The sequence below is a fragment of the Podarcis liolepis genome (assembly GCF_965112155.1).
Source record: "Podarcis liolepis genome assembly, chromosome: 4".
In the NCBI taxonomy this organism is placed as follows: domain Eukaryota; kingdom Metazoa; phylum Chordata; class Lepidosauria; order Squamata; family Lacertidae; genus Podarcis; species Podarcis liolepis.
The window spans coordinates 82,141,376-82,285,554 of record NC_139558.1 but is presented as its reverse complement, the minus strand read 5'-3'; the positions used below and the strand labels follow the sequence as shown (position 1 = coordinate 82,285,554).

At 42.3% G+C, this 144,179-nt stretch overlaps 2 protein-coding genes across 8 annotated transcripts; one reads left to right on the top strand and one right to left on the bottom strand.

Moving 5' to 3' along the window:
• The first annotated feature begins 39,148 nt into the window (after positions 1-39,148).
• Positions 39,149-66,002, top strand: SGCG (sarcoglycan gamma). Of its 3 annotated transcripts, XM_083499006.1 has the most exons (9): positions 39,149-39,446; positions 41,257-41,374; positions 54,740-54,934; positions 55,453-55,554; positions 56,503-56,590; positions 58,499-58,624; positions 60,158-60,242; positions 64,599-64,722; positions 65,563-66,002. In XM_083499006.1, exons 3-9 carry the CDS (start codon positions 54,740-54,742, stop codon positions 65,740-65,742), a joined length of 900 nt encoding a protein of 299 aa, XP_083355132.1. In that variant the 5' UTR covers positions 39,149-39,446; positions 41,257-41,374; the 3' UTR covers positions 65,743-66,002. The 3 variants fall into 3 exon arrangements, with proteins under 3 accessions (XP_083355132.1, XP_083355131.1, XP_083355130.1); XM_083499005.1 differs by lacking the exons at positions 39,149-39,446; positions 41,257-41,374 and adding an exon at positions 46,701-46,857; XM_083499004.1 differs by lacking the exons at positions 39,149-39,446; positions 41,257-41,374 and adding an exon at positions 46,710-46,857 and having other exon boundaries at positions 54,737-54,934.
• Positions 66,003-67,399: 1,397 nt separating this feature from the next.
• On the bottom strand, positions 67,400-106,513 carry SACS (sacsin molecular chaperone). 5 transcript variants are annotated; one of them, XM_083498821.1, is made up of 10 exons: positions 106,399-106,513; positions 93,312-93,462; positions 91,941-92,028; positions 91,462-91,547; positions 90,269-90,380; positions 89,671-89,817; positions 87,792-89,274; positions 87,036-87,127; positions 85,909-85,935; positions 67,400-80,985 (listed from the first exon to the last, which is right to left on the bottom strand). In XM_083498821.1, exons 1-10 carry the CDS (start codon positions 106,434-106,436, stop codon positions 69,407-69,409), a joined length of 13,803 nt encoding a protein of 4,600 aa, XP_083354947.1. In that variant the 5' UTR covers positions 106,437-106,513; the 3' UTR covers positions 67,400-69,406. The 5 variants fall into 5 exon arrangements, with proteins under 5 accessions (XP_083354947.1, XP_083354949.1, XP_083354948.1 ...); XM_083498823.1 differs by lacking the exon at positions 106,399-106,513 and adding an exon at positions 95,034-95,528; XM_083498822.1 differs by lacking the exon at positions 85,909-85,935.
• Positions 106,514-144,179: the final 37,666 nt, after the last annotated feature.

Genomic DNA, 144,179 nt, shown 5'->3' with positions numbered 1-144,179 from the left:
AACAACAACAATGAACTGGGGGTGATCTGATAGATATCACACAAAGTTGTCCAAGGTGGTTAAAACAAAGATGGATTGCAAGGAGCTCCCTAAGGATCTGTGCGAAAGGGCAGTAAAACGGCAAATGGAATTGAGTGGGACAAAAATTCCTAGTTTTACATAAACGTTCCTGAACTGGCAGTGACCTTGGGGTTGTAGTGGACAGTGGGATGGAGATGCTGGCCCACTGTGCAGCAGTTCTGAAAAAGGCAAATTCGATAGATAGATAGATAGATAGATAGATAGATAGATAGATAGATAGATAGATACTGCTGGAAGAGACCATGAGGGTCATCTCGTCCAGCCCCCTGCAATGCAGGAATCTTTCACCCTGTTGGGGGTTCGAATCACAACCCTTAGATTAAAAGTCTCATGCTCTAGTAGCTAAGCTATCCCTCCGGATGCTAGAGATTGTTAGGAAAGAGGCTGAAAAACTCCCAATATTGTACTGCCTTTATTCAAATCTGTACAGTTCTGGTAAAGGGTAAAGGGACCCCTGACCATTAGGTCCAGTCCTGGCCAACTCTAGGGTTGCAGCACTCATCTCGCTTTATTGGCTGAGGGAGCCGGCGTACAGCTTCCAGGTCATGTGGCCAGCAGGACTAAGCCGCTTCTGGCGAACCAGAGCAGCGCACGGAAACGCCGTTTACCTTCCTGCCAGAGCGGTACCTATTTATCTACTTGCACTTTGACGTGCTTTCGAACTGCTAGGTTGGCAGGAGCAGGGACTGAGCAACGGGAGCTCACCCTGTTGCAGGGATTCAAACCGCTGACCTTCTGATCAGCAAGTCCTAGGCTCTGTGCTATTGGCTTGATGCAATTTTGGGTCCCGTTCAGGAACATTTGGAAGCAAATTTCTGCTTTTGCAGAAACTATATGCAGTTGCCCGGCTCCCAGCTGGCCGTCTCTGTGTCGTCTGTCTTATACTATAGGAAACGACAGAAGAAGAGTCCAGGTGGATCAGGTCAAAGGCCCATCAAGTCTATCATCCTCTTTTCCCAGTGGCCAACTAGATCCCCAGGTCCCTCAAGCAAGAGCAAAGCACTATTTCACTCTCTCCCCTTGTGATTCCCCAAAACGTTGGAGGTGGAAATGCTGCCCTACTGTGCTTGCTGCTGTCCCTCTCCCCACCAGGTCACCTGCCACTACCAACACTGCCACTGCCCGGTCCCACCTCCACCGCTGGCAGAGAAGCGGCTCTGTCATTCGCACCAATTTCCAGCAAGAAGTCTCACCAAAAATCAGCACCAATGCTAGAGACACTTATTGCCAGTGGCAGAGGAAGCAGGGCAGGTGAGGTTCCTGCAGGGACACCACCTGAGGCAGCTGCTTCATCCCGCCTCATGGTTGAGCCGGCCTTCACTGCCCTGTGCTGGAGTGAATTCCATAGATTAACTGGATGTAATAAATAATATAGGGCAGATTAAGGGCAAGTTCATTTTAAATCACCTCTCATGATCCCAGGGGGGACGGGGGACTTATTATTGAATTCTGAGACCAGCCTTTAAAAAGAAAGAAACACAAGTGGAGAAAATATTCAGAACTGTTAACAAGTCCAAATATAGCAGCTCTTTGTGGGGGTTTTGCATCGAAAGCTTTGGGACTCTGTCTCATCTTGCTGTCACCATTCATAGATATCCAACTATTATTTTTCCCAGGGAATTGTAACTGCTGGCTTTTATTCTGACACATTGCAAATCATCCTTGTAAAAAGACATTTCAGATCAAGCGAGAAACTTGTCCTAGTCAAAGATATGTTGCAAAGTAAATACAAAGAAAAACAAAAAAATATGACACCCTCATACCTTTCTGGGTCATTTTGGATGCAAGCCTTTGAGGCGAGTGAGAGAAATCAGCCACTTGTGACTATTTTTCTGTGGCAGGAATTTGCCTTGTGGTTTCCTACCATGCAATGGAAATTCCCAGATTGAACCTGAGGCCTCAATTATTTTTTTCGGGACTTTGTGTTACAGTCAAAACCACCTTAAGGTATATATTTAAAGCCAAAAACTCTACAGCGTTCAAGGAACTCTAACATCTGTTTTTGCCCGGGTTGATTCCCTTTACCAGCATTGCTTCTCCATTATTACTGTGCTTGTGGTGTTTATTCTACAACACGTGGTGGTGATTTCAAAATCCAAGTACAGTGGTACCTCGGGTTACAGACGCTTCAGGTTACAGACACTTCAGGCTATAGACTATGCTAACCCAGAAATAGTACCTCGGGTTAAGAACTTTGCTTCAGGATGAGAACAGAAATTGCACGGCAGTGGCACAGCAGCAGCGGGAGGCCCCATTAGCTAAAGTAGTACCTCAGGTTAAGAACAGTTTCAGGTTAAGAACAGACCTCCAGAATGAATTACCGGTAAGTTCTTAACCTGAGGTACCACAGTATAGAACCATCCCAGGAGCAGGTGCTGCCTTCAGATCACTGGTTCATCTCATTCCCTTATGGGCTGGTAGATGCTCTCCAAGATTTCAGGCAGGCAGGCCTGGCCCAACCATGAGGTGAGGTAAAGCAGCCATCTCAGGAGGCAGAAGCCCCTGAGGCAGTGTCCCATGGGTGCCCCTCCACTGGCATAGCAGCCATGTTAGCATCTGCACCGATTTCCAGTGAGATCTCATGATATCTCATTGAAAACCTGTTGAGATATCATGGGGCAAGAGAGATCTTGTGATCGTTCGGTGAGATCTCATGAGATTTCATGGGAAATCGGCACTGATGCCTGTGCTGCTTCTCCACTGGTTGCGGAGGCAGTGGGGCAGCACAGCAGCAGGACAGGGCGAGCTTTCCTGTTTCACCTCAAGCCGGGAAACGGGACACATTGACCCTGCAGACAGAGGTCTCTCTCAGCACTTCCTGGTGATGCTGAAGACTTAACCTGAGGGCTTTTCATGCAAAGCAAACACTCTACCCTTCACCAGGCAGCATCTGTGGAAAAGCCAGTGGATGGAACAACTGCGATGGATTCCTTAACTTGAACGGGATGGGGGAAACAGCTTGCGTACATTATTTCAGGACTGAGAGACTTCTACAGCTTGAGGGCTGTAGCAACCCCCTTCCTGGTAACCCAAAAGGATTGACTCCAGAGATCGTATGAGAAGAAGTTCACTCATTAAATCTCCTGCTCACTGAAGGAGAGGAGGCAGTTTTCAGTTATTTTAACCTCCCCATTGTAAAGCGCCCCCCCCCTCAATGATCCATTGGGTTGAAGAACTCTAGAATAGCATGGGAGGTTGTGCGGAAAGCTAGAGACTAGATCAGGCATCCCCAAACCTGGCCCTCCAGACATTTTGGGACTACAACTCCCATCATCCCTGACCACTGGTCCTGTTAGCTAGGGATCATGGGAGTTGTAGTCCCAAAACACCTGGAGGGGCGAGTTTGGAGATACCTGGACTAGATCATCAACATCATCATCATTACAAAATCAATATACAAACTGAATAAAATAAAATAACAAACTAGCAAACAAGCAAGCAAACAAAATTCACTGATGCAGTTGTTTCTTATAGATTGGTCAGTTTTTTATTATCTCCCATACAGAAAGGACTGCTTACTGCCCAGCAGCAGTCCTTGAAATCTTTTCACAAAGGAAGTTGCATTGCTGCTAGTGATCTGCATATAGATTAGGGGGTCAACTGTGGCAACTTAAACACTCCAAAGAGTGCTTGGCAAGATCCCTAAAAATACGGAAGAAAGTGTTGTACTCCAGCTCCACCACACGGCACTGCTAAAATCTACAGTTCACTTGCTCATTGCTGAAAATGTAGTAATAATCCTAAACTTTCTGCATTCTTGAATTAAGGAAAACTCTTACAAATTTGCCCCCACCCCAAAAAAAAAAAATCCCTTGCAAAAGGATAAAATGAGAATAAGGAACATTTTCAGCACTAAGACCAGATATGGAAGCTTTTAGTAAGGGAACTGATTTATCCCATATAAGTGGTGGCATTAGAAATGGAAGAAATCAAACTGGCTAGGAGTGTAAGCAGGGATGAGATTGAATTCAGTTTGTATTTAAAGCTGAACCTAGTTTTATTTTTATTTTTATTTTTTGAAATAAGTTTTATTTGATTTTACAAGCATAGTATTATAACAATACAAAATACATATCCCTATTTAGAGATTTCTCTGAATCTCTGGACTTCCCACCTTCGCCTCCATGGGTCCTACTGTCAACCTTTTCAACTGCATATTATTTAGTAATCCATATTTTGTCCATAGTATTTGCTACATTATAAGTGTTATTGCAATCCTGCTAATGTTTTCATCTGCTCACAGTGGTCTCCCAGGTAAATTATAAATTTTCCTCATTCTTTATTAAAGTTTTGGCCTTCTTGGTTCCTGAGCTTTCCGGTCAGTTTTGCCATTTCAGTATACTCCAACAGCTTAGTTTGCCATTCTTTTCTGGTAGGGACTTTGTCTTCTTCCCATCTCTGGGCTAGTAGCATCCGTGTGGCTGTTGTCACATACATAAAAAGTCTTTTCTGCTCCTTTGAAATATTGGTACCTACAATTCCTAATAAAAAGGCTTCTGGGTTGTTGTTTTTATAAAAGTTATTTTAAACATTTTTTTTTTCAATTCATTATATATCATTTCCCAGAATGCTTTTATTAGAACCTAGTTTTATTTTTATTGCTGTTCACTGTACTGCCATTATACACATGCTGTCGGGAAATAAATAAATTGATTTACATTACAAAAGGGCAAACAGGGCCCCAAAACAGTGGGGAAACTGCAGGTGTGTTGCAAAATCACAGCCAGGCCCTGTTCCACCCCTCCTGTCGTCATTTCCACATTGCCCTCCAGTGATGAAGAAGACCCAGAGCCACCACTGCCACCATTCATGCCAGTCTGGTAAGTGCTGCTGGGTTTTTAAGGGTTTTTTGAGGGTTTCCAGAGGTTTCAGCAGGCTTCCTCAGCCTCGGCCCTCCAGATGTTTTGAGACTACAACTCCCATCATCCCTGGCCACTGGTCCTGCTAGCTAGGGATCATGGGAGTTGTAGGCCAAAAACATCTGGAGGGGTGAGATTGAGGACGCCTGGTTTAGAGGCTGGTTTGCAGGCTTTTAAGATGCTGTGTTCCTTTATATGCAATTTCACTAGAGGCACAGTACCCAAGAGCATAAACCCTGCATAAGTGGGGAGGTGTATGATTAAATTTTAAGAAATTCAAGGTGGAATTCAACCGCAGGCTATGCCATTTTAGCTTGCCACACGGAATCATCCCACTTCTCCTTCCCAGTCCGCCATTCTGGGGGTTCTCTCAATGCCTGCCACCCGCCAACAATTTCAGGGGGCGGGGGCACACAGGGGACGAGAGAGGGGAAAGCTCTGTTGCCACAAGTGGAAGCCCTTACACAGGGCTTCGTGGGGTTTATTAGGTGCATCCTGACCTCAATGATTATATAAGACTGATGAATGCATTTGATGGGGTTTGACTGTGTTTAAAATATTTAGGTCTCTCTGATAGTCCCCTTTGCGATGTTTGTGGGCAGCATGTCAGGCTTAGCACGATAACCTGGACCCTTTCATTTTCCTACTGTTTCAAAATCTGAGATCAAACCTGTGAGCTATTTTCCAAATATAATAAACATAACCAATATGTGCTTTGCAGCTGTGAACAGGGAGGGAGGCTTTCTCTTTCTAACTTGAAAAGAGAAGAGGAAGGAAAAGTAATGCTAGTATGCCTGAAAAGTTGTGGATCATGTTCTACATTTGTAGATTTTTATTTTTACAGTGGTACCTCGGGTTACATACGCTTCAGGTTACATACGCTTCAGGTTACAGACTCCGCTAACCTATAAATAGTGCTTCAGGTTAAGAACTTTGCTTCAGGATAAGAACAGAAATCATGCTCCAGAGGTGCGGCGGCGGTAGCAGGAGGCCCCATTAGCTAAAGTGGTGCTTCAGGTTAAGAACAGTTTCAGGTTAAGAACGGACCTCCGGAACTAATTAAGTACTTAACCCGAGGTACCACTGTATTTTCTGATTTCACTGCTTCAGGACAGAGCTTTATGACTTCAGCTAGAATTGCTTTTTTTCTTGTGCTGGTGCTTCACCACTGCAGGCAAAATGGGATTTACAGTATACACAAATTCTCAGACAGTTCCTTTAAACATACGGAAACTCCAATAATGAGAGTTTTACTGACGTCCTGGCCAAAGTTTTCCTGCTGAATTGGCTGGATCCTAAAGCAAGTCTGGGACTCAGTGTGATTTTCCTACTGTCTCTTGCATGAAAATCTGTCTTATTTCACCCAAGAGCATTGCCTATAAAGCAATCGTAATGAGATGTAGAGAAATCCATCTCTCTCTCTCTCTCCTTAATGGATTTAATCAAGATCTGCAGTTGAGTGAGATCAGCTTTGGCAGAAACCTACTCAGGTGCAGACGTCTATTGTTCCCTCAAACTATGTAACAGGAGTTCTCCTGTAGGCTAAGCTCAAATAACTTCGGCCTTTCTTTTCCAGCTCTTTAAAGAGCCAGCCATATACCTTCCTAGTCACAATATTGCACCAAGTGTATACAAAGAGAAGCAAAATGAGAATCGGCCTGGCGTTTTCTTTGAGAGAAGTAAGTCTGTAGCCCCAGCCCTATCAGCGTGATCTTTGCACAAAAGATCCTGCAAAGACAAGCAGCTGCTACCCTGTGAAGCGCAGAGTCACACATTCATTGATGAAAGTAACATGCCCAGAAGCACCTGCTTCACTTCAGTCCAACGCTCATGGTCATGTGCCAGAGAGGTATAGTGCAAAAACACTGTGCTAGAGTGCTGTAACACTATATTACAACAATGCTATTTAAAAAAGAAAGAAAAACCAGTCAGTGCCCTGTTTCATAGTGTGGGATCTCCCAAGCAGAGTGAAAGGTACATTATAGTATTATAATGATTGTGTTTCAATCCCGGTGTGTCATCTTGGAATCCCTGAAATACAATTCTGCTGTGTATGTTTTTTGTGTGGTTTTTTTTAAATGCATATGAGTTTCACATTGAATTGTGACCCACTCCAGAATTGCTTTTTTGCAATGAAGAATTAAATAGGTAAAGGTAAAGGGTTAAAGGGACCCCTGACCATTAGGTCCAGTCATGACCGACTCTGGGGTTGCGGCACTCATCTCGCTTTATTGGCCAGGGGAACCGAGTCATGTGGCCAGCATGACTAAGCCGCTTCTGGCAAACCAGAGAAGCGCACGGAAACGCCGTTTACCTTCCTGCCGGAGTGGTACCTATTTATCTACTTGCACTTTGACGTGCTTTCGAACTGCTAGGTTGACAGGAGCAGGGACTTAGCAACGGGAGCTCACCCCATCGTGGGGATTCAAACCGCCGACCTTCTGATCGGCAAGCCCTAGGCTCTGTGGTTTAACCCACAGCGCCACCTGCGTCCCTGAAGAATTGCATAGAAGTGTTTAAAATAAATGAATAAGTTTTGAGTTAAGGATTCCCACTTTAATATTTACAATAACGGTATTGTACATTTCACATACTGTGGTCACTTACAACTTAAGTTCCACATAAGCACACCTTTCCCTTGTATTTAAGTCCCAGTCCTCTTCCTTTTTCAAACTGGGGGCAGCTTCCCCTCCCCACCCTGATTCTGCCTCCACTAATGCCTTGCAATGAGTAAGTAGCTTAACCACAATTCAGACATACATAATGGCCTTATCATCTAGGCTGAGCCTCCTAGTCCTCTGGGTTGGGATGAAATGTCCTCATTCCTTCCCTTGCCCCATGTTTGGGCCCTGATTTTCTGTTCATTGTGAGGCCGCTGCCCTGGAAGGCCCCATCAGGTCTAGGTGAGGGTGCAAACCAATTACGGACCAGGAAACACACATGTATCAAAAACCAGCCACAACTTTACTGGCTAGCAGAACCAGGTGGGGCTGGCAAGACATTGGGTGAGGATCTGTTGACCAAAGGGCTTCCGATATAAAATGTGCCCTCAGCCTCCCACACCTGCTGGGACTTATCCAGAATCAAGGACGCAGCATGGAGCAAAACCTTGCAAGTGGGACCACTGGTAACTTGAGGTGGCTATTGACTTATCCAGCCCACCCAAGCTAGTCATTTCCAGCAAGTTGTAACAATGAAGATAAGATACCTAACAGTTGCTTGCTACCCACCAACCAAGGGCCAGTTGCAGTTGGGAGTAAAATTCCTTTTCAGCCCTGTAAGCCAGCCACTAATAACCTCAGTAGGAGCCTCTAACCAGCCTTTCCCAAACTTGGGTCCCCATATGTTCTTGAACTACAACTCTGATCATCCTTCACCACCAGCCCTGCTGCCTAGGAATGATGGGAGTTGTAGTCCAACAACATCTGGGGACCCAAGGCTGAGAAAACCAAGGGAGGGAAGGCTGGAAAAAATTGCCTAGGGAAGAGGGAGGAAGGAGGCTGGGCAGGATGGTGGCCACACACCTGTTGCATCACACCACAAGTTGGCTGATGGCTTCAACCGGCTGTAAATGTGTGTTTATAAAATTATTTCTATGCCACCTTCTACACTACATCTCAAGGCAGTATACATAAAAAACAATAAAAATCATAATACGAGAACTAAAATGCAGCTGGTGGCACAAATAGAGCCCAGTTAACAAACCCACCAGACCAAACACTGGCAAAAACCTGAGTACAAAAATTCATTTTTATTGAATCACCAAAATGTCAGTGCTGGCACATATCAGAGCTCAGACAGGAAGTAGTTCTACAAATTTCATATATGTCATTTCATAATCATGTTTCATATAATCTGCTAATATTTCATTTAAAGCATTTGGAATTGGGATTTTGATTTGCTGCAACTGGTTATACACACTACAGTGTTTACTGATGCACAAACAGCAGGAAAAAATCTACTTTAAAAAAACAAACACAATACCTTTGTTTCTCTGAGCATCTTATGATTTTCAGAAACTGCCTGTGCCCATTTCACTGTTTTTGGTTTTAAGTTCACGGCATGTTGAAAAGGCTTCTTCTTGCCTTTTGAACGTTTACATCCAAAGTGAAATCAAATTGCACATTGACTTACAAGAGCCACTGACAATTTGAACTTCCTTGTGATCGCTTCTATATAAAAATATGTATCTGCTGCACTTTCACTGCCCCAGACAGACATCTGGTTAGTAACCCTCTCCTGACAATGACCTGCAGCAGCTAACATTTTTTTGGCTCAACATCATCACTCTGTACTTTTGCTGAGGTTCAGGAGCTCACGCATGTCAATTTATTGCTTGTTTTTCTTGGGAATGAAAACCCATAATTACATGAATGACAGCATCTTCTAATTTAAGCTGTCTGTACCCACATCCTGTTGTGCATTGGTTATTTACCAATGTGGACATTTGAAACAGAGGCTTATTTCACCAGTCAATGAATGACCCGAATGGGCCATGTTATCACTCCAGCCTTGCAACACGCTACACTGGGTGGTGCAAGCAGATGAGCTGGAATGAAAACTGAAATACATGGTGCCTGGCTGGGATCCACCACTAATGATATGAGTAGATACTATTGTGCTGATGATCCTTAGACTGACCCTCTGTTGCTTCTGCTGCTGCAGTTTCATGAAGACAAACAGGCACTCATGCTGCCCACTGACGATTTCTCAAAGTCCAAACAACCAGATACTATCCCCTTGGCAAGTTGACTCACCATCTGAAGGTCTGTTGGATCAATCCTGCTTTGTGGCACGAGACTGACCTCCAGTAGGGAGAACCTGTTTATGAAGAAGACGAAGAAGAGTTTGGATTTGATAGCCCGCTTTATCACTACCCGAAGGAGTCTCCAAGCGGCTAACAATCTCCTTTCCCTTCCTCCCCCACAACAAACACTCTGTGAGGTGAGTGAGGCTGAGAGGCTTCAGAGAAGTGTGACTAGCCCAAGGTCACCCAGCATGCAGAGGAGCGGGGACGCGAACCCGGTTCCCCAGATTACGAGTCTACCGCTCTTAACCACTACACCACACTGGCTCTCTCAGCATTCATCCTGATTTCCTTGTGCAAAGCTTATGCAGTGGTTAGACCATGTCCAGTCTTTTTCAAGCATTTGTTTTGATTGATTTACGGAGCAGTTATAAGACAATGGGCATTCAACCTGCCTTCATTCTGATAGGTTTGTGGGGTTATTTACATGTTTTCCTGCTGGTCTTTCACCTTTCCTAAACTCCCCCCCCCATCTCTTTCCAAACTGCAAAAAGTCATAGAATCACAGAACTGCTTATAATTATTTTATTTGTACCCTGGCCGATCTGACTGGGTTGCCTCAGTTACTCTGGACAGCTTCCAGCATAAAATAATAATAATAATAATAAAACATTAAACATTAAAAACTTCCCTATACAGGGCTGCCTTCAGATGTCTTCTAAAGGTTGTATGGCATTGCTTTGTAAGCGAAGCTTGCAAAATATTTGTGTGTGGGTTTCCTCTGCCCTTTATGCTCACAAAGTCAGTCCAATTCTCCTATGGGTAACCTTGTGGGAATTAGAATTCTTTGCTTTTTAATTCTTTTTGGTCTGCTTCAAAGTAAGGTCGACATTTGCAGATAAAAAGCAAAGAGATTCCATGTAAGAGCCAGGCTAGGAACTCGCCCCCTCCCCCAGCACTCCCACCACCAAGTAAATGATAAATATCCTGGCATGCAAAAACACACATCCATGGGAAGAAACTCAGTCATAATTGAAACCTTTGTTTACACATATATGAACTAAAAGATCTGTCCTCGCATTGAAAATTATTCTGGGTCAACTGACTGGCTACCACCACTTGCTAACATCCTGTGACTGAACAAAGACTTGCTCCGAGTTTTGATCCTACTACAGCTACGTAGCTCAGTGGCAACCAAGTTCAGCCAAGCCATCTATCAGAAAGAGCTGGAATGTTCCCTGAGTGAATGCCCCCACATTCTGCCCGCGAAGAAGAAAAGCTGGGTCATTGACTCTTCACAGAAAGACAAGCATTCTCCCACATCAAAAAGGCACCAGCAGGCATCATCATACAGGTCTGCTCTGCGTAATGAGGCAAATTTTCAGCAAGTGTTCCAAAAGACAAATGGTGCTTTTTATCTTCCTCCAAGTTTCTTGCAAGAGGAGTTTACGTTAAAGCCACTTAAACTGTCCGAAGAATAGCCCTCTGGATTACCTGTTTGGCAAATCAAGTGCATTACCCACTCACATGATCTCTGATGGGATCTCAGTTGATTTCCATACATTTGGTCAAGTGAGGCAGCTAATAATAATAATAATAATAATAAATCTTTTAGGTTGGAAACAAGTTGGTTTCTGTTTCAGAAAGGCTGCTTCATTTAGCCATGTTTACTTGATTTAGTTCCATATTTGCATGCAGAACAAAATTTTAATGGGACTTAAGGCTGTTCACCTCCTTCCTAACCTTTGGGGCAGAGGATGGTATCAAAAATATCTAAAGTAAATCAGACTAAGGGATCTTCTAAAAGCTGAAATTCAGTGACAAAAGGCTATTTTATATAGTATCACCTTGTAGTTTGCAAAATACCAAAAACACATAATTTCGATAAAGCAGTCCCCTTTAATGAAACATTAGAAATAACTTCTACAAAACTATGGGGTTTTTGTGGTTTTTTTAAGAAAACGCCTTTTTAAATCACACTTTTTGGACTAAGAGCGCTTCTTAAGTTATGTATTTTAACCATAGCCTGTGCTTTCTTCCTCCCTAATTATATTATATTAGAATTATATTCATTATATTGGGTAATGTTTCTTATAGAGCACTGCTTCACCTCTATCCTATTCTCAGAGATGCGCAGCTTTGCATCAATTTCATTGGCCTGGCAGCCACACAGGGCCAACCCTCTCATTAGGCAAAGGGATGTAGCCGCCTCATGCAACTGATGTTGGATGTCACGAAAGGGCAGCAAATGGTTAGCTATTTTTGTATATGGGTCTACTCTGGTTAAAGCTTAGTCGACTACCCTCCATAGTCATTAGATTTGCTGTGCGTATGTGAGAATTGCAACTCTCAGTTCCGTCTTCCTTCTGGGGCCTTGCTTTACGAAGCTCCTTGACTCTCAGTGTCAACTAAAAGCTAAAAAGAATGTGTGCAGACAAAACATAGATTAGATCTGTAGATATTTCCCCTCCTTGCTACAAAGAAAGCCCTGTAGACCCTCGCAGTAAATTTTGTAGCGTTACAATGCTTTCGGCCTCCCACAGTATGTCTGAAAGCTGCCTTCTCTCAGACCACACAAACACATATGTGGCCTCTAGTTGTCATGGGAGAAGTATCCCCTTTAGTCTGGGTGACAGCGTGTCAACATCCTCTTTGAAGGCTTGAATAATGTACAATGGGGTTGAGCAGCAGTGTTCCCTCCCCACCCCCTTAAATGCTGCTTTTGCTCATAAAAAGAAGTGTGTTCCTAATGCAGAACTGGCGTACGCAAACACTTGTCCACTCCTATACGCAGGGTAATCGCAGAGCAAGTCAAGCTCAGAGTAGCCACTTTGAAATCATTGGGCATAATCCAATGTTGCTTGAGCAGACGTCCACACACAGTGGGACTTCACCTCTACATCCCTGAAATCTACTCCAGGGGGTCCCCAAAACCTCTGGGTCAGGTCTGATAGTGTATTGAGGGCCCAGGGGAGGTGGGGAGAGGAAGGTAAAGCCCTGAATTGTTCCTGTGGGTCTTAGGGCAGTTCATAGGAATAGATGACACATGTACACCACATTCCCCCTGTACTCAGAAGGAACTGGCATTATTTTATAGCTGAATGTGAACCTAAATGTGTTTAACATGTCCCTTGAGAATTTCTTACGTCACCCTTGATTATACGCGTTTCTTCATTTCGATTCGCATTTTTGAAAATGCAAAGGGATTTGAAAATCCCCAACTGGTGTAAATCCATTTTATGCATTGGACCTAGAGGATTTACACCACTCAGGTTTGGATGCAACCTGACAAGCGTTGGATACAACCCAGTGGATTTAAGTTATTTGTTATTAACTTCAGTAACGCAACTTACTTAAGTCCATTGCTTTCAATGGGTTGACTCTGAGTACAGTATGCCTTTGCTGGGTACAATCCATGCAATTTACCAATGTGTCACCTTGTGTGTCCTTTGAAAAGGCGATCCATGCATTAGATCAAAGTTTCCCACTCAGGCACCCTTCAGCTACTATAATCCCTGACTATTGACCATGTTGCCTGGGGCTGATATGAGTTGTTGTAGTTCAGAACATCTGAAGGGCACCAGGTTGGGGGAGGCTGGATTGGGAAGTCAGGTATAAATCAATTTTAATGCTTCCAAATTCTCTCCCCCCCCCCCCCAGTCTTTGTTGCCTTGCAATCCTAGAACTGTAGAGTTGGAAGGGACCATGAAGGTCATTTAGGCCAACCCCCTGCAAGGTAGGATTTTTTTGCCCAACTTAGGGCTCAAACTCATAATAAAAACTTGAGCAAATGGGATGTGTGCAAGGCATCTACAACGCTACAAGGCTTCAGCTCCCATCCCACATTCCCCACCCCCCTCACAACAATATTAGAAAAGAGATTTATTTCATTTTCACAAATCTTTCAGGAGAGCTATTGACATTTGGGATATATCCTTTCACACAAACCCAGTGTAAGTGGGGAAAAATAAGTTACTGGAGATCCAGAACAAGAAATATGATTTCTGTTAATGTTTACTGTTGAAAAGTGAGTCGGGTGTGTTCCGTTTTGATCTTGTGAGCTAGAGACTATGCTATTTTGAACTCTGTTTAAAGCATCTTTATTTTAAGATGGAGTGGAACACAGTTTAATATTGTTTGCTTCTCAAATGTCCATATTTATCTAGAAGCAATTGTAGCTTTTAAAAAATAATAACAATTGTACATTTGTGTATGGCTTTCACTATTGAGATGATGACTTTTGGATGCAAAGGAATAATAGACGCACGAGTGGATGGATGAGATTACGGAATGAGGCTCAAATACAAATTAGTGTGGTTATGCAGCCCCCCTGTGGTTTCTTCTGTATTGAAGAAACAAAATTTGACTTCATCACCACCAGAGAGCACCAGTGTTCTATTTCAACATCCAAATATTTTCAGCATATTTAAAACATCTAAACTATTCCTCCTATACTGTATCTTTCCTGAGTGGAAGATACTTCAAAAGACTGGTGATAATGACATTCAGCCCAACAGCTGTGTGTGCTCTTTTTTTCAAGAGAAATGAATACAGAATGGGGGGGGGGGGGAAGGACTTATTAAAAGCAAACTTCATCCGCCACTGAATGCTTTCAACAGAGAATGATTTTATCAGCGCCTTCGTCATACTCTTCTAGGCCCCTGCTTAAAAGATTTTGGTTTAGGCAAATCTATCTAGACAGGTGGATGTTGACATATCTTAATCTCTTTTTAGTCTATACTATTAATGTTAATTACCTTTTAAGTTTTAATGACTGTTTGCAGCTTCCAAAGCCTTTCTGACGAATGAGTATAGCTGTGAGGCAGTGGTGGTTTAGGGTCAGAGTTTTCCTTCTTCTAGATGGGCTAAATTCCCAGGTGGACAAGCCCCATCCACCCCTCATCTCCCTCTACAGCAACTGTGCAGTAACCACCTTCTTGACCAGGCATAGGCAAACTCTGCCCTCCAGATGTTTTGGGACTACAACTCCCATCATCCCTAACTAACAGGACCAGTGGTCAGGGATGATGGGAGTTGTAGTCCCAAAAACATCTGGAGGGCAGAGTTTGCCTATGCCTATTCTTGACCATGTGAGCCACTCACCGAGGGTTTAAGACCAGACCCATTGGCTACCTTCACCTGGTTCAACCAGCCTGTTGAAGCCAGTCAGAAGTAAACCTCACTGATCTGGTGAGGGAATGGCAGAAGGAGTTGAGGGTGGGGAGGGTTTGCGCATGGCAGAGTTCAAAAGCTCACAGTACAAACCTAACTTTGAAGCAAATCTCACTGGGTTCAGTGACATTTACTGCCAGGTAAGCACTTTTAGGATTCCGTGGAAACAGAGGAAACAGCTCTTACTTTGAAGTAAATCCCACTGAGTTTAATGGAGCTTGCTCCTGAGTAAGGATGGAATAGTATACCTAAAATACATAAATTGATTCCCTCCCATTAATGATTAGAAATTTTATCAATAAATACTATGATAACTATAATAAACTTCTTAAGTGTTTGATGTGTCGTGGGGTGTGTTTTTTCATTGTTGTTTTCTGCTACAGCGTAACAGCACTACCCTCGGGAATAATAAAACGATAGCAGTAATAAGGCTTAAATCCAAGGATGGGTGCTCTGGCTTTTAGCCGTAAATTGCACACTGCAGTAAATCTACAAATCATGGCTGTGATTCTTGCATTGCAGCTTAACAATTCTGTGAGGAGGCAAAACTTAGTTCTTATATCACTTCTTGTAGGATATTCCTTTCAGTTGTTTTTGTTATTTCAGTTGTTGTTGTTCTACAAGAGACTACCAGTCTATCTAACTAATGGAGAATTGGCATGTTTAATATAAGGAAGGTTTTCTGGGGGGGCGTTGTGCACATACCAGACTATTCTCCAGATCTGAATGCAACTGCTAAATTACTTCTGACAGCAATCATAATAAAAGCTAGTGGGAATGGGTTGATATAGGTAATGGTGGACTGCTGAATTAACTAAAGGCCAGAAAATGTTCAAAATGGAAGGGATAGTGATCACTGCATATTTCTGTAAATGTCAGGGTAAGCCATGGCTGTGAAGCAACTAATAGGTTACAACAGAGTTGAGCAGAAATTGGTATTCTCGTCCTTTCTTTCCATTTTAGATATTAAAAAGAGAGGCACATTTTCTTTCCTTCCCTTTTCATTTGTAAGAATACCACATTATGTTAACCTTAAACAGTGTGCCATTAAACTCAAAAGGGCAGCATTAGGCCTCATCTTCACTATACGTTAAAAGCAATAACATACCGCTTTTAACAGCTATGCAAACTGTCATTTGTTAAGGGGTCTGAGAGTTATTAGGAAACCCATTCCCAGAGTTCCCTGAGAAGAGGATTTGACGGTTACACCACACAGGGGACTGTAGCTCTGTGAGGGAAACAGGAGTCTCGTAGCAATAACCCACTTGCTTTTTCTGTTCCCATAGTCTTTTTAGCACCATCCATGGCTGGTTTGCTGAACATCAGAAGACTGGTTAAAGATGCTTGATACCGCCTCTTTAACTTGCTTGTGAAAGACCTTGTCGCAAGGGACTGAAAAGAAAGATGCTTGCCTATTTACATCTGCTGTTGTGTCATTTGCCAAGGCATTATCGGCTCCAGAAATCACGGCTGTGAACAAAACCGCTGAAGCTGAAAGGCATTGTTGTTTTTAATTAGTAGCAGCCAATTACATCCAACACCTCTGTCGAAAATAAACATCCATTTGATCCTTCCTTTGCCAGCTACCTTTTTAAAACTGCATGGTGGCCTTTGTTCAGAAAACGGACTATATTTTTTGATATCAAGTAATAGAGAAACAACCCGGGCTCCCTCATTCGTAGTGATTATTTCAGAGTCCAACCAGGTTTGGATATTGCTCTAGTCAGTGTTCACAGCAGGCTTTGAACTGCTGAGGTAAATATTACTCCATGCTTCTGGCAAGGAAATGGCCCCCTGCCTACAAGATTTTAGAATGTACATGGTCAACAGTGTCCTAGCAATATCCAACTGGGGTGTGTGTGTGTGTGTGTGTGTGTGTGTGTGTTTAAAGCTTTCCCACTTAACTAAGTTTCAAAACTTTTAATCTTTAAAACTTAGACTTGCCACGAAAATTCAGCCAAGGACAGAGGTGCCAAAATTTAGGGGGCCTGGCCCCCTTCCAACAAATCTTGAGGGGGCCAAAGACACCTCAGCCTAATAGAGTTGGCGCACCGGGCCAAGGAGCATTCTAGTAAATCCAAAGGCTGAGATGGAAATTCTAGAGACCATCCGCCATGTTTTTAGCAAATTATCCATGGATTTAAACTAGACCAGGAAGCTTCATTGCTGTTCACCATTTACACTGATGACAATTATGCATTCTTGTGACACGTGCATTCTCACAATAGCTTATCCTTTTCACATCAAGGCATGCCCGCCACTGCAAGATGTTAACCATTTCACACCAAGTCCTGTATGTCATCCCGCCCAGAGTGGCTGGGGATGGGCGGCAGAGCAATCCTATAGTGGTGGTGGGAGATTCTATGGCAGAGCTTACTGCAGCTTCTTAAGCCCTGACATCCCCCAAAATATACTCCAGAGGGTTTGGGGAACCACCAGAGGAGATTGGAGGCATGGAGAATACAAGGGGGAGGTGAGGATGGGAAGTAGCATTGCATCTGATGATGTGATGTTGGATCTCACCCTAAATAAATATTATAGAGACAAAAATTGCATGGATATTGTGGATAAAAGCATTAAGACATGGTGGAAAGTCCTTAGGTGCAATAATGATTTCTAGTACTGGAGCAACCAGACAATTCTACCATGACTTTTGATATAATCAGCGAAGGAGGACACTTATAACACAACATTTCCCTGTACTGAGATCCACCGTGTTTCACTGATAGAATATTTTCTCTTCTAATGAGTGAAAATGAACAGATGTGTTTATCTTTCATGGTTAATTATGGCTTTGTTTGCTGTTTTAACCCCCGACTATTAGACTAATCGATTCAAATTACCACAGTGTTCAGGAACCCATTAGGATACTTTATTGGGGAACAGGATACTAATGGAATGTCATTTCAATATATTGGATCCTTTACTGAAATATTTTTCAGCACGAAACACTGGAAGAACTCATATTTCAAAACACAAACATGACAATCTAATCGCCATCCCTGCATCCCAATTATCTATTTCATTAATTCACAGAAATATTATGATTTATGCAAACGTATAATCTCTGTACACTGTCTGCCACAGCAGGCTAACATTCAAACAGAAATTGAGCTAAGACTGGGACCACTGCCCAGTCAATTTCCTAAGATAAAGTGGAGCAAAAACACTGCCTTCATCATAACATATGTTTATTGCCCAAAACTGAGCAGCTTGAAAAACTGGGAGATGACAACCCAACGCTTTGAAGGCAATTACAGCTGTGCAAACCCAGAATAAATCAATTAAGGGCCACTGCACATGGAATTAAATAATTAAAGCATTAAACCCTCAGATTCCCAGCCTGAACTCCAGAGTGGGACCAGCAAGTTCATTCTTCTTCCTCCTCCATGAATTTTGTGTAGAAGCAAATGTTATTTGGAAAAAAGAAAAGAAAAACCTACTTTTGGCTTGGGTAGTTCAGATGCTAGGCAGCCAATAAGGCAACTGCTTCTGTATTGCATAGGTGGGGGAAAACACATGCACACATAAAGACACCTATAATAATTTAATAATTTATTATTTGTACCCCGCCCATCTGGCTGGGTTTCCCCAGCCACTCCTTTGAAATTAAATTAAAAAAATGTTCTGACATATACAGCAACAGGGGGAGGATTAACTTCCAGACTTTTATTTGGAATTGCTGTCTGTTTTTAACTCTTTTCTTTCAATGAAGCATCCAGACAACAGCATTGTCAACCCACTGCATTGTAATGTTTTATGTATTATCTATGGGTGAGGCCAATGGGGATGGAACATGCTTGGTGGGTATGGGATTCTGACAGAGTCCAAGCTGGTAGATAAATTCAGCTCCGGTCCTCCGAGCTGATACGGCTCATCTTGGCTTGAGCCCAGCAGAGTAACACCCAGAGTCCGCAACGAAAGGATGAGGCAGGTATGGCTACATTGCTAAGCTTTATTACTAAGCTATGCAGAGAGCATACAAATATACATCTTGTCTCTGTGAGAAGCAGAGAGCAACTCCAACAAAGAAACGACAGTACAAAGGAAACAGGAAACCAGTAACGTCACATCCCGTCTCCCTTTCCCGTGGGAATCCAACAGTATCTGGACTGTGGAATGAAAACATAGTCCTGTGACTTGCAGCAGCTGCTCAGTGAGGGAAACAGAAACCAACACAAGCCTCTCCCCACCCCCACCCCGCAGAAGGGTGCCTCGCTTTTCTCATTGTCTTTGTGGGTGCTCGTCCCCCACTATTATATTATCGGGGGTGCCCAAGCACCCACATCCCCCTGGAGTTTGCTCATATGCAACCATATGACAAAGAAGAAGGCATTGCCAAAATGGAAATAACCAATGCTGAACTATTCCATTTCACTACAAATATATTTATACCGAAAAGAATCTGGATATAACATTGTATTCCCACTCCTTTTTATTTGAACATCCGTAACTGAAAACATTTGCAATGCTATGGCTCCTCTTTCTTATCTCGTCCCAACAGCGAAAGCAGAATGAATCATTTGTTTATAATATTTGAGAATCATTGCACTGATTTGCTTTCCTGTCCTTTGCCTGATGCATTCTTAAATGGCAATGTCGCTCAAAAGAACCAATTAGAAGGCAACAATCCCACAAATTGCACTCCGTCACTGTAGCTTAGTTTGTGCAGCCGTAGATTGCTAGTGCTGTCAATCAGCATTCCTAAAGGGTTGTTTGGTTCCATATTGCCCATCGTAGCATGTCTTGAGGTGAATTGCTATTTTCAGAATAAGCCCAAGTGGCTAAGTTTAGTCCTTACGTTTTAAGGTGGGCTGGATGGTGCAAATCCTGAAATGAAAAGGACATTTTCAGAATTTTGAACCAGTACAATGGAGTATCCTGACAGAGGGCGTGTTGGCTGGCAGGGCTGGTGAACATGGGCACATTGCAACTTTAAACAAACAAACAAACAAACAAACAAACAAACAAACAGGTCTTACTTCTGTGTACTTACAGCAAACAATTCAACATGTCCAAAATGGAATGAACTTCAGTTCACGCCCATCCATTTCCAAAATAAATGAGTTCATTTCATGTTCAACTCAAGTTCACCCAAATGATCTTTGGTAACTGAACATGCGAAAGAGTGGGTGGTTTATGAGGAAGGGGACTGCTGGATTGAGTGGTCTGGGGCTGAGTGCTGAATTCTAAGTTAAAGAATGGCTGAGTCGGCAGGTATCCCCCATGTGACTGTAAATGTGTGAAGTGCACAGGTGAGTTCCCAGAGATGTGTGCAACAAGCTGGTAGTCAAAGTCCATTTTAAAGATAAAGACCCATAAGAAGGGAGAGTCGGAAGGGGTCTTGAAGTTGCCCGTCAACAGTTAGCACCTAGACATCAGACTAAGCAGGCACACAGGTTGCTTGGTTACTGCCTGTCCCACTGTGGTATCGTATTTCCATTAAAATTACGATTATTATGGGATTAAGGATTATGGGAGTTGTAGTCCAGCAGCATCTGCACAGCCACAGCTTCCCCATCCCTGCCATAAATAAATAAATAAATAAATAAATAAATAAATAAATATTAAGTTGCAGCTGTCTCTTATTATTACTACAGCAAAACCCATCCTCCCAGCTTTCTGAAGAGGTAAGGTCAGTTTTCGTCAGAGTTCACATCCCTTAAATTATCATGTTACAGTTGTGTGGCAGTTCCTGTTAACCACGTGCAATCATAGCAACCAATGATGATGATGATGATGATGATGATGATGATGATGATAATAAACCTCCTTCTTTGCACTATGCTAATCCACAGAAAATGTGTCTTTTTTGTTTCACCTCCCTTGCTATTTTTAATTTTTAGTAGTTAAGTTTTCTATCAATGCTAATTGCCACACTTGTCACTGTCACATGCTCTAAGAATTTCCAATATTTAGTTATTACTAGCCTGGCTGCTAATAAGATCTGGGCGATAAAATGCTTAAAACACATGTTCATATATGATTAGGTAAAATTTAGTTATAATTGTTGTCATTTCAAAATTTCATCTTGGGCTTTCTATCCAAAACCATTTTATTTCTCACATTTATCCATCCCACCATTTATCCTCAAAGCAACTTGATGTTTGCAACATGATGTTTAGACAGAGACATGGAGACTGGTCCAAGGTCACCCAGTGAGTTGTTGTGGCTGGCTAGGCACAAACTGGAACCCAGATATTTTCCAGTGATGGATCCAATTTCTGTAGACAGAAAGTGCCTTTTAATAAAGTTCCATTCTCCTCACTCAAATCCCAGGGGGCGTGGAGGGTTTCCTTGCTTTATTTTAACACACAAAAATAATCACAGAGTTCCATTGTTTTCCTTCCCCCTAATATTTTCCCATTCTAGTACATTGAAATCTCTATGCTGTCATTTCGAACAATGCTTTTAAGAGGGACTTATGTGCCTCTCTGTGTATTTAATATAATTTATCCCCCTAATTCTGTATCCTAACAATCTGTGGTTATTCTCTTGTTTTCCACTTTGCTATGTGAAACAGTTTATTTTACTCACTCACTCTCTGCTTGTTTTATATGGTTATAAACCATATAAGCACACAATGTTCTATCCAAACCAGGCTTCCATTATTTTACTTTATGCGCATGTAAGGATACAGATCCCCCCCTACTTAATGTTCCACAGCAGTTACTATACTACTATCAGTTACTATACTATATATGTGTCAGTTAATTTTCAAAAGAGGTCTGAAAGCTACAAAGGTAGTTAAAGAACAAATCCATTAACAGATGCAGGATTATTGCATTAACCATGAAAAAGGGGTAATATAAAATTGTTAATGTGAACAGGGTAGGGATATATATATATATATATATATATATATATATGTTTTCGTAGATTTTCACGGGTACAGGAATGCAGGTTTTGGTGTCCTCGGGTGTCTTCCCGTGTAAAAGTTGGGGTGTCTAGGCGACGTTTCGACGAGGTCTCACTCGTCATCTTCAGGCTGGTGCTTTCGGCTTCTTGTTACTGGAACAGAGCGGGATCTCAGTGTTTGAGTTCCTATAAATACTGTAGAGGGGTGTGGTGTATTGCCTCAAAAGTTCTGGGCAGAGGGGAAGTTCCCAGGCTAGTGTTCTTTTCTTCTTTTGTTCCTTAATTACTTGAGGGATATCTTGAGTGATTTCTTGAGTGATATTCTGAGTACCACTTAGGTGGGTCATTAGGTGTGGATTAGTTGCTAAAGCCTTCGTGTCTTGACCTCTTGAATTTGTGAAGAGTTTTTCTGGGAAGATGGCTGTACTGCACTTAGTTGTGCTTTGGCTTGGCTTCGTGTATAGGGGCGAGCTGTGGTTTTGTGCCCTGTGCCAGCCAGATCTGTGTAGGGATTGCAGGGGGGTGCAGCATCCGGAGTTGCCACTATGGTTTGGTTACTGGATGGTGTCTGTAATTTATCTGTGGAGAGGGTCTGGGTTTGGGTCTGGTGTGGTTGATTGGTGGTGGCGTTCTGTGTGCCTCTGGATCTGGTGTCGGTTTTTGTGGGGAGGGCTAATTTCCAGATGTCTGGCAGGCGGGACGTGTCGTCACGCTTGTTCATGTTGTGAGGGTGTTTCTCTATCTCGATGGCTTCCATGATTATTCTCTTGTGGTGATGTTCCATGTTAAAGAGCAATTTGGAATCTGCAAAATTAATTTCGTGTCCTGTTTCTTTCATGTGTTGGAAAAGAGAGGAAGATTTTTCTTCTTTTTTGACGGCATTCTTGTGTTCTGCGATACGTGCATTTATTCGTCTGTTTGTTTGTCCAATGTACGTGGCTGGGCAGACTTTGCAGGGTATTTCATAGACCCCTTGGTTTTCCAACTGGATTTTATCTTTGGGGTTTCTGAGGATATTGGCTATTTTTTGGTTGGTGCAAAAGGCTGTTTTGATATTGTGTTTATGGAGGATTTTGCTAATTTTATCTGTAGTGCCCTTGATATAAGGAAGGAGGGCCATGCCATTGTTTTCTTCCGTGTCTTGGTTTTTGGGGGGTGTTTCTTTTTGGATTAGCTTCTTAACCCTGTTTTGCTGGTATCCATTGGCGATTAACACATTTGAGAGATTCTGTAACTCAGTTGTCAAGTGGTCTTTGTCAGCCAGGCGTTTGGTTCTGGAGATGAGGGTCTTGGCTACGGAGTTTATTTGTGCAGGGTGGTGGTGTGATTGAGCATGTAAGTAGCGGTTGGTGTGTGTTTTTTTCCGGTAGATAGTGTGTCCTAGGGAGCCATCAGGTTTTTTGTAGATTAGGACGTCAAGGAAGGGAAGCTGGTTGTTGGCTTCTATTTCCATAGTGAATTGTATTTTGGGGTGTAGGCTGTTGAGATGTGTGAGGAAGCTATCTAGTTTTTCTTTCCCGTGTGGCCAAATTACAAAGGTGTCGTCAACATATCTGAGCCAAAGTTTGGGTTTGTGTTCTGACTTGTCTAAAGCATTGGTTTCAAAGTGTTCCATGTACAGATTTGCGATGACCGGTGAGAGGGGTGATCCCATAGGTGCTCCTTCTATCTGTTTGTATCTTTGTCCATTGTGGATGAAGTACGTGTTGGTTAGGCAGTGGTTGGTCAGGTCCAGGATGTATTCGGGGGGATTGTATTTGTTTTGAATGGCTGTCAAGGCTTCATTAATGGGCACTTGTGTGAAGAGAGATACAACATCGAAGCTCACAAGTAGGTCATCGGGATGTAGGTTTTGCTTCTTTATTGTTTCTATGAACTGGAAGGAGTTTGTAACGTGTGAAGAGATGGATTCTGCATAGGGCTGAAGTTGCTTAGCGAGAAATTTAGCGAGATTTTGTAGAGGTGAGCCTATGGAGCTGACTATTGGTCTGAGTGGTGTTCCTTCTTTGTGTATCTTGGGGAGGCCGTAGAGTTTGGGGCATCTGGATGATTTTTCTCTGGGGATGATTCTTAGCTGGATTTCTTCACTAATAGGAGAGGCTTTTATTTTGGATTTGGTGGTTTTTTCCAGATAGGTGGTGGGATCTGTTTTTATAGGTTGGTAGGTAGGGTCTTGGAGTAGATTTGATAGTTTTGCTTGGTAGTCCGATGTGTTCATCACAACAGTGGCATTACCTTTGTCTGCTGGGAGAATGATTATGTTGTTGTCTTTCCTCAGGTTGGTGAGTGCTTTCTGTTCTTCTTTGTGTAAATTGCTTCTGGGTGGTTTGCTGGAGCAGAGGATGTTGGTGACTTCAAGTCTGATTTTATTGGCTTCATCTGGGTTGATTTTGGAAAGAAGAAAAATCTTCCTCTCTTTTCCAACACATGAAAGAAACAGGACACGAAATTAATTTTGCAGATTCCAAATTGCTCTTTAACATGGAACATCACCACAAGAGAATAATCATGGAAGCCATCGAGATAGAGAAACACCCTCACAACATGAACAAGCGTGACGACACGTCCCGCCTGCCAGACATCTGGAAATTAGCCCTCCCCACAAAAACCGACACCAGATCCAGAGGCACACAGAACGCCACCACCAATCAACCACACCAGACCCAAACCCAGACCCTCTCCACAGATAAATTACAGACACCATCCAGTAACCAAACCATAGTGGCAACTCCGGATGCTGCACCCCCCTGCAATCCCTACACAGATCTGGCTGGCACAGGGCACAAAACCACAGCTCGCCCCTATACACGAAGCCAAGCCAAAGCACAACTAAGTGCAGTACAGCCATCTTCCCAGAAAAACTCTTCACAAATTCAAGAGGTCAAGACACGAAGGCTTTAGCAACTAATCCACACCTAATGACCCACCTAAGTGGTACTCAGAATATCACTCAAGAAATCACTCAAGATATCCCTCAAGTAATTAAGGAACAAAAGAAGAAAAGAACACTAGCCTGGGAACTTCCCCTCTGCCCAGAACTTTTGAGGCAATACACCACACCCCTCTACAGTATTTATAGGAACTCAAACACTGAGATCCCGCTCTGTTCCAGTAACAAGAAGCCGAAAGCACCAGCCTGAAGATGACGAGTGAGACCTCGTCGAAACGTCGCCTAGACACCCCAACTTTTACACGGGAAGACACCCGAGGACACCAAAACCTGCATTCCTGTACCCGTGAAAATCTACGAAAACAAATATCTCACCTCTACGGGGAGGAAACCTTCCAGCTGACAAGAACCTACGAGAAACTAGAAATCCGAAGAGCCACCATCTTATGTGATCTCTTGTTCCTACGCAACTGCCGAGACAACAACTTAATTCCCACATGCTTCCAACTTAAATTCCACTCTAAAACCCCAGCTACCGAAAGGATCCTGAAACGAACTGAACTATCCCTAATCAGAAACGAACTACATAAGAAAAGATACCTACTAAACCAAACCAACAAAGATCTGCTCACTCTTCACCTCAAACTCTGTAACAAAATCCACCCTGCACTCTGGGACAAATGCAAACAACTAGCCGTCTGGAGAGCTGAAACTGAGACCTCACATAAGACAGACACACACACCAACAAACTCCACAAACTAGAGAGACGCCAGAAGCCCAGCCACCCTCCACAACAACCCATGAAACAAACAGTACATAACATATCAGACAGGATCCTCACCTCAACTGAAACCAAAGTACTCTCCAAAGGTTTCAACTTTGCAGTTACCCCGAGACGCATCCCCACGGAAAACATCATATGCGGAGTCGAAGCTAGCCTAACCAAAATCAACCCAGATGAAGCCAATAAAATCAGACTTGAAGTCACCAACATCCTCTGCTCCAGCAAACCACCCAGAAGCAATTTACACAAAGAAGAACAGAAAGCACTCACCAACCTGAGGAAAGACAACAACATAATCATTCTCCCAGCAGACAAAGGTAATGCCACTGTTGTGATGAACACATCGGACTACCAAGCAAAACTATCAAATCTACTCCAAGACCCTACCTACCAACCTATAAAAACAGATCCCACCACCTATCTGGAAAAAACCACCAAATCCAAAATAAAAGCCTCTCCTATTAGTGAAGAAATCCAGCTAAGAATCATCCCCAGAGAAAAATCATCCAGATGCCCCAAACTCTACGGCCTCCCCAAGATACACAAAGAAGGAACACCACTCAGACCAATAGTCAGCTCCATAGGCTCACCTCTACAAAATCTCGCTAAATTTCTCGCTAAGCAACTTCAGCCCTATGCAGAATCCATCTCTTCACACGTTACAAACTCCTTCCAGTTCATAGAAACAATAAAGAAGCAAAACCTACATCCCGATGACCTACTTGTGAGCTTCGATGTTGTATCTCTCTTCACACAAGTGCCCATTAATGAAGCCTTGACAGCCATTCAAAACAAATACAATCCCCCCGAATACATCCTGGACCTGACCAACCACTGCCTAACCAACACGTACTTCATCCACAATGGACAAAGATACAAACAGATAGAAGGAGCACCTATGGGATCACCCCTCTCACCGGTCATCGCAAATCTGTACATGGAACACTTTGAAACCAATGCTTTAGACAAGTCAGAACACAAACCCAAACTTTGGCTCAGATATGTTGACGACACCTTTGTAATTTGGCCACACGGGAAAGAAAAACTAGATAGCTTCCTCACACATCTCAACAGCCTACACCCCAAAATACAATTCACTATGGAAATAGAAGCCAACAACCAGCTTCCCTTCCTTGACGTCCTAATCTACAAAAAACCTGATGGCTCCCTAGGACACACTATCTACCGGAAAAAAACACACACCAACCGCTACTTACATGCTCAATCACACCACCACCCTGCACAAATAAACTCCGTAGCCAAGACCCTCATCTCCAGAACCAAACGCCTGGCTGACAAAGACCACTTGACAACTGAGTTACAGAATCTCTCAAATGTGTTAATCGCCAATGGATACCAGCAAAACAGGGTTAAGAAGCTAATCCAAAAAGAAACACCCCCCAAAAACCAAGACACGGAAGAAAACAATGGCATGGCCCTCCTTCCTTATATCAAGGGCACTACAGATAAAATTAGCAAAATCCTCCATAAACACAATATCAAAACAGCCTTTTGCACCAACCAAAAAATAGCCAATATCCTCAGAAACCCCAAAGATAAAATCCAGTTGGAAAACCAAGGGGTCTATGAAATACCCTGCAAAGTCTGCCCAGCCACGTACATTGGACAAACAAACAGACGAATAAATGCACGTATCGCAGAACACAAGAATGCCGTCAAAAAAGAAGAAAAATCTTCCTCTCTTTTCCAACACATGAAAGAAACAGGACACGAAATTAATTTTGCAGATTCCAAATTGCTCTTTAACATGGAACATCACCACAAGAGAATAATCATGGAAGCCATCGAGATAGAGAAACACCCTCACAACATGAACAAGCGTGACGACACGTCCCGCCTGCCAGACATCTGGAAATTAGCCCTCCCCACAAAAACCGACACCAGATCCAGAGGCACACAGAACGCCACCACCAATCAACCACACCAGACCCAAACCCAGACCCTCTCCACAGATAAATTACAGACACCATCCAGTAACCAAACCATAGTGGCAACTCCGGATGCTGCACCCCCCTGCAATCCCTACACAGATCTGGCTGGCACAGGGCACAAAACCACAGCTCGCCCCTATACACGAAGCCAAGCCAAAGCACAACTAAGTGCAGTACAGCCATCTTCCCAGAAAAACTCTTCACAAATTCAAGAGGTCAAGACACGAAGGCTTTAGCAACTAATCCACACCTAATGACCCACCTAAGTGGTACTCAGAATATCACTCAAGAAATCACTCAAGATATCCCTCAAGTAATTAAGGAACAAAAGAAGAAAAGAACACTAGCCTGGGAACTTCCCCTCTGCCCAGAACTTTTGAGGCAATACACCACACCCCTCTACAGTATTTATAGGAACTCAAACACTGAGATCCCGCTCTGTTCCAGTAACAAGAAGCCGAAAGCACCAGCCTGAAGATGACGAGTGAGACCTCGTCGAAACGTCGCCTAGACACCCCAACTTTTACACGGGAAGACACCCGAGGACACCAAAACCTGCATATATATATATATATATATATATATATATATATCTATATTTGCTTTCGTAGATTTTCACGGGTACAGGAATGCAGGTTTTGGTGTCTTCGGGTGTCTTCCCGTGTAAGAGTTGGGGTGTCTAGGCGACGTTTCGACGAGGTCTCACTCGTCATCTTCAGGCTGGTGCTTTCGGCTTCTTGTTACTGGAACAGAGCAGGATCTCAGTGTTTGAGTTCCTATAAATACTGTTGAGGGGGTGGGAACTTCCTCTCTGCCCAGAACGTTTGAGGCTATACACCACACCCCCTCAACAGTATTTATAGGAACTCAAACACTGAGATCCTGCTCTGTTCCAGTAACAAGAAGCCGAAAGCACCAGCCTGAAGATGACGAGTGAGACCTCGTCGAAACGTCGCCTAGACACCCCAACTCTTACACGGGAAGACACCCGAAGACACCAAAACCTGCATATATATATATATATATATATATATATATATATCCTGAAATGGAAATGTTACAGGTGCCACAAAATGCCATAATGCAGACACCTTCACCGTCATCTTTTGAGCACCTGCTAATAACTTATTTGTTTGGTCAAGCTGAACCAGAACACTGGCATGTGTTTTGAACAGGTTTTTAGCTTATTGGTGATTTTAATTGTTTGTGAATGTTCTCAGTCAATGGTTCCCAATTAGCTAAGTACCACAGAACCCCTGTTTTTCAAAAGCCATGCTGCCCCCAACTTTTGAAAATGTGGATATCTCTAGAGTAGTTTTTGTGATGTGTATGGTGCTGCAGACCCCCTGTGGTCAGTAGCGAAGCTGCATGCTCTGGCATCGGGGGTGGGGTGGGGTGGAGAGCAGGTGGGGGCATGGCTGGTGTGCGTCCCGGAGGTGTGGCGCGCCACCTGTGGAGGCGTGGCGCCCAGCATGGTGGGGGATACGCGGCGCGTGGCCAGGCAGCAGCATTGATGGTACCCTCCCCGATGGTGCCAGGGGCGGTGCGCTCCTCCCCCCCCCCCCCCGTTCCTCCGCCAGTGTCTGTGGTTGTTGTTTTTACTGATAATTTCATTATTTTATTCTTTTCGTAAACCACTTTGTGGTTTGTTTATAACCAAGCAGTACATAAATGCTGTAAATAAATCATTGACTCCAGTAGTGGATGAATGGAGGAAATGTATGGACACAATTTAGCTGTTAATATTAGCCATGCGATAATGGTAGTCAATACAAGGGTTTTTACTCTGCCCAAGCCACACATGTCTCTGCCACTGAACTCACACCCTCCTGGATCACTTTTGCCTGGTTGTGATGTGTCCACGCACTTAAGGGGCCATAGGATGATTGTGATCAACCTGGGACTGTCTTCCTCAAACCAGTCACACCCACGCCCAAAAGACCTGTCTCAATAGGGTCCTAGCACAAAGAAGGTAGCTTAATGGTTTCAGTATTTTTTTTGCAGCTCCTATGGAAGGACAGGAAAAGATCTCCTTGGGAGTAAGGTGGACTGGCTGGAAAGTAAGCCATCTCCTTCCTCCAGTTTCTGCTTCACCAACTTTCTCATGCAGCTGCTGAAGTTATGGGCAACCCAGAGGAAGCAAGGTGGTGGAAAAGTCAGAGAACTTGGCTGCCCAGAGAATACTGAGATGGGAGATGTGGTAGAATATCTGTAGAAACAGGGACGCGGGTGGCGCTGTGGGTTAAACCACAGAGCCTAGGACTTATCAATCAGAAGGTCAGTGGTTCGAATCCCCGCAACGGGGTGAGCTCCCATTGCTCGGTCCCTGCTCCTGCCAACCTAGCAGTTCAAAAGCACCTCAAAGTGCAAGTAGATAAATAGGTACCGCTCTGGCGTTTCTGTGTGCTGCTCTGGTTTGTCAGAAGCGGCTTAATCATGCTGGCCACATGACCCGGAAGCTGTACTTGGCTCCCTCGGCCAATAAAGCGAGATGAGCGCCGCAACCCCAGAGTCGGCCACGACTGGACCTAATGGTCAGGGGTCCCTTTACTTTTACCTTTATCTGTAGAAACGGTCATTTAAGTGGCCCAGGAAAGGTGGAAGAGCTTGTTCATTATGTATTCAGAAGTTGTTGGCTGGGCAGGGCAATGGCACTTCCCTGACCTCCTGTCACTGTCACCACTGCAGTTTGCCAGGAAGAGGAAAGCAGAGTTAATAAACAGGGCTGGTCGGTGAGGAAACAGAGCACACAGATCAAGGATTCTCACACTTGTCTCCAACCTTCACAGGTGCCCTGTGCAAGAGAGAATATTGGTGATGAGCCTGTGGAACTCCTGCCAATGTTCATCCTAGCCCCCCTCTGGAGCCAGCCATGATTCCAAATATATCACACCCAATTCTCAGATCAGTATGCTGCATTTGATGCCTGGCTGCCTCTGAAAGCAGCAGCCCAGGTCTCCTCCTCCCATGGGTCGGTTTCTCTGCCCGCTGCTCAAGTGCGGCTAATGAAATGGGGCAGGAGCAGGGAATGCGATGACACACTGAGTGCTCTTAAAGGAAGCAGAAGAGACACGCAGCTGCTGTTTTCAATAGCAGACCTGTGTCCAACGTAACATCTAATCCTGGCTCAGAATGATTGCATTGCTCGCTGTGACATTCCTGTTAACCAGTTCTGTTTCCTTTTCTTTTTCTCCCTATTGACAAATCTTTGTTCACTTTCAAAAGAACCAGCATTTCAGGTCAAGGAAGAAATGTCATTTATCTCACGACCTTGTTCTGCTCTTGCTCCCTCTCCTACAATCATAAGGAAACTGATGTCAAACTGTGAAAGAGCCTTTTCCTTAAATTGTGTTTAGTTCTGCAGAATCCTGCTTCTACTACTGGGGTCACCTACATTTTTGTCACTTAAAAACTGGGTTTTATTTTACTTTTGTCTCCTTGGACATCAGCATGCATAAGATTGCGTGGGTGCGTTTAGCTTTGCAAAGGGCTGTTCATTCTTTTTGTAAATTCTGGGCTGGCTGTTTTATATTATAATGGATTGTTTCCCAATGCAGTGCAAATTTGAGTCATAAATCTGTAAGATGATGTGTATCAGCTTCCTTGTTCTTCTGGTGGGGGGGGGAGGAAATGGAGTGCATCTATGAGAGATATCTACTAGCAACTGTGCTACACAGTCAACCAACTAATGAAGTATTTTCCTGAGAAAGCTATTAAGCGAATGACTGCATGACTGGACACAATACTGTGTCAATCCTAGCATCAAAGACAGATGAGAGTTGAAGCTAAGAGGGAAAGTGTAGGTAATCTTCTGCACTGTATTTTGGGTTTTATAGTGAATGTGTTTAAAGAAATCAGTTGCCGTATTTCACTGCATAATCGTCGCCACCACATTTTTCCAGCCCTAAAATTGGTTCCATAGCTTTCATGGCATAATAGTTGCAGAGTATAATTCAATAGCAGGAGGATCCGCGGAGCCGGGCTAGCAGTAGCCTTGATTCAAACCTATTACACTTCTTAGGTGTGTATATATCTTTGGACGTGGGTCTCTTGGACTTGCCAATCAGAAGGTTGGCGGTAGGTAGGTAGGTAGGTAGGTAGGTAGGTAGGTAGGTAGATTATAGATAGTTAGTTATTGGTGTGTGTTTTCCTTTTTGTAAATCTACCAAATAATAAAATAAAATTGGGATTAATGGGTTTTCTCAGGACGGTGGAGGGTGTGTGTTCTTTGGACCCTCGGTTAAGTGATGGTGACACTCACCTTTCTTCTGATAGGAAATGTTTTGCGGGGGAGATGGCCAAAATGGAGGGTTAGTTGGGGAGGGGAGTGAGATCCATCTGAGGAATGTTGGGGGGGAAGTATGGGCTGTATGCCTATGAGTGGCTGAACACAACCACTGCTGGTATGTGGCTCCCAGAGGGTTGGCTAACAGGGAATGCGACCCTTGAACCTAGAGATTAGTCACCCTTGCGCTACACCATGGTTGAAGCAAACAAATGGAGATACCAAACGTCCTGGGCGAGGGAGGATGGAGGGACAGGGATGTGTACTAGAACACTGGGGGGAAATCTCTGTTTCCTAACCATGTTCTGTCTGCACTGACTCTGTGGCTATGATGAGCTTGTTGGCATGTGTCTGCCTTGAGAGACAATGAAGTGCACCGCGGGGGTCAAACTCTGTTGTTTTTGCTGCATTAGCAGCACCAAAGTGACCTCTCCGGGGACAAAACCTGGGCAGTGTGTGTGGAGGTCCTGGGCTGCCCAGATGACAAGATGCCCCTCCTGGCCTCACTGATGGTGGTCCAAAGGAAAGAAGAGCAATATGTTTGGCACCAGCCTGGCTTCAGGAGTTGCTGAAAGAAGGCAGACAAGGTGCCATAATTGTCTTAAGGAAGCCACTCTGGATTTGTATAGGGTTTCTTTTTTACTCCTTAGCCGTTTCTTCTCCCGAAGATGTCCCACAAGACAGCAGAGGTTTGGGATCAGATATTTCCTTCTCCTGGGTGGGCTGCCTTCCCATCTGCACCCCACTTTCCTCTACAGCACGTGCAGAAACTGCCATTGAACTCACTGTTGGTCTCACCAGAGCCTCACTGAGGGTTTGTGACCCATTGGCTACCCTCAGCTGGTTTATCCAGCCAGCAAAAGCCACTTCCCAGCAGTGGCGTCGCAAGGGAGGGTGGGGGGCAGTGCCCCCCGGGTGCCATGTCTGGGGGGGGTGACAAGAAGGCACCCCGCAGGGACTCGCAGTGGCATGAGCAGCCATCGCGTTGCCACAGCTGCATGTGGGGAATCCTCCGCAGCTGCAGCCACGAGCAGAGGATCCCAGAGTTGGCAGTGAACCGCTATGTACAGCGCATGTGTGGCATCACACGCATGCGCTGTACGTAACGCTGCTGCACGTGCGTTGTACATAGCGGTTTGCCGCCAGTGCTGTATGGACGGCATTGTGATCCCTCTGTTGCTGCTACAGCTGCACGTAGAGGATCCTCTGTTCACAGCTGTAGTGGCAACGGAGGGATCCTGGAACCATCCATACGGCGCTGGAGTGGTGGCGGCGGCAAACCAGTATGTATAGTGCATGTGCGGCATTGCTATGTACGGTGCATACGTCATACATAGCGACGCCACACATGTACCCTATGTAGCGACTCCCCACCCCTGTGTCAGGAGTTCAGCCTACACTCAAGTAGGACCCTGGCAGAGACACATGCCCGAGTGACATGTTCCCTCCCTCCTGGTCGATCGTTCGGGAGCTTCATAAGCTTTCTTCAGCCCGAACATCACAGCGACTGATGCCAACCAACACTGGCACACTTAGGGATCTGCAGAGTTTGCTCACCATGCACGTGACAGAACCCCAGCAACTCAGCATTTTGACTAATCTACTTTATTTACATATTAACACAGAGAGAGCACTGCAACATGGCTCCCTCTCTCTCTAGCATCAGACAGCAAAGAGAGAAAGAACAAAGGACAATAGTCCCACTTCACGGAACACAGTAACATAAACATCCTGTCTCCGTCCCTTCCCACTCCGTAGAGTCAAAACATATACCGTCATATGATAGACAAAAATCCCATGACTGCAATCATGGATCAGGAATTCTAACACCCTGGTGTCACAAAGCCTTTGTTTTCCCCTGCTTCCCAGTGTGTGGCTGCTGTTGCATACAGACAGCTTCTAGAAGCCACAGATGAGAGCTGAGTGCAAGTGGGGACAAAGGTGGACAAACTACCCCAGAAGAAGCCCGACATGTCCGCCACCAGAGGTACTATCTCTACCCTAACACTCAAACCATAGCTTCTTTTTTTCAGGGGCTTTTTGGCTTAGCATTGAAAGAGAGCAGCAGAGTTATGACCTAGGTAATTCCCCCTTAGAAGTGCTGGCTGCCTTCTGGGCTCTATCTAATTGCTAACGAGCCACCACAGGGAAACTAAGGTAATAAGACTCCGTTGCCAGTCACCTTGGCCAGTGGAGCAATTTGAAGTTATAGCTGTGCGAAGATATAAGGGGTTTTTTTTCAGTGTGTGCTATGAAGCGATTGGATATTGCAAGGAATGCCCTACAGAGAAGACGTGCTTATTCCACAGTGCCTCCCAAACTTTCGAAAAACATGCCCTCCTTGATTCCTTTGAAGACAATAGTAATGACATGGCAAGTCAGAATATTGCTATGATTTTGTTAGATTTGCCAGTTTGGGGCTAATAGCTTAGCAGGTTGCTGTCTGACAGGTGCTAACAAGAGTATGCAAATCCTTCCATTCCTCACTCGCTTAGCTATTATCAGAGTAAGAGGAAATCGAGCTTCTGAAATACCTATAAACTTTGATTGAACTAAATTATTTAAATACTAGAATTTTATAGGCTATTTTTAGCCTAGGACTTGTTGAATTTTCTGAGCGACCTCCTCATGTCTGTAGCAGCAGCGATCAAGGCACCAGTTTAGCCAAATCCATATGTAACGCAAGTATCTAATGCAGATATGGTTCAAAGAAGCACTTTGCAGAGGGCAAACCCATCTGCGCATCAAGCTGATCTTAACACAGCCACCCAGGTGCTCTGGTGTGGAATGCAAGACTTGCATTTTGAGTACAGTAGAGCTACTCTAGTACTTCCTGGTTTATACAGAGCAACCCAAAGCAGCAGAGGAGCCAGCTCCTAGGGGCCAAGGAATCTTCAAGAGCCAGTGTGGTGTAGTGGTTAAGAGTGGTAGTCTCGTAATCTGGGGAACCGGGTTCGTGTCTCTGCTCCTCCACATGCAGCTGCTGGGTGACCTTGGGCTAGTCACACTTCTCTGAAGTCTCTCAGCCTCACTCACCTCACAGTGTTTGTTGTGGGGGAGGAAGGGAAAGGAGATTGTTAGCCGCTTTGAGACTCCTTCGGGTAATGATAAAGTGGGATAACAAATCCAAACTACTACTACTACTACTACTACTACTCCTCCTCTTCTTCTTCTTCTTCTTCTTCTTCTTCTTCTTCTTCTTCAACACATATACCCTAAAGTTGATGGGCTTTGCCATTCAAATGGTGAGCATGACCATGTCATGTGATCAATTATGCAGAGCAGGGCTTATCTGGGCCCCATGGTATTTTATTCAAGTTGGCACCCCTGCAAAGCAGGATGGGTAGGGAAGCGATGGGTGAGTGACTACTTCCAAAGCCCTGATGTCTTGCGCCAGCCATGATAGGGGAGGAGCGTTTATTTTTGTAACCAGTGCTCCAGAATTCCATGGGTAAAATGTCTCTAAGGGAAATGGAGTGGTTTTTAATCTGGTGGATCCAAGGCTGCGTATGCCTTGTCCCCAAAATGCCCCATTTGGACAAAATGAACTGGACTTCTTGGCAGGTTTTGAATAAACATTCACAAACTTTGTATTGATAACAGCTAGTTAGATAAATTAAGGATCCGTACAATTTTGTAACATGCAGAGAATAACATTTGTTGATAAACTAGAGAGAGGAGCTGAGGGAAGTCTGGGGGGGAGGGGGTTACATTTTGGGGAGGGGGAGGGGGAATGAAGGATGATATGTATTTTGATAAAATGTTTTGTTGAAATTCCTAATAAAAAAAAATATTTAAAAAAAACACATTTGGGGCCTCACACTGGCTACCAATTGCCTAACCCCCACCAGAAGTAGAACTGCACCCACAGCCCCATCCACAGGCACGGTCAGGGCTTCTACAATGGACATGGCTCCTCTGCCCCAACCTAAATCCCACCACATGCTACAAAGGATGGACGAAGCTGCATCTAGCTCGTGGGTAGGATAAGGCCCAGGGGCCAGATCTGGCCCAATTGCCTTCTAAATCCGGCCCACGGACGGTCCGGGAATCAGCGTGTTTTTACATGAGTAGAATGTGTGCTTTTATTTAAAATGCATCTCTGGGTTATTTATGGGGCAGAGGAATTCATTCATTTCCCCACCCCCAAAAAATCTGTCTGAGGGACAGTGGACCGGCCCCCTGCTGAAAAAGTTTGCTGACCCCTGGCTAGCTACAGCTATACATTATTGTCAAGACCTAGTAGAATGCACAGTAATGGTGGATTAGTAGTGGATTTATTCTGCTTTATTCTCCAGTGCTTCCCCAAGTTATTGCCGTCTGGAGGGGTATAGCACAAGAAAAGCGAGACAAAGAAAAAAGAAAAAAAGACCAGAATATTTGTGGTGTAGAAAGTCGTGGGATTTCATCAGGAAGTTATAGGATGTGCACTGATTGGAAATGAAGCAGTAGGACTGCCCCAAAACCTTTGCTGGTGCAAACAGTATTAAAAGTGGGGTTTGCTTATGACCACCCCAATAGCATCACGAGCACAAATTATCATGCATGCACAATAAAAAAGGATGTATGAAGGATCTCTATACTGAGAAACGCAGTCTGCAAAACAGAGGAGTGCAACTATTTGGCTAATACTGAATTCTGTGTTCATATTGGCTAGATATTTGAGGAGAGATGATAGGCAAATCCATTAGCGTCCATGAATCATAATCGAGTGAAGCAGAAGCCCTGCAAGGGAGCACTCAAGAGAAACTTTAATATTGCCTGAAATCAAAATTGAAGCTATTGTGCCCAATCATGGATCATTTATATCAAGGCAAAAAAAAAAATCTGCATTTTTTTGTATTCCTGTTCCTTTCTGCTGGTTTCCCCCGTGAAATACTAATTTATTTTGCAGATAACAGAATTTAGCTCACAGTTCTTCAGCTGAATAGCATATACAGTGATCTGAGATTCAGGCACTAGAGAAAGGACTTGCATCTAAGCTTCATGAAAATACTAGTTAGGACAACTGGAGAGAAGGAGTCAGGTTTTGACAGAAAAAAAGCAGAGTGAAACTATTTGACCAACTGTAATGATTTTTAGACAGCAAAAGTTGCTGACTTACACCTCAGGGTGCTGAAGGCACCAGCAGTGAAAATATCCATTAGCATTTGGAAATCTGTGCAAAACAGTACTGTAGAAAAATCTCCAGCGAAGGTGAAATAATGAACTTTTTATTTTTTCAAGAAAAAAGATGTGAGGATTTACAAATCAATGCCCACAACTCATTTAGAAAGTAATTTGATTTTTTAAAAGACAAAATCTAATAGCATCTAGAAGAAAAACAGGCAATCACTAGAAACTCAGGGAGGTTTGAAATACAGTTAGGAGATCAGGGCAGAAAGCATTGACTACTCATTTACACATTGATCTTTCCCCAGGACTTATATCTTAAAAGTGTATTGATGACTAGCCCCTGGGCATGGTCTGAAAGTACATGCAAGAAGCTGAACTGAAGCTTAAGTCTGGGACAATATTGTTGCATGCCACCCCAATCTCTGAGCAGTGCAAGATTCCAGGGGGCTAACCAGGTTCGGTTTCCTGGGAATGAGGGACAGCAGTGACTGCGGTGTCTTTAGGATATATGGTTTATTTACATACATGTATACAACCTGAGCCTAAGATGGAGGGGCTCGCAGCATTAACACCCCAGAAGGTATTGCTTCTCCCATAGACCCAGCCTTGGATTCAAGCAGAAATCAAGCATGCCACTCGCGCTCAGGTTGCTGCCTGCTTCTAGCCCAGCCCAAACACACACTCTGTGGCTATTGTCCTCACTACCAGCCAGGTGAGAGAGGGAGCACAGAGCCACTTCATTTCTTACACTAAGGACCCATAATCAGGGGCCATTAAAAGTGGAACGATCCATTAGGTTTTAACTCTTGCTGGATCCAAGAATTAGAAAGGACTCAGGCACATGGACATAGCCAGGATTTTTTGTTGGGGGGTGGGGAAGAACCTCAGTTTGCTATGTATTTTTATCGAATTTTATTTAGGGGAAAGCAGCTGCCCCCCCCCCCTTGGCTACACCCTTGGCTCAGGCATCATTCAGCCTAACTCCCACCCAAACTTACAACACTATGATGTATATAATCAGCAGTGCAGATTCATGCATCCTATTGATTTCAATTACATACATAATAGGGATAAGGGGAGAGCGCTGATTGAAACATTTCTAATACTTACTTTTGTCCATATCTAAATCATGCAAAGCTGCATATCAGGTCAGAGACTCTGTTTAAAAACAGTGGGCTCAAACTCCCAATACAGTGGCACCTTGGTTCTCAAATGCCTTGGTACTCAGACAACTTGGAACCCAAATCTTGTTGGTTTCAGGGGTTATACAGTTTATATCAACAGTAGACAATAAACAAAGAGCGAGTTATCCAAATATTTTGTTAACTCGTTACCTTGGATAGTGGCCTCCCACAAAGGTCTATTGGAGCTTTATAAAATATCATGAACACTTTGAGTGCAATTTTCAGTTGCGTTCTTCTGGAAATCCTGGTATGGCGACAACAGAGTGAATCAGTCTTGTAGCCCTGCAGGTTTTGTATGTATTTCACATATGCAAAGTGTTTCTTATCATATATTTGTTATAATATATGTCATGGGTGTATGCATTTTACAAACGTGAAGCATTGCTTATTACATATATGTATATATTAAACTTTCCTCTTCTTCTTTGGCGATCACTCGTAGCCGAGTAAGATTGTCTTCCATAAACAATGTTTTAACAGTGAGTCCATAAGTGACTGTGGAGGCCAATTCTGGATCCACACGTCCTTCCACAGTGGGGACATTGGTTCCCTGGTGGGAGTTGATCACAGTGTGGATTTGCCAAGCTTGCCTTCCTCTTAGCACGTTAATATACCTATTGTGTGTCCATTGTTAATCATCCTCAGGTGGACCAACTGAAATCAATGGATGAAGTTTCAAGTTTTAAAACACCTGCTGAAAAGGTTTCTGTTTCGTCAGGCTGATGCAGTCCATCTTTCCATAACAGTTAGCTGGTTTTAGTTGTTTATTTCGTTCCCTAATAGTTAGTTGATTAGTTCTGATTTAAACGCTTTCATGTGTGTGTGTGTTTTAACTGTACAATTGCTGTGAACCACTCTGATCGTGCTGCAGTATATAAATCTCTTTTTTAATAATAAAACAAACTTGCATCGGTTAATTTTAATGTGTCTGTGCCCATTAGGACTTAGTTGACTTATCACCGTGTAATGTAATATCCATTGAACACACCCACAAACACACGCCTCCTGGTTAAAAATCCCACCCTCGTTATCAACACAGGTTAAGTTTATTGAAACTTGGGTTTTACAGCTCTGCGGCCAAAGAATAGGACCCTTCGTCTCCCCCCCCCCCCCAACTCCCCTTCGGCTTATGGAACTGGCGGCGAGGGAGCGAGCAAATGCGCGCGCTCCTCCTCGGCGCCCCCACAGGCCGGCGGAGGCTGCGCGGGGTTCGCTCTCCTGAAAAGCAGAGGCGCGCGCGCCGGGGCGCAGCCGGGAGGCGAGCAGCCGCCAGCTCGGTCTCTCAGCCGCCGCGCCTGATCCTGCTCCGAAGTGGCGGGAAGGCGCCGCGGCGGGCGGAAGAGACGCTGCCTGTGGGGTTGCTGCGTTGTTGTTTGGCGCGCGTTTTGGGAAGGCGCCGCTTCCGACGGGGAGACGGGATAAAAGAAGGAGGCTAGTGTCCCCGGGTCGCCCTTGTGCCAGCCTCCCAGAGAAGGAAGGAAGGGACTCCTCGCAGGAAGGCTTCAGGAGGAGCGGCAGGTAACGACACTCTCCTCTTCTTGCGTCCCCGAGGCACATTTCGCTCTCCTTATAACAGGGCAGTCCCAAGCACGGAATACAAGAGAGAAAGCCCCGCTGGGTTAAGAGGACGCCTACTTCTGAGTAAACGTGTTTCTAGGGTTGCACCGCACGCGTGTTGCATGCATCCTGACGATGTCTTGTCTTCTCTGCACCCTCCCTCTCGTTCAACCCTTCACACACAGACAAGCATCTCAGCTGCATACACAGCTGTCCCTCGTTATTCAGCAGTCCCACAGATGGCTTGTTTTATATTACAGAGCCGTAGCCTCGGGGGTGGGGGGCTAGCTGTGTTTTATGCCCCATGTGACGCTTCCAGAGAGGGCGCCATTGAGGCTCCCAGCCTCTGTTTGTGTGTGTGCACAAATGTCAAACTGGCTCTTGGACCTGGGTGAAATAAAGCCTAGTTTCACCCCTGTTGATTTTTATATATATATATATATATATATATATATATATATATATATATAAAAATTTATATATATATATATATATATATTATCCCACCTTTCTTCTGGGGAGCTTATTATATTTTACTTTCCCCACCTTCCTATTTTATCCTTCCTGTTGAGGTATATGGACTATTTCTAAACATTCAGATGATGCTCCTTGGGCATACTATACAGTGGTACCTCGGGTTAAGTACTTAATTCGTTCTGGAGGTCCGTTCTTAACCTGAAACTGTTCTTAACCTGAAGACCACTTTAGCTAATGGGGCCTCCTGCTGCAGCCGCACCGCCGAAGCACAATTTCTGTTCTTATCCTGAAGCAAAGTTCTTAACCTGAAGCACTATTTCTGGGTTAGCGGAGTGTGAAGCATATGTAACCCGAAGCGTAAGTAACCTGAGGTACCACTGTAAGTCGAGTTCTCCCCACTCCACTTCCCAGTATCCCTTGACCATTCACACTAATCACCGCAGAAGTATTAGTATCGTTTTCCCCATAGCTTAGAATCTAAACATTCATCTTTCCTTTGGAAGCATCATGCCTTAAGTGTGCAGTGTTTCTACACCATGTCCGGAATATGAGGAGACACAGAATTTGAATGCCTGATTCCGTTGATTGAAATAATTTGACAGAAGAGCATCTTGAGCTTAGCAGATCGCTTGGCACAATATTGTGTGGCCCCCATTCTTGTATTTGTTGCACCCAGCAACAAAAACTCAAGCCTATTCCCACAACACGCATTCTGCCATTTGTTACATGCATGCAGCTTGTTTCCCTTGACTCATCAACTGAATATGATTTGGGTGTTTTATAACATGCATTTTAGTGAATTTAGTAATTTTCTTTGCTGCTGGTTTTTTTTTTAAGTGTCCTCCATTTTGCCCAACAGAGTTAGGTAAAGTGAAATTTGTGCCCATGGTGTTTGAATCATGAATGTAATGGTTAGAAGTAATCACTGGACGTTGCAGCCTTTGAGTAATGACATGTGGGAACTCACCCATACTGCCAGAACAAGACAAAATCAAATGTCATTGGGGCAATAGCTGAAATCAGCACTGGTATGTCTGTTCTGAGGCAGTGGCAAAGAGCTCTTGCAGAATTTTTGAATTTAGGGAATGCTGTTTTTAAGCACTACTTTTATAAGCATCTGAACATTCCATTTTCATATTCTCACAGCTCTCATATATTAGAATGGTAAGATTTATTGCTATGCAAGCATGTCATAAAGATTTGATCCTATCAGGTGATCTGGATATATTTCAAAGATGTTGCTTTGAGTGAACTACTTTACATATCCTAATAAGCATCTCTTTCATCTTTTTAGGGCTGAGTCTTCAATCAAATATTTGTTTGCCTGGTTCAAGATGTGAACTGTTCACCCACCCACAATGCTCACAGATTACGATTTAATTCCAGCTCTAGCATTTTCTCGGACAGACTAGGTATATTGAGCTGCAAATATCTTGCATTCAAAAATGCTTTTCCAGCTTTGTCTCATATCCATCACTTCTTTCTAAATCATGTTTTCAAACTCACGTTGCCCATGTCTTATGCGTAGGGCTGAATATCGGGTCGCATACCATGAGCAAAGAGATCATGGTGGGGTGATAGACTTGCCTTGGTAAAACTAGCCTAAAATATTCAAGCCATGCCAGAAAATAATGTGGGGTCCTATTGAACTCACATCTGCATTCAAACAGTCATGGAGTTAGCATGTGTCCTAACCTTAATTTATTTTTGCCACAAAGTCTTCTACTGAACATGCTTCAAATAGTAATTTAAAGATTATCTACCATAGGTAGGTGGCACAAACTGGCATGGTTTCTCTTCGTAGGTGATATTTAGCCAGAATATAACCTCAAGCCATTCAAAACAAAAACAGGAATTGCCCAGAAATTCCTTTTTTCCTAAACTTACTGTTGCATTTTTCAATGCTTTGTAACAATGTATAATCACCCCATTGTTACCTGAATTGCAGGGGAGCAATTATCCTCATATTTTTAGCAATCTATAATGAAACATTTAATTGTATCAGAAAAAGCTGGCTATTCTACAGCACGTAGATGCATTGTCATATTAAAGGCCTGAAACACTCACTGAAAGGCAGTTTTAATCAGCGACAGCAAACTAGTGCATTCTTATTAATTTATCTTTCATATCCATTTTTTGTGAGCACTTCATGAAATCATCAAACTAAGGAAATATGGGTGTAAAATTAACTCTTCTGTTCAAAACAATGGGATTTACAGTGTGCCTATTCAGAAGTTGAGTTCAGTGGTGCTTACTCCCAGGTAAGTAGGTATAGGACTGCAGCTTCCAATGCTCTTAATGGTGGTTTCATTGAACATTATCATAGAACAGTTGGATTTAGAACTATGCCCAGTGACAATAAAATTATTCCATGTGATTCAAACTTTTAATCCAGTAGAGGTCACTGTAGCTCAAGAGGCAAAAATTCAGCTTATTAAAAAAACAAACCAACCTCAGACTTTATATCTGTTGTACTTATATCAATCTAATATTTCACTTCTGTCACCGTTTATTTTAATCAGGTTATTTAAACTGGGGGGGGGGGGTGTCTGCTTCAGAGCCACACCTCCCTGTCATTTCACTCTCTCTAGGTTAGGCTGCCAGTGCTGCTTCTGCTAAGGAAATCTGGATGCTAAGGGGCCAATTGCAGGTGGGCACAGCTTTCTATAATGTGCCAGAGGACTTCACCCCAGCTGGTGTGTAGCGGAGACTATTTGTGAATCCCCAACATACATTCTGTAAAATGTAATAATATTTTGTTGTTGTTTAGTTGTGTCCGACTCTTCGTGACCCCATGGACCAGAGCACGCTAGGCACTCCTGTCTTCCACTGCCTCCCGCAGTTTGGTCAGACTCATGTTTGTAGCTTCGAGAACACTGTCCAACTATCTCGTCCCCTGTCGTCCCCTTCTCCTTGTGCCCTCCATCTTTCCCATCATCAGGGTCTTTTCCAGGGAGCCTTCTCTTCTCATGAGGTGGCCAAAGTATTGGAGCCTCAGCTTCACGATCTGTCCTTCCAGTGAGCACTCAGGGCTGATTTCCTTAAGAATGGAGTGGTTTGATCTTCTTGCAGTCCATGGGACTCTCAAGAGTCTCCTCCAACACCATAATTCAAAAGCATCAATTCTTCGACGATCAGCCTTCTTTATGGTCCAGCTCTCACTTCCAATAATATTTTAAGTACTGTATATATGTTAAGTTTAACCACTTAATCCTGTCTCCCTGATTATTTACTGGGTTGCAAAAAAATATTAATTTAACATATATGTTAAAGTGGATAAAGGATCAGTGGCAGTGAAAGCAAAGAAGTACCTCAGATTTTCATATTTAATTGGGAATGTGCCAGTCCTCAATTTATGATCTAAAACTGTAAGCAAGAAGCCTCATCTCATCCTACTAATCTTGTAATTCCAGGCTTCAGCAAAAGAAGCACAGAATTGTTGTTGGGTTTTTTTGGGGGGGGGTTATTAGGGAGAAGTGAGCAATGCTTGGTAGTGTTCGCACGCCAAGTTTATGTTGTCGTTCCCCACTTACACACGCACATTTAAACATAAGCAGTTTTCATCATCAAATGTGTAACATTAATGAAAAACAAAATTTAGGGCTACTGTGGAGTAAGATAATGTGCTCCCGAGCTGTTCAGTGTATGGATGAGTGTACGGTGTGCAGGATGGGGAGCGCATGGCTAGTGTCCACTGTATGTAGAGCATTAACCGTTCCAGCCTCTAGGCATGTTACTTCATGCACAGAGAGCCAGCCTGGTTGGAAGCAGCACTCAGATCTCTATTGTGCTGCGTGTGTTCTGGGCAATGCTATACTCTGAGCAAATTATACTCAGAGTGATGCTGGCGAACCCCATACCAGACAATTGATACTGCTGATCTCCAAGAGAGGCAGTCCATTTTAGCGCTGTGGATATAAAGCCACTGGAAGCTGTCACCAGGAATAATGGAGTGAAGTGTCACCAATATGCGGAAGACACACAGCTCATGTATGTGTTCTATCTGAATCGGGAGAGGCAGCCCAGATTCTATACAGGTGTTTGTAGACAGTGAAGGACTGGATGTGCCCCAGCAAACAAATCCTGAATCTTGAAAACAATTGTGAAAAGACAGTGGTGTCATGTGTTCAAAGTTCTGGCATTCAGGAGGTGAGATCCTAAAATCTTCTTTTATTTATCAACAAATAAATATTTGTATAGTTCAGAATGTAGCATAGAATCTGAAGCTCCAGCCCTAATACACAATGTGCAAGATATTTAACAACACACCCACCTTCAAATTTGCCTCTTTCTCTGCACCAAATCTTAATTTCTGCAAGTAGCTTATTATGGCTGTCACACAGCGTCCCTCCTACTTCCAAGTCTGCATAATGAAACCATGTGCACAGACATTCTCAAAGAGGAATGTTATGCTTGACATAAGGCTCATGCTAAAAATAATGGCATATCTGTACTGAGTTGTCCTTTTCTTCTATATTTATTTGAGAGATTTTCTGTAACACTCCAGCACTACCAATCCTGCGTGGGCATTTCCATATGGATTACATCATATAAAAGCTTGGAAATCTAGATAAATTTCAATATGTTAGCTCACTTGCCACATTTTTTGATATAATCCCATAGGCTCCTCAAACAGCAGCCAGTGACGTGGTGCAAGGGAATTCCTGGTATTATGATGTCATCACACGGGATTACTCATCCTGTATATTACCAGGGGAGAGGCAAGAAATGAACATGGGGGGGTCCCATTTTAGGTTGCAGCCATATGTTGTATATAAGGCAGTTCTTTCTGCCTTTGCGGATTCCCAGACTTTGAAACTCTCTCCTCCCAAGGATAGGGAAAAAAGCATGCATATTTTTATCGAAGCAAGCAAGAGATAGACAGGGGGTTCTTAGAGGTTCCTGTACAGTCAGACCTCAGGTTGCGAATGTGATCCGTGCGGGAGGCACGTTTGCAACCCGCAGCATTTGCAGCCTGAAGCGTCGCATCTGCGCATGCATGTGACGCAATTCGGCACCTCTGCGCATGCGTGTGACATCATTTTGCACTTCTGCGCATGTGTGAGGCCAAAACCCGGAAGTAACCCATTCCAGTACTTCCGGGTTTGGTGCTGTCCGCAACCCGAAAATGAGCAACCCGCAGCGTTCATAACCCGAGGTATGACTAGTTAACTGCTAGATTCCCTTCAGTGTAGTGCTAATGGATCTGCTCATGTTCTATCTACATGTCCACATGTATGTTTATGGAAGTACAGTACCACTTTGGGAGTCTTTAATCTGGGCACAGTTCATGCCACAGAGGCTCTTCTGTTATGCTGCTCCTAATTTAATATTGCCAACACAAGTCTTGTTGATATGGGGAAAATAGCAAGAGCCACACACATTATTCTACTTGAATACTGTATTTACATCAATTTTTGGGCCATAAGTAAAATGGCTTTGTGGCTTAAAGTGCCAAGACAAAAATGCAAAATAGCAAGATGATTAGTTTTTACCCAAAATCCACATTGCCTGGACCTTAAGCTTAGTTACTGATGTAGAGATACAAATATATGGAGAGGAGAGATTTGCCTTTAAGGGGCTGGGAGGGCACTGGGGAACAGAAAGGGCTGCAGTGGAGGCTTAAATGTATAAGAGGAATATGCTCCAGTGCAAATAACTGGAATTGGGATAACACAATGGTTGAAAAACAGTGAGGCTGGGGAAATGAGAGATAGAGGTCAGAAAGAGATGGTAATAATAACTTACCTGAAGGAAGAGGGTGCAGAGATAAGTTATTTCCTGGGTTTCAGCATGCAGGTGCACAGTCATGACTTGAGTCTTGATAAAAAATTATCTGGTGATTTGAGTCTTTCAAAGAGTCAGCCAGCTGCCTCTGTTTTCTGAAACTTTTGGTTCAGTTGTGGATGGGGTGGCCAATAAAGGCCAATAAAGCCAGATCTGTCCCCCAGTGTTTCTGGACAAGGACATAGCTATTTTCTTTTATCCACTGGAGGAATTCACCCTGCTTTCTATAAATCCTTCTAACAATGCTCCAAAAACAAAATAAATTCTGGCTTATGCGTCTCACAAGGATCCTGAATAAACCCAAAGAAAGCAGCAAACATGACTAAGAGAAGGAAGAAAAAATTCCTGGGCCACTTGCAGCATCCTTCTCAAGTGACTACTCAGGAAAGAGTGGAATGCAAAAAGGGTGTTTAATCTAATTACCAGCTCGCTGGAGGAAACAATTAGAGAAAACTAATGGCCAAATAAGAGTGTATACTTGCATTAGATATAGCAAAAAATCTGGAGATGCGCCTAGCCACCATATGCTTGATGACACACCTATTTTAACCTAGCATTTGACACCTGGACTTGTCCTGTTCTTCTGAATAATAATAATAATAATAATAATAATGCTTGCAACTATGTTGTCTGTGTGACTGCTCGCTCCCATGCACCGCTTGCTGCTCTGAGTTGTGATCACACCAATATAGCTTTGTTACTTTGCAATTGCACTGCGCTCACTGCTCATAGCAAAGCCAGAATAGACACACAATTTCAGGGCACCTGCATGGTTCCAGCTGATCTGAGCTTCTCAGTAACAGTGGGATGAACAGAAGTCAAAGAAACCCGTGTAAATTCCCCTGCAAATAATAATTATTTTAAGTTTTTCGCCCCTTGTTGAAGCACTAGTGCAGCACTAGCTAGTTTGTCATAGATTAAAATTAGCCTTGCCTGTGTTGCCAGTGAAAGGCAGTGGAATGTGAGATCTGGCCAACCATGTAAACAAGCCCAGCCACGCCTCGAATATCTTCCACTCTAGATTCAAGTGGAGAAAATCATTCTATAAGGCAGAGAGAGTCTGATCCTAGTTAGTTCAGCAAATCGTACTGCTTTAAAATCTTCTAAGGTAAGTCTTTTACATATGCTTGGATCTATATATGTTATGAACCGTAACTAAATTGTATGTGTCCTTTTCTTGTTAACACTGCTTGCACTTCTGTTAATCTTCCCTTTGGGCCTGTTATCTTGACTTCAAGCACCAAACGTTTAATGTTTTGTATATCATTACTGATTTAAACATTGGTAGAGCTTCAGCTTAGCAAAGCAAGTTTTCTTCATTGCATTCATTTGCACAACAGATTAGCAATATATTATATTAGTATTATTATTATTAATGTTACTCTTTTCTTTTGGGGACAGTCTGATTTACACAGGATGAATGGCCTCTGCACTCTCCAAGAAAACTCTGGCTTATTTTGTCTGATAGTTTTCTGTCTCCCCTGCCCACCTCCTCCCCACCCCTAAAACAAATGGCTGCAACTACATGGAGAATTTTCTTACTGAGAAAAATATCATTTTTATTTAATAACAGAATTTCACTCGTTCTTGTCACATATGGATGTGAATATAAAATCTTGTGCTTCGGTTATATGCTCTTTTAATCCAGTGGTATTATATACACATATATATCAGTAAGGCTCATTCTGTTGTATGTGATGCATCAGCCACAGTTGATCTCCAATGATCTAAACTGTTTCCACAAATGACATACAAACTCTCCCAGGCATTTAAGCAAGGAGCCTTTTGTATTCATGTGGGATTTTTGTGACTCTGGAGGTGGGGCTAAACATGCTTCTGCAGCCAGACAGGATCATGTTCTCCCTTAGTTCAGTACAGTGGTACCTTGGGTTACATACGCTTCAGGTTACATACGCTTCAGGTTACAGACTTCGCGAACCCAGAAATAGTACCTCGGGTTAAGAACTTTGCTTCAGGATGAGAACAGAAATCGTGCTCTGGCGATGCGGCAGCAGCGGGAGGCCCCATTAGCTAAAGTGGTGCTTCAGGTTAGGAACAGTTTCGGGTTAAGAACGGACCTCCGGAACGAATTAAGTACTTAACCCGAGGTACCACTGTAATTCCTGAATAGTATGGCCAAGATTCAGCTTCAGTTTACTTCACTGCGTGTTAGCTTTTGTGCATTGAGCTATTTGCAGGAGATCAGGTGAGCACAGACCCTGGCTCTTTGGTAGGGTTAAGCTTATTACATTATGTCCAGCAGTTGGACAATGGAACGTCTCTCTCCATTTGCTTCCCCCAAATCTGCGCCAGAGGGTTCCCCAACCCTGTGGAGCAGATTTTGAGGAGGACAGGAGGGCTGCAAGGGCCTGGAGAGGAGGAGGAGGAAGTTCCATTGCACAAGCAAAAGTTTTGCACCACTGTATCAGTAAGCTAAGTCCTAGAATTGTGCTCTAGAAAATGAAAAAATCCTGACAAATTAAAGTACTTAATCTTTACTTAGGGTGCAATTCTTTATTTTTGGTAATGTTTGTCTTCCCGGCTTTTAAATAATTAAAATAGCCCTATCTTGCTTAAACAGAGAACAGCATGCTCCAGTAATATATTGTAGTTTGTAGCCTCTTATTTCAAAGTAGCCTGTGAGAGGCATTTAATAATCACATCCCACTCTTTTGTGGAACACTGATAAAGGTAGAAATGCATTTCCAATGTAGTGAAACGCCGTGAGACATTATTAATGCAGTGTCACTGCAAAACTGATATTTAGCAAACTCCTCACCCCCATATGCTTAACTGGAATTTATTGTTGCTTAGTCAGTAACAGTGCAATCATATAATCTCTATTCCTAAGGATGCCTACTCAGAATTAAGTCCCATTGAGTTCAATGGGGCCTACGGTACTTGCAGATAAACAAGTATAGGATTGCAAACTCAGGTGTACTCAGTGGCACGGAGTTCCTTCCATCAGCTTCAGCTGGTGGCCCAGCTGTGCCCCATTTGGCCAGGGATAGTGTAAGTACTGTTCATCTATGCTCTGGTAACCTGTAGGTTAGATTTCTGCAATGTGCTGTACATAGGGCTGCCTCTGAAGACGGTTTGGAAGCTTCAGCTGGTGGAGAATTCAGCAGCCAGGTTGCTCACCAAGACCAAACAAGATCTGATGTGCATCCCCCGTTGTCTCTCTCTCTCCCCCCACCCTTTGCTAAAAGGAGCCACAGGTAGAAAGGGGCTTTGGATTGGGGCAGTGGCCAGGGGCGCGGACTTAAAAAAAATATTGGGGGGGCCCGGGAAAGCTTATGAATAATAAATAAGCTCATGAATATGCAGATAAAGTGGCGCCGCCTCCTCGTGAGCGAATAGGGGAGAGCGTGCTGCGCCTATTAATCAGCTCCGAAGGAAATTGGGTGGAGCTTTTGCTCGGGAGGGAGGGCAGGAGGCATGCAACCCGACCCTGTGCATTTTGGGCTGGGGGAGGGGCGGCGGTGGCGCTCTGCTGGAGGGGCGCCCGAGATTATTGGAGGGGCGGAGCCCCCCAAACAAATTTTTGAGGGGGCTCGGGCCCCCTCAGGCCCCATGGAGTCGGCGCCTATGGCAGTGGCACAATGAAATCCTTTGCAAAAACATGCCTCTGCCAGGATGTAAGAGCTTTTTTCGGAGAAGGGGCATGTCCCAAGTGCTTATGAATATCTCCACAGTTATGGCTGGGGGTAGGCCCTGAAATTGGGCATTCTGTAGGTGGAGCAGGGTTGGGACAGAGGACTTGGTGGATCCACGACCCCTTTATTCCTTGAAGAAGAAGTCTCAGGATCAGACCTTCCCTCTGTGGCAGCCTGAAGCTGGTATAACAGTTCTCCACATTATTGTAATGGAAGAGAAGAAAAGGAAAAAGAGATGCACGGCAACCCGCAAACCCCTGCTATGCCACCTCCTGCTCTGACTTGCCAGGAGCCAGCAGGGCTTTGAAAGCGGCTATTTAACGCTTCGTACCCCTCCACATCCCACTTAGGATTGCACTCATACTCACTTTGTTGTTGAGCCTCATAAATATTTACTAGAAATTCAAATATGGGTTTGGAAGACTCAGCGCTTGTTTGCTGATGAGTTTCTCTCGGGGGAAATTCACACAAGGATTACATCCAGTCCATATTGATTGAGTTCTGTAGTGGTGAAAAGTTGTTTCTTCTTCTTCTGAGTGACACCACAAATAACATTGTGGTGGTGATGTTAACTGATTGCAACACTCCTTGCGCTAAATCCTTAGCTCGGGAGCCTTGGAAAGCCCTTTCATGTCTCGCACGATCCCTGCGGTGAGCAGTCTGCAGCTGTTTTCAGCTTACGTTTATTAACACAAGGAGTTGCTTGTCTGTATTTAGGGCTTCTCAAGGCTCCTACTGTAGATGACAATAGGTTAGTTTGCATGATATGTGCCTGCCTGTCTGACAGCCCTGATGCATGGATGGGAGTGAACAGACACATCTCTCCACCCACCCACCTAGCGTGTTGTTCCCTTCTTATGCACACTGGGACGGATTGCCCTGCTTCCATCTATACAAACATAGGGGGGGAAACATCCCCACAATCCATGCACTTTGTACGTGCATAGCTAGAAACTGGACTGGTGCCACAAGTACAGATGGAGATGGTGCACCAGAGGGATCAGAAACAGCTGTGGGCACTTGATCCCCTCCAAAAGGTGGGCCATTATGCAAAGTGGCTAGGGCTCCAAAGCCTGGCTTTCTTTTAGATGACTGAAAAGAGTAGCATCTCAAAGAGTACTATGAAACAGCATGGTTGTGCGTAAATATTTCACATTAAATTGGCAGTGTTCTGAAAGCAAGTATTCTTCCTCCTTTATTGTTGTGCTAGCAGCAGAGGCAGTGCAAGCTTACAGTGCTAACTTTTAACAGCAGGTAGTACACAGTAGGAATCATCTTTATGTTGTAAAATTGGTTGGTGATTGTTATTTGAATAGTTGGGCATGAGACTGAGAGCGTGGGGAAAGCTGGGATTTCTGTACCTTCTATATGGGTGGTTTTTTTGTAAACTGTTCAGAGGTTCTCTTGCAATCCAGTGGTATACAGTGGTACCTTGGGTTACATACGCTTCAGGTTACAGACTCCGCTAACCCAGAAATAGTACCTCAGGTTAAGAACTTTGCTTCAGGATGAGAACAGCAATCGTGGTCTGGCGGCGCGGCGGCAGCAGGAGGCCCCATTAGCTAAAGTGGTGCTTCAGGTTAAGAACAGTTTCAGGTTAAGATTGGACCTCCGGAACGAATTAAGTACTTAACCTGAGGTACCACTGTATACATTTTCTAAAAAAAAATACAAGGTGTGACCAGAAAATTCGGTGAATGGTCACAGAAATCGGACAGCGAGAAGTATTCGAACTTACATACCTTACAGGCCTTCAAAGTAGGCCCCCTCTGATACAACGCACTGCTGACAACGTTCATAGAACTGTTGAAAACTTCTGGAGAAGTCCTCTCTTCATACTGCTTTCAGTTCCCTCATCACAGCAGCTTGGACGTATGAAAAGTTGGAAAATCTTTGCCTTTTCAGTGCAGATTTCAGTTTTGGAAAAAGAAAGAAAAAAATCCGGTGGGGCCAGTTCGGGAGAACATGGAGGGTGGGACAACTCAGTAACCTCAGTAATGATTGCACATGGAATATGCAATTCTTCCGCCATCATTCGTACAGACAAATGCCAATCCTGCATCAATAACTCACAAACTCTGTTGACATTTGAAATATATAAAAAATTTGTCCAGTAGCAATTTTTTTATATATTTCGACTGTGTCAGACCAACATGGCTACCTACCTGAATCTGTTGACATTTGCCGCCATTCTGCTCATTGACGGTCTGCCAGACCATGGGTCATTTTTGATGGTTTGCCACCCTTCACGGAAATGCTTAAACCACTCATACACTGTCTTATGAGTTACAGCTTCGGCTCCGTACACAATTGTGAGCATTTCGTGGGTTTCCAATGCCGATTGTATGTTCAGATATTTCTCACTGTCCAATTTCTGCGACCATTCACCAAACTTTCCGGTCACACCTTGTAAACAAAGTAAATGTGATGGAATCACTTTGCTGACTTGCTCATCTTTCCTTCTCTCCAGCATCCGATTTGTGTTTTTTAGAAAGAAAGAACAATTCAAGCTCTCCTTATTCAGTTCTGAAGTGCTGTCAAATGTACATTCAAATGGAGTTTTCATTTAAGCGAGAGAAGAAGTGAGAGGAACATGGGCTGAGATAAGTCAGCACTAGATCTTGTTGGGTGGGTGGGTAGTCTCATCATATGGTTGGCACTGGACTTGGTTGCATATGATAGGAGTACTTCTTGTTGCTCTTTTCCTTTTAAAGAGAGAAAGTGAAGTTCTTGCCTAGCTTCCTGACTGCTGGGTCCTTTTATGCTTTCCATGCCTGTTGTGATGGCTGAATGGCTACAGGTTAATGAATGAACAGTAATGTACAGGTTAATGAATGGAAAACGAAAGGGAGAATCTTCTTAATGAGCAATGAAAAGAAGCTGGAAGCAGTGGTTTTCTTTATTAGCCACCAAATTGAATTACCTCTTCCTCCCCCTGCCCCCAAAACTTTTGAACATTTGCTTTAAAAAGCCTATTTCCTTGCTCTCTGGACACACTGTAAGTAGTGAAGTTCTACTCTTGTCAATTCAAACTGTGTAGCAGCTGCTGTGGCTATTATTAACCAGCAATGTGCCTGGCTATTTTCTCAGTGTGTCATTAAATAAACACGTTGTCAAGTCTACTGACTTCGCAGACTCTAGAAATTTACTTTTAATCATTAGTTGTTCAATTTCCAAGTTTTAAACTACGCAAACTTAGCTTCCTTGGGGAGTTTTAAGCAGAGGTTGGATGGGCATCTGCCATGCATGACCTAGTTGAGATTCCTGCATTGCAGGGGGTTGGACTTAGAATCATAGAATAGAACCATAGAATCATAGAGTTGGAAGAGACCACAAGGGCCATCGAGTCCAACCCCCTGCCAAGCAGGAAACACCATCAGAGCACTCCTGACATATGGTTGTCAAGCCTCTGCTTAAAGACCTCCAAAGAAGGAGACTCCACCACAATCCTTGGCAGCAAATTCCACTGTCGAACAGCTCTTACTGTCAGGAAGTTCTTCTTCAAGGACTTGATGACCCTCAATGGGTCCCTTCCAACTCTACAATTCTATGAGTCTCGTTCATTTTGAATATAATCCAAGAAAGCCCATGCTTTCAAAGCATGTGGGTTAAGCAAAATTCATGCTGGAATGTAAATGTCTAAAGATAGGAGTTCTACATGCCTCTAGACTGCCATTAATTTTCAACCCAGTTTTTTATAGCGGCATGGTTGTAAAATAAAGGTTCAGCCATAGGAGTTGTTGAATCTTTGAGCTAACAATAGTTGTTGCAGCTCAACGTTACAAATCATGTTACATTGATTTTGCAGATTCCTTACTCCAGTTGTGGGGTAGAGTTTCTCCATATTCTTCTACTATTCCTATTCACTTTAAATAGGATGTGCATAATAGCATCAATATATCCATAAATAAAACCAAATCCTATAAATTACATATTTCTGAATGTATAAAGAATCACGGAAGGAATTCATCTGATTTATGGGTTGCATCCATCTAAGTTCTACTAAGACTAAAGGTAAAAGTCAAGGGACCCCTGACCATTAGGTCCAGTTGCAGACGACTCTGGGGTTGCGGCACTCATCTCACTTTACTGGCCGAGGGAGCCGGCGTACAGCTTCCGGGTCATGTGGCCAGCATGACTAAGCCACTTCTGGCAAACCAGAGCAGCGCACGGAAACTAAGAGTAGGCAAATTGATATTAGTGGGTCCAAATCAGTCATAATTCATTAATTTCAATTGGTCTCCTAGTGAACCAGATATGTATCTCTCCCCACCCCACAGGTCAGCTTTTGACAGGGAATGAGGTCACCCACCTGTCAGTCATCTGACATCATGATATCAGGAGACTGAAAGTTGGGTGTTCCCTCCTTTATGTAAACATTGACCAGAGGGGTGGGAACGTGCTGGCAAAGCAGCACCCAACAGGATTGACCACCACTCTGCTATCCATCAGCTGAAATCACCCAGCTGGTGGGCAGGTATGTGTGGTTTGGCGTCCCAGCCCAAATTTGACCTCCTGGTGGGCCAGTATTGGCCCCTGGGTCAGAGGTTCCCACACCTGCCTTCAGCTGTCAGCATTTTGGGCAGGGCCAGCCACCCATTAGGCAGATTGAGTAAGCAGCAGGGAGAGACTAGAGAGCAGAGCTGTGTGCCCCCATACAACCTGCTAGGTACCCCTAAAAGCTAACCTGCTTCCCTCAGGTGTGGTGGAGAATGTTGTCCCATTGCCATTGCTGAAGTAAGGTTCAGCTGTCAGCCTGGTCAGCTTCTGTACACAGTATAGGGCTGTGTCATCTTGTCCTTTGCCTCAGGTCACAAAATTTATTGGATCAGCCCCGAGTTTGAACAGTACAGAGTTGAGGATATGCGCAATTTAGACCTAGACTCTCTTATTCAAACCATAGGCAATTGCTCATTATCTAGAAAAAAGACCAAAGGCCGTCATTTCTAAAATTTACAGCCAGCAGTTAAAGCATTTTACCGGGGGACGGGGGACGGGAAGGACAAAGCAAGCATAATTTTAGAGCTATTAAGGAAATCTTAATCATATCATTCTAGATTATTCCATCAATTAACTTTTTGTATTTTTTAATGATGCTTGCATTGTCATAGCAGACATCATCTCAGAAGAGGTATTTTCTCCTAAAAGGCAGAGTGCTTCTTCTAAAAGATGCTTGCCATCTGCAAATAATGTTGTGGGTTTTTCCTTCTTAATTGCTTTCCAGTTCATTAGGGGCAATTTTTAAAATCAATTAATGTAGCTAAGTAACTGGTTATGCATTGCAGTCCAAAACATTTTAATGATTTTCTAATGATTATTTTTCTTCTCTAGCAGATGGTACGTGAACAGTATACTACAACAACACCAGGTACTAACCTACAGAGACCAGAAACGCAATATGTCTACAACGTTGGCATCTACGGTTGGAGGAAGCGCTGCCTTTATCTCTTCGTCCTCCTCCTAATCATCATCCTAGTTGTGGATCTTGCTCTGACCATTTGGATTCTTAAAGTGATGTGGTTTTCTCCAGTAAGAGTCCTTCATCATCTTTTTTTGCATGTGTAACTATTGTCTGAATAAACTGCACTTTTAAACTGATAATTTCATGGCAAACCAAATTGTACATAATGCAATTGATGTCCCTAAGGTAATAAAGCAACTTCTGATCCGTAAAGGGTGCTAAGAAAGGAAGTATTGCAGATTTTCTCATTTCCACAGAAATGTCTGTTTCCTCCCCACAAAAAAGAAATTAGGGGGTCGAACTTATTTTTCATAGCTTCAGAATGTCTGGAAAGTTTACATCTCTACTGAACACCACTATAAGGAAGTGCCTATTGTGGTTGTTCCCACACCCCCACACCCCTGATGCTGTCTTGTCATAATGTTGTCGTAATCTTTCCCCTCTTTTCTCATCTGGTCAGGGTTCCTCTTGTGCATTTTTATCCACTGTTTGAAGAAGGTGGGCATGATACTCTGGTGAGAATTTTAAAATCACTTGAGTAAGAAATGCAGTGCATCTAAAAGCTTGGAGTCTTTTGTCATTACAGATTGGAATGGGATACCTTTATGTTCAAAGCGAAGGACTTCGGCTAGAACGGGAGTCAGAATTTTTATATCCTTTATATGCCAAAGAAGTTCACTCTAGAAAGGTAAGCAAGTCTGCAATATTCTGCTCGCACACACATTCGGGCTTAAACCCCACTAAGTTGAGCGAGGCTTTCTAAGTAAATACGCTTAGATTTGGGCTGTAAGTCAGGTCATCAACAGGTCGTCTGAAAATTCGCAATGGGTACATGTCATAAATTATCATCTACAAGACTTATGTAGGTTAAAGTCAGCAATGCATTGTGGGTCTAGAGAGGGAGCTGTTGTCAGTCTGGATTCATTTTTCAATACACCCAGTCACATCAGGTGGTGCTGAAACCAGAGACAAGGTCAAGAGTGATCCTGTCTTGGACCATAGGATGAAGGAAGTGATAGCTCATTACTGTGTTTGGCTTTTCTAAGAGGCTGTGTACATTTAAAGTGCACCCCCTCAAAGAATCCTGGGATCCATAGTTTGTTAAGGGCTCTAGGAATTGTTGTTCTGTGAGAAGTAAACTACACTTCCTATGATTCTTGGGGGCGGGGGGGTGTCAGAAGTGAAGGACTGGGGAAATGGAGGAAAATAAAAAGAGACAGGTATCATAGGAGCCAACTCCTAGGGTCTGTGGGAGCATTGACACACACACACCCCACAATAAAATATTTGAGGACGCTGGGCTCCTGCAAAGTTGATGAGCATTCCCATTCAAATGGTGTGTGTTCACTGTGTCATGTGATTGATTATGTGGGGCGGGGCTTACCCGGGCCCCCACAATATTTTATTCAAGTTGGCACCCCTGACAGGTATATTCAGGAATGGTTTGAATGCTTTTGAACAAGGCTGAGGCAAGCAGGGCCTGCTCAGTTACCCATGAGTAAGAAGTTACTCATTTACCAAGGCTATCATAGGCTACTTGAGAGCCTTGGAGGCATTAAGATGTTTAGCTTTTCCTGTGGTGAATATCTGAAAGTTTTCTAAATTTGCATCTCTTTCCCCTCACCCCTTACACTAGGACTCATCTCTGCTTTTGCAATCCACTCATAACGTGACTCTAAATGCACGCAATCCTGATGGGAACGTCACAGGCAGATTAAGTGTGGGTAGGTTTAAGCTACGTTTCTTCAGTTTGCATTTTGAAGGTTTTGAATATGCACGTTCATTGTGATGATCCCATGTCTATCCAGAGGCCATACAAATGGTCTTGGATAGTCAACTCAAGTAGGGCTGCTGTCCAAAAGGAGCAGGAGTGAGAGAGCGCCAAATGCAATTGAATAGCCACATCCAGATATAAGGGGTAGAGCATTAGGTTTCCCACACCCCTTACAAAATGGGAGGGGGGATTCATGAACTGACATAAATTCTTCCCTGGTTGGGGTGTCTTGGCATCCAACATCAGGCCTCTGTCTTCCCCCTTGGAAGGAGATCTGACGCTTCCTATCAGGGAACACAAAACTGCAGGACCTGCAAATACTGGAAAAGAAAACCTGAGCTGATTGCTTTAATCTTTGTCTCCTCCTTTGCAGATCTTCCCCAAGCTGTTTAGCCCTAGAGAGGATACCAGTGTCCAATTTGTACAACAATTTACGTGATAAGCATGCTACACTGATGTGGATTAGATATGGACTAGTTAGAAATTAAGCATGCAGTTTTATACACAGGGAATAGGAAAAATTGAACACAGTGGGATTTTCTTCTGAGAAAAGATGCATAGGATCATATGCAACCTGTAATTCTAAGGGGTGATTCAGTTCTACACTATATCCATTCTTCTCCACTTTTCACAGCAGAGTCACATGTGCACAATTTTGCATAGTGTGTTCCACCTAGCTCAACCCCAAAGTATTTTTCCTTTTTATTTGATTAGGAAAATTATACTTTTTCTCCTAATGAAAGCTGGAAACTGGGACCATAAACTACAGTGCAATCTTATACATCTCTATTCAGACATAAGTCCCACTGTGTTTAGTAGGGCTTATACCCAGGTAAGAAGGAATAGGATTGCAGTCCCAATGCCCTAAACTTTATAAACATATTGTTATAGATCTATGGGTGCTCAATGTTTAGATTTAATAAATGTTAGAATTTAATTAGAATTGGTACGTTAGAACCGGGAAGAGTGGTAGACCCACTTATAAGCCTCTGTTATTAGCATATATGAAAACTAATTAAGTCAGGCAGATCTCTTAAACCAGGGGTCTGCAACCTGTGGCTCCGGAGCCGCATGTGGCTCTTTTACATATTTGCTGCGGCTCCGGGACGGATACTAGCGAGGGGAGGAGGCGCATTGTGCGCCCTGACACTCCTCACTGTGGCGGGCGCTGTACTGGCTGTGACGTTGCATGGGGGCGGTGCGTGCGTTAGTCACGCACCGTCCCGACGTCACCTTCCCGCCCGCTGTCAGATCGCGGCTCCGGAGATATATTTGTTTTAAATGTTGCAATGGTTTTGCGGCTCCCAGTTGTTGTTTTTTCTTCGGAAACGGGTCTAAGTGGCTCTTTTTGTCTTAAAGGTTGCAGACCCCTGTCTTAAACTGTAACCCTTCCTTAATCCTGGGGAATCAACATGAATCAGGTGTTTATTGAACTCAGCCTAATTTATTTTGGGGTAATGAGCTGTTAGCAAGTCAGAGGATGAGAGTGCAAATCCCATTCGCAAATGGGTTGGCTTCCTCCCTCCCTGAACACAGGATTTCATTTAAAAGACAATACCAGTGTTCTTGCGGTAGGAATGCTGTGGACCCCTGCATTGTAGGCTTCAAGTTATATATGTGTGTAAATGAACTATATATCATAAAGACACTACAGTCTCTGTTGTGCCTTATTGTCCCACAGGAAACAGATCCTGGGTTAAAGTGCTCCTGGTACCCCTGGAATTTATAACACCTGCTCGGAGATAGAGGTGGTGTGTCACAATATATTGTATCATTGGCAGCTCATAAATGCAACTTAAGAAAACGCAAATGATAATGGTTCTGTTAAAAATACTAATAATGCTTGTGTGCTTCTTAGGTCCGGACATGGTACAATTTGATGGTCAGGAATTTCAGATCAAGTCCATGAATCTGGATGGAAAGCCTCTGTTTACAGTGGATGAAGATGAAGTTGCAATTGGTACAGACAGACTTCGAGTCACAGGTTTGCATGCAAGTGTAAGGAACAGCTCAGAAACATCCTTTAAGAAGACATTCTTCTAAAAGCAAAACAAGCTCACAGCTGCAGAAAACAGTCATTCATTAACCATAGGTTTCACTTTCTATCTTATTTTGTTTACTGCTGGCCCCAACTTTAGTTGATGGAGACAAAATATCATCTTCAAAATTTCACCCACACTGTTAAATGAAAGCACTTATTTCAGTTTTATTAATTTGCTGGTAGAATAAAGATGACAGTTTCTTAATTAAATTTCAATAAGCTGACGCTCATAGGAAAATGATGCAAGTTGACTAACAATCTTGTTCTAGCAAAAACAAGAAAGAGTATTGTGGCAGCTAACAAATAGCACAAGCTTTTCTGGATGAGAGTCCATCAGATGCATGTAGTTTCAGGTATATATACAAAGGGAGGGGAGGCAGGAGGAACGGTAAGCACTGAGGTCAGAGGAAAATGAAATGCAAAAAAATGTAAACAGTAACCATTTAACTAGAGGTAGAATCAACGTGAAATAAGCAAAATGATTGTATTAGCATATATCCTTATGACATAAACACCACATCATCCTATGTTAACAACCCACCCTCAGGCCACATCAGCTTCAACATAACATGACATCCGTGTAAGATCCTAACATCTCACAATCCTGCAAACGAGTTTTTGATTGCTTGGAACTTTCCCTCAATGCAACACAGAATGGGATTTCCCCATCCTCCTCCTTATCTCTGCATCATCCCCCCACAAAGAAAAACTACCTGGGGGTTGGAGGTCCCTTGGAAATTGTTTATGGGTTATGTTGTGGGGCTGCAAATAAAGAGGGAGTTGTTCCCCTTGCACTTTTCGCAGATGGGCCATAGCTTTGCATGCAAAAGGTCTCAAGTTCAGTCACTTGGGTCTGTAAAAATGGTATAAGACAACTTCCTCTGTTGCTCATATACTCAGAAGCTCCGCATACGGTCAAAGCACCAGTAGGTAGAAGCTTCCAACACATGTTTAGGTAGGTAAAGGAAAAGGATCCCTGGATGGTTAAGTCCAGTCAAAGGTGACTATGGGGTGCGGCGCTCATCTTGCTTCAGGCCGAGGGAGCCGGCGTTTGTCCACAGACAGTTTTTTGGGTCATGTGGCCAGCATAACTAAACCGCTTCTGGCACACAGAGGACCGTGACTGAAGCCAGAGCGCACAGAAACGCTATTTACCTGTATACCAAATCTACATAGGACAAAGGATCGTAGGATCATCACAATTTACAGCCTGTAAACACTTTGAACAGACACGCCTTATGACATGTGAAGCAACAAGTATCAGAGGTTTCCAAGACCATATGCAGTCTGAAAATGCCTTCCCTTAAGGCTTGAATTTGTACACACATTCCACGAAGGTCAGTGAACCTGGTGTTTTGTGAGACCATTATGAGGATCTCCTACCGTAGTTTGTTTTCCCCCTTGTAACGGGAAAGGGGAGCTGTCTCTTCCCTCTGACACCTAACAGCCACAACTGGTTTGTTTCCTCTCTTCCAGGGCCAGAAGGAGCTCTTTGTGAACATTCTATAGAAACACCACTCATTAAAGGTGTTAGAGGTCTTGACAACGCTAAAGAGCTGAGGTAAGGATTTGTCTCAAAAGCAAATTATGTGTTATGTATTATCAGGCCCTGCATGGCCATATACACAGTATGTTAAAATGACAAATAAAAAGAATTGATCTGTATAGGTGTATTAACTACAGCTTCATGTAACAGGGGGGGAATCTGATGTGATAGCTCTGTCCATGGAATGGAATTAGTTTTATGCGAAAGCCACAAACATGACCATATTAAGCTGCTCTTCCAGAGTTAAAATCGGGATTTCTCTGAAGCTAGCAACCCAAGTACCTAAAGGAGCAATTCCCTGAATATCGGCCATCACTGGCCCTACATTCTTCTTGGAGTCAACTCTGGGTTCTCCCCAGTTAGCGTTGTCCCAAAAAGGCCTTTTCAGTGGCTGTTTCCTATCCATGAGTGATGACAGACACTGGTTTAGAATTCAGACAGTTGCTTTGGATTTAGGTAGGAAAGAGAAATAGTACTGGATGTCATCAGCATCCAAACCCAGAAACTCTGGACAACTCTCCCAGTAAAGGTAAAGGTACCCCTGCCCATACGGGCCAGTCTTGACAGACTCTAGGGTTGTGGGCTCATCTCCTTCTAGAGGCCAGGAGCCAGCGCTGTCTGCAGACACTTCTGGGTCACATGGCCAGTGTGACATCGCTGCTCTGGCGAGCCTGCACCAGAGCAGCACACGGAACGCCGTTTACCTTCCCGCTATAAAGCGGTACCTATTTATCTACTTGCACTTAAGGGTGCTTTCAAACTGCTAGGTGGGCAGGAGCAGGGACTGAAAGACGGGAACTCACCCCGCCGCGGGGATTCAAACCGCCGACCATACGATCGGCAAGTCCTAGGCACTGCGGTTTAACCCACAGCGCCACCCACGTCCCAGTGGTTTCATGTAAATGTTCATTAGCACAGGAGACAGAACAGAATCCCAAGGGACCCCGCAGGCCAGTTACCCAAGTGTCAAGCAGGAGTCGTTCCCCACCTCCAGCACCACTTTCTGGGTTCATCCTTCCAGGAAGGATCAGACCCACTCTGTAAAACAGTGCCTCCAAGTCCTGTCTTAGCAAGATGGCCCAGAAGGATACTATGGTTGATTGCATCAAAAGCCACAGAGATGTCCAACAGCACCAATAAGGACACACAATCCAAATCCTGGCGTAAGTCATCCACCAAGGCAAACCAAAGCCATCTTTGTTCCACAACCAGGCCTGAGGGCAGCTTGAAATGGATCTAGATCAGGCATAGGCAAACTCGGCCCTCCAGATGTTTTGGGACTACAATTCCCATCATCCCTGACCATTGGTCCTGTTAGCTAGGGATGATGGGAGTTGTAGTCCCAAAACATCTGGAGGGCCGAGTTTGCCTATGCCTGATCTAGATAATACATCTCCTCCAGAAACCCCTGGAGCTGAGATGCCTGCTTAAAGGTGCATAATGCACTTCTTCAGCAAAAACATGTTGTCTCAAAAAGTAGAAGCTGTAAAACAATTTCAAAGCATGGAAAATAAGCTCATGTAAGAGCTGCCCAGTTTGAAGAGGCCTGAAATGCAAACCAACTTCTTAGACACCCACCCACAGGCTGGTCATGCTAGCCAGAAACACAATGGAATGTGTGTCTCAGAGCTGCAGGCTGCCCACACAATGTCCAGATCCAGATCTGAACTGGGCTGGGCTGTTACATAAATTCCCTATGGCAAGAAGCAGCAGCATGAAGAAGCAAGTTTGCTTCTGTCCTTCTCAATTGCCATGTCTGCCCTGCAGTTTTGTTTGCTGGTGAGGAAATGCACCCAGTTACATTCCACCACATGTTTAGGCAAATGGCTTTTGGTAGCTACCAGAATCCAACTACTCACCACATCTAGGAAAGGATTTTTCTCATGTTTAAAGCAGCAGAGATTCTGGGGTTTCCCTCCTCCCCCTTTCTCTTTCCAGGTGTGGCTTGGCTCACTTGCATGAGCCACCTCAAGCTGTTTGCCTTGTAAGTTAGGTTCCAGGGCCATGAAGTAGTAGCTGTGCTAAGACTCTCAAAGAAAGGCTCTCAAAGAAATGAACAAGGTGAATGGGGCACAGGTACAATGATGAAAATTTAGTGCGAAACAAAACAAATACACTGGTTATAATGAAAGAGACAAAAATTAAAGGAAAGGATGTCAAATGTTTTGACTAGATAAGGGGTCAGCAAACTTTTTCAGCAGGGGGCCAGTCCACTGTCCCTCGGACCTTGTGGGGGGCTGGACTATATTTTGGGGGGGGGAAATTGAACAAATTCCTGTGCCCTACAAATAACCCAGAGATGCATTTTAAATGAAAGGGCACATTCTACTCATGTAAAAACACACCGATTCCCGGACCGTCTGCGGGCCGAAGGCGATTGGGCCAGATCTGGCCCCTGGGCCTTAGTTTGCCTACCCATGGACTAGATGAATCACAGAACAATGTTGCCTACAGGCATAGCTTTTGCCCTAAAAAACCAGAAGCAGAGTGCCAAACAAAATAAGTTTATTTCTTGCCTTTCTTCCAGTATGGGGCTCAGTGTGACATACGTAACAATCTTCCAAACACTCTCCCATCGTGGTACTGACCAAACACATGCATTTTTAGTTTTGCTGCTTCCTTTGCTTTCGGGCTACATTCCAGTACTAGTGGTGCCTATATTTGGCTGGATTGTGAATACTTGTTTGCATTCAGAAGTGATGCACTTCCTATTGATTCCTGCATTGCAGAAAGTTGGGCTAATTGACCCTTTGTGTCCCTTCCAGCTCCACAATTCTATGATTCTAAGTTGATGTCAAAGTGACTGCTGTCCTTTGCTGCCACCTTGTGGCACTACAGTGGTACCTCGGGTTAAGTACTTAATTCATTCCGGAGGTCCGTTCTTAAACTGAAACTGTTCTGAACCTGAAGCCCCACTTTAGCTAATGGGGCCTCCTGCTGCCGCTGTGCTGCCAGACACAATTTCTGTTCTCATCCTGAAGCAAAGTATTTAACCTGAAGCACTATTTCTAGGTTAGCAGAGTCTGTAACCTGAAGCATATGTAACCCGAGGTACTACTGTACTGGTTTTCAAGGCTCTTGTGTATCATGATTTGTTTCTTGGCTTCACTTGAGTTTAAGGTTTACAAAGTAAGAATTAATTTTGTGGCTTCTCTTTACAGAGGTAGCCCTTTTAATTCTCAAAGCTCATTCAACCTGTACAACATGTTTTACAGCAGAACCAACTCTCCCCCTATCCAATTCCTGACATAAGTCATCCATCGGCAACCAAAGCCAAATAGATGCACCTTGAGCACCAGTTTTGGCCCCTAGGCCTGAGGTTTGCTAGCCCTCATTTGAGGGAGTAGCTTCTTTAGTCTGTCTGTCTGTCTGTAAGGGAGCTCCCTGAAAGACTCTGTGTGCCTCCATCTCTCTCAGCTTCTCCAGGGTTAGCTGCCTTGGCCTTAATGGAACAAGCTCATTGCAGCAAGCCCACACTTTTGCTGCGATACTGCAAAACTTCAGGGGAATCCCACCCACTCATTGCCTTTCCACTCTTCTATCCTTGCATTGCTTCATGTTAAACATAATGTATTGGATTAATGTGGCGTGGGAAATAGGCTTTTGCCTGCAACTTCGGTAAGCTGATTTGAACCTTTTAAAGATGGTTGTATGTTCACTCCCCTAAGCTCTGTTCCTTATCGTCAAACCCTTTTTTACCTTGTGAACATACTCAGTAGTGCGGGGCAATCTGCTCACAGAGGAACAACTTTCTAAATATATCCAGGTAGCTAGCTACTCTACAGAGCCTGTGACCCATGTCGTTGAGTTATGCTACTCAAGTTTAGCTTCTTTAAAAAGGCATGTGACACACACACACACACACACACACACACACACACACACACACTGCTACAGTCCTAGGACTATTCAGGCAGTAGAGATGATTCGGCGGCCATAACTACACCAGGAATCTGACACAGGCCACCACCACATCATGGGACATTGTCTTGCTAGCTAACAGTAACTTCTAGGAAGAATCAGCTGCCAGCCTAGAATTCTAAACTCTCACTTGGAAGTCAATACCATTAAATCAATATCACTTGCACTAAAATAGCCGTCATCAACATCTCTTTTTAACTTAGGCTTTTGGATAATGTGAAGCTATTGTGGCCTGTTGCTGGTTGTTTCATCTGCTGCATTCTGTTTGAAATTTATATTTGAAGTTTATATTTAAAATTGCCTTATGGTAATTGATTTTACAATACTGTTTGGCATCATGTTGTTGTTGTTGTTATATTATGATGGACAGGCTTATAAATTATAAATAAATGCAATAAATAAAACCACAATTTATTAAGATGCTAAGATCTTCCTTCTGGTTTCTTTCAGGCTTGAATCGCCAACTCGGTCTCTCACCATGGATGCTCCACGAGGGATTAATATTAAAGCCGAAAGTGGGACTATTACGGCTCTTTCTCATCTGGATATCAAGTTGCAGAGCAGCGATAGCATGGTGAGATTTTAATTATTTCTTAATCTACCATCAACAAACGATCCATTTACAATTGGTATTCAGAGCGACAGCATTGACATTTCAGACATTGGGCTGTCTTCCTACCAGTTTCCTGCTGGTTTTAGTTTCAGCAAAATATGAGAACTATGCTGGCCCTAAGTAGTTGGTGATTTTCACGAAGAGCCAACTAATCCCTTGCAGTGCCTGTGACTCCATTTTATCTAAATGTATAGTCACGATATATTGATGGTGAAATTACCAGTCAACACATTCAGAACTATCTAATATTCCATTCAGCTGTTATCAAGTTCCCATTTTAAAATATGAACATTTTCATTTGTTTCATTTCCCGGCAATCATAGAGCATTTTGCACTCTGTTATCTTGCCCTCCATGAAGGAGCTTGCTGCTATGGGAATAAAGTCCACTGACACAAAGCCCTATTGAAATTTGTCTTTTGCCTTGAGGTCTCAGCCATGTTTCACGTCTGGGCTGTTTGTTAAGGTGCCAGCGACCACACAAAAATTAAGTGTTTCCCCAACTTTGGGGAATCGCCAATCATAGATTCAAATGTTCTGTTTAAATTTGCAATGTGGCTGTAGTAGAAATTAGTTTTAAAAGGGAAGCTCTGATGTACATTTAATCACCACAATTGAGTCAACGTTTAATTTACTGGGCCTAGCACATGTCAACAGTTCTGTGTAGGGCTGGCTCCAGTGAGCTCTCAGGTCCACAAAACCTGCACCGTAATAAATTAACCTTTAAGGTGCCACCACACTTTTTGTTCCTAAGTTACTGCTACACAAACAAATCCATTTGTGTCTGTCTTTCTTCCATGCAGCTTATGCTTAATGCTGGACTGCGGCTGCCCAAATTGCCTCAAGGAACAAGCGGAGATTCTGAGATATCCTTTGGGCTCTATGAAGTCTGTGTTTGCACAGATGGAAAGTTGTACTTGGCAGTGGCTGATGTCGTTTCCACTTGCCTGTATTATAGTCAGGCTTGCGAGATGAGCAGCTAACACCCCACGCTGCGTGCTCCCAGCCTGCTGCTATTTTCAGGTGGGATTCAGTCACATACAGGCAAACTCAGGTTTTGCAGTTAAAGTTGATCTGCTGCCCTTCCACACATACCCATTTCCCCAAAACTATCAGACTTCTTGTGACAAGGAAAGCAATGGGAAAATGCATTGGAAAGTGTGAGATAACGCTTGCCGTAGCTTCGTATAATATCCCCGCAAACAAATCAGAATGAATGTCAATAAACAGCTTGTCTGGACTACTTTCTTTGGCTGTTTTTAGTCAGGTTTTGTAGTAGCGTCTAGAGTCACTGGTGCTACTACACAGCACAGAAATACAACTTAACATTTACATTTAAAATCGAAATGCATCAAATTGAGTTCAGCATAGCACTAAGGAGAACATTCCTCCAACCTTCCAGAGCAGATGTGGGGCAGTGCAGGTCACACAGGAGAGAGTGACAAAGTCCCATTGGAACAGCATTAATGCAATGCAAATGTTTAGCTGAACACCACCCAAAATATATGGAAGCAGGTATACCAAAAGTGTGCAGGGGGAGCTCTACAGCAGAAATAGAGGACCCCAGGCCCAAGAAACAAATACAGTGCCCCAGGCCTTTTGCTGGCGCCACTCCATGTTCTTGAGATCTTTTGCCTGGCTGAAATGTGTCCTTGAACTGTGATCATGCCTTTTGCTTGTCTGTCTGGATGGAGGGATGTATGGATGGCTGAAATGTACAAAGGCCTGGACGGAGAGGAGTGGGTGGGTGGATGCAGAGACCACTGTCGCATGCATAGTGGAATGTACTGTAGCTTACTATGCAAAGGATGGGAGTCAGGCCCATTGTTCTGCCCCGTTTCGCCTCTGACCCCATCCACCACTGGCATGCAACCCCTGGAAGACTGCCCACAAAGCAATATGGCTCTCAGATTGAAAAAGGTTCTCTAACCCTGTTGTAAATGCAGAAAGGGAAAGGCAGGTGAGCTGGGCAGTTCTTCCCTGCACAATTCCCCTTCTCTGTTATGGTACTCCATATGGTATGGCCATCTGAGGTCCCCTGCTCTGGCTTGCTTCATGGACCACAAAGGAAGAGAAGGTTAGCCCTGAGTACTCTTTCTATCCGTTAGTCCCCAAAAATAACTTCTACTCATCCTTGTGAGGCAGTGCTCTCCGCAGCATATAAAATGAAACACAGTCAAAATGGATTTATCACAGCACACATGGAATAAGTTTCTTTCATACTTCAGATTTTGCATCGACCCTGGATTTGTGAACTTTAGAGGTTAATAAACATGCATTTTTAATACTGCTGGTTTTTTATATTAAAAAAACACAAAGTAAATTTACTATGAACATCCTATGATGAAATTATTTGTTTTTGTTTTTTTAAAAAAGATGTGGGCAGAAAAATATGAATATACTGGACTAGTTAGTTTGAGATCATGATGGCATTAGAATGAAATAGCCTCTGCGTGAAAAGGTAAATCTGCAATGGTTCGCCAAAAGCAATTGGGGTAGTAAATCAATGCATACACGTTTTATCATCACAAAAAGAGCATCAGGGATGGGAAAGATTCACCAAAGTGAGTTCTCCCCCTCTGCTAAAGGTCCTGGTGAAAGAAGTCTCAAATAAATATACATAAATATTCAACACACCAATTTGAAGAATCTTCAAGTTTATTATTAAAATCATTTTATGGCACTTAACAACAGAAATAATCATACGGCTTTGCAACCAGAAGGTTCAAAGCCTACATTTTCTTGAGATATTTTCTACACTGAAAGCCCTTTTATTATTTACACATTTTCTTGAAGAGCTTCTGTCAACTATTTTGTCCTTCTGTATTGCAATAATTTTGGTTGTAATTTATCTAACCTCATCATACCCCTATTTTATTTTACATTCTTTACATAAAATTATAGTTTCAGTGTACTAACCAAGTAAATAATTGTGACAGTTAGGTAATAATGGAACATAAATACTATCCACAGCAGCTTTATTTTACATGTTGTCATGATTTTCTTTACAAATACTGAATAATTTACATGGCATTATCAAAAGTATTACAATTTATAAAAGAAAAATTATGAACTAAAAATCAGACATCTCATGTGCCACAGTGTGAGACAAAATCAAAAAGCGTAACATTGCAGCACCATTTAATATGTAATAAAAAATTATCCCACTGTATACCAAAATATTTTATGACATTATACTATTTCCAGGGATGGCTCATGAGAAAAATATATAGACAAAACAAAAAGCTGAAGTAAGACTACTTAAAAAAAAAGTTTTGGTGTGCAGTTTCCGTTTCAAAAACCCTAAAGAAAATCAAGTATTTTACTAGGTAATGCACATGCAATTCTCATTCAACAAAAGATGTAACAATGTCAAAAACACAAAGTAGGTTATAAGAAAATAAGTCTTGCGTTTAAGTCATCAAACATTAAGGAATAAAATACTGTGCTGTGTCAAAGGTCCCTTGGCAACCTCTGATGTAATGTTTGATGTAAAACTGCAGCAAATCTATAAATCAGATCCTGCAGATCGTATAACTGTGAGTGAAATGAATGTCCATAGCAAACAAATGAATACAGAATGCTTCAAAGTGACTTTTCTCCAAACATTTCAATTTCATAAAAGAGAGTAACATACTCAGTCTTATATTAGTACACTGAAAAATGACACCACCTCATACCATAAAACTGAATGGATGCAATCTGGGGATACATACATATATATCTCTGCACATACAAACAGATTTTACCGACATAGTCCTAGGCTTTGGTTACATAAAGTGCAGTTCAGCCCTGTGAATTTTACCGTTGTACTGTGTACATAACTATATTTTACAGCTCAGTCTCCCTGCAAATCTTTAAATACATGTTCTACAGTTTTGCTAATAAGAAGCTGTTGCTTAAAACAAGATTATGTAACATTTAAATCCTGTGTACCTTGGGCTGAACAAGATGTTCACTACCAGATCCAGGGATGTCATCAAACTGTTGCAAAGCAGCAGTGGGAAAGCACAGTTTACAATGGAGAAATGTCCGAGAGCAAGGAGCCAATTAATCCTTCTGCCTATCACTTTCCCTTTGCAACATGCCCTCATGTTCCCCAGTCAGGTCCCAGGCGCTCATTTGCTTTGTTATAGGAGAAAATGGGAGGTCACAAGAAACAAGTATTGGGCCAAGGAAGGATTAAAAACTCCTCTCCCATCAAACACTTTTCTACTGTAAATCATGCCATTCTCTGGCTGCTTTTGCAGCAAAGCATGTTCAGTGATAGTCGAGTTTCCCAAATCCAGGTTTGCCATGGAACATCTAATTTGGCCCTCATTGCCAAAGAAATATATGCATTTTATTTATAAGCTGCTAGGAACTGCATAGCTTCCAAAGTACAGTAACTGCATAAGTCACATTTTATTCCATCACATTAGTATGTAGCTTTTGCTAGCAAAAGTGAATTCAGATCTTACCGCATCTGTGACCGTGATTTCCTCCCCCCACCCCCACTGTGTGAGAGGATGACTCCAACCCGTCACACAAAGCTGTATGGTTGGCTGCATGACACATCAAACAGTAGCATGCCACCCAAAAACAATAGCTTGGAGAAAACTGGCTGGAAACATGGCATGTCTATATGAAACCACCATGTCTTTAACCTCATACCTTTTGCTGTATAAAATTTTCAAGTTTTATTATAATGCATGCTGTACACTCCATCACTCTCATAGCAACTTCAGAAGTGAACCTGTCATTTGGAATCTGCGGAAAAGGAAGGAGGTCTGGATAGCGAGTTTTTAAGCTATCGACTCCATATGCTTCCAGTGTGTGGACATCGTTTGTAAGGCCTTCAAGCTGTTGGCTATATTCCTCAATCTTTTGTGCCAGTGCAGTGGGTTTCACATCTTTATCAGACTTGCCCCTTACGGCATAATCGGCAGCAATCAAAGCAAGCTTGGTAGACAGGTAACATTTAAAGCAAACCCATTCATTGGCATTTTTATGAAGGTCATTTCTTGCTGCTGAAAAGTTTGCTCTAGCTTGCCGTAACCACCTACGAGCCTCAACGGGATTTCCAACTGACTTGAATGTAGGTGGCATAAAAAACCGCTGGGAATATGAAGGACCTGTAGAAGATGGACATTTTTCTTTAGACTGTTGTCTTTCAGATTTGTGACTCGTTGCTTCCTGGTTCCATGAAGTATAAAACCTTTGAAATGAAAATTTGTCTGATTGAAATCGAGAAGCTGATGATGAAAATGTTCTTCTGGATGCCCTATCTGCATTTTGGTCAATAAAAGCCTGCTTTTCTAATCTGTTGATCTCATTTTGTAAATGCTTGAAAACTTCATTGGCAATATCAAGGTTCTCTGCATTTTTGTCTGGATGCCACTTAAGATACAGCCTTCTTATGATCTTTTTCCTTTCAGATTCTGGAAGCTTCCAAGCTTGTTCCATCACAGATGTAACTTCCCTCAAAATATCTGATAAAGAATTTGCTTTGGCCTTTTTGGGAGAATGATGTTTAGATGAAGAGGAGGAGGAGGAGGAGGAGGATTTGTGACTCTCTCTTCCGGGAAAATGAGGAGGAATTGTTCTTGGCCCATGCGGTAGAAATTCTGTGGGACTTGTTGGAGTAGATGGTGCACTGCCCCTGCTCTGAGAACTTTCATCAGGCCTTGAGAACTTGTACAAATCAAGAGAGCTCACTATCTTGTACTCGCTGTATCCAATGTCAATCTGATAAATCTTGCCCAGGAAACTGGAATTTTCATCATCTTCCCTTTCTACTTCTTGCACAATGATAGCATATGTATAGGTGGGATGGTACGACCCATAGATATCACCACCTTCAGCATCGACAAGATAGCCAACGTATTCACCAGGATAGAAAACATTCATTGGATCCATAAGAAGAGTATAGTGGATTTCAGTTGGTATAGGAGTGCCAGGCATAGGTAGTTCAAGCTTTGATGGTTCTGAAGAGTCATACTTCACACCTAAACTGTCAAGCTTCTCACTAATTCTATAAATATCATTGCAACCCAACATAGCAATTAAATAGGATGTATCAGAAATCAGATTATCAGTTGCAGATTTCAGGGTCATTGCTAATGCTAGAAGGAAATTGATGTCTTTGCTATCTGAGTGCTGTATATAGAGCAATATTACTGCATTTCCATATCTCTTTAAAAAGGCGAATGTTTCACTTCTGCTGTGAGGAATAGGAGCAAAACCTTTCACTCTCAGTGTTGTTTGCAACTTCTCAAAACAAGAAACTTTCAAGCCTTCTCTCAAGGTTTTGCAAAGTTTTATGGCTTTCTCTTCATTGGCTAAGAATGCATTGTCATTTTCGTGTTTCATAATTCTAATTAGTCCCGTGATGAACTGTTCAGAAGACAGCAGTAACTGGAGCCTGCCTTGGAGAGAACAAAGTGCTCCAAACTGACAAATTTTGGGTGACTCTTCATCCAACTGCTCCTCAAGGATACTGCTGAGGAGACGGGGTCGCAGCTTCTGGGGAAACAGCATTATCAGTTTGGTGTGAAAACCATGGTCTTTTCCTAAGTAACACTGGCTAAGATCAACAAGCATTTGAACACCAATGTTTCCTTGTATTCTACTTTTGTAATGTGGTGCATCATCAAAAACTAAGATGCTTGATTTTACCAATCTACCATCTTGGCTTGGAAGATAAAGAGCCAGATCTCGCACATTTTCAAGCTCATTTCTAACCTTAACAGAATCATTTTGAAGGCTTTTAAACAGGCCAGAGACAACTCGTTTAACAGTACGCATTTCATTAGGATCAAGCTGTTTTCCTTCAGAGTTCTTGAATATGCGACTCAGAACCTCAACATACTGCTTTGTTGAAATAACATCTTCAGTGCCTAAGTGTTTAAATAGTTGGTGGAAGGTGCCAAGTTCTAATGGAAGTTTGTACAAGTAAGGTTTGAAGTCAGATTCATACTCAAGATTTATTACGACTTCCTCAGGCTTCAACAGCTTCCAACCTTCTTCAACCATTACAAAAGCAACCCCTCGAAGCTGAAACCGGAATTCTCTTTTGTCTGTACTAAGAAATTCATAGATGCTCCTTAGGACTTTAACCCTTGTTTTTACCATATCTTCATCCAAAGTTGTTATATTACATATATTTCTGCAGTTATTTATAACTTTGTCTAGAGGTGGATCCAAGTTCACATTAAGCATTGTCAAAACCTGCTCAAGTTGTTCCTGTGGACCAAGACTGTTTCCTTCTTGTTCTTTGATACTTAAAGGCGTAGCTTTTTCTGGAAGGATAGGACACGAAGTCCAAAGGAGCTGCAAAACGTCACTCTGTTTGAATTTTGGGTTTACTTGGGCTCCACTGAACTTTATAAGAGGGAGTGTTCCATTAACCTCTTGATACTGTGGATGGAATCTTACAATTTCTGCCGGAGCACGTTCTGGACACAAGAATGTTATTAAAGACAATTCTTTAAGGAAGTTTCCAGATAGCAAATCAGTTCTTTCTTGAAATATGTGATGAAGGAGGACATCCACTGTATTCTGCAGTGTATCCTTAGTCCAGTTTTCAGTGTTGGCTCTCATACTGATCTCTTTAGCAAACTGCAGTAACTGCTGCTGGGAAATGACGTATTTTAGTCCCATATTTCGGAGAAATGCTACCCATGATGCAAGGAATGCAGCACGGTTTTTTGGTTTTGTGAGCTGCTCCAGTTTCTTAAAGAAGTCTTGGGGTATAAACAGCTTTTCGGGAAGCATAACTTCAAAAACTCTTACGGTCCTATCATAAAAATGCTTTGCAGGTTTTAATCTATTGCACGCATCGTGAATTATCAAAAAGCTCTCTAGCTTCTCAAACAGCTGTTCCTTTATTTCTAAAGATTCTTCAATGCTAGAGAGCCTGTTCTTTAAGTAAATCAGATGTTCCAGTTTTGCGTCATAAGACAGACTTTCAATCTTTGGTAAAAGATGCTTCAAATAAACTTCAAGGTCATCTACTGGAACACACCCAAGTACAGTGTACAGGTCTTTTAAATGGATTTTCTCTTCCAGAAAGGCAGCTGAAGATGACTGTGTCCATCTATCCACTTCAACAGAGGGGATAGTTCTTGTGAGTACATAACATGCTCCACATTTTGAAATGCTGATGTATCGTCCACTGATAGATTTGTAGCACGGAAGGGACCTCAAAATTTTAATGTCGTCCTCAGATGTCAAATGACTTAGGTTGCAGTTGAAGTACATCAGGAGGGCCTCAAAATCATTCTCGGCTAATTTTTCAGTCTTAAATGTTGATGTCTGAACCATGTAATGTATGGCTTTTAAAATGCTTGAAGGGTTGTCTATATTTGCTGTGTGTCCTGACAAAAGGGGCACTAGAGCATTGTCCTTGGAGCAAATTTTGTTCAAAGCAAGTTGAATACAACCAGTTTTCATCAAAGCATGAAAAACTTTATCAGTCTGAGAATTTGGGAACAGAGCTATATGCATAAGACTGAGCGGAAGCAGGACATCGCAATCTGGTACAACAAGCTGATTAGAGGATACAGTAAATTTTGTACCTGGAAGCAATGCCCAGTCCTTCAAAGTATCAACAACAGCATCAAATGTTGGTTTTGCATCTTCCTGGTCATCTTTCACATTTACAGATTCACCAATAAAATGCCACGTGTTCTTCAGCCATGATTCACTTGCAAAATTCTCCTTCCATCTCACACAACCTCTGGTTTTGTATTCTCTTGGCAAGACAGAAGGCAACAAATCAGCAAAGCTGGTAATATCAAAGACTTTCGCTACATTGCATTTCAGTAAAATATTGCTGTAGCGCAAGTACAGTGTGTTCATAAACAGATCTTTACGAGACGGAATCAGTTCATGATAGGTAGTTAAGAATTTTGGACGCTTTGAATCAAAAATTTGCAGTACACTATCAAGTGTAATGAGCAGAGGTAATCCTTCAATGAGGATTTCATTTTCTTCTGTGTCTTTAAAACAGTAGTCAACAAGAAGTTTTAAACTGTGGAAAAGCTTTAAATTTGTCTGCTGAAGTCGACAAGGCAGCTTTCCAATGTGGCAATTAGAATCCGGAGAGGAAAATGTCATCAAAAATGATCGGACATCAGCTGAAGTCACATAGCTCACTGGAATATCTGCATCCACAAGACAGTGATAAAGATTTGCAGTTTCATCACAGCTATAGATCAAGTTGAAGCCAATTTCTAAGAGGAGATGTTTGAGTCTATACACATTTTCTGCTACTGTTTTGCGTGTTGTAATGTTGTACTCTACATTTTTGAGGTGTTGCAACTCATCTTGTAACAAATTGTCAAAGAATGGCCTAGCTTTGTTTGAGGTAGACATATTAACCCATGTAATGATAATTGCAGAATGCAAATCAGAGCCATCGACATTTGGAGCTCGCACAACAGGTAGGAGACGTTTGGATTCCTCATGAATGCAGCTGTAAACTGCTTTCACTAAGCAATACCAATCAGGCTGCAGGTCAAGTCTGTTAACGGGGAAGAAGGACAGAAACTTTTTCAAAGTGTCTTTCACTGTATGCATAGATGTGTTGTGTAGCACAGACACTGTTGGATCGGTACCTTGAAAGTAACGTTTCTTCAGCTGAATCAAAAGTTCTACATAGGCCGGTGCAATCAAGGCTGTCATTAAACTATTATTCCAGTCACTTCGTACTCCAACTCCGTTATCATCACGCCACAGATTTCGCCTGGCAGAATCCAGGGCAAAGTGTCCATTCACATGAAATGGTAACCCAGTTTCTAAGGACAGGGGTAAGAAACAAAATGCCCTATGAGGTTTTTTGTAGTTGTGAGTAATACATGCAGCAACTCCCCCTCGGGGGAAGAGAGTAATGTCCTCATTCTTATGAGCTGATACAACACTCTTGGATACCTTTTCAATGTTGGAAAAACCTGACCTGTTGCAAATTAACCAGGCTGTGAGGTTACCTTCAGAGTCTTCAGTATCCATAGTGTAAGTGATTTGTTGCACAGGTATCTTGCTAAGCTCTTTCTTCTTAGTGACACTGTCAATTACAGAAGCATGGAATTGCTTTCGTTTCAGTCTATCGCCATCAGTTACTTTTCCTGTTACAGAATACAACACATTAAGTGCTCCTGTTGTTTTCTCTATTTCACAAATAGAAATTTTTTCCATGTGGTTCAAAAACATCAAGAGTTCTGCTCCATCTGTACGCAGCTTATCTAGAAGATTTTGCACCATTCTGTCTGAGCATGGCACTGGGGAGATTTCAGATGTTTTTGCCATCTCTGTATTTCGAAGTGGAAATCTAAACATGGTGCAGTTTTCTAGTTTAAAGTGATCTCCTAAATAGAGATCCAAGACATCTGAGAACTGTGTTCTGAAATCAGCATCCAGGTCCCTAAACATGCGTCCTGGACTAATTGATGTTGCACCTGGTGCATATCTGGCATGAGGATCAAAGATACAAAGAATATCATTACCAGAAATGAAAGAAGGACAGTCAGTTATGTGATACACGGAATTGAAGCCTATACCATACTGGCCAGTTTTACATGGATTGCCTTCTTTAGTGCCTTTTCCAAGATTCTGAATTCCTCTAATGTCATCTTCCGTAAAAGGCTGATTGTTGAAGACACACAGTGCAGGCCCTTGAAGTGGAGACCATTTTTCATCAAATATTCTATCAACTGGATGTTGTCTAGGATCAAACACAAAGCAAACTTCTGTAGCTTTTGCATCATCTGCATTCTGAAGGAGCTCTTTCAGCATTTCTTTTTCTGATGGATATGCATTAAGAATACTTTTAATTCTGCTTGTCAGTTTTTCTTTCTGCCCAAATTCAGTCCCAAGGGTAGTAAAACAAATGTTTGATGCATACCTTTCTAAGGCTTTATGTCGCTTGGGTACTGCTCCAAGCTTTACTGCTACTTCTCTAGGGATGTCGGCATGACAGTACTTTACAGTTGTATCTTTCACTTTGATCCAAGGGCAGTCATTGTAACACAAAGTATTAGCATGTAGAAGGGCAAGGTGAGTATCTGGTAACAATATCTCACCATACTGTTTTTCACAAAATTCTTGCTTCTTTTCTCTAATGAGGCCCCATATTCCTTCACTGATGATTCTCCTAGAAAGCTGGAAATTTTCTTCAGTCAGTGGTTTAGTTCCTCTTTCCTCATTGATTAACTCAAGAACCAGAGCAAAATCTTCTACTGTAAAAGCATGACGCACGCCTACGCTTTCAAATAGCTCACGAAAGCTGTTTCTGTATTTATTAGCCAGTTGATGGAGATATGGCGCTGCCTCAAAGTTAAGATGAAAAGACACCTTTGTGGGGTCAACATAGCCATTTTCAACAAGAATGAAACTGCAGTTTTTCAGCTCTTCAATTATGATTGCTTTTGTTGCTCCATTTTGTAGCAGGGCATCATGGAGATATTTATAGCAAGCATTGGTGATGTTTTCTTGGTACAAGGTAATTCCATCAAAGGACTTTGCAACTTCTTTCAGCTGGTTTATAACCATAGTAACAGTTGGTTTCTTAAGCAAGCCTAAAAAATCTTTGACTGCCAGAGAAATGTTCCCACAACCTTTAAAGGAATGGGAATTTTCATTCAGGATTGGTTTTAACAGACAAACTATATCTTGATAATCAGCAGTGAAAAGGTCCATCGCTGAAAACATTGTCTCAGGGCCAAAATCAGTACCCTTCCAGTGCAAAGAGAAGCCTGCTGGTTTTGTGAGAAATGGCAAAAATGGTATTGTTTGGAACTTTGCAGCAAATTCTTTAGCTCTAGGATCTCTGCATTTAATTTTTTCATCTATGAGACTTAACAGAATACTGCTTCTGAGACAAGCTGAAGCATGATCAGCCTTGTTGATTTCTGCTACAGATTCGGCACGTTCAACCAAGTCTTCCCAACAAATATCATCTTTAGCCATACCTAGCTGAACTAATTTGACCAAAATCACGGGATTAAGGTAATCTTGACTGGTGCCATAGGGAAATCTTCCATCTTCTTTATCGTACAACTTTGCAACTCGACCTTCAGGATGGATCAGTCTTGAAGGTTCCACCAGAGGGTGCTCAGTCAAAGAACAGGGAATACACGGTGTAACACAGAGAATTTCTGAGAACTCGCTAACCTTTTCACTCAGAACATAGTGCATTAAAGGATCACGAAGCTCTGCCTCAATCTCTTGGATATTTGGGAAAAAGACTTCAGAAAAGAATTGCCTCTCTGAAAAAGTATTATCTAGTAACACCTGTTTACACCCTGCTTCTTCAAAGCCTGCTTTGACCCAAGATGGAAGGTCTACAGCACAGAGATTTTTTGAGCCAGTTTTTTTAAGGTACTTTAGAAAAATATTAAAAGCTGCAGGTCCTATGTCTGGACGTTTCAAGAGTGAATCATCTAAGAATCTCACATTCTTCATAGACACCCAAGATGAACCATCAGAGAACACTCTGATCCCTTCTTTGCCTTTTGTGTGAGCTATTTCTTCATAAAACCCCTGACATATGACCGAAAAATCATCATGCACTAAGTCAGGATCAGGCCATACTGCATAGTAATTGTAGTCATTTAGCTCCCCACAAACTACCATGTTGCGTAGAACCACAAGAGCTTCTAAGTAAGCTTTTACTATAACATGCCGCATAAATACTGTGTTCCACCTTCCTTTTGTGTCAGTTTTCCATATCTCTTTTCTGTTTGATGTAACAGCAAAAGAGCCATTAATGTGAACAGGCAGACCTGTTTTGATTCGAAGAGGTAAATAGCAGAACACTTCTCCTAAGTTGCTACAATTGGGTTTCACAGTCCATTTGTGATCCTGTGCTTCAGATAGCATAACCCCAACTGATCCACATGGGACAAGTCCTAGCCTTCTTCCACTTTCCTGTAATGAGAATTTTAAGGCCTCCCCAGTATCCATGCAAGAACATATAAGCCATGTTGTAGAGTCTACTGTTTTTTGTGGCAGTTCATCAGCAGGCCTTTTTGTCTGTCCAGATTTAGCCATTTCAAAGAAAGAAACTGTGTCATCTTCTGGGCCTCTAAAAACTGGAGAATGCAAGTCAGCAATCCGCCTGAACACATGATGAAATTCTTCCACTGTTATCTGTAATATGCACGATGACTTGGGTGATTCGGTAGGAAGCTTTTTTGTGCTACTGTTGCAAGTTTTCATGAGTTTGGCAGCTTCCTTGAGAACACTTGTAACAGGGGAAGTTATTGCTTTGGACAAACACAGATTTTTTTTAATAGTCACAGTCTCTTGAGCTACACCAGGGTTGGTTTCCTCGGACTTCAAATACTTCAAAACCATGGAGTTTACACACTGAGTAAAAATTATCAGTCTATGTCCACAAATGCTAAACTCATCCACGAGAGAATAGATGTCTGCAGTATTGTAGCAAGTACTGCTGACTTCACTCACTTTAGCCTCCTGTTGTGTTCTAAAAGAAAGCCTGAAAAGTGTCCCTTTGTAACTGTAAGGAGCCTCCACCGTCAACGGGAGCTGACAACCAAACACACCAATAAATGGCTTGAACTGATTAGGAAACTTTCTAAGTCTTTTCTGTTGCTTACTCCAATTAATCTTGATCCCAGGATTAGACTTGTCCCTTATATGTTTACTGAGATGATTGATGTTGGGATCAAACATAATCATAAACTCTCTGCTCATGATGATCGGAATATCCGTGATATGGTACACAGAATTAAACCCCAAGCCAAATTTTCCAACTTTGTCAACTTCTGCTCTTTTAAGAGACTCACCCAATCGAGTTATATTTAGAAAGTCAGAGTCAGAAAATTCAGAATTGTTGAAAGACCAGAGAGCTGGCCCATGACAAGCTGCCATTCCTGGATCCAAAAGATTTTCTCTTATGTCATTATTTCTCCTCATGTCAATCAAAAAATTGCACTCCGTTGCATTAGCATCATCTGCATTTTGAAGCAGCTCTTTGAAGATATCGGATACAGAAGGGTATTCTTCCAAAATGTTTTTAATTCTTACAGTGAGAGGTTCCCTTTGACCCGACTGCTCAAATCCCATGTTTTCTGGATTTATCAACCTGGTACTAAGACATGGCACATTCAACCATTCTGCAGTTTTCATGGGTATATCTTCATGAACCAAAATTATTGGCTCAACAGCATCATCTAGCAAATCATTTAAGTCTTCAACCTTGATATCACAGTAGCAGCATTCATGGATTGGTTTCATTGTAAGCCTGTAAGGTTTTTTGCTACAATATACAGGAACAGGTGTATTTAAACTAGCTGGAATTTGACAGCTGTACAGCCACCTTATAATATTCAACATAATAGAAAGATTTTGCTTGCTCTCTTCTTCTGTAAGAGATTGTTCACTTTTGAGGTATATTTTCTGAATGACCATGGAAACATGGTCTGGTGTCAGCTGCTCAATTGACCCACAGCATTTGAACAACTGGTGGAATTTAGCCATTGTTTTTGGCACATTATGTAGATACGGCTGAAGATCAAGATCATGTGCTGACTTTATCACTGCTTGAGAAAACGAACAAAAGGTTTTACCAGTCCAGACCCAGGGAAATTTCAAGGCTTTAAATGATTCTTTTCCTTCATCTAAGTGATCATTCATGAAGCCATAAATCTCAAGCAAAATGTGCTGAAATTGATAATAATCTTCATCACTAAATTTTTTAGAACTGTGCCAGTCTACGACTACTTTGAAATGTTTTAACACTGATTTTATGTTAGGTTTGATTGAGATCCCCAGTGCTTTTTCAACATTTGGTCGGACACCTTCCACAAGAGGAACAGAGGAACCTACTAAGGTGGCCTGAGATAAGTCACACATTTCAGGTGGCGAGCACAAATTGCAATGATCACCTTTCCAAATTAAGGAACTTGGGTAATTTGGAGGTCTTTCCTTGCATGCTGGAATCCATTTGATTTTTTTCAACATTGCTTTTGTTTCAGGTGTATGAAGTAATGGATAATTTTTGTTCAAAATCGTTAACAAAGTTCTGGCTTTCCTTCTAAGTGCATCTTGATTTGTACTAGCACAGTCCTTCAAGCTTTCAATTTTTTGAGCTACGCTCAAAATGTCTTTCTCTTCCAAGTTGCTTTCACTTTTTAGGCCTATTAATCTCAAAGAATGAAGAGTATCAGCAGATGTTTTAAAAACATTAGGGGGAAAGCAATGTTCCTCCTCTCCATAGAACATATTTTGTAGTACTTCTACTTCGGGATCAAAAAGTTCACTAGCTGACACCATTTTTCCTTCAGAAATTTGAATGAATTTTAGTGGCGTCAGCCAATCCAGCACTTCTGCATTTTCATTTTTTAGGAAAGTTAGATTTTCCAGAATCCATAGCATAACTTTCGTTGCTTCATCGTTACAATAAAAGTCACTCTGAATATCTTTTAAAATAAACTTCATGCAATCTGTGCTCTTTAGCTGGTCTGCTTTTAGTATGTTTACTAAACGAATGGTAGCTTCGTCACTGCTGTCAACTAGTGAAACAGAGAGTTTTATATCAGGTGGAAGTTTGGCAGTGTGATGCAGTACCTTACAGCCTTTCAATGCAGTAAAAGTAATTTCTTCATCAAGTGATTGTTTAATTCTCCTAAATATGATTAGCTCATTAATTATTAATTTTTCTTTTTCCGTAGTATCAGTTAAACTAGCAAGGAAGTTTCTAAGAGCATTTTTGTATGATACAGGGAATGATGCAACCTTATTGGTCAATTTCTGTATGGAAAGTTTTTCCACTATTTGCAAAACTACACTTGGCAATGGGGCATGTATATATTTTTTTAAAAGTGGATGTTGTATAGATGAGTCTAGTTTCTTAAGCACAATCCCACCAAGTTGTTCAATGATGTCGGGTAAAAATTCTGGAAGCTGAGTTTCAGATCCATCTTCTAGAATAATTGGTGATGGAGTCCTTAATCTAATAAGTTCCATGACTTCTTCATCCCCATCTAGTACTGTTTTTGGGATAAGTGGCATGTCATCAAACATTGACAAATCTTCAGAGAAATGTATATACAGGTTCTTCCATACCATTTTAAGCCACAAAACAGATGGGTGCTTTTTATCTTCAGAAAGTGGAAACCATTGTACCACGATGTCTTTACCAGGCCATAAAGAATTTGTAACTTCCTTGATGAGCCGTGCAAATCGTTCAGGGTTGAGGAGCTGCAGCTGAGTGCATGCTCTTCCTGAAATAAAAAATAAAAGGTGTTAAACTGAGTGACATTTAGTAAGATTTTTGTTAAAACCATATATTGCCAGTAAAAAAGAAAAGGGCACCAGTTATTTTAGAGTTGTTCTCTAATAGATCTTCTGCTTGCTAGGAAACCGTCACACTTGGCCTTGCTGAAGGCTTGCTATGATCCACAAAGGGCCATGGGATAGTGTGCAAAGTATTTTAACAACAAGCCATGACTTCTTCTGATCAAAAAGGTTACTTGCCCTTTTGAGGCACACCTTTACTACAAAATAAAAAAAAATTCCTTCCTGTAGCACCTTAAAGACCAACTAAGTTAGTTCTTGGTATAAGCTTTCGTGTGCATGCACACTTCTTCATGGAAAGAGGCAGCTGCTGGTACTTACCCTGACACCCTACCGACTAATTACATTATCTTCAGATGGCAGACAATAGGACAAGTAGTCTACCACTTCATTATTGTTTCCTTTCTTAGTACACAGCATGTGTGGTACTGTTCTACATTAGTCCTGCACACTGGCGCAGCTCACGTCTAACGTTAAGCCAAACCATGGCTTAGCAGGAATGAGCAAGCATGGACTTCTGAAGTAAGGATTACGGCTGCTGCACTCCTAAATCTGTACAGAGCAGCCATTTAACCCAGTGTGTTAAGCCAGAAAAAAGGGGTGGTGTTACTTGAACCATATTTTAAAGGCTTGTTTCCCATCTACCAGGCTCAGGTTGGCTCAGCCAGCAGAAACCCCACTACTATAGTTGGGATCTGGTATAAGTATACTGTCCTTTCAATGATCACTATAAGTAAAACTTGTATTTAATATTCCACAACACTCTGTTTTCTTGTGTATAGCAGTGGATCTGCTTCTATTTGTCTCTGAAATACTTCTCTAAGCATTCCCATCACCATTTACCAATATGACTTTGCTTTTTTACACTGCCAGCACATATAGTAGAAATCAAATTAATTCCAGACAAATCCAGCATTTTCCCTCTCTTGATTTACTGGTCATTTTACTTTTTGATAAAGTCTAGTACCATTGAGTTGCCATTTTAAAATAGTTTTCTTTATAGATCACAGCAACTGAGAAATTGGAGCCCTTTTGAAACAGAAATTGCCACAGCTCTCTTGGATGTCACTATTTATATATTTATTTTATTTCAGCATACAATTGTTAACTGTGTTCTTATTTTTTTAACAATCATTCAATAGATCTTTGAGAAACACCATGATTTATTTGATTTTAGCACTGTTTCAAATTTATTCCAATCCATGCTGATTTCCTGGTGAAAATTAAAAAGAAAAAAGACACCAGTGCTATTTGCTCTGTTAGGAAAACCTTACTTGTACACAGACTGTACACAAAAGGTTGTCCTTAATGGGGCAAAAAACAGCTGGGGTGGGGCACTTTTCATTGGGAAAATGCTACAAGGGCAAATGATTTTTAAAAGCGCTTCCCAACACAGTGGTACCAATCCATATTAGTTCCCCTGCTATTTGAAAAACCTAAAAAGGTAGTTCAATCACAGAACTATTATCATGTATAATATTGCACTCTGTTAACAAGCACCTAAAGTATAGACTGATGTTTGGTCCAGATCAGCACAAGAAACACACACAAAATGCAGACAATACTAGACAAATCCAGCATTTCTAACTCTTAAATCAAGACTGAAATTAATACTGTATTACAGGTTGCAATTTGAAAAGGTCTCTCAATGTACACCAGAATACTACTACTTTTCCACCTAATGGATCAGTGGAATTTCTTCTCCTGTTTTTACAAAAAAAATCACAGAAGTATAATTGTTTTCAATATCCACCATGCAACTACCATTCCAATCATGCAAAGACAGATATGCAAACAACTCCTCTTTGCAGAAAATCATTTGACTCATTTTATCACTACACACCTGCATGCTATTTTGCATTCCTTATGCAATCTAAAAGGAAGATCTGAAGAGAGGAAATGACTTTTCTACAGAAGATTTGTTTCTTCTACATTTTAACTGTAGAAGTGAACCACCTTTTCAAAGTACTTTTCCACCACTTCCTTTTGTCCTAACCACTATTTTAGTGTCTTTGCATAGATGCATGGAAAAACAATGAAAGGAAAACAAAATGAAAATTGTAAAATATCTACATATTTACTATCTACAACTCTACCCATGGGTGAGTTTTAAATGTAAAAATATTGGAAGTTGCCATAAGATAAATTATGGCAGGGGCAAACAGACTTCAGGCTTATGAGATCTGTTTTACTAAAACCCCAAGATCCACCAAACAGAGGAAGGTGCAAATTAGTCGTGGAGGTGGAGCAGCATACTCAGAATTAAGGAACATACTAAACTCAGGAATTTGTACGCATTACCAGAACTGAGCTCACAATCCTGTCACACACAAAGTATCCCTCCCTCCCCCACATTTCTTTATCTCAACAGCCTAATTTAGAAAGGGGGGGGGGGTAGCCTGATTGCCATTTTAAACAACTGCAAGTCAGAATCCTTGTTGATCCACTGCAAATCACTCAGAGATATGTGGGTAGATCCCATTGCGTGCCCAGGAGGAAACCCCCCCGACCCCAGGAGCCACTCGGGTGGAATGAATGACTTGTAACATGTTATGGGATTAAAATTGACCACAACTTTATTTAAACATTCAGGTGCAAGAAGACTTTGGCTTAGGCATTGGGCATTTATCCCTCCCAGTCCCCAGCCGGGGATCTGAGGCACATCAGGGTTATTATAGCTGTCTGGGGAGTGGGCTGGCTCTGGAACACGTATATTTACGCAGACAGCCTGCCCCTTATTTCACTGTAACACAGGGGTGCACTGATAGCCTCTCAATGTATGGCCAGTGACTCCCCTCAACATAACCCCTTTAACGGAGAACCCTGGGAATGGGGGGGGGGGGCTTTTGCTACAGAGAAGGCAAAACCTGCCAATGCAGGGGAAATTCCTTCTGGGTCCTTTAACAGCAACCATGGTAAGACCGTAGCAGCGCCCGCATACCTGTAAAGAAGTGAACCTGCAATAAAGAGTATAAACAAAGGGAAGGTAGGGCAGGTGAAGCTCTTGAGCTGACTGAGTGACCAAATAAGCTTTGCCCACTTACGTACACAAAGAGCAGCCTGGAGTGAAGACTACTCCTTCTTGGTTTGCTCTCTCTTGGCTCTGCCTCCGCCCGTCACAATTGGGATCATTTTGAACTGAGGTTTGGCGGGAACCTCAAAGGGCTGTGACGAGTTGAGGTGGACCAGGAGCGCTTTGCCGGGAGTCTCGGAGGATTGGGGATGCTGGACGTGGGCACGCAAAGGGTGCCCTCCGGTTAAGGGGAAGAGCGGTCACTCTTCTGCTCTCCCCTGCACTAAGAGTTTGTAATAAAGGTAACCCTAGATTTTATAATTTCTTACACTACTGAGACCACCTGAGGGGTTTGAATGGAATCTCCTGCTACAACTTGTTAGGATTATAACATGATTCAGCCATGATAAACTGGCACGTCCTATGCCCTTTTAAAATGTGGTGGGGGTGGGGGGGCAGTGGGTTATTGGGTTGTTTTTATTTTTATTATATATTTTGTGGTTTTGTGCTTTTATATTTTGATTTTGTTTTGTGAACTGCCCTGAGACCTCCGGTTATTGGAGGCATATAAATTCTATTATTCTTATTCTTATTATTAATACCATGATTCCTCTTGAAGTGTTAAACTAGCATAAACTTGCACTGTCACATGTGCCACATTATATTCATTCTACACGCGTAAGAAATTGTTATTTTTACCATTGCTAAATTTTGTAGATCTTTGAATCATAGAACTGTAGATCCTAACTTAATGGAATATTGGTATATTTGTTCTGGAAGCTAATTCTCATGAAAAACCTGATAGACAAGTAACGTGAGCAAAGAACCAACAAAACGTCAGATTTTCTGCAACTTGGTTCAATTTTATTTAGTATGAACTTCAAAAAAAAAACATGGATACAGACCACCTACTTCTCACCGGGACTTATGAGACTATGTTTTTATTTATTATTTGTATTGTATTTGTATTTGTTTGGCAAGATGTAGCACTCTTGAAGGCAGGAAGATGTTGATTGTTCATTCTGAAAACAATAAAAATTGTTTAAAAAATAAATTAATATTGTAGTGTGGCAGCACCTACATTTTGGAACTCCCCGTGTACTGGGATCAGGCAGAAATCTTTGTCATACTCTTTTCAGCACCCGCTTAAAACATTTTTGTTCAGGTAAGCCTATCCAGACAAATAGAGCACTTCCATGTATTTCAATCTCTTTTGCTTACTGTAATTTTTAATTATCGTTTGAACATTTTAAATACATGTTTCAAATTTTAAGTTTAATTCTTTTTGTAAATAAGAGGTGTGGCATATGACTTTTATGAAATAATTGTCTAGAGAACTTGAAGGGTATAGGAAGCGAGATAGGAACTTTTTTGCTTTTTATTTGTGTGTCCTGTTTATTGGTGTCTTTCTCTTTTATGAATAAATTGCAATATAATTTTTAATTAAGATACATGTCCTATTGCATCAGCTCAACTTATACATACAATCTTTACAAAGCTTTTATAAATCTATGTTCCTAGTAGAACACTTTACTAATTCAAAGTTGCTCATAATGAAAACTGTTGTGTATAAAACTAAGTATGAACCACATATTGGATAGCATTCACAAGTTTCTTCAGCTTCCTGAGAAATATTCTTCTTATAACCTTACAGAAATTATTTTTCAAATATCTCTTTAAGCAGTATTAGTAGAAGTAATTAAAATCTGAAAAAACACAAGGGAACCAGGGCTGTAACCATTACCATTCTGGAACATGAGTCAAGCAGAACAACCAGTAATCAAACGCACACAAATGCTAGACTTTTGTTCAGCAGTTACTCAGACAACAGTCCTACCTGAAAATCCCCAGAGAAGCTGTTGGGCTAAAATATAATGAAATGCATTTTAAGGAGGAAATAAAGATGATGATAATAATGACACATGACAACTATGATGTGTGCCAGAGCAAACTGTAACTGCAGTGATTTGTCCATTCTTCTATATAAGGAAATGGCTGCTTTGGTTGGATAAAAGGGATTCTTCCATACGCACATTAACCATTTTCTTTCAAATAACCAGAATGAAAATTTTCCTGTTATACTAAAGGAATGAGTGACCTTTTGTATATAGCAACAACTGTCGAAATCTCTGTTGCAGTTCTACTTTTATTCAGCATGTTGCATCATTATTGTATCAATGCATCTGTTATTTCTTTTGGAAGTTTTTTGTGCAAAGCTAGGCATAAATAAAGACAGTTCTCGTCAGAGTTTGCTAACTTTACTTCTACACAGAACACAAGAAAAATAAGGGTAGCACTCACTAGGATGTGGCTATTTTTCAATATTTTAATCTCAATATTGCATACTGAAGATCCGTACAAGTTGACATAAAGTGAGCCAGTTCTTCCCAGCAAAAGTTTTAAATCTGAAGAATGTCTCACACATGATTTTTTTTGTCTATGTTGATCAACATGAACAACAGCACATACTAACTGTAGTACACAATGGATATATTTTTTCCAAGAAGGATATTTGCTTCTAAATTTTCATTTTTTTCTGATTCAGTAATAAACCTGACTCTCATGGATACATAAAATGATTATGGAACATTAAAAAAAAAATTGAATTACAGTGGAGCTTCGGGTTACGTTGCCTCCGACTTACATCACCCTCAGCTTGTGACCAGCACAAACCCGGAAGTACTGGAACAGGTTACGTCTGGGTTTGCGCCGCTCGCGTACGCGCAGAAGTGCTAAATCGTGCCGCATGCATGAGCAGACGCGACTCTTTGGTTTGCATCATTTTCGGGTTGCGGCGAGGCCTCTGGAATGGATCCCCACCATAACCTGAGGTTCCACTGTATTTCATTCCTTTTGCCTTTACTTATGTCCACTCTTAAGTGTTTTGTGTCCTGATTAGCTTACAGTATATGCATTTTAGTGGGCTGTACTTGTGTCATGATAAGCCATATAAACATATTTTACCTCTGCTTTTGGCAGCATCTTTCAAAGCAGCCAGAACTTGTGGCTTCAGATCATCAGCAAGTAATCTTCCTTCAAGACCTGGGAAGAGGGACCTAGTATGTCATTAAAAAGAGAGTGTTGATCATCCATATAACTTGTGCCATTTTTCAAAGGCACAAATACTGTAAATGTAGTAATATTATTCATTAAATTTTTAGTGAATAATAAGTTCTTATCCTCTCCATGTTCCCTCCCAAGCAAATGATTACGGTATACCTCAGCCAAGATTGTGCAGCAAGACAGCCCCACTGTGGCCACACACTTCACAAAAAACACCATTGTGTCACACCTCTCCTAGGAGGAATAGCAACTCTTGGAGAGGGGAAGCAATTGCTATTGAGACTGCAGCATGGGGATGGGGTGGGGGGAGACAATTAGAACCCTTCCCTCGTATACCACAGTCAATCCCTGGCCACCAGCCATAGACAAGTGGAATGCATTCATGATTTTCTAGTATTGTCTAGTGGATAGGCAAGTACATTACAAGATGCTTACTAAGCATGCATGGGAATATGGTCATAAAGATGTGCTGCATCTGAGTATGTGGCCAAATGCCAAACCACAGCCTCCATTCCCAGCTCACAAAAGGAAGACATGCACAGTTCTGTGACTCCATTGTACAGAACTGTATATGTTATACTCTGTGAACTATACAGAGTAACATTTAAATAAAAAACTTACACTATTATAAAATATGCTATAAAATGCATGTTATACCTTGGGAAACTTTCTGAAGTTATGTAAATTGCATCCTGATCTGATGTAGATGAAGAGAATGAAATAAAATTTCCATTTTGTAATGGTAAAAGCTCCAGTCCAATAAGCTCACTGTAGTTTCCATCACTAAGCACAAAATCTAAGACATGAAGCTTTTCATCAGCTGGTCCCTTGTGTCCAGATTGCCTTAATACTTGCCGCACTGTACCAGGAGTCACTTTTTTCACAGGTTTTGTACTAGAAACAATCAGGTCAACTGCATTAGCAATATTGTCTGGTACCTTAGCAACCTCTTTCCCCGAGTCCTGGAGGTAGTTTAGCACAGCTTGGGTGTATTCCAAACTCTCATCCATTTCTGAAAAATATACCTCCTCAACCTTTATCCAGTTATCAGTGATGGAGTAAATAACTTCATTCTGGAACAATTCATTCAAAAGAGGTTCTATAATTGGCTGCCAGTGAACTTTTGTTTTGTTTTTTTGTGGCCATAATCTATAAATTCTCTCAGCTGACAGTGGGAAATCTGAATTCTTTTCTGTTTCCATTCGTTTAATTGCTTCCAATACGAGGGTTGCATAGGCTTTGGGGACCACATTGGCCACAAGCAGCTCATTCCACAGGGCTGCTGGATCTCGCCACTGATCCAGCTCTCGCCATTTGATACTTCTTCTGTTATCTGTAAGGCCAAAAAAGCCACTCACGTGAACTGGAAGTCCTGTCTTACTTTCCTCGCCAGGAGGTAATGGAAGAAAACAAAACGCTCTTCCTGAAAACTGCGCTGCAGCTCCTTTTCCCTCTCCATCACTTGATAAAGACATTGCTATGCCAATAGTCGGAATATACTTCAAGTCATCAGCCAAAGAGTCCAATTCATTGCATATTCCTCGTCCTCCAACACTGTTACATACCAACCACGATGTCTTCTGTGCATCTTTAACACACTCATCTTCTAAAACTATGTTTATGTGGTATGTCACACATGTTATACTATTACTCGGAACTCCTTTACAATACTGGCTTATTGCATTTCCCAGAATCTTGATAGAGTTGGGTCTTTCGTGCTTCAGAGCTTTATTCTCACTGGCAGTGACTCTAAAAATTAGTCGCTCGGTCCCATCAGCTTCCCTAATGTGTAATGAGACATCTTGCACACTTTTAAGGAAGAGGAGTACTGTATCTGCATCCGCTCTGAAGGATTCAAATAATTCAAGAACCTTTTCCTTGTTGTACAGATTGCTACTTAACTGGGAAGGCTGCTGGCGAAGAGGGAAACGAAAGAATGTACCAGGGAAATGACCAGTATTGAAGGTTTCCTTAGTGCTTCCAAACACACCAACGAAAGGCTTAAACTGGTCTGTCAACTCATTAATTTCTTTGATGTCATCCTTTAGATTCCAACATTGACCTGATTCATGGGGTCCAAAAAGTGTTTGATGAGGGTCCAGCATTCCAATTTGGTCACCACTGAATATACTAGGAACATCTACAAAATAGAAGCAAAAAAGTATGAACAGCTTGTTTACAAGTCTACAACAACAACAACAAAAGCCTTAAAATCCCTTCAATTATTACATATACAACAATCTAACACATACATTAAATTAAGCAGGAAAAGAAGAAACCACTACTAAAAAGAGGAAAATTAAACACCACAGAACCCCCAGTCTTCCTCCAATGCTCAGGAGACAAAAATTCTACAAAGAACCCAATAAATGTTTTAAATGAAACTACTTTTGGCAGATTTTTCTTCCCTTTATACAAGCTCAATCTTAGAATAAACAAATTTTAAACTTGGAGCAAGCCTTAAGTGAATGCACAGATGGTGTTCACCCCCCCATGCAACATTAATTCTGCAGCATAAAAAATGCATTGTAACTACCTGTAATGTGATAAACTGAATTAAAACCAATTCCAAATCTTCCAACTTTAAGAGGATCATCTTTCTTTCTGCTTCTTGCTATCTCCTGAATTCCATGCCAGTCTTCGGGGGTAAAAACTGCATTGTTGAATACATAAAGTGCAGGACCTAAAGGGGGTGGGGGAGACATGGTAAATGTAAAAATATAGGCTGATTTGGAAACAGCATAGATATTTAGATATTTATAATTAAATTACTGAGTACTATAAAGAATACAGATACAAACGGAAACTGACTTTAACCCCAACTGATTCTATAATTTTGGACTAGTCTTACATATTTTAAAGATCCAAACACTTGTTTCTAACTCATTTTCATGATAAACCTAACTAGCAACAGCACAGATTGATTAAATTGTAGTTTAAGCCTAGAGTCAATTATCTTGAGCCACAAACTGATACAACTGGATTACTAACCAAATAGCTCTTTTTGAAAGCCAAATGTAAAATGTAAGCCTAGCTGCAATGTTCTAGAGTTAGCTATGCTCCTCAGTATATCACTACACCACAAGAAAACTAATAATTCAGGAAGAAAATTAGATATGGAAAAGATAACTTACCCTGATATTGTGCCATGTCTTTAGACCACAGAGACTCTGTCCCATACTGAGTCTCATCATATAGAAACTTAACTTCTGTGGCACCAGCATCTTCTGCATTTTGAATCAATTCCTGAAAACAAAACAAATATTGAGAGCTATGTAATAACATGCAATAATTAACAAATGGGATTAAATAACATCAGCAGATATCTTACTCGACTACTGTATTCACCTCTGCTTGTGATGGAGTGATTAGATGCAATATAGACTAAGATACAACATAGCGGAAGATGGTGGCGTTAATATCTCATTCAAGTTCCAAATGTTTCAATTACTTTTTGTTAAAGGCATTATTCCCATGCTGGTCAAGCATACTTAAGGGCAATATATAGTTAACATATATTTTTTGTGTAAATTATCAGCATTTCAAATTCTGAGATTCTTATCTTATGTGGAACCTATATAGTGACACCTCCTTAAACTACCATATACAGTGGTACCTTGGGTTAAGAACTTAATTCATTCCGGAGGTCCGTTCTTAACCTGAAACTGTTCTTAACCTGAGGTACCACTTTAGCTAATGGGGCCTCCCGCTGCTGTTGCCGCATGATTTCTGTTCTCATCCTGAAGCAAAGTTCTTAACCTGAGGTACTATTTCTGGGTTAGCAGAGTCTGTAACCTGAAGCGTCTGTAACCCGAGGTACCACTGTATATACAAATATAAAATTTGTCAACAAAACTATAAGCACAGTTCAAATACAACAAAAAGCAATGGTTTTTCAATAAGAACCTAAGCAAAAGCAAGCCTCAGGCTTCCAAGTATCCCACTCTTCTTACCCTGTTCTTCACTTAAGAGGGGAAGGCATTGCAAGCTCCAGCTTCTGTCAATAAATCATGGTCTAATATCTTGGTTGGCACACATACACAAAACTAACCCCATGGTTTGGACAAACCATAGTTTCCCATGAACAGTTGAATCATGGTGTACTGTAAAATAACAAACGGAAGTTTCTCATTTCCTTCTGTCATTAAACCAGGAGGAAAAACAGAACCAATAATGTTATTCAGTACCCCAGTTCCATATTTAAAAATGTGCAAAGCACTGTTCGTTAACAAATTTAAAGCAAGGTATTGTTTTTCTTACTTTAAAATGTTTTCCTTACTTTAATTTCCTTGCATTCCTTATTTTAAAATATGTTGTTACACTGTACCTTAAGAATCTGTCCTCCTTCTGGATATCTTCTTAAAATATCTTTAAGGAAATCAACAAGCGGTGGAGTTGTTTGTCCAAAACGACCTAGAAATGCAGAAGAAGTAAAATGTCATGTACTTGTTTTAGGGAGAAAAGACACATAATTGTTACTCTTCAGGACTGCAATTATTAGTTTCAGGTTTGTATTGCAGATTGTTAATTCATAGATTACAGGCTAGGAATGTAACACTATAAAGTGATGAAAAGGATAAAATTGCTGAAAATATTTGAAAGAAAAATGTATGTCTTAAATCATTTGCACTATCAGATAAATTGACTCATACAGGAATGTACACTGCAATTTTTTCCTTTAGATAGAAATCTGTTTTTGTAATTTGTTTTAAAAATGAATATATGCAGAGATGAAAAATAGTAAAAAAAAAGAGGAGAAATGAGAGATGCAAGGGTAAAGGGAAGATTTATTGTAATTTACTATACCTCCTCCTTTTAGGCCCTTTGACAAAAGATTTAGAAATACATGATTCTGAGAAGTCTGAAGGTCCCCAACCTCAACACAGTCTGATAACTGAAAGGGAAAGGGTTTTTTTTAATGTTGTGCATTCTTGAATATGCAATGTATCAAAAGTATATAAACTGCTTCAACCTGTGAAGACAACCAGTCAACAAATGACCACATGTGCCACCATAAATATTTATCAGGATATATTTATCAGGCATGGGGAATTTCTGGCCTCTGGATCAAATTGGGCCCAGTAAGGGTCCTAATTTGGCCTATGGGGTTATCTTCCCACATATTACATAGAAAAAGAAAAGCTTTCTTCTTCAGCAGTGTAAGTTGCGTCAATAAAATATATAATTGTATCTATTTATATGAAATACAGTTGCATATAATTTGAATCGGAGCAGATCCTCATTATGTAAACATCATCTACACTTTTAAAAAAATTCAAAGACATGCTTTCTTGAAGAACCAGCTCCAAAGCATCAGTTCGAAAAAACTGGGCCCTCAATCAATACTCCTTAAGATTTGAATAACTCTCCCCCAGCCATCACAGGTTTTCTGGAGATACCTGGCTATATCTAACCCTATGCAAGCAGCATTACACTCACACAAGAAGACATCTTCTTCCTCTTCTCTCCCCATGCCCACCCCCACCCAAGTCTGCTCCAGAAGATACCCCAACCTTCTGGAGCAGATTTTGAGGGTGCACAGAGGGCTACACAGGAGATCAGTTCCATTAGGCACACAGAAGTCTACTGCACACATGAAGCAGCATCACTGGACACCACCCACTCATTTCCCTGCTCATTGTAAAGACCTACTTATTGCACTGGAAGAGCAGGAGACCAGACCCACCAGCACATCACAAACTACCCTAACAAATGACTTGATGTCCAGGTCTCTTAAGACTATGTGAAGAAGGTTCATAGCTCAATGGCACAGCATCTGCTATGTATGCAAATGTTTAATTCTCAGCATGCCCAAGTAGGGCTGGGAATGTCCCCTATCTGAAACCCTGGGGCATTGCTGCTAGTCAGTGTGAACAATACTGAGCAACATGGACCAGTGGTCTGATTCAGTACAAAACAGCTTTTCCTATGTTCCTAGCCAATATGATATATTAATATGAAACACAAGGAGGAAGGTTGGGCTCAAGTTTTTAGGAGATTATATGTTGAAATCAGTAACAACCATAATTAAAATATACTCCTTACTAATACAACAATTTATAATTTAGCTAGTCTGTCAATTAATGCTTTCCTGTATTTCTCAGAAGGAAAGTAACAATTTCAAAGCTACTTCAAAAAGGGTATCTAGAAGCTTTCCAGAAGACTAAGGAAGCTTACCTCTCTTCCCTTGTGGTAGAGACACTGCTCAGCTACAGGAAAACCTGTCTCTGGATAAATTAACTCTTTTATGGATGCCACAGACACTGAAGAAGGCACCTCAAACGTCCTGCAGCCCACATAGTCATGAAGCACAGTCACTGTGGCTGTCCTACACCAAAAAATAAAGGAGAGGGCATCTTATTTGAATGAATGGAGAAAGGAAACAGCAATACAAAGCCAAGCAGAGCTAGACATCCTTTCTTATTAGAACATTATTAGAACCTCTTATGTTCATAGGTTTATCACCTATGAACTACTCAAACCATCCAAGGTAGCGGCCCTCATCACATGCTGTAGTAATTAAAGAACTCTATGCACTGTGTGAATAAGTATCTCTTTCTACCTGTCATAAACCTATTTTCAATCAATTTCCCTGACTGACTCTAATATTATCAGAAAGGGGTTACAAATTCTGCCCCTTAAATTATGAATGTTCAGAAGCCTACAGCCACTGAACTCCATAGCTGTTTACCAAAGCACCAAAAGGGTTTGTTTTTATTTGCAGGAAAGATGCCCCAACCCTTGATCACTTTAGCAGCTGTTTTGTACCTTCTTCAGTTTAATTAATACCTTTTTGAAACAGAGCACAGAGGCTGTATTCTAACAGTGGTACATCATGGTTATATGTTACGGATTGCCTTCAACTAACTTTTCCTACAAGTAGAGTAGAAATTAATGGCCATTATTAACTTAGGTATATTAATTTCAATGGGACTACTCTAAGTAAAAGTCAGTTGATGAAAACCTATATAATTATGATAGCTATCGTCTTTAAGTTTCCTTCTTAAGAATTACTTTATCTGGCCCTTACACTACCACAATACACGAGGGGCAAAATCTGGTCTTTCAAATTTCAGCAGTGTCCTGTGCAAGGCCAAAATTCGGCACCACCCAACTTCTCACCTCTTGTTCTGCTCTATTCACTACATTATACAGTGGTACCTCAGGTTAAGTACTTAATTCGTTCCGGAGGTCCGTTCTTAACCTGAAACTGTTCTTAACCTGAAGCACCACTTTAGCTAATTTAAGCTAACTTTCTGTTCTCATCCTGAAGCAAAGTTCTTAACCCGAGGTACTATTTCTGGGTTAGTGGAGTCTGTAACCTGAAGCGTATGTAACCCGGGGTACCACTGTAGTTGCGATGCCCTGTGATGCCCCTTATGCTCAGCACCCGGGGGGGGGGGGCTGTCCTGCTGCCCAACCAAGAATGGGATACTCAGCAAGTCCTGCGTCAGGCTAGAAGTTTAACACACTTATAGCAACAGAAGCATTCTTGGTCCACTGCCAATAACGTCAGCTGCACGAAGCAGACACGGAAAGTGAGGGGTGTAAGGTGTGTGTGGATGCTCACACATCTGCACGGGATAAACAAGGCAGAAAGGGAGGCAGGCAGGCACACGATCGACATTCATTATCCATCACGTCTGCGGCCCGTGAAAGCTCATGACACAACCAAGATGCAAGACTGCAAGGCACCACGCGGGACCCGTGTGTGTGGTGTGTGCTTCCCGCCCCCATTGCACGACACGTGTAACCCAATCCTAGGTCCCACTCCTTCCTGAGCAAAAAGAGGGTCAGGGAGAGCCTCGAGGGGGCGGAGAGAAGCCAGCCGACCCCCGACCCACCCCTTTCTCCCTCGCCCCGAGGCGCACAGCCCGCGCGCCGCCCGGCCTCACTCACATGCCCCGCCGCCCGGCCGCCTCCGCGCCAGCCAGGCCCGCTCGGTCCGTGACAGGCAGCTTGAAGCGGCGCCGCTCGCGCCCGCCAGATTAGAAAAAGACCGTTAGCCGCGACGCCTGCCAGGCCTCTCTCTCTCTCTCAGCCCGCCTCCTCCTCCTCCTGGCGACGCCGGTTCCGCACATGGGGAAGGGGTGGGGACTTGCCCTGAGGAGGACGGGCAGCAACCGTCGGCGGAGGGAGGCGCGAGGCGATTCTCCGCCGCAGGGGAGGGACGAAGGAAGGGAGGAGGGAAAAGCTGGCGGGTGCTGCCGCCGCTGAGGAGGGTCGAGTGGGAAGCCGGCGTGGAAGGAAGGGGCGGGGAGGGCAAGCGCAGGATGAGAGCGAAAGGCCCGTCCCCGCAGACTGAGCCGCGGACGCTTCGTTCAAAACAATAGTAATCGTGGCGAGAAATCTCCTCACGAAGCGCTCGCCCTGCGGCGCGGCGTGCGCAGAGGACCCTCGTCCCCAGTGAACAAAGGCGGGAAATGCGCGCGCAGACGCTGCTAAGAACGTAGGGAGCTGCCGCATACAGAGCACAGGCCTTTGGTCCGTGTAGCCCCGTGTTGCCGACCCTGGCTGGCAGTAGCACTCCAGCGTTTCGAGGCAAGGGGTCTCTCCCGACCCCACTAGGGCGATGCCGAGCGAGGGTTGAGCCAGAGACCTGAATGCTAAGGTGATGCTCTTCCCTTCCAGAACCCTCCTTACTGCAGGCACCCCTCTTCTCAGAAAGTGGCTTCCGCCTCTGCTCTGTCAGACAAATGCTCCTGTCGCCACAGGGAGCTCCTTAATTGCAGCAGGAACATTTTTTTTTAAGCCTGCTTTTCATGAGGGTGTACATGGAAATTGCCCTGCTAGCAACTTTCCCCAGGACTACTACCACTGACAAAAGAACAGTATTTCTTTTTTCAGTTCAGTATCTAGACATCTTTGCAGATATAATTTGGTGGTGGGAGTAGTGTGCAAGTTTCAAAACCTTGAGCATGTTTACTCAGAAGTAAATATGAGAAAGGGCCATAACTCAGGGGCAGAGCATCTGCTTTGAATGCAGAAGAGCCCAGGTTCAATCCTGGCCATCTCCAAATAGGGCTGGGAGAGACCCCAGTCTTAAATCCTGGAGAGGTGCCGCCTGTCAGTGTGGACAATACTAAGCTAGATGGCCCAGTCTTTTGACTCGGTATGAGGGCTCAAAGGCAGCTTCCTATGTTCGTGAATAAGCCCCAGTATCAACCTGCATCCTTAGCAAGTGCTGCCCTAGAAAGAGCACAATTCTGAAACAATTCAGACAAGGGGCAGCAGTATCTTTGTACATATATGAGCCATTTTAAGTTAACTTTAATGTGCTTTTTTGCACTCTTGCGTATACCCCCATATAGAAACACATTATCATGAATTATGAACTGTTCATACCACTTTTGAAACTAAAAACATGTCAAAGAGTAGGGGCACTGATCCTTACTGGAGCAAATGGTACGTACAGTAAATTAATTTTCACTCTCTTCAAAAATCACATCCTTCAAAAATCAAAATCCTCTTGACTGCAGCATATCCTGCCAAAGTTCACATCACATTAATTAATTCCCACCACTTGATTCCATACTTAAAACCACTCTTTCTGAGCAAGCATGCACAATTTTATTCCATTCGTATAACTGCAAAATAAATACATAATCCTTTCACTCATGCTTTTGAAAAATGTTAGGCATTCTTAATCCAAAATACAGGATCTTATTTTGAAAATACAATTGGGTCTTCCAAAGAACATTTAAAGTTTGAAATACTGATACATCATTTCTATGTTTGCAAACTTAAAAACACCTTTTTTTCTAACATTCCCTTTTTGACCTAAGAAAGAGTAATTTCAATGGCCAATCTTTTCTAGTGTATCCCCACCCAAAAAAATAGACTGCAATATTAAAAACAAGTTGTGGATGTTTTTACCTTCTCACTAAATAATAGTTTCAGCCTTTTTTTTTTAATCTAAGTGAAACCCCAAGGGAATTAAAGTAAGTAGAATGTGATTTCCTGAGCTGGAATTTGTCCAAGTCACTGAATGGAACAAAGAAACTAATTCATATGAATTGCCATGGGATTTAACATGAACACAAGTGACCAAGCATCTGAGTGTTGTCTTGAATAAAAGCAGTTGTAAAGCTCATGCTTTATAGAAAGCTTTATAAAGTGGTTATCAGTCAGATCAATTAATAGGCAGTCTTTATAAGGGTGTAAAATGGACTAAGAAAACTGCTGAATACAATGCAAGGGGATACATTCTGGGATACTATACTGATGATACTGTTTTATGCACATCAGACCCAGTTAATGCTGAAAGGTTATTGAGTATAGAATTGGAGACCCTTTTTAATGTCTCTGGACTTAAGGTAAATTTTCAAAAATCAAAAGTAACATTCTTCCATATTCCCCCACAACTTAAGGAAACCTTATCTGAAATACCTTTTACTTATGGTCACCTAAGCAGTACACATTACTATACATAATATCTGTAAAAATTGTAATAATTTTGATATACAAGCGGCAACCATTTTGTGTGAGGGTTCTATTCCTGACCACTGCGCATGTCAGTGGAGCACACATAAGCCCATTCCGCTTCCATTCTCTCCTCTTCTGGGTTCAAAAGGAGCCATGCATCAGCAGTCATGTGTCAACATGACACATGCAAAGTGGTTACCATCTGTGTACACTTCAACACAACTTCGTTAAAGTATTCAGAAACGTTTTTCCGAGTGCTTATTGGTTTTTGGTTTTTGTTTTATGTAATTGTTGCATGTCATATGCTCTAATGTAAACAAAGATAACTCAATGCAACAATGTTAAGCAGTTTAAAGATGCAAATGAATAAAAAATAGGTTGCAAAAATCAAACAAACTGCTGAATAGATCAATCAGCTCTACACTGCATTTTATATTTTTAGTATCATGTTTGTAATGGACAGCATTCTACACTTGGATCCATGTTCAGCAAAGAACAGCAAATCTCTCCAACTACCAAGCTACCCAATCAGGGGAAAATGAGTAAGTAACCACGGGTTCTTTTCTTAGCACACCCACTGATTTCCTGTGCCATACTAAGAATGCCATGATTTTCTGTGCAAAGTCCTTGATTAAAGCAGGAATCATGTGCACAGTGTCTTGTGAATCCCCCTTTCTCCTCTCACCTATTAGCTCTAATAAGGTTGAGATGGAATTGAGAGGATAGGTGGGGGAGAGGGAGTACTTGCACTGATGGGGGCTTCTGTTCCCGCCTCCCTATCTGGCAGATTTTAGAGCTGACAGCTCAGATTTTCTTTACACAATGCAGGAGTACCACACATGCCCTTCAAGTGGTGGATACAAAGATTTTTCTCCCTGTTGCATTATTTTGCAGTGTTAACAGAGTAGGTCCAGAAGAGGCAGCCATAGATCCCTCTTGCTGGGAACTATTTAAAGTCTCAGCAATTCGGAAAACTTGTAAACAGATCAATATTTTAGTTCAAAAGTAAGATACTTGATAGCCCATCATAGGAATTATTGCTTGTATTCAGACATTTTGGAGTACTTAGAAGAGTTTATAAAGAACAGAATATGAAACAAAGTATGTGTGTTCTTGCTGTTGAGAAAATGCCAAGTACAAGAAGTACACATACCCAGGGCTGAAGTAATATACATAAATGCAACAGCGATGGATGAAAGAATTATCCCACCCCTCCCAATAACTATTTCAAATGCAAAGGTACCCTAATTTATAGATATTCATTTAATGACCTGCTCCTTTAAGACTTAAAGTGTGCTGGCCACTGTTGTAGAAATTAAACATCTTGAATCACTAGCTTGAATCACGACTCAGAACTGTGGGAGTGGAGTCCTCTGCAATTTTGTGGGCTTTATCATAAAACCAAGAGCCCAATGACCTTTTGTTGGCGTTAGCAAATTCTTAATGACTAGGGGGTTTTGTACTTATTTAGATCAACCATGTACTGCAATAATCTGCAACTGTATCTTAATTATTACTGGACATGTCTGCAAATAAGCATATTGGAAAGATCCGGGGGCTGAATAAATGTGAGCATTAGGAAATAAATTGGGGGTTACTAATGCAACGAAACATCTACTGCAGTAAGAGACCTACAACTGCAGCTGCTTCTGCAGTGCTGGCAGGAAAATGCCAATGACTCAGCAACCACATTTAAATGTGAAACAATGTCCTGCTATTATGGAATTTTTTTGTACTACAATAAACAGTGCATACATTTCAGTCATTTACCGGTATATATCTAAGTTCTCTAATGGCTTTTAATGCCACTATTTTTAAATTTCATACTCATAGCAGCAGAAGATTTTCATGATGATTTAAGTTACTATTTGAATCACAAAGTACCTACAGGCTGTGATAGAAGTGGCTACATGCATCCTCTAGATTCAGAGGCACCAAACGCCAATAGCCATTGGTAGCAGGAGAGGGGAAGGACCATAGCTCAGTAGAGAGCATCTGCCTGGCATGCTCAAAGCCCCAAATTCAAACTCTGGAAAGCCACTGGAGACAGTACTGAGCTGCATGGGCCAGTGGTTTAACACAGTGTAAGGCAGTTTCTAGCCTTCCCATCCTCTTGCCTATACAGTGGTACCTCGGGTTAAGTACTTAATTCGTTCTGGAAACTGTTCTTAACCTGAAGCACCACTTTAGCTAATGGGGCCTCCTGCTGCTGCCGCGCCGCCGGAGCACGATTTCTGTTCTCATCCTGAAGCAGTTTTTAACCCAAGGTACTATTTCTGGGTTAGCACAGTCTGTAACCTGAAGCATATGTAACCCAAGGTACCACTGTATGTCTTGTTTGTGGGGCTGCTGTATTTGTTATTGACCTCATGTAAGCCACTCTGGGAGCCTTTTCAGCTGAAGAGCACGGTAAAAATACTTTAAATAAATAATCACTCAGAACATTTGCTGTCAATGCAAGCAATCTTGGCAGTCCCTAGATGCATGCTCAACTCACATAGCATGTCAACCCTACCCGGCATATGTAGGTCAGCGTGCACATTCATCATCAACAATAAAACAGCAATATAAACTTCTACTCCTTAGAACATTGTTTGAAAAATAGAATTGCCCTGGAGAAGACAGGATTTGGTTATCCACAATTTGGATCAGAAATCCGGGGGGAGGGGGGGATTCATGGCGACCCTTTGGCCTCCAGATCATAGAATCATAGAATTGTAGAGTTGGAAAGGATCCCAAGAGTCATCTAGTCCAACCCCCTGCAATATAGGAATCCCAGCTAAAGCATTAGAGTCACACCTCGGGTTACGAATGCTGCGGGTTGCGCGTTTTCAGGTTGTGGACCACGCCGAACCCAGAAGTGCCGGAGCAGGTTACTTCCGGGTTTTGGCACTCGCGCATGCACAGAAGCGCAAAATGACCTCATGCACAGACGTGCCAAATCGCATCACACGCGTGCGCAGACGCAGCGCTTCAGGCTGCGAACGCTGCGGGTTGCGACCGTGCCTCCCGCACAGATCACATTCGCAACCAGGGGTATGATTGTATATATGTCAGACTACACTCTCATCATTGCTGACCATTGGCCATGCTGGCTGGGGCTGACAGCATTTGGAGTCCAGTAACATACAGAGAGGACCACAGGTTCCTCATCTCTGCCCTAGATTCCAGAGAAGGCAGAAGAAATCTGGTGCCCTTCATTTCTAGTACATTCACAGGGCACTATAACTTTATTTATTTATTTATTTATTTATTCTGACTTGTAGTTGAAGCTTGTTTACCAGTGTAACTCTTTCAATTGTCATACCACAATAAAATGTCAAGTTGCAGAAAATAGCCTACACTTAAGCACACACAGCAACGAGCTACTAGAATACAAACAAAATTATGAAAAACATCAAAACAACTACTGCACTACCTCCCAAAACAATTTTAGAGGTTAACAGATTGGCTTCCATTTTGTTCTGGGCAAATAATATATCTCAACAACAGCTTACATTAGAATGCTTAATTTATAAAACATCCCCATGGTTTTGTCTCTGAGATCAAGTGGCATGAAGGTCTTCCGAATGTGAAGTATTAATAGAAGACTTTTCCTTTGCATAGGAGGTTATCCACCTAAGCTGCTCTGACTGGCAACAACTCTCCAGGCTCTCAGGCACAGGTTTCTCACATTACCTGCTAAGTCATTTAACTGGAGGTGCTGCCTGGGCATTGAACTTTGAAACTGCCTGCATGCAGTACTGTATATGTGCTCTACCACTGAGCTACAGTACCTCCAGTTTGGGGGTCTTCCAACAGCTTTTGAAATCAGCTTTTTTGAAAGAGCCAATGTCATCAGCTTTGGGGCTACTCTTGTATGTGAAGCCAATGGATATTTTTATTTGACTTAATGCTTACTTAAAATTTGATGTATGTTAATAAACTCTTAATTGTTGATCATTCTTTTGTTGTGATGTTACAGTGATAGTATACTTTTTATTACATTGCATTCTTATACTGTAACAGACTATTTTTTTAGTTTTTTAATGTGAACTGCTTTTAGCACAGATATATTTGTGGAAAATGTGATATAAAAATAAATTGACACTGAAATCAAACCCGAGTGCAGAAATGACAGCTGAAGTCTCATTCAGAACTGAAACGCTTTTACATGTTTGACGTGGGATTAGTATAAGAATTCATGGTTTCCCTAGTCAGGTATTCATTCGTGTGTGTTTTTAAAAAATGTTGTCTTGGGGCTTGAGCCAATATCTGGTTTAATATCTCACAGTGGCTATTAATTTATTATTGCAGCTAGCATTTTCACAGCTGCCAAAGCCTACTACCCTGGTGCAGATTCTTCACGGCCGGGTGTCATGGACATGCCTGTGATCTAATAGAACTATCAATAGATCTGTTGAATCACAAAAATGCAATGCATCAATTCCAGGACTGAACCTCTGAAGATTCAGAAAACAGCATGTGGACCTGAAGCAGGAGGAGGGCCTTCCATTGGCTGGGAGAAAATATCTTTCCACAGTTCCCAATTCCTCCCCCTTGCTCCAACATCTGTGCCCCATGAATTCCAGCCTCTGTGGCCAGCTTCTATTTCAGTCCATGACCAAGGACTAAACCATGCTATGGGGGAGATCCTCAATTAGACCATTTGTTATTGTTTTTAAATGACAGGCAACCATGTCAGTTTGATCAGAGAAGCTGTGCTGGGGGAGATGTTTGACCCTTTTCCCCAGGCACTATTTTCTTCCCTGCTACTCTTTGCTCCAGGAGGAGAAAAGTAGGTTAAGCACAACAATTCTTTTCAAAGTGGCAGACTACTACATCTCTGTTTTATTAACAAAGAAAATGCTGGGAGATATGCCCACAGAAGTCCGGTGCAATATGCAGTTTGGTCCCAAGAAGAACAAAACATCCAAGGTATACATATCCTTTCTCTGACCTTGTGACAGTAACAAAACATTCACATTGTTTTATGTATTACAATTTCTACTATTCATTCTGAATTCCAGATACAGTGGTACCTCAGGTTACATACACTTCAGGTTACATATGCTTTAGGTTACAGACTCCGCTAACTCAGAAATATTACCTCAGGTTAAGAACTTTGCTTCAAGATGAGAACAGAAATCATGCTCCGGCAGCGTGGCAGCAGCGGGAGACCCCATTAGCTAAAGTGGTGCTTCAGGTTAAGATCAGTTTGAGGTTAAGCACACTCCTCCAGAACAAATTAAGTTCTTAACCCAAGGTACCACTATACCCTGTTTTCTGGTTGTCAGTTTAGAAGGTGGGTGAGCAGCACATGGATCTAAAGCTTTTATCGTTGAAAGCCTTCCAAATACAGCCATAAAACTAGTTAAGTAGTCCCCCCACTAAATATTTAAATAAGATAAAACAAGCACTTTAACGTTATATCAATCTTTTATAAAACTACGGAGCTAGCTAATGCTTTCCAAAGGTTGTGCTTGCCCAAGGTCAGCTATTTCCCCCCCGCTGCCCCCCACCCACATATTGATTTATCCATTTTCGTTACATGCGTTAAATTCAGGGGGGAAGTTTACTGCGATCAGCAATGTGAAAGGGATGGAGCTATTTATGATGCAAAAATAACAGCAGCAGTAATGATATCATTTCTGATGCATGTTATGTGAAAATGAAATGTGTCATCCCATCAGTGGTATGAAAACAATTGAATATTTGGAGTGAAACAGAAACCATGGATTATCATTCAGCTGTCTCCTCAAATTTGAGAATCCTTAAAACGGGGGGGGGGGGTATTTATAAAGTATTAAGCTCTTCGGCAAGGCAATTAAATCCTTGCTGGCAGTGGTGGTGGGGGGGGGGTTGTGCAGTAGAATTGGGCCAATCACAGCAAAACAGACTAGAGACGGGCTTGAAATCAATGGTGTTTTAAATTTGATTAATGTCATCACAGAAGTGGTTGCCTGGAAATGTTTGCAGGTTCTTTTACTGCCCTCTTTCTGATAGCCAACCTCAAGTTGAAATATTTGCATAGGCAACACACGGGCCTTTTTGATTAAGTTTTAAAAAATGCTGTGAAGCAACACTGGTCAAGGAGCAGTGCGCACACTACGCCAGCAATGCTGGTGTAAATGTAATAAGCATTGGGGAAAATAATAGCACAACCCTAGAGTGAAGTCAAGGAAGGCCATCTCTGTTTGTCAGGCTGCAACAAGTAAAAAGGTAAAGGGACCCCTGACCATTAGGTCCAGTCGTGACCGACTCTGGGGTTGCGGCACTCATCTCACTTTACTGGCCAAGGGAGCCGGCGTACAGCTTCCGGGTCATGTGGCCAGCATGACTAAGCCGCTTCTGGCGAACCAGAGCAGCACACAGAAATGCCGTTTACCTTCCCGCCGGAGCGGTACCTATTTATCTACTTGCACTTTGAGGTGCTTTTGAACTGCTAGGTTGACAGGAGCAGGGACCGAGCAACGGGAGCTCACCCCGTCGCGGGGATTCGAACCACCAACCTTCTGATCGGCAAGTCCTAGGCTCTGTGGTTTAACCCACAGCGCCACCCATGTCCCTTTTTGCTGCAACAAGTAGGCAGGGCCTAATTTGAGCACCACAATTGGGACTGAAATGAATCTTGTAGAAATCGAAGCAGTTCTTCCAAAATGGCCATTTGACTTGAAAACATTTGACAAGAAAGCACCCCTTTTGTGAAGAGTTGGTGTCCCAGATTACACAAACTTTCAAAACAACCCTTTCGGGACCAACTAGGAAACCCTGGGAGGCTTGAGTTGCCTGTAGTTCTGCAGTCTCCATACCAACAATCACTTGATTTCTTACCTGCCCTTCATCACTGAGATCTATCCCAGCCTGCACCTGTATTGCAACAGTTTTTAGATGCTTTAATTGCTTTATCACTTGTGTGTTTGTCACCTTGGGCTTCTTTGGAATATCCTTTGGGCAGGATATAATAATAATAATAATAATAATAATAATAATAATAGTCCCAGAGCAGGATATATAAATATAAAAATACCATATTAAAACCTGTTTAAACAATTTACTGTCAAGAGAATATGATTAGACCTGTTGAAACCAATGAGAAATTATTAATGGATTCAACCCTGCATGCTTAGAACTAATAGCCCAGCTGTGAGTGCTTAGAACAGTTATACCAACTATGCATCAATATGTCAAAAATGTGACATTTATACTAGTTTTTTAGGCTAACGTGCAATGTTTAGGATTGTGATGTAGATTCATTGTCTTTTTAGGGAGGCATACATTCTGATCAATACTCAAGCAAGATATGGAAGCTAAAACCCACTGGATAGCTCAGTTGGCTTGAGCATGGTGCTGATAACACCCAGGTTGCAGATTCGATCCCCGTATGGGACAGCTGCATATTCCTGTGTTGCAGGGGGTTGAACTAGATGATCCTCAGTGTCCCTTCCAACATTACAGTTCTATGATTCTATGATTTCACTGAGGATTGATTACTTGCAAGCTACACAAGAACCTTAAAGAATTGTGGGAAATGTAGTCTGGAGAAGGTGCTGTTGAAGCTTATAAGTTCTCACAAAACTATAGTTCCTAGGATTTGGGGGGGGGCAGGGAGATGACCAGGAAGGGCCATAGCCCAGTGGTAGAGCATCTGCTTTGCATACAGAAGGCCCAGATTCTGTCCCAGGTGGCTCCAAGTAGGGCTTGAAGTATCTCCTATCTAAAACCCAGAGGAGCCACTTCTAGTCTTGGCCTGACTCAGGTAGCTTCCTATGTTCCTATGCCTCTTAACCCAATCTAGGGGAGCTTCCAGACCTGTTGTTTACTGAGCATTCATCCTGATATGTCAACACAGAGGTTGGATGAAACTGACAGCTAATGGTACACTTTCCATGGCCATTTTTGTCACTTTTCTTATCAGAATTTTTGCAGCTAGAAAAGTGATGGTATAATCACACTGGAAAGTGTGGGATAGCAATCAAATAGCCAAGAAGCAGCCCGTTTGGAAACACTTATTTAGGGCTGCACAATATATCAATAAATTGTCCGAAACCAGTTTGAAGTCCATATCATGATCTTGCTTCATAATTTTTGACCTGGCAATATATCGTAACTCATGGTGTGTGTGTGTGTGTGTGTGTGTGTGTGTGCTATGCAAAAATCACAATGTGCGCAGCCAGCCAATGCTTTTCTCGATTCCTGCAGCCCCTGTTATCTCTGCTGGCTCATCTCTTCCCTGCCTCATGCAGCAGGCAGCGAATCACAAGAGCAGGCACCAGCAAAAATCACGGAGCAGGAAAAACCGTGATACCAGCCAATGCCTCTACATAGCTCAATTCCTTATTTCAGACATCGTGATATATCAGTATATTGCAATGTTTAGATGATGATATATCACAATGTTGAAAATCAGATATTGCCCAGCCCTACTCATATTGCAGCTGTACCTTGAGAGCAGAGGGTTCATACATTTACTCACTCACATATACTCCCAAACCACGGATTTGCCCTGGTTTACAATCCTGGGTTGCAGGGCAAGTGCAAAACCATAGTTTGGTGTTTTGAGTGTAATGGGAAATTGTAATTTCTCACAAACAAGGAAGTAACTAACTAAGCAAAGTGCAAAAGGTCGGGAAGAGGGATAAAAGGGGAAAGTGCCAGTGCAGAAGCACAGGCCCAAGGTTTGTCTCCATGGTACCAAACCATAGCTTGACGTTACGTGCAAACCAATCCTGTGTGTTTGTGTTTGTGTGTGTGTGTGTGTTCACATCTGCCCCATTTTCTTCCCATGGAAAACAAGGAGGAAGATCCGATAATGCTCACAAGTCTACTTTTATCGGGAAGTTTTACATTAGTTATTTACCTGAGGCTGTCATTGTTCTTCATGCTTTCTGTGGCCATGATATCTTCCCACTAGAATACAAAGCAGACATAGATGCAGCTGTTTCCTTTTTTCCTTCTGTGACTGTACATCAGTCTCTCATCTCAAAAAAAAGAGAGCTTAGACTGATCATGTGGAACATTTCACTAATTTCTTAAGCCTTTCGACCCAAAATCGCGCTGTAGTTTCCCCTTGTCGCTCCTTCTTCAGCTTCCTTCAAATCTTTCTCTGTGAGTAACTCTTCAGAGGGCTTGGCTTTCTTGCATTCATCTACAGATTAAGCAGAGTGGTGCTGTGCCAGGAGCATTATATGGATTTGTTCCACAGCTTGAAGGAACGTCACATCATTCTCTCTCTTACAGTAGGTGAACTTTATCTCTTGCTGAAAGTAAGTGAGAATGTGGAAGCTGTTACTTTCTTATTTTCTGGGATCCAAATGTTTGCACTCGAGTATGCCCTGTTTCCTCCTCTGGATTCGCTAATGGCCATGTCTTAACATTAGATCTGTGGTCCTGATGGATAAAAAAGAAAACGAGTATGTCAGAAGATTGGCATGAAATGCAGATTGAAACTACCTCTGAAGGGTATGGAAATGTCATTTCCTCTGAAGACATCACTGCAGTTTCTGGCTATTATGAGTCATGCTTCTAATTATAAATTCCTCCACACAGTATTGTGCTTGTAAGCAGAGGGAGAGCAAGAAAAAAGTTAAGGACTTTTCTTTACCTTTTACGGTGCAATCACAGGGAAAATGCAAGTATCCACTTTCTGTAGAAGACATTATGTATTAGTTAAAAGCTAGAGATCTACTTTCTTCTTGTCCCAGGTGATATACTATTTAACCCTTGCTAACATTCTGTTGCATGGGGGAAAGAAGGAATATTTTTTACTTACAGGGAGAAAAACTGCTTGTGGGTATATGGTCTGATCTGATCACAGAAGAATGTAAAAAATGGGGTCTTCCGATTGGTGCTTTGTAACTTATTCACTTAGGAGTGAGCAACAGGAAGGCCAAGTTGCTCACTCTATCTATTCAGGGTGCTAAAAACAAAAAGGGATTGTGAAGCACTCAAATGGGAGCTTTAAGGGGGGCTAAGTGAGCTTCTTATAGGTATTTAGTTATAGGGGCAGGGATGCCTTTAGTCTCATCCAAGAGGGCCATTCATACGTTGTTCGGTCCAATTGATTTAAGTGGAAATTACATTAACGTCAGCATGTTTAAGAATATAGCTTTACTTGGGAAAGTGCAATATGTTCAAAACCTTTCCATTCAAATATAAAGATTTCACATTACAAGCATTAGCCAAACATTAATTCAGGACATTTTTCTTAAGCTAATTTTTGGACAACCATACCTGATAAAAAAAAATTCTGTGTAATTCTCCTCAATATGCCACATGCACACACACATTTTATTGTTCGCCCTATGTTTATTTTTGTTTTCATGCACACACAGAAACTTTTGCACAGAATAACCCAGTGCCAGAGAAATGCAGGGTTGACTCAAATTCAGCAGTAGCAATCTTATTAGAGTCAGCAAGAATTAGAGAAGAGGATTAGATAACAAGTGTCAGAAATGACATGAAGCAAGTGTGATATTTACTAAGCAGTGTAATCAAACTATATACTATTGAGCCCACTGTTGAGTGATCTCTCTTCCACAATCAAAGCATCTCAGTTCCATTATTCAGTGCCATCAGTTGCAAGTAGTTCAATACACCCAATGCAGCCAGTTCACCCAGAGTTGGTATAGATATAAGGCTAGACCACCAGGCTTGGACACTTCCTTCCCTCTTACCCTTATTTATTTTATTTATTAAATTTATATCCCACCCTTCCTTCCAAATGAGCCCTTGCATACAGTATTGCACTGCTTCCTTACCGTACCCTTTTGAAGCAAACCACACTTCCCCTAGTTTCTGATCCTGGTTTTTAGTGGTAAACATTGTTTGCTGGTTCAGATGAAAGAGCAAACTATGATTGGCTTTAAACTGAGAAGGATTGTTCCATCTGAAGGGGCTGGGACGAGAAGAGGGAGCATGTAAGCCCAATAATCTAATCAGGTCCATAGTGGCTGGGGCAACCCAGTCAAATGGGTAGCATATAACTAATAAATGGTCATGATCATGATGTAAGCCAAGGTTGAGGCTGGGAGACATGTAGCTCCCTCAGGGATTGCAGAGATAAAAAGTATGCTCTCAGTGGTCTTATCAGAAAGGGAGTTTATCACTTGAGAATGAAATGGGCAGTGAGAAAGGAGACCATGTGTGCTACCTCAGTTCCTTGGAGGAATGGTGGAATTCAAAACATATATGCTGGATTAAAAGAGGGGATGGTATAGCAAACTGATGGGGCTGGCAATGTTCTAACATGCGCTTTCCCCAGCCTGAGCAGACCAGGCCTATTTAAGGGACTTGTTGCCTGGAGACAATTTTGCCCAAAGGTTTGATATATACACACTACCTTCAAAAGACTCTTGGGATAAAGAAAACCCCCACTGGATTGGTCTGAAAAGGGGGAAATGGTGCTGCCGAAACATCAGTGCTCTTTATGTAAAGATAATTGCCTTGACTGCTATTATTCTAAGCAGAAATCACTCATTTTCAGAAACTTTGGATGAAACTACATTGCTCATTAAAACATGTGCCAGCACCCCTGGGTCAGACCAAAGAAACTTCAGACACACGGAGCTGCCAACCGTAATGAGTATTCCATTCATTCATGGGCCGGGGAATCGCATCTCACTGTCTCTCCCTCATAATGATCTGGCTGCCAGCCAACCAGCCTTTAGCCCCACTGAAACCCTATTCTTGCATCCAAGACAGCTGACCCAATAATGAGAAGCCAAAAAAAGAAAAGGAGGAAGGAAAGTGGTTATAATGAAATGAAATATAGAATATGAAACATAATTGCTTACAGCAATTTTTCTCTAGATGAATCTGTTTAAAACAAAGAAAAATGATCAAGGAAGAATTGTTCAGATGACAGGAGGAACCAATAAAACATGAGAGGTTTTGCCATGGAATCAAATTGCCTTCCCATCCATAGAAGACAAAAATATGGAATCTGTTCTTCGTGTTTGAGTTCGGTATTAGGTCTGTATTAGGCTTGAATCCAAGTAAGCTTCTGAGCATCCTCTGAACTGAGTTCCACTTATAGGGCAGCAGAAAGGGGAGGTAACTTTCACTGAATTCCCCACTCAGTCCCTTTTACCCTCTGATAATCTGCTGTGAATTACTGTGAGGATCAGCATGACAAATGCGGCTAGGGACTTAGGGGGCAGGAAGAATTGGCAAAAATTGCCTTTCCTCCTGATGGCAGGATCCTGTCCGTCAGCACTCACTCTGTTGGTGAGTTCCTCCCTCCTACAAAAGCACAATGAGCTTGATAGCATACATCCAAATATACGTTTGCATTTATGCACACCTCCATTGTTTTGCTTCAGCATGGTAGAATAAAAGGGAACTCTGAGAAGGTATTGCAGCCAAGTCCTCAGAACATGAAACAGCTGGCTTTCATTTCTGCGAAAACAAAGTAGCAGGCGGAGTTGGTGGTTCATGAATGTAATGGCACATTTTCACTATTAAAACTATTTTTTAAAGGGCTTTGCTGGTAATGGTGTCATCAGGGCAGGGCTTTGGAGCAGAAGTCCAGAGCCTCACTCAGCAGAATGAACAGAGCAGCCCTCAAGCATAGCAGTGCTGGTCTGCCACATTTCAAAGTATGTAAAGGAAAAGTAATGCAGATTATCATCTGAAGAGGGGATCACCTAAAATGCTATTAAGTCCAGAGTGTAAAATTACCTAACTATACCATTATACTGTGAAGGAGAAATGAGACAATAGCCAGGATGGTGGACCACATGAGTCATCTGTCTAGACCAGTTGTAGAAAGGTGCACCCATCATTAGTGAGGCTCGCTTTTCTTAACTGTCAGAAACTAGAAATGGGAAGATTCATTACTTTTATATTGTAATTTTCTGTAGTGGGTCACATGGGAAATTGCATGTGTGCACCTACACTATTTCCACTTTGGGGGGGCTTGCTCAGTTGCCAGATGAAATATATTGCAAGAAGTGGTCCTAAAATATTCAAACTGCCATGAAGAAACAGAGTCACACCACAGTTCAAGATGCCCGGTTGCAAGCTGCAAATATTTTGTAAGCATTACCATAGGCTTGTAATCAAAAAACTAAGTAGAACTCAGGAAAGAATTCATTATTAATAAACCACAGGTCCTTTCAGCCAAACGGGGTCCAGAAAATTCCCAGCTGTATACCATTTGCTGACATAAGAAGAATGGCATGAAAGCCCACTCCCCCAAAAAACACGACCACATGTAGCTACATGGTGTACATATTTAGCCAGGAAATTTAGCTGAGTGACTCTCGCCTTTTGATGTATGAATTCCACGTGGCATCTGAAACTTGTACTATGCTGAAAATGTGTCTCTAGCAATATTGGAGATTAGGGCCACAACTTTGCTGCATGCCACAGATGCATTTTTAAAAGAGACACGACCACCCCTCAAAGATTAGAATGTTCAATTGCTTGTCTTGTGCGATTAAACACCATTCCAAGAATGGCAGGTCGCATGTGCTGAAAGCCGATATTAATGACAGCAACTGAATCTTTGTGGGATTTTAAAAGAAAAGTCTTAAAAGGAACTCTGGGTGTACAACTGGGCCATATTTTTGAAGGTTTTCTTTTCCCCAGAAAAATATTTTTAGTTCTGCATTGTGTGCTGTTGATATTTGAGCAGAGCTGAAATTTCTCAGAAGACATTTTTAATAATAAATTGTCTTTGATTTTTCTCTCCGTTACCCTAAAAAGGCCACTTCTCAGAATTTTCTTTAAATATACAACAACATTTTTTCATGGGCGGTGACTTGATATTTCATACACAGAATACTGCAAAACTATGCTAGGTTCCATCCATTGCGATCCTGAAGTTAAATCTTGTGCTAATATTTGATTAAGTATGGATCCTTTATTCTTTTTTCAAAAGTATTTTCTTGCACTACAGAATTTTAACCCTAGGAATTTCAGTATTCCAAATCAACTCCTCAATATGCTATTGAATCTAGTTCAGCTTTGACACTGTCAAGAGCTAGAAAGATAGAAATTAACAGAATCCAAAACACAACTACAGTTTTCAGTAAGATCCTCATTTTTACTGCAGCTATCCACCCCATTCAGGAAAGCTGCACATCTTCAGACAAAGTGTTCCAGGACTAGTTCCAACCTTTTAATCAACAATTTAGAATAATTTGTAATAAGGGATCATAACCTCTGAACAGGCCTATAGATAGCTTTGTATAACCGTTTCATTAGACCTTTTAAATGTGGAAATAATAATAAAAGCAAACATCTGGACACACTTTACCCTTCAGGCCAAGGGGTGTGTACATGTAACTGTTATGGGTGTTGAATTAAAACAGTAGGCAGACACAGGGCAAATGTAGAGCTGGGGGGACAGTCTAGACAGTGTTTTAATTAGAAAAGGTAAAAAAAGGTAAAGGACCCCTGGACGATTAAGTCCAGTCAAATTCAACTATGGGGTGCAGAACTGGGGCATTTGTCCCCAGACAGCTTTTCTGGGTCATGTGGCCAGCATGACGAAACCGCTTCTGGCACATGAAACACTGTGACGAGTGCCAGAGCACACGGAAATGCCATTTACCTTCCCACCACAGTGATACCTATTTATCTATTCACGCTGGTATGCTTTCGAACTGCTAGGTTGGCAGGAGCTGGGACAAAGCAATGGGAGCTCACCCCATCACAGGGATTCAAACTGCCAAACTTTGAATTGGCAAGCCCAAGAGGTTCAGTGGTTTAGGCCACAGCGCCACCCATGTACCATTAGTTTGTGCTAGAAAGGAATGTCTTCTACATTTATATTTTTTCATGGGTTAGGAAGGAAGGGGGAAATATACAGCACAGCAGTATTTCAGATATACAGAGTATTTTCTTGCATTTTATGGTTTGGACACAGCAGAAATGCAGAATTCAACTAGATTATATTTTCTAGCACTAAGTACTGTTCATAATTACATCACCACCATCTACAATTTCTTTGTTGCATTTACTTGTAGATTTAGATGATCAATCAACACAGCTAATAACTTGGTGCAGCTAACATCCCTCATATCCTTATTCTATTTCAGCTTTGGCCAAGGGTGAGATACCCAGTGTTTTTGACACCATCCAGAATTTATGCATTCATGAATACAGGTTACAACAGGGATCCCCAACATTTTCAGGCTTGAGGGTATTTTTTTTTTTTTTTTAGAAATCTAAGATACTGTTGTGGGCACTACAGCATACCCACTTTCCAGAGGAAAAACTGCTCAGACCTCCCCCCACCCCCAAAAACAGGGAGACCCTACACACCCCAAAACATATAAAACAAGACAACTCCCTCAACCCCCCACCAAAGAAAAATAAAAAATAAACCAACCATCCATTTGCCTTTTTAAAAAATAACCAGTTTGGGAATCCTAGTCCAAGTAGCATAGTATACAAAATCAAATTGGTTCAGCACCAACAACAATACCAATAGAATTGTATTTTAAAATGTTGCCTCAGGATACTGTGATCTTGGACGTTATGGTGTGTACACACTGATGCAAGCAAGAAATGGGCAATTTAAATCCAAAATGGGAGCTTCTACCACTCTGGAATATCCTCATCTCATCCTAAGACTATGCAAATAATGAACGCATGGTCCCCCTTACAGCCTAGTCATTTAAGACAAACGGGATACAATCTGGCTCTTCTTCCTGCACCAGCTCCAGATCCTAGAAATACCAGAACCAGCAACAGACAACATTATGTGGGCCTGTTGTGTCTTGTGCCCCACTGGGGGCCTCCTCCTCATTCTCACAGATGCACTAGCCAGCTGCTCCCTCCTAAGGTTACCAGTTCATAGCTCTCTTGCTCACCTTTCAGTGAACTCCGAACCATCAGTTCCAATGAGCTGCTACTACTCATCCATGGGCAACTCAAGCTTACCTTTCCAACTCAATTAGGACGTTGAAACAAGTTTGTCTGTTGTTGGTTTTTTTGGACACAATAGATGTTTTGGGATGGTGAAAGCTGCAACCGACAAAATAATTAGAAAAGGGCTAACTTGTCATTATTAACTACTTGGGAAATCACCCAATAGCTTTCGGAACACATGAAGGAATATATTTGTTTTCTTGTGTGTATTTGCGGTTCATTTTGAGCCACTCTATGCATCCATAACTGAATGTGCAAGCATACATTTAACATGAGAAGATAAAGTTAGAAACATCAGACAAGTTCATTCATTTTGCCTGCAGTTCAGTGTGGAAGAATCTGGGTTTTGGTGGCAGCAACTAAAATGATATACAGGCTATGGCTGGCTATAAAGAAGAGATCCCAGCTTTCTAGGTTGCTTCCCCAGTAGAGCCATGCAGCATTACTGAGCCACTGCTTTTCTGTAATTAGCTAGAAGTTGAATTAAAGCAATGGTCCCATGACTCAGCTACATTAGTCAAAAAAATTAGCTTTAAATGTGTTATAAACATGCAACACCAGATGGCGTTGTAGAGCAGAAAACTTTTCTATGTGATTTTACATGGGGTTTTCCCCCCTTTTGTTAAAACAATTTAATTTATGACTTTTTATAGCGGTTTTCTCCTGTGTGTAGATCCACCCCCAAAAAATCATAAATATCAAGCTATATTATTCAGTCCTTCCTACAGCCAGCTTCCTTCTATAATGTTTACTCATAAAGTATATTGCATTTAGCAAAGATCCTTTTCAATATTAACCTTAAAAATCCTGTTTCCGGGTTCTACACATTCTAGTGCTTCCTATGAATCATGGCTGGGAGATTACTGGTGAATACCATTAAATTCCGCCCCTTCTCTGTAAAATAACTTCATTGTCAGTTTCTGTTCCCATTGGTGGAGGTGGAGGGTAAGACTGTAATTATTGGTTTCTTTGCAGTTTTTGCTTTGTAGTTTTATAGTGAAGTAGTTTTATTTCATTTTAAAAGAAAAATTGGGGGGGGGGGCATGAGGAAATAAGCTGTTAAAGCTTTCACTACAGCCAATAATCTGGAGGAACAGAAACTGACAATGGATAGGGGGGCAGTTAAGAGTCTGGCCATTCTCCAATAAGCCAACAGTAAGCGATAAAAAACACTTTTAACAGAAACTGAAAAACCAATAAAGTTTTATTAAAAGCACCAGAGTCCCAAAATACTTTTTCTGCTCATATCATAGAGGCTGCAGCTTTCATTTCAAGAAACAAAAAATCACCACAAGCCAAGTATTTAAAAGTATGGAAGAGCACCATTAGATTTATTCTCCACAAGACATTAGTGACAGTTCCAGAGAAAAAGAGTCTGAGGCTGAGAGACTTCAGAGAATTGTGACTAGGCCAAGGTCACCCAGCAGCTGCATGTGGAGGAGTGGGGAGGCGAAGCTGGTTCACCAGATTATGAGTCTACCCCTCTAAACTACTGCACCACACTGGCCGAACCGAACCGAACTCCATTCACCTCCCTTTGGGAACGTCTGTTGGGCAGCAGCATTATTAGAGCATTAAAAATAAACTCCTGGGAACAATCTGAAGACAAATCTCCAGCAGAAAAAGACCATTCAACAAATTACAGTGCGTATCTCCTTGTGTTTCTAAGCAACTGAATAAATAATTGATTGATAATTGTTTGTGTGTCCATCAAGTTCTGTAAACTTGTTATCCAAAAAGGTCTGTTTAAAAGAGTTAAGAATTTGACCCTTATTTCTATATTTGGGGAATCATTTTCTCTCTGAAATCTCTCTCTCTTTCTTTTTGTGTGGGGGTGTGTGTACAGAGAAAGAGTGTGTGCAGCTAAGCCAGTAACCTAAATATGCAATCACAAAGAGGGCAGTTCTGCGTCTATTAATTTGATTCTTAAACAGATTGGCACCAATCCGGAGCCCTTGGCAGGCAGGCATTTCACATTCTCTTGAGACAGAAACACTCCGAGTGGCTTTGGGTGTCACATGCTAGATGTACCAAGTGTTTGCTTTTGTCATAGGAGAGAGTGAGGAAAACAAATTCAGAACTTTGCACATAGGGCTGAATTGAAATCACTCCTCAATATACAGGTGCAAAAACAGAGGATCATCATTTTTCAAAAATGCACCATCCAGCTCAGTATTGTTGACACTGGCTGGCAGCATCTCTCCAGGTTTTCATAAAGGGGACATTCCCAGCCCTACCAGGAGGTGCCTAATATTCACTACCTAATATACATGTTTTCAATGCAATTTTCCCAAGTGTATGCATTTTTGCAAAGCAACATTCCTCAATACAGTCATACCTCGGGTTACGAACGCTGCGGGTTGCACGTTTTCGGGTTGCGGACTGCGCTGAACCCAGAAGTACCAGAACGGGTTCTTCCGGGTTTCGGCGCTCACGCATGCGCAGAACCACAAAATGACGTCGCATGCATGTGCAGAAGCGCCAAATCGTGTCACGCACATGCGCAGAAGCGGTGCTGTGGGTTGCGAACGCTGCGGCTTACAAACGTACCTCCCACACAGATCACATTCGCAACCCGAGGTATGACTGTACAATGCATTTTTACATGTAATTTTCACTAATCTATGCACGCTTTATCCTAGTATAGGTATTTTTGTACACATTCCTTGCCCGAAGAACTACATTGCAAAATTCAGAAACTGTGAAATAGCTAAGTTCACCTTAAAATTTACATATAAAACTACAAATTTACATTTAAAATTTATGTATGCAAAGTTTAAGTACTAAGAGTGATGAATGGGGATTCAGAGAGTCTGAGATGAGGGGATGCTCCCCTTGTTGAATGGTTCCTGGGACATTCAGTGCCCCAGCCCAGTGAAACACACAGATAGACATTATTTCCCAACACTTCCACTCATTAAAAATAAAACGTCTTCTTTGCCATGCCTTGCACAACTCTCTGGCTCTGCATAACTTGTCTGAGCTTACTTTCTGCTAAACACTGGAATGGTTCCAGATGCGTTGCCACATTAGTCTGCCACAGCAAACACAAAGAAGGCTCCCATGAAATTTTAAAGATGTAACAGATTTCCTGTGGCATAGTCCCCAATCAATGTCCTGACCTAGTACAATATCACACAGGACACTTTTCACTTATAATCTGCAGTGGGAGCTAAATAGCTCAGGGCAAAACCACAGCAAAGACCTCAGCTCTTACAAAGAAGGGAATAGAGGAAGAATGAGTAGCAGGACAGGAGCAGTAGATAACGCTGGTTTTTGAAAACGTACTCTGTAAAAGAAGGTCTACAAGAATCTTATATATCCGGGGTGGGGGTGGGGGGGAGAGAAGCGCGGTTAAGGTTTTTGATATAGACATATATTGGAAATAGCCACGGAAAGATGAAATTAGGAAATGGAGAAGCTGACCAGGACCATATTTTATTTAGCAGGGTGGTGGGTAGAGGACTTTCCTGTGCACTTCCCAGCCAACAGGCCTGGTATGGGGTGTTCATGCAGAATCCTAGAATGAGGAAACTGCAGTCCGTGGGTAGAAAATACTCCTCTCCAGTGCACTGTGCAGAGGATCATCTGGCTCTTCAGGTCATGTAGTTCTGGTGTCCATTGAGACTAGCAGGACAGAAGGTTGGGAGACCAACAGTAGGGGGAGCCAGAGCCAATGTCAGGCAGAGCCACCAAGCTCTAGTTCTGTCCCCATCCTCCTCCGTCCTGAATTCTGCAAGGGCAACAGAGTCTAAGAAAGAGGATGCTGACAGCTGTGAGAATGCAGGCAGGTGGAGGCTAGCTGAGGGCAGACTGAAGATGGTGGAGCAGTGCCCCATTTGCCCCAATGGGTGCAGCTCCTATCAATCCTGAGCATTGGTCATGCTAGCTGGGGTTGATGGGAACTGGGGCCCAGTAACGTCCGGAGGGCTAGAGGTTTCCAATTTAAAACATACCTGTCATACTTCTACAGAAGTTGCATCCTCCCCTGCCCCCCAAGGGACTTTTCAGTCATTTTTCAGAGAAGCGTAAACAACAACCACACTATTCACCCAAGCTTTTTACTGACTGTTTCTGGTTCTGTCTAATGTTGGAGATCTATATGTTTTATGCCCTTAAACTGTGCTGCTGCTACTTACATTATTGTTATGAGTTTGGGGTTGCCAGGCACCCATAATTCCTAGATCTAGTAAGTGTTAGAATTTTACTCAAGGCCTGGAGTGTTAAACTGGGTGACAGACACTGAACCCCTGGATTCAGGAAGTGTTAAAATAGAAACCAGGGTAGTTTCCTGATGAGGTAATCACACGAGGTGAAGAGCCATTAAAGAAACAAAGGAAATGTGATCATCCATTAAGAAAGCTAAGGAGAGGGGGTTCTATGCCAGACGGCAAATGGGTGGGACCCCACCTTGAGCTCCTAGACACAGGACAAATCCCTGCGTTTGGAGTTGAGATTTGGCTGTGATGTGACCTTGGGGAAAATTGGTTGTGGGATGGAAAAGGCAGAGAGCGCACAATGTTTGGTTTCTGTTTGAATCCAAGGTTGTGGCTATGAAAGAAAGAAGACCCTCTTAGGGTGTTAATGCTGCGAACCCCTCCATCATAGGTTCAGGTTGTATATCCAAGGAATCTCACACCACTCAGAGGTTGGGGTGGCGAGCAACATAACGTTTAAAGGTATTTACGTTTTCAATCTGTACAACACTCTGTAAATCAGGCATAGGCAAATTCCAGCCCTCCATACGTTTGGGACTACAATTCCCATTATTCCTAGCTAACAGGATCAGTGGTCAGGGATGATGGGAATTGTAGTCCCAAACATCTGGAGGGCCGGAGTTTGCCTATGCCTGCTGTAAATCCTAGGATCAAAAAACAAGAGAATAAATCAAAAATTAATCCTCACAGAAATGCTGTGAGGTGGGTTAGTGACAGGCCTAAGTTCAGCCGGCAAATTTTGCGGCTGGGCAAATTTGAACTAGGAACTCCCTGACCGATGGCCAACCTTGCTGCTAGTATTCATCATAGTGCTTTCCAGATGTTGAAACACCACTCCCATCATCTCTCACCAATGGTTATGCTGGTGGTAGCAGAAGTCCAGCAACACCCAGAGGGCACCACATGAGCAACCCCTGCACTATAATGGCATACTGGATCTCTCACATCAGGGATGGGCTATTAGCTTTCCTTAGAGGCTGCCTGGGATGAGGCTCAGGTTAGGCAACTGCTAGTAGCAGAATCTACACGCATCAGAAAGCTTGAAAAATGTGCACTGCCAGTAGGTGAACACTTCCCTGTATAGGGAATATTTTAATGTGTGGTGTGTTGCTGTGGTTTTATATTTGTTGGAGGCTGCCCAGAGTGGCTGAGACAAGCCAGTTGGGTGGGCTACTAATTAATTAATTAATTTTGTCGGCCTCATCATCATACTAGAATCACAGGTTCCCCCTGCGATTATTGTTCGCTCGATGTCATTGTAGAATAGTGCCCAATATCCTTATGATAAATAAATAAAATAGCTGAAGACTGATGTTCTGCTGAGTTCCCTAGAGCTATAACCAGAGGAAGGTGCAAGTCAGCAATAAACACCTGGTGTCAGTGAAGTTAACTCTTTATTCAAAGAAAACAAAACAGTGCAGGCCTGATGATCACAGCAACTCTTCCTGGTAGGTCTTGCCCCAATGAACGAGTTGTGAGGGATGAAGGTCCCTGCCTTCCCATTGCTCTCTGAGGCTTCTCCCCAGGTCCTTCTCCAGCAGCCTAAGGCTCCTTTGTCTTCTCTCTTTGCTCCACCCTTTTCATTCCTCTCCCTGTTATGGGATACCAGGGGGGAGGGGAACTGAGTGCAACAGTGGCTTCTTCAGCAGCCCAGTGGCAGGTGTGCCAACGCTGCCTGGGGCAGGTGTGCGGGGGGCTCCCACAAGTGAGGCGGGGGCGCCTTTCTGGGTGCCATAGTCCAGGGGAGGAGAGGGGCAGGGAAGCTGCTGCCCACTCTCCTCCTGCTCTCTACCACCAGGTCAGGCCTGCCCTGGTGGCGGAGCTGCTGCGGCTCAGCGCAAGGCAAGCCACGGCCAAGTTGGGTGGGTGGCAGCATTGCCGCCCATTGTCCTGCTCTCCTTCCCTAGGTCAGACATGACCCAGGGGCAGAGCTGCAGCCAGATACAAGCACCCAGTCAAGGCTTAGCTCCTTCTTGCTTGCAGCCAGGCTCTGATGAAGGAGCCTGCTGTGGGGGCACCTGTTTGCGCCCCCTCGCAAAATTGTGCCCGGGACCACAGACACCCCCAAGCTATGCCTCTGCAGCAGCCTGCCTCTATTCTGCCTCTTGACCCCTCTCTGCTACTGCCTCTGATTCTGAACTGCTCTCTGCCCAGCCTCTTCATCTTCCGACACCTCCTCCTCCCACTCTGCTCTCTCTTCTCGTTCTGACCACTCATCGTCATCCCACCGCCCTGGCTCTGAGCCTTCCTCCTCTGGGGGTTCCCCAGCTGGTGTCTTCTACCACTCCTCCGCATCCAGCCAGTCTATGACATGCAGTATGTTAAGGGAAATTGTTTGGGGCTATGTGTGTGGAACAGGATGAATGCATTGGAATAGGGCCACCTTCCATCACCCTCTGAGACACCTGATCCCCCAGGAATCTGCATAAAGACCTATTAAACCTATTTAGGACAATGCTGGAGGGAACAGCCTCATCCTACTCTGTCTCAAATTAATAACAATTTTCAGTGGGATTTGGGTAGGGTTCCTAGTAAGCCTTTAAAAATCTTATAGAGGAAAGAAAGACAGGAAAAATAGGATACCATCCTTTGTTTCCTTCCTTCCTAAGTAACTAAGGATACAGCTGGGCCAACGGGAATCCATTTGACATACTATGGGGAAGGAATGGTCAGCTGCAATTAGAATACTCATTACAGAACAATTGTCTCCATATGCAGCAGAAAGCCTATCCTTTTTTCACCTGTTACTAAGAATACATAATTTCATGCCTGTAGACAAAAGAAAATCCATAGCTGAAAGACAGCTGCCAAAACACATGGCATACTGCGAGGTTTCCATACGAGGAAAGGTTAATCTCCAAAATACAATTGCTAGCTTTTTCAAAACAATTTTAAAAATTGAAACAAAAAACTCAGGAACTCTAGTCACATCAGTCATGCTTGACATCTGTTTTGAAAAGATTTATGAAGAAAATCTGCCAAGATTCACAATGTCACTGCTAAGAAAAATGACTTCTTATTAAAACCAGGGAGAGGAGGAGAGAAATGTTCATTGTTACAGTCAGTTGTGTAAGGAGTATATCAAGAGTCTAGGAAGGTACCCATTGTCATTTCAAACAAAGGCTGCATGATGAACCATCAGCCTCTGAGCTGCTGCCCATGGCCCCAATCCATGAAACACTACTGCTATGTGTCCCCTATAAGCCCCACTAAAGTTAATAGAGGTTGCACTGGAGTATTGCCTGATGGGCTGTGTCTGCCTCATATTTTCACAAAAATCTATTTACAAGTCTATGACAATCTTAACATTTTCCTGATTCGGAGTTCAATAAAGACAAAAGCAAGTCAATAAATCCCCATATTCCACCCACCCTTGAACACCCTGCACCTTACAAGTCATGAAAAGAAAGAGAGCGAGAAACCTTCCTGGATTTGCAGGCAAAACAGTGGAGCCCTTGCTTGAAGTAATAAGCAGTTCCCTTTGCATTAAGGACAATGCAAGCAGCCTGGTGGTGCATCCTATAAAATCTCACCCAAGCAACTGCAGTGACTGAGCAGTTTTCTACCAAGTCAGTACTTACATCAGCAGTGGAACAGGCAGCATCAGCACTAGCCGGCTACAATGTTTTACTGTTTCTCTATAAACGCCATCCACATACCGACCAGAGGGTTATATCATTTCTTCCACGGACGGTTTGACTGCAACTGCAACTTGAGAAGAAAGGATGCCGTTTGTGAAATCAGCTGTTTTCCCAGAGCCATGCGTGAAGGCGGCTGCTGCTTTAGCCTATCTAAAGTAGATCAATGCAGCAAAGGCTCTGGCTCCCCCTTCCTTCCTCTCTCCCCCCACCTCCTGGGTTTTTTTTTTAAAGGGCTATAGTATCACTAATCTTGCACCTCTATACAGATCACAGTCAACCAGAGTATCTGTTACTTTAAAGTTGCAAGGGCAAGATGTCACCAGAACGATAAAGGTTTTAATTTAGTCACTAGATTATTATACAGTAAAAGAAAGGCTTCTTCTCCTTTCTGTATTTAAAAAATGACATATGGAAATTATTTTGCACCAACTGTGCTTTTCGTTTGTGTCTTTCTCTTTTTCCAGCATAATCGTTTTTATATACATTAACAACAGTTTAGCTCTGTTCCAGCATTACAGTATCATATCTCATGTTACCTTTGCTTCATGTTACGTTTTTTCAGGTTGCGTCCTGCGGTGACCCGGAAGTACTGGAATGGGTTACTTCCGGGTTTCACCACTCACGCATGCACACAAGCGCCAAATCGCACCACACACCTGCGCAGATACGGCACTTCAGGTTGCAGGCTTTTCATATTGCGAACGGGCCTCCGAAACGGATCCTGTTCGCAACCAGAGGTACCACTGTCTTGCTTTGGAATTCAAACAGAGGAGTTAGGAACTTCCTTCAGTCTGAGGGGCATGTTCCTTTATAGGCAACCTTCTGAAGGAAAACACGGAGCAGGGCAGGTGAGGGGTGTGGCCTGGGACAACATCTTAGCTTGTGAATAGTCTCAAGGGCTGTACTCAGAGGCTTGAGAAGCTGTTTTTGACCCCCAGGCTGAAGGTTCTCCAGCCCCACTCTAGAATCATGGAAGGGACCCTGAGGGTCATCTAGTCCAACCCCCTGCAATGTAGGAATCTCAGCTGAAGCATCCAGGACAGATGGCCATCCAACCTCTGCTGAGAAACCTCCAAGGAAGAAGGAGAAGGTATAGCTCAAAACAACGGTTTTGTCACTGGAACGTGCTGGTCAGAAATCAGACAGTTAAAGATACTGTAGAGTTAGCAAAATCATGATCTCTACAGACTTGGTTGAATGCCAGGCCTAATGAACAGAGCAACTCATTCCTCCATGAAAATCAGTTGCCGAGACTGTAAGTCCCAGCCTCTAAGCCCGTCTAAGTTCCCTTCTCTCCAGGGGTTTTCCCAAGCAATCAGAGACTGTGCCTGTGTGCAGCCAAACCCTCCTTCACCCCTTTATGTGTTTTCAGATTCTGGGAGACCAGCGGGGAGGCGAGCTTGTCTCAGCAAGTGGGGAAGATACTCATGACTCGTCACCAGCCTGATTCATCTCTGCCTCTTGGCTTATTGCAAATCTTGTAACCATAGTTTCCCAGTTGGGAAGTGATGGAAAACTATGGCTAATAGAAATCTTCTTAGGGTTAATTGTGGCACACCGGGAACATGGAAGGGGCTGCAGGTGTGAGCACAAGGCGCATATCTCAGCAAATTAGGTCACAATATGATGATCCAAACATAGCCTGTGTGAGGTTGGCCTTTAGGCAGTCTGGAAACTTCAGCCAATCTAGAATGCTCATTTGGTGTCTAAGGCCCTCACAAGAAGCATATTTTGATTATTGTGTGACAACTCCACTGCCTTCAAGAAGCTGCTGCTGCCATTCAATATAGACAATACAGTGGTGCCCCGCAAGACGAAATTAATTCGTTCCGCAAGTTTTGTCGTCTAGCGAATTTTTCGTCTTGCGAATCACGAAATCCCATAGGAATGCATTGAAAATCAATTAATGCGTTCCTATGGTCAAAAAAAGTCCAAACAAAGCCAAATTTGGTACAACAACAGTTTATTAACTGCTCTTTAAAGTCACACATACTGTAAAGAGCAGTTCAAAAATTGAAGGGAAAATAAATTAACTTTATAAACAAAACATGTCTTTGTTTTTAGACAAAGAAAACAAAGTCGCGAGACGTTTTCGTCTTGCGAAACAAGCCCATAGGGAAATTCGTCTTGCGAGGCAAATCGAAAACGGAAAAACCTTTCGTCTAGCGAGTTTTTTGTCTTGCGAGGCATTTGTCTTGCGAGGTACCACTGTACTGAGATATATTGAATCATTGGTTCAATATATTGAGACCATTGGCTCATGTAAGGAAGCTTCCTACGTTGACAATGCATAGTTACCAGTACAGCTGTCAAAAATCAAATAGTGAAAGTCTTACTGCTTAGATACTGTGTGAACATTCTATTGCAAGCTGTCCAGAGACTGGGTGGCATGTAAATTTCATAATTTCCCCACTAAAATCTGCTGTCAGTAATAATTACACAAGGAGATGGCCCAGTCTACATCTTGGGATCTATCTTGGCATAACCATGCTGGTTGGGGCTGGTGGCAGCTGTTGTCCAACAATATCTGGGCAGCACCAGCCTAGGAAAATATATCCTAGGAGGGTCTACTGCTGGAGCACAATACATGCCTAGATGGACCTTTAGTTCTCTCTAGTGATGATCTTATGTTTTCCATCCTCAGTTCTTTCCTCCTATGTAAGACTGAAACTCAATCCAGATAAGGCTAAGGCACTGTTAGTGGGTGGTTCCCTGGACCAGATGGGTGGGAGATTGCTGGCTATTGATGGGGTTACACTTCTTATGAAGGAGCAGGTTCATTGCTTTGGGGTACTTTGGGATTCTTTGCTGTCACTTGAGGCTCAGGTGGCAGTGGCCTGAAGTGCCTTCTTCCATCAGCTTCGGCTGGTGGACCAGCTACGCCCCTATCCGGACAGGGATAGCCTAACTACTGTTGTCTATGCTCTGGTAACCTAAAGGTTAGATTACTGCAATGCATTATATGAAGGGCTGCCTCTGAAGACGGTTTGGAAAATTCAGCTAGTGCAGAATTCAGTGGCCAGGTTGCTCACCAGAGGAAGACGGTTTGAGCATATTACATCGATCCTGGTCCAACTGCACTGGCTACCAATTAGTTTCTGGGCCCAATTCAAAGTGCTGGTTTTGACCTATAAAGCCTTAAAAGAATCAGAACCACAATACCTCAAGGACCACCTCTTTCCATATGAACCTACCCAGACCCTGAGATCATCTTCTGAGGCCCTTCTTTGTGTGCCTCCTCCTCGAGAGGTCCAGAGGGTGGCAACATAAGAACGGGCCTTTTCTGCAGTGGCTCCCTGTCTGTGGAATGCTCTCCCCAGGGAAGTTCGTCTGGTGCCTTCATCATGTACCCTTAGGTGCCAGGCAAAAACGTTCCTTTTTAACCAGGTCTTTGGTTGATTTGATTGACAACCTATGCCCTTTTAAAATATGGATTCTTTGGGGGGGTTATTGGGCTGTTATTTTTATTTTGATTATATATTTTGTGGTTTTATATTTTGATGTTATTCTGTGAATCACCCTGATACCTCCAGGTATAGGGCGACATATTATTATTCATCATCATCATCATCATCATCATCATCATCATCATCATGGAAGGGAATTGCATAACCAATTAAAAATGTCCAATCTTGCCCGCAACTGTTTGCTACAGTGTATTATTGGGGATGATATCAATTCTACCATACATACCAACTCCTAGGGGCCAAGGCAGTTTAGGGGGGCCCCCCAATTGTTTTTTTTAAGGGGGCCAGCCCCACCCAATGTTCAGAGGGCATTCAGCAGCACTCCCTGGCTCTTCACGGTGTCAGGAAGTTGCGTTGGGTCCCCTCAATCAACTTGCGAATTCTACCTCTGAATTCTACACTAACACTGCAATCCTAAAGAGAGAAGGGAGGAAGAAAGACCCAAAGGTGGATGAATCACCACAATCAGGTTTATGCCAACAGGGTGAAAATAAGGGTGAGGAGGTACTCAGTCCTTTCATATCCCTCCCCCTGCTTTTTTTAGTTAGCAATTTCTCTCCCGCTGGAAAGAATGGGTCAGAAATTCACTCCAGGCATAAATTCCTTCCATGTTTGGTGGGCTGTAGAAGGACTGGGAAGGCTATGGGTCCTTCAAGTCCATTGCCTTGAGCTGACCTTTCTGCTCCACTGCATGCCCAGCTTTCTGCCCTACCAACGTGAGAGGTCTCTGCTGCAGAGGTTTCCATGACAGTGGGGAGGAAGCAGATCTTCCTCTCGGAGGTCAGACCTATCTCTCCACTCTCAGGGAGGGAGATCTCGGGTTTCCTGTGGCCCCTGCATTACCCTCTCAGGGACCATAAGGTTATAGGATAAGAATGCTGGCAACAGTGGTGCACACACACACAGTATTAAACTGCAAAACTATAATTTGAAATATATACATGATTTTGTCCCAACTACAGAAAAGCACTCATGGGTTATTTTAGAGATTTAAATTATGTATTTACTTCAGTTCTCCTGCCTAGCTACTTAGAAAAGGGAAATATTTTGCAGTCTTTAGCAGGGAAAGCTCCTGAGCCCTCAAAAATAATGTATTTGTATCTTTATTCCAAAATCTGCAACACAATGGGGGGAAACCAACTCACAGCATTATTTTTCTCTTGCAAATTCTACTAATGTTCTTGCAGTGCTAACCCTACACAGCTGATGTGAGAACGAAATCTCCAAATGCTGCTGCCTAGCTTTTGTCCACTAGAGGTCTGTGTAGGATTGCAGAAAATTAAGCTGAGTTTGCTGGGATGGAGTCTAATAAACAGTCTTACAATACCATTAGTGTCTTAGATGAAAACAATCAAGCGTTTACATAAAACTGATAAACGAAACAGCCTTTTCGGTGTGCAGATATTCTGCTGTCAAAAGCTAAGTTGTGTAATGATGGCTATTAATCTTCATTCACTGAACGAAGTCATTTGAACCCACAGGAACAAACAAAAACTGTATTAATTTTCCTTTTTAAAAAAAAGAAGTCCACAGAAGCTGCCTTGCAGAGTTATCACAGGCAAATCGACATGTGAGATTTTTATGCAGTGACTGCCAGTGTTTAAAAGTTAAGTCATACATTTGATAGCATTTTGGCTTGTCCCCAAATGCCTCTGAGCCAGGGTGCAATGTTTGCAACAATTCAAATATGATAAAGGGAGAGAGGTGAAGAGAAATAAGTGCCAACATTAAAGAACATACACGTAGCCCAGATAGAGGATAAAAGAGGGTATAGATTTGAATAAAATTTCCATCTTCATATGTATAGCTACAAAATTTAGAAATCATGACTGATATTTATATAGAAAGACCAGACTATGACTAGGGGACCTGTGTGCCTGCTTACACTACTATCAGGTGCTAATGGTTGTTCTCTCCTTTTCTTCCTCCTTATGTTTAAAGGAACTGTAATCCAGACTTGGACCAGACAACCCTTCAAATAGAGGAATGTCCTCTGTAAAGTAGAGCCGGTGGCTAACCTAGACCATGTAACTTTATGGAACCAATGCTTTTGACATTTGTAATTGTTTTTACTGAAAGATTGTGTTTTTGGTTTGTAAAGGTACCCCTGACCGTTAGGTCTAGTCACGGACGACTCTGGGGTTGCGCGCTCATCTGTTTGGCCCTAACTATGAATATCTTCTGGAAAAGATAAGACTTTTATTTTTGCTGTAATTTAGCATTTTTTGGATGAGGATCTATGCATTTTTTCTCCGAAGTAAGTTCAATAGTGCCAAATAGGGCTTACACCCTAGTTTAGTATTGTTTAAAGTAGTATTCTACCACTTCCCTGCATCGGGAAGTCTTTAATGTTTGATGCTTTGTTGTGTTGGAACCTGTGTTGGAGTGGCTGGGGCAACCAAGCCAGATGGGTGGGATATAAATAATAAAAATTATTATTATTATTATTATTATTATTATTATTATTATTATTATTATTACCAGCCAAAGCTTGCCCCAAAGAATCCCAGAAAATAAAGTTTGTTAAGGGTGCTGAAAGTTGTTTAGGAGACCACTATCCTCCTCACAGAGTTAGGATTATCAGAGTAGTTGAATAGTCAATTCCTCTTCCTCAGGATGGCTGAAGCAAAAACATTTCGCCACATAAATAAAAAAAATGCATCTTCATCTCAAAGGCTGGTGGCAGCTAAGAATTGTAAGCTAATAGGAAAAATACTGAAGTACTATGCTGAAGCAGACATACACATATTTCAAGGATCAGAAGGCATGTAAGTTTAAGCCAGAGTTAGATTAATAATATAGTAATCACAATAATACAGATCAGAGATGCGGAACTTCTTTCAGCTCAAGGTCATATTCCCTCATGAGCATCCTTCAGGCAGCACGTGCTGGTGGTTGGTGGGGCGAGAGAGAAAAGTGGGTGGAGCAATAGATGTGATTTTCATTATGGCATAAATTATATACTGTACTCTGTGAATGTGCCTGCCAACCATGCAAACAAATGCATTACTACCTTCTTCACTGGATCAGCAAGGTATAAACAATAGGAGACCTCTCCACAAAATGTCCTGTGTGATCCACAGTCAGCAGCAGAAATCCTGCATTAGGGAGTGGAAGAAATATATTTTAAAAGACCAAGAATCAAAACAAAAACAAAGCATGTCAATTACAGGCTTGTAGCCATCACTATGGAACTATTAGTTGCTGAGCAGGAAGGCAGAACTCAGGAGGAGACCATATGGCTCAGAATGGAGAGCGCAATCTGTTGTTTCAGCTATAAATGTCTTTGAATGCTAGCACATGGCTGTGTTTGAAGGCTTGGCCACTGTAATATAATATTTTTGGGTAACGCTGATCCCCAGGAAACCCTTTGTGTAAAATTAGCCATCTGATATTCATAAAAGCACAGAATGGAGAAATTTTTTAAAATGATAATTAAAAACCAATTATTTTTAAAACTGGTAATAAAAATAGCGCAAGCACAAAAGGCTGAGCTGCTAAGAGGGAGCAAATGGAAACACTTTTATGGTGTGTAAAGAATATTAAAATTAATTCGCTACTGAATCTAGAAATAGCCGTTGATTTAAATTATAGGCAATCACATATAACCTACAATTTAGAAATATGTTTCAATAACCACAATAATAAATTAAGAATGATGCAAAGAATCAAAACTTAAGTCCTGTGTGAGTAAATTTCTTGCACTGTAATAAAGGCAATTCCTTGCATTGTATTACAATTTGCATTCCATAGAATTCAAATTGGAGTACAATATAAGAAATAAAGGAAGCAGTGAAAATACATTTAAAAATCAATATGAATATTTAATATGAACATAATGCAGACCACCTGAATAAAGTTTGCAAACCACTAGTGATTTCATAGTTTGGGAATCCCAGAACTAGATCCCTCTTCATAAGTCACAAGCACTTTTCCCCAGCTTACATAGCTGATCAGAGATGTGAATCATGGGCAGGAAAGCACAGCAAGTGATAAGGCCAGTTCACATGGTAAGTTTTAAGAAAAATATGGCTGTGTGTGTGTGCGTGCCTGGACTCACCATGATTCCAATGGCAAATATATCATGTAGATTAGCTCTCTATGGACTCAGCTACATTAGTCGAAAAAGTGATGTGAATGCATTATAAACAAGAAACACCAGATGGCGCCAGAGAGCAGGAAACATTTATACATATTTTCCATAGGGTTTTCTTCTTTCTGACTTATTCATAGCATTTTTTTCCTTTGTGTAGATCCACCCACAGTTTTGCTGGTAAGAACTAGGAAAGGAGATGTATCACAAAGGAGACATCTGATTGACTAGCAGGGAAAGGAGGAAACAAGACAAACTCAGCTGGAATGGGATTGGCGAGGGACTTTAAGTTCTAGTATACTTACATTTTCCAGATCACCCCTACCTATATTCTTGTTGAACGCTTAGGTATTACAATATTCAGAGGTGCCTCATCTTTCATTACCAGGTGCCAGGAGCAACCTATTGAGAATGACTCTTTCTTGTAAGTTTCCTAGGAGCATTGGGCTCTGTGGCCTGTTTGAAATAGAGTGCTAGCTTAAATGCACCTTTGGTTGGCCAGATTCAACAAGGCAATCCTTACATAGCCCATGTACAGAGCAACTGCTGTGCCATACTGGGCAATGGTAGTTGTTACTAGTACAGTTACCGTATTTATTCGAATGTAATGAACAACTTTTTTGGCCAAATTACATGGCAAAAATTAGGGCGCGGATTAAATTCAATAGCGCATTTACATTCACTAGCAAATACTTTTTTGGTTTCAAGGCTTTGAAACTTGAGGTGCACATTAGATTCAATGGTACATTAGATTCATGTAAATGCGGTATATCAACAAGCACGGCTGAACCAGGCAACCTCCTTGTTGATTCAGTACTTAGGGTTACTGTTCAGAGGAAAATACATAGGAGCCTCTACTCTAAATCCCACCCTTTCTCTTTCTTTTGGAAAAGAACATGACTGTTTTAAGTTGGAGTAACCTTGATGGCAACAACACCCTCTCTGGTCTAAAAGTGAATATTGAAGATGTTGAGCGAACAAGCGACAGCATATGCTCAGTGGGGTGGGCTGTTTGAATTTTATTACCTTGGCAGAGATCCAAATTTCCATTGACTGCAATGCGGTAACCTTACCCATTCCAAGGCATAGCAGAGAGCCTGTCCCATAAATGGCTTAAGAACATTTTCAAACACATTTCAGACTTCCTCTTCAACGTTTTGAAAGATAAGGGAGTAATGTCACTTGAAATCTCACACTGCGCCTTCAGCTATGTTTAGAATAGTACTGCAGCAAAGCTTAGAAGACTGTGTTATTGCTGCTATTGTGAGTGGTTACTTTACTTATCTTGTATAACTTTGAACTTCGGCGGCGAGGAATTAAGAGTGCTGAGCTCTTGCCTCAGAAGGCTAAATTAATTCAGAATTGTCTTCACTCCATTTCACAGCCTTTTGTCCAGAGTAGTCTACATTTTTTAAGATCTCTACCCAACGATATATCTGGCAATGTTTGCAGTGAGTTGAATCCTATAGACCCTCAGTTGGTGCCGCTGTAGTAAACGATTGTGTACTAAAGGTTATATCCAATGTAGCACTAGGTTAAAACACAGCTGTCAACTTTTCCCTTTTCTTGCGAGGAGTCCTATTCAGAATAAGGGAATTTCCCTTTAAAAAGGGAAAACGTTGACAGCTATGGGTTAAAACCAGTGTACTTATTGTGTTGGTTGGTTGTTGTCTGTTACAGAAGATTGTTGTGCAATGGATTGCACAACAAAACCAACAGTTTCACAACAAGCTTTTGCTAGCAGCGGTGGAAGAAGCTGATCGGGCGCCTGGGGCTGCGCATGTGCCCTGTGCCCAGGGGTGGGGCCAGAATACAATAGAAATTATAATTTATTCCCCGCCCATCTGGCTGGGCCTCCCCAGCCAGGGCAGGACACTCCGCAGGGCCTCTGAGGAATCTGCCTGCCTTCTCCCACTCATCTGCCCTACAGCTGAGGGGGAGGCAGCGGGCAGACCATTTGGGGCAGCGTGAAGCTTGTGGGCACCCAAGCCACCGCTTCAATCCCAGGAGAGACGCCTGGCTCGGGTGCACTGCAGGCTCCTCAGTGAGTGCCGCATGGCATTTTGTCACCCCCCTCAGTGGTGACACCCGCAGCAGCCCGCCCCCCCACCGCCCCCCTTCCTCCGTCCTTGTCTGCTAGTGCAACAATTGCATTCAATTTATCTGCTGCACAACCTTTAAACAATGGCATCCACTAGCAAAAGGGCTTTTGCTCTGGCAGACATAGAATGTTGGATACAGACCATTATCAGTTAGTCTTTAAGGTGGCATAAGATCCTTTTTTATTTATAATACTATGTGTTATTCAAATGCTACTTCAGAACAAGCAGTTCCTCCAATAAATGCACTATTATTATTATATCAGTAGGTGATTTATTAATAGCTAGAAGTCTGTTTCAATTTTAACCAATGAAATATATGCAATGACAAACCTAGTCTTAATTGCAATGTAATTTGAGGTGGGGCGAATTTTTGACACTAAATCTTTCATGTTATGAACCTTTTTTTGGCAAGGCAAGTTAATGCTGAAGGAAAAAGAGAATGTACACTGATCTATTTCATTTGGTAATTTCCCAACATCTGGACACCTGTTTTTAATTTACAAAATTGGATTAGGTTCAGATCATCCTAAAGGCAAACACACACACACACACACACACACACACACACACGAGTATCTAGCTATAATAAATTTACTAAATAATATATGCACAACTTCAGATACTTTCTATCAACAATAGGTAAAAAAGTAGGTCACCACTAGTAAGAAGATTAACAAACCTGACCTGTTGCTATTCTAAAATGTGAAATGAAATTTATTCCATCGTTGTTTTCAATAGCACTGAGGTTGTACACACACCTCACATTTAAAGCACATTTAAAGCAGATTGGCCCCTCAAAGTATCCTGGAAACTGTACTTTCTTAAATGTGCTAAGAACTGTCCTTCTGTGATGGGTCAACTATAGCTCTCAGGATGGAGGGGAATTTTTCATCCTTATAAATAGTATAGAGTTGTAGAACTTACATTGAGAAGGACTCAATTTGAATCAGGGGTCTGGAATATCTGGAACATATGAAGAACAGTTTCTCTGATTAAGTGTAAAGTGAATTTCCCTTGTGATTAAATACCTGGTGTTAATAACTTACATTGACTTTATTTATATGATTTCAGCTTTACATGGATCACCAAGTGATCCCTCTATTTACTGTATTTTTCGCTCTATAACACGCACCCGACCATAACACGCACATAGTTTTTAGAGGAGGAAAACAAGAAAAAAAATATTCTAAACGAAACAGTGGATGTATGATTTTTGTGGTTCATGCTGTGGCCACCGACATGTGATCTGACGGTGAGTTTGGGGTAGCCCAATGCAAAAATCCTGAGGATCCATGTGGATCCGTGCTTTGTAACCACGTTTTAAGTGGGGAGGGAAGGAAAAGCACTCAAGGGACAAGGAACACGCGTGGGATGGGTGGAGAAGGATGCCGTTAATAATGCTGAAGAGGGGTATAAGAGGAGAAGGCTCCTCTCCTCTCCCGCTTTGCTCCTTTAAAGCAAGCAGGCTCTCTGTCCCTCTCTCCTCCCCACTCAGCGGCTCTTCTCCCGCTTTGCTGTTTCAAAGCAAGCGACGGAGGAGGGAAGGAAGGGGAACCATGGATCCTCTGCTCACGACTGCAGCAGATCCCCCTGCCATCAGTAGGCATTCGCTCCATAACACGCACAGACATTTCCCCTTACTTTCTAGAAGGAAAAAAGTGAGTGTTATGGTGCAAAAAATACGGTACATCTGAGGGAGGGAGGGAGGGAGGGATGAGACAGGAGAGACCCTTGTCTGCCAGACTCTGGAGGCTCTCATGGGAACCTAGATCCATTTAAATCTGGTTTCAAGCCTGGCTATGGGACAGAGACAGCTTTGGTCTCCTTGCTGGTTGACATATGCTAGGAACTGGTAAAGCAGAGTGTGTTCATGTTGGTTCTGCTGGACCTCTCAGCAGCTTTTGATACCATTGACCAAGGTATCCTTCTGGGCTGCCTTGCTGGGATAGAATTGGAGTCCTAGAGCACACCCAATCTGTGAGCCTGTGTATTCAGGGGGAGTGTTACCCCATCCAGGACAAGATGAATCACTTTTCCCTGTTCTGCCTTCCAACAGACCAAGAGCACCTCTGGATTGAGTTTCAATTTGTTCACCCTTATCCTTTCCATGAATGATAACAGAGACCAGTTTAAAACCAAACCAACTTCCTTGGATTTAGGTGGAAAGGAGAAATAGAGTTGAGTGTTATTAGCATACTGGTGACACCAAACCCAGAAACTCTGGACAGCTGTGATGTGCCCAGAGCAGATTCAAAATTCTTATTTCTTTGTAAGGCATGTAAAAATTCATCCTAAGGCCCATAGAATTTTTGTTGTGATTGTTGTTGTTCCTTACCCACCCTTCACCATGATATCCCAGAGCTAGTTACAACAATTCAAAGAAGTGTGAACTAGAATGAGAAGAGGCTGCTGTTCCATAGTCTTCCGTACAGACTGCTATGTATTACCAAATAATATGCTCTCTTAGCAGTTGCCCTGGGAAGGTAGTGGAAAAATGTTTGTCATACAGTCCAATAGAAGATCCCTTCTTCATCTCAAGGCATCTTAGGTAGCAATCCTGTACATCAGTTGGGATTTTGCTATTGACTTTCAAAGGAAGAAGACTGCATCCATAGGAAAAAATATTATCTTAGTGTTGGGTATAAAAAAAACTATAAGCAAAATAACTCTTGGCAAATTCTGGACGTCTAGAAGAGCTCATTAGCTATGAATGTGCTTAGAGGAGAGGCATTGGAGAGCAATATACTTCCTAGTTTTAGTAACATTGTCCTTACATTTGCCAGACCTTCAGGGCTCACCTGGAGTCTCCAAGCTTGCCTGCCCCTCTCCAGGTGCCCAGTGAAGGGATTGTCTCTCCAGGAGGGCAAGAGGGTGTTTAAAAACAACAACACAAGATTGTGCATGCAGCTTGCAAGAGTTGGCTGCAAATTATTGCATAGTCTTTCACAAGTACTTTCCTCACCTCCCTTCTCATCTCTCCCAATTAACCTCCATTTCTGCAAATTATTGCATAGACACTCCATGGCGTTTGCCCACCTCCCTCTCCTTGGCTCAGTGGTGGGAGGGAGCTCAGGGGAGTAAAAAGTACTGGGTTGGGGTCAAGAGGTTGGGTTTATGACATGGCACAAAGTGTAGGGCTGCAGAAGCAAGCAATATGTATGAAAAAACAACAGCAGGAGCTGAGCCTTGCTGCCTCTGCACCCGTGTGGCAACTCTGGCCTTTGGTTTGTCTTGAGCAAGTCCAAGGAGGCAAGAACAAAAAATGGCCAAGGGAGTCTGGAACATTGAGAGACAGGAGGGGAGACTGGAAGAGGCATTTATTATATATTTTCATTTGAAATGGGGTGGACACTAGATGGATCATTTGGGTAAGCAGATGGGGTAGGGGCTGCCCTGGAGACAGAAGGAAACAAAATTCTAGTTTAGGAAGTTCCTAATTCCATTCCAGCTTTTCCCCCCTTCCACCTCCACGGCAACTCTCTCACACCTGCCCCCTCCAAAAGAAATAGTCCAGTTGGGAACCTTAGGAAATAGCTTAGTATGTAGAAAAGAAAGTGGTGAACGTGGGGCAGGAAGTGTGCTTAAGAAAAAATGAGTTTTACAAGCTAAAATCTGGATTGAGGACAGAGTTATATCGATTCACTAAAGGAGCTTCTGCTAGCCCAGTGTTGGGGATTGGACCTGTGACCTATAGCCAATTACATGCCAGCAAAACTCTTCAATCCAACAGGGAAAGAAAACAGTGTTAGTGCTAGTGGTTCCTAATTCATAGTCTCAATTTTTTCATAGATGATGAGAGGAATATGATTGTCATACGAGGTGAAAAGAGGGAGGGATGTGCCACTTACAAGCTACAGAAACAAAGGAGGTAAGCCACAGAAGGTTCAGATGACATTGACAATGACATGATGTTAGCCACACACACCCCTGACCATCACCAGGGGCCACCCCTAAATCTCAGGTTTGGGGCCTAAAATCTCAGGGTGTGGGATGCTCCTGACTTGGCACCCCGATTGTCCCAAACATGTTTACTGTTGTTTTGTTTCTGCAAAGACATCCAGACTCATAGTTTTGTTAAGAAAGGAACACACACATACAGAAACACAAGTTCTCATGGGTAATTTATAAATGTTGGGACCTCACGGTCTACAAGTTAGTATTGTAGCCATAATACGTGAAGATACTGTCACTGAACCAGAGCTCACAACCCTAGGAAAGTGTGGAAAAATCAGACAGCAGATTATGCACAATAACTTTTGAGGCATTGTTTATTTATTTATTTATTTATTGGCCCACCCACTCCAAATATCATTTTCAGTGGAGTTATTTCTGGAACTCTGTTTCTTGCTCACATATTCACAGTCAGTGTTCTTGTTTAGTCTCTCCTAAAGTTGAGCTTGACGAACTCAAGCAGAAAAGTGCATCTTTCTTTATATCTGATCCCAACACTGTTGTGTATGTTCTTATGTGCCTCTCATCGAAGAAGAGCCCTGCTAGATGGACCAGCAGGCTGCCACAGTCCATAAGGCAGCTTCACATGTTCTTAATCTCTGCTTTTCATGAACACCACATTCAAATACATGGGTTTTTTTTTAACGTTCCTCTCATGTACACTGTTAAGAGTTATTTCACAATACAACATGTTTGATCTTCCCATGTCACTTGAAGTGCTGACTTCTTGGCATTTTGATTTAAGAAGCTTCATAAATAAATTAGACTGGATTTCCCCCGTTCTGTGCCAGCTCTTGAAGCCCTTCCAAGGCAGTGACATGGAGACTTGATCCTGGAGTTATACCTCCGCGAGCATTATTGGTTCAACAACAAGAATTAAAAATGCAGAATTCCAATACAAAACAAGTTACTACAAATTAATAGCTTGGTAAGGCAACACACTGCCTTCAAGCAAGTAAAACTTTTTCATCCTGAGGGCCACATTTCTGTCATGGAATGACTAGCTAATGCTATTCTAGGCTGCGTCAACAGAAGTTTAGTGTCCAGAACAAGGGAAGTAATAGTAGTGCTCTATTCTCTCTTGGTCAGACCACACTTGGAATACTGTGTCCAATTCTGGACACCACAATTTAAGAAGGATGTTGACAAGCTGGAACATGTGCAGAGGAGGGCAACCAAGATGATCAAGGGCCTGGAAACCAAGCCTTATGAGGCTTGGAGGAGCTGGGTCTGTTTAGTCTGGAGAAGAGGAGGCTGAGAGGAGATGATGATAGCCAAATATCTCAAGGCTGTCACATGGAAGATGGAGCAAGCTTGTTTTCTACAGCGCTGGAGGGTAGGACTTGAATCAATGGCTTCAAGTTACAAGAAAGGAGATTCCAACTAAACATCAGGAAGAACTTTCTGACAGTAAGAGCTATTTGACAGTGGAATGGATTCCCTCAGGAGGTTGTGGGCTCTCCTCCACTGGAGGTTTTTGGGCAGAGGTTAGGTGGCCATCTGCCTTGGATGCTTTTGTTGAGATTCCTACATTGCAAGGGGTTGGACTGAATGACCCTTGATCCCTTCCCACTCTATGATTCTATGAGTGGACACAGAGGAATGGTGGGAGGCACCAGCAGAAGAACCCCCCCCCAAAGAAGACAGAGAGGAGGAGACTTAGGCAGCCATGAGAAGGTAAGGACCTTCAGTCTGCACAACTGCCTCATAGAGACAAGACATACTGAGAAGAGTTGCTGTGCTCATTAGGTCTGGCTCCCCTGGGCAGACCTTCTAATGAAGAATTAACTTCACTTTCTCAGTGTGATTTATTGCTGGCTTGTTCCTGACAATTCCATTCTGACATACTCATGCTAGAGGTGGACGAGGCCAGAGGCAAAATTGAGCAAAACAACCAATGTAAATGTTACCTTTATACGGTAGGCCATTTTCTACACTCACTCACAAACTCCTTACAATCCTCCATCCGGACAAGGGGTCATTATCAATGTTCAAGGACACATTCCAGATAGGTTTGTAGCCTGGGAAGAGTTTTGAGGGCCAGAGTGAGAGATGGAGGGCCACTATTGGCCCCCAGAACCTGAGGTTTCCCACTCCTACTTTAGAGAAACTCTAGTTTGATGGAATCTGTGAAAAGAAGTGATTAAGTAGTCATGTGGTAAACTAGAAAATTCTTCCACAAAATGAGCGATTTTAAGCGTCAAGTCACCAAGAGCAAAGAGAAATATTGATGTGACATGTTCTTTGATAAAACAAATGGTATTATGGTGGGCTCGCATGACTCCCCCTCCCCCAATTCTCCTCATGTAAGATCCATGCAGGACTGGAACGGAAGGCAACGCATCCTCAGATCATGTGCCAGCATGAATCTGGCACACCTGATTGTTTAAATGTTCCTGAAGTTGTTTTGGCCTGAAATCTAAACAACTGTTGGATGTTTTCCATAGTTAAGCTCCCCATGGAATTCATGCCAAGTTGGCTAGGGGGAGGGGAAATAACCTTGGAGAGAAAGTTTTGTGACTCTGCCATTACATAGTATAATGGCAACACCGGTAACTATTAGTCAGCTCTCCTTTCAACTAGGGCTTAAATTATGACCACCTTATAAATTGTTTAAGTATATAGCTTGTCCCATCCTAAAGGCTTTGGGAAGGCAATAAAGGAGAGCGGGAGAACCATAAAATCCCTTAAAGTAGAGAAATGAAGTGTAAGTAGACAGTCTCATTGAAAGGCAGAACCCACACTATGGAGCTCCCTTCTGGTTGCTATTAGATAAGCGTCAACCCAATTAGGGTTTTGACATGTACTGGATACATTTTTATTTAGACAGGCCTTCCTAGAATGGTGATCGTAGCCATGCCTAGTGTAAATTTCAAGAAATGTTATCCCACATGCACCAAACATATAGGCAGAAATCCCAGGGATCTATAACCCAATCACTCCGATTGTAGTTTTTTGCAATCCATTTTCATTTTTACCACCAGGAACAATGTGGTCTTGGCCACCTCACTGCTCACTCCCTAACTCCACATTACTTATGAACAAATTTAATTGCATAGTGGAACCCATTACTTGCATGTAAGAAATAGTTGGCAATATGAAGGGGAAGACAACTTACCTCTGTGGCTAATTCTGCTGGCTTCCATGTTAGTTTATTGGTTTACTTTTAGGCATGTTTAACTTATGACTAATCAAGCATATGGTGGTGGTCTACTCAGTGTAGACCCATTGTTATTGATGGACATAACTTCATTCTATTAATTCCAGTGGGTCTACACTGAGTAGACTAGCACTGGATACAATCCGTATTTCTTCACAGTTTGCCCCATGTGGAATTTATTATTGAAATATAGAGCTCCGGGAAAATTCAAAAAGGTAACCTAATCTAAATTCTTCTTTGGCGATCACTCGTAGCCTAGTAAGATTGTCTTCCATAAACACAGTTTTAACAATGAGTCCGTAAGTGACTGTGGAGGCCAATTCTGGATCCACACGTTCTTCCACAGTGGCAACATTGGTTTCCAGGTGGGAGTTGATCACGGTGTGGATTTGCCAAGCTTGCCTTCCTCTTAGCATGTTTCTTCCTTGCGTCCTGAGTTTGAGTGTCTTCAAAGCCCATGACACCTTTGGTAAAGGCTGTTCTCTAACTGAAGTGCTTGCAGGCCAGCATTTCCCAGTTGTCAGTGTTTATACTACATTTTTTTAGATTTGCCTTGAGACAGTCTTTAAACTTCTTTTGTTGACTACCATTATTACGCTTTCCATTTTTAAGTTCAGAATAGAGTAGTTGCTTTGGAAGATGATCATCAGGCATCCACACAACATGACCAGTCCAACGAAGTTGATGTTGAAGAATCATTGCTTCGACACTGGTGATCTTTGCTTCTTCCAGTACACTGATATTAGTTCGCCTGCCTTCCTAAGTGATGTGTAAAATTACTATATGCTTGTGAAACATGGACCACTTATAAATGCAATCTCCAGCTCCTAATCTAAATATCCCTGTGGCATACCAATGCCCCCAAGTAAATGTGCTTATTCTCATTACTCTTTGCCACATAATTGTAAATAGCCACTTGGATTATCACTTGTGGTGACTAAGAATTTGCTTCCAGTTACGGAAGCTTTTATAATTGGCTGGAAAGGAGTTGCTTATTATTATTACTTTACTTTCAGGATGTTGATGTACCACAAATGGCAGGTGACACAGATATGTGTGGCCCATTGGGCTAGTAAATTTTGTGTGCACTTGGTAACTTTTGTGGATTAATTGGTGAGGTTGCATTATTAGTTAGGAAATTTGCAGTTCTACATATACTGGAAAACACTGATAGATCACAGAGGTCTTCACATGTGTTTGTTTTAAGAATACATGTCAAATCCTAGTCATCCCTTATTATTACAGCTGGATGAAATGGTAGATTAAAGGTCCTGATATAACACAGCAAAGAAATATTAAGCTCTGTAATGCAGTGCCCAGATTGTGGAACTCCCTCCCTCGGGAAGCCTGACCAGCCCCTTCCTTTCTTGCCTTTCAGCAAGTTGTAATAACATTTTTGTTTCATCTGCCCTTTAGTCTGGGGTGGTGTTTTTTTCTTGATCCCTGCTTCTAAAGTATTTTAGTGGCTTTGATTCTGATTTTCTATTTTTAAAGTACTGCTTTTTTGCTTAATGTTTTGTGTATTATTGTCTGCTTTTAGGAAACTTATAGCCAGAGTCAGTTTATTTTTATACCACATGTTCCACAAATACCCTGTAGTCAAGCAGTTCACAGTCAAAACAAAAAAGATTCCCAAGGGTGTCAGAAAAAAACAGAGAAAAAATCAGCTGTCCCCAACAATGAAAATGGAGTAAAATGTGTATTTAAATATATGTTTTCACATGGATTTTAAACAAATAATCACAGATTTGTGTGGAAATGAGATGGAATGGACTTACCTGCAAAATTGACATGGGGTGAAAATAGACTGATCCATACATCTCTATATTCTGTGGACTGTTGCAAGAATGCTGAACAGTTTCCAAGAGAGAGCAGACATGCTCACTGTTTTGAAAAGTGCCGACAGTAGCCATTAAAATCTGTTCTTGACATGGAAACATCAATTACCTCTTTCCCAGCCACATGGTAAAAAATCATTAAATTCAAAGGGTTAAAAAAAAACATTATTATTGTCCTAACAGACTAATTTTCATGTAAGGATTGTGATGCATTTTCCACCATAAGCTATTATTACTTTTGTGATTTTGCAAAATCTTTTGTTGTATTTCACATCCCCCTGCTTTGCAAGGTGAATCACTCTTGGAATACTGTGTACAGGTCTGATTGTCTCAGCTCAAAAGGGGTATTATAGACCTGGCATCCAAAATGATCAACTTAACTCTATGAGTGACTTCTACAATAAGCCGTTCATTAGAAGAAACACCTCTACAATTCCTCTAAAACTGGAATATTGCTTTGAATATGTTCACTCCAGTTGTAGCAGTTCATCCTTAATGACTGCTAGATGCTATAATTTTCTACAGTTGACTGCATAAGCATCCCTTCAGAGAGGAGGATGAATATCAATGAACTCCAAGCTGCAAGCAGTATCAGCTACCAATATTTTCTTTTGGTCAGTTAAAACACTTCAGATAGATAGTTAACAAATTCCTTGGCTGCCATTCAAACACGCAGAAAAGGTTTTGCCTCTGCACCTCTGTCATGGAATCTTAAATATCTTCCCACAAGGTATCAAAGAACAGCATCATTAACTTTAATTATAAGTCATCTTGAATTAAAGGGAAGTAAATAACATGTATATTTTAATACTTAGTTTCTGTGAAAGGTTGTGGTTAAGAAAATAACTTGACAGAATGGAGACAGGGGGTCTGAGATGTGTACTGCCATGATCCATCCTGCAAACTGCAAACACAGATAATGCCATCAGAGAATCCCAGCTTGCTTGCTTGGGTTGAAGAGGAAGAAGAAGAAAAAACAGTCTCCTTTCCTGTGGAGACATTTCTGTAAACATAGATGGCAGCACGGAGGCCAAAATGTTCCATCCGGTCCCTGTCCCCAAATCGTGCCTTCCTGTGTACTCAGCTCTCAGCTGTGTAAGCTGCCTTTCATGCCGCCTCTACTTTTACTGTTAGCTTATTTGTTCTTGGAAGTGTTGCATCACAGTCCCGTTTCTGCCAATGCAATGTCAAAAGGCCATTGTAGCGAATCCCAGTTGCTTATTTACAGTCACAGCACCCTGCCTGGGAACCTTTTTCAATGCAAGGGCCACATTCCCTCCTGGGTAAACTTCCGAGGGCCACATGCCAGTGATGGGCAGGGCCTGAATCAAAAGTGGTCAGAGCAGCAAAAGTCTCCCTTTTGTAATGTTGTCTAGTTTCTACTCAACACAACTCTCTCTGTCCTTGATCTGGACAAGGAAGAGGCATTATCAGAGTTCAAGGACACATTCCAGCTAAACTTGGGTCTCCAGCTGTTGTTGGACTACAAATAAGAAGACAAAGAAGAAGAAGAAGAAGAAGAAGAAGAAGAAGAAGAAGAAGAAGAAGAAACCTTTATTGTCACCTCACCACCTGTGTGCAGTGAAATTAAACGCCCCCCCCCATACACTCAATCTTGTTCGCGCTCTGTGTGCTTGTCAGAAGTCAATTACACCACTATTTTTTTCCATTCAGCAGCCCAACAGCACATGGATAAAAACTGTTCTTTAACCTGTTGGTGCGGTTGACTATACTGCCCAAAGGTAGGAGATTAAAGAAGTGCTGGCCGGGGTGTGAGTCGTCCCTAAGTATTTTCCTCAGTCTCCTGAGGTAGCGGTCTCCCACAATGTCATCTAATGAACTCCGAGGGCAGCCCATGATGTCATGTGCTGTATTCGCCACCCTCTGTAGGGACTTCCTGTCTGTGGCTGTCAAACCAGCGTACCACACTGTTATACAGTATGAAAGGACACTTTCTATTGTGGCCTGGTAGAAGGAGATAATCAATTTTTGTTTGACATTGTTCTTTGCAAGACCCTGAGGAAATGGAGTCCATCATCTCTAGCTAGCAGGACCAGTGGTCAGGTATGATGGGAACTGTAGTTCAAAAATGGCTGAAGACCGAAGTTTGGGAAACACTGAGTTAGACTAGAATACTTGGGGTGCAAAGCAGGGTCTGTGAGAGGAGGTGTAGCCTGGAAGAGTCCTGAGGATCAGTGAGAGACCTGGAGGCATTTGGCCCCCAAGCCTAAGGCTCCCCACCCCTAATGTAGAGTTAGCACTACCAAGGATCTTGGCCATTCCACCTCTCTGGGGGATTAAGCTGAGGAGATGGGAGCTTCTTCACTTTTTAAAAGAGAGCAGTAAACCTTCAGCAAAAATTAGGACACATATCAGACAAAATAGATAACAAGATAAATTTAATGTGTACAGCAAGTACCTCTTTGTAGTTCTTTAGACCAAAGCCAGAAGAGTACCAGGTGTCTGGAGGGAAAGAAAACAGATAGTAAGTGCCAGCACAAGCATGGCTGCTTATTGTCTTCTTACTTGGCATTTTTAGAGGTTATATGAACATTCCCATGAACACTACAGGGTTGAAACTTCTACCACAACGTAAAAGAGAAATTATATAGCATATTGCCTGCATCCAGCCAAGCTCAATCAATGAAAAATAGTCAATTCTATCATGATAAAGCATATTTGTGTAAGTAAAGGCATTAATTTGTTAAGGAATGTTATTATAAGCATGAAGAACATCAGAAGAGCCCTGCTTGATCAGATCAAAAGCCCACAGAGTCCAGTACCCTGCTTAGCAGATTGCCCAATCAAGTGCCTATGGGAAGCCTGTAAGCAGGACATGAGGACAACAGCCTTCTGCTCATGAGTTTTGTTCCCTACCATGAACTGTTCAAAGGTGAACAGTGAAACTTGTCTATAAGAAGAAAGACATTAGAAAAGCATTCCAAGTTCCTTTCCATTTTCTTCACTGGCATATTCTACCTTTGAACAAAAAAAATAAGATAACTCTGTAGCAAATACTGATGCTCTGAAATGGTGACAAGAGCAGTGTCTTGCACTAAAAATTCAGCAGTCTGCTGCTACTCAATAAGTCATCTTCAAAAACTTAAGCCTAGCTCGTTCTCTGTTTGTTATATTAATAGACACTGTTGATCTAACGCCAATAGCCTGAGGACGTCAGTTTATGAACTCAATTGCACCAAAGTCTCCAGAAAGAATGTTACATTATTGAAGTTTTGCATGCTAGTACAGAGCCTCTTTAAACACTATCAGATATGAAGTTGTAAGAGAGTTTCCTTATGTATTCCCATCTTAGCTTCATTTAAGATGTAATTGAGGATGACCATGAGCATAACAAAATTCTATTTCTACTGCATGCTGTAAACCAGAGGTGTGGAACCTGTGGCCTTCTAGATATTGTTGAAATAAAACTCCCATCACTAACCATTGGCCAACAACATCTACAGCCCTTCGGTGGGAGGGAAGGTTAAGTGATCAGAGCCATTTGACAATGGAACAGATTGCCTTGAGAGGGAGATGGCTGTGCTGAAGGCATCTAACCAAAAGATGGATAGCCATCTGTCAGGGCTACTGCAATTGCAGCCTGCATTTTTTATCCTCCATTGAATAGGGAGTTGCATTAGATGACCTCCTTTGAGGTATTGAGTTTGTTATGGATAAGTTGTCCTCCTATTGAAACATCAGATTTTCACTTGGGCTTTTTCAGGGATTCATCTCTGTTTATGAATATACAGGTAGCAGTGGTGGCCAACAATGCCTTTTACCAACTTCATCAGCTACACTCATTCATCAAGAGGTCAAACCAGGCCAAAGCAAAGTTTTTGTTTCAGTTCCTTTCAGGTTGTTTCACAATGTTAAATCTGAACAATATGTTGGGCTTCCCATGAAGGAAATCTGGGAATTTAAGAACATAAGAAGAGCCTGCTGGATCAGGCCCATGGTCCATCTAGTCCAGCATCCTGTTCTCAGAGTGGCCAACCAGATGCTTATGGGAAGCCCTCTAGCAGAATTAAAGTACAACAGTGTTCTTTCCTCCTGTGGTTTCTATCAACTAGTATTCAGAAGAATACTGCCTCCGACAGTTACGTAGAATATAGAACATAGCCATCAGGGGTAGGGCTTATCCAAACTTTCATTTCCTCTGCTCTTTCCAGGCATGGCCGACAATTTAAAACTCCATGTCCAAGCACCTTTGCTTTTGCTCCAGGGTTTTCCCCATGAAAACCTGCTCTTAAATCTCAATCAGAGCAAACGTCAATCCATGGAAAACCT

Coding starts and splice junctions, on each gene's coding strand:
- SGCG (XM_083499006.1), top strand. CDS start 54,740: ATGGTACGTGAACAGTATACTACAACAACACCAGGTACTAACCTACAG. Junction 54,935..55,452: donor AAGTGATGTGGTTTTCTCCA/GTAAGAGTCCTT, acceptor TTGTCATTACAG/ATTGGAATGGGATACCTTTA. Junction 55,555..56,502: donor AAGAAGTTCACTCTAGAAAG/GTAAGCAAGTCT, acceptor CCCTTACACTAG/GACTCATCTCTGCTTTTGCA.
- SACS (XM_083498821.1), bottom strand. CDS start 106,436: ATGGCCACAGAAAGCATGAAGAACAATGACAGCCTCAG. Junction 93,463..106,398: donor AAGAACAATGACAGCCTCAG/GTAAATAACTAA, acceptor TTTTTGGTGTAG/GACAGCCACAGTGACTGTGC. Junction 89,818..90,268: donor AGACATGGCACAATATCAGG/GTAAGTTATCTT, acceptor CACCCCCTTTAG/GTCCTGCACTTTATGTATTC.